At 50.9% G+C, this 108,120-nt stretch overlaps 5 protein-coding genes across 16 annotated transcripts; 3 read left to right on the forward strand and 2 right to left on the reverse strand.

Moving 5' to 3' along the window:
* The first annotated feature begins 7,483 nt into the window (after nucleotides 1-7,483).
* LOC133339632 (cobalamin binding intrinsic factor-like) lies at nucleotides 7,484-18,186 on the forward strand. The gene is given in 11 exon segments (XM_061547780.1): nucleotides 7,484-7,611; nucleotides 8,440-8,541; nucleotides 10,403-10,604; nucleotides 11,146-11,339; nucleotides 11,522-11,674; nucleotides 12,227-12,405; nucleotides 14,505-14,700; nucleotides 15,972-16,170; nucleotides 16,580-16,640; nucleotides 16,642-16,702; nucleotides 17,748-18,186. Coding segments are annotated over 10 exon segments (1,386 nt in total). The 5' UTR covers nucleotides 7,484-7,611; nucleotides 8,440-8,462; the 3' UTR covers nucleotides 17,810-18,186.
* Nucleotides 18,187-20,431: 2,245 nt separating this feature from the next.
* LOC133339628 (uncharacterized) lies at nucleotides 20,432-29,301 on the reverse strand. Of its 4 annotated transcripts, none has more exons than XM_061547774.1 (6): nucleotides 29,197-29,301; nucleotides 23,894-23,948; nucleotides 23,446-23,630; nucleotides 22,714-22,915; nucleotides 22,138-22,330; nucleotides 20,432-21,772 (listed from the first exon to the last, which is right to left on the reverse strand). In XM_061547774.1, the coding sequence occupies exons 2-6, from the start codon at nucleotides 23,931-23,933 to the stop codon at nucleotides 21,670-21,672; spliced, it is 723 nt and encodes a 240-aa protein (XP_061403758.1). In that variant the 5' UTR covers nucleotides 23,934-23,948; nucleotides 29,197-29,301; the 3' UTR covers nucleotides 20,432-21,669. The 4 variants fall into 4 exon arrangements, with proteins under 4 accessions (XP_061403758.1, XP_061403757.1, XP_061403759.1 ...); XM_061547773.1 differs by lacking the exon at nucleotides 29,197-29,301 and adding an exon at nucleotides 27,625-27,719; XM_061547775.1 differs by lacking the exon at nucleotides 29,197-29,301 and adding an exon at nucleotides 24,578-25,612 and having other exon boundaries at nucleotides 23,894-23,945.
* An 11,975-nt stretch (nucleotides 29,302-41,276) lies between these two features.
* Nucleotides 41,277-52,755, reverse strand: LOC133339626 (uncharacterized). Its single transcript, XM_061547764.1, has 6 exons — nucleotides 52,669-52,755; nucleotides 48,504-48,555; nucleotides 44,822-45,006; nucleotides 43,613-43,814; nucleotides 42,679-42,871; nucleotides 41,277-42,295 (listed from the first exon to the last, which is right to left on the reverse strand). The coding sequence occupies exons 2-6, from the start codon at nucleotides 48,541-48,543 to the stop codon at nucleotides 42,181-42,183; spliced, it is 735 nt and encodes a 244-aa protein (XP_061403748.1). The 5' UTR covers nucleotides 48,544-48,555; nucleotides 52,669-52,755; the 3' UTR covers nucleotides 41,277-42,180.
* LOC133339624 (uncharacterized) lies at nucleotides 50,793-70,235 on the forward strand. 9 transcript variants are annotated; one of them, XR_009754757.1, is made up of 7 exons: nucleotides 50,793-50,910; nucleotides 59,368-59,425; nucleotides 61,554-61,738; nucleotides 63,100-63,301; nucleotides 64,194-64,400; nucleotides 65,906-67,985; nucleotides 68,529-70,235. XR_009754757.1 is itself a non-coding variant. In XM_061547759.1 (6 exons), exons 1-6 carry the CDS (start codon nucleotides 50,896-50,898, stop codon nucleotides 65,980-65,982), a joined length of 744 nt encoding a protein of 247 aa, XP_061403743.1. In that variant the 5' UTR covers nucleotides 50,793-50,895; the 3' UTR covers nucleotides 65,983-70,235. The 9 variants fall into 9 exon arrangements, 4 of the variants coding, with proteins under 4 accessions (XP_061403743.1, XP_061403744.1, XP_061403747.1 ...); XR_009754758.1 differs by having other exon boundaries at nucleotides 65,906-66,479; nucleotides 67,310-70,235; XR_009754759.1 differs by having other exon boundaries at nucleotides 65,906-66,479; nucleotides 67,569-70,235.
* A 13,135-nt stretch (nucleotides 70,236-83,370) lies between these two features.
* LOC133339621 (glycine receptor subunit alphaZ1-like) lies at nucleotides 83,371-101,925 on the forward strand. Its single transcript, XM_061547752.1, has 10 exons — nucleotides 83,371-83,396; nucleotides 85,040-85,110; nucleotides 87,516-87,685; nucleotides 90,960-91,027; nucleotides 94,389-94,615; nucleotides 96,114-96,196; nucleotides 97,330-97,464; nucleotides 98,637-98,851; nucleotides 99,783-99,929; nucleotides 101,276-101,925. The coding sequence occupies exons 2-10, from the start codon at nucleotides 85,049-85,051 to the stop codon at nucleotides 101,408-101,410; spliced, it is 1,242 nt and encodes a 413-aa protein (XP_061403736.1). The 5' UTR covers nucleotides 83,371-83,396; nucleotides 85,040-85,048; the 3' UTR covers nucleotides 101,411-101,925.
* The last annotated feature ends 6,195 nt before the right edge of the window (nucleotides 101,926-108,120 follow it).

A 108,120-nucleotide genomic window follows, 5' to 3' on the forward strand; every position in this document is an offset into this window, starting at 1 on the left:
ATTCTGACCACAAGCATTGTGGTTAATGAAGACACAATTCCTTGCAAAAGGTTTCAGTTTGGTGTTCTCACATCTTAACACCTGCTTTGTTGCCAGAAAAAAGTGGAGAACTCTATTCTCATATTTTGGTCTTATCTTTTGAGTTTGAGCCTTCTCATGAAAAATTTAAGTTCTTCTTAACCCCAACCAGAAACTACACCAACCGCATACACTCACAAAAATCCTGAACACGGTCGGCGAGGGGTCGGGTACGGGTCGTGTAGGTGTCGGGTAGGGGTCGTTACGGTCGGGTCAGGGACACGAGTCGTGTAGAGGTGGGGTAGGGGTCGTGTAGGTGTCAGTACGGGTCGGTATGGGTCGGTACAGGTTGGGAAGGGGTCATGTACGGGTCGAGTAGGTGTCTTGTAGGAGTCCGGTAGGGGTCGCATAGGGGTCGGATACAGGTCAACGATTCCACGGCAGCTCGTAGCACGGTTGGGTGCGGACTTCGTTGGTAGTTTGAACCTAAGAAGTCGACTGATGAGCACCGCCTCAATGGAAATCGGTTTGAGCATTTGTTGAAATAAACGAACTAACCCAGTGTGTCCTAACTTTTGCTTTTTAAGTGTTTAGATTATGTTGCAGCCAGTGGCGGCTCCTGCAAAATCTCTCAGGGGGGGCAAATGTCTGGATGATTGATAAGGATAAGGTCCACCCATGCAATGGATAAATTAACAGCTTAAGCATGTAAAGGCAACTTCACTTCTTTAATATTAATGAAAAATAAAGTTACTGTTACAATACATCTTGTTTGTTTCTATACTCACTATTAATACAATCCACTCAAGTTTATTTTATTAAAGATTCCACTAGGTGGCGACAAATTATATTGTTGGATGAAACGTGCTTACGTATGATGACGTAAGCACGTTAGGGCGAGCCCTCCCGGAAGCCATAGAGAATGCATTGGAGCGCCCCCGTTCGAAAAAAAACATCTTTGAATGTAAGTCTATGGGGCCACTCGGGGCGATTCTCAGCCGGAGTGAAATCGCCCAAAAAGAGGCGGTACTCCACAGAACGTGACATGACGCTGATTTGACTATATCCAGAGGCACAGTGACGGCTAGCGTGACTCTGTGGTTGAATGACATTGGTGGTGCGTCGCCCAATCGCCCTAATGAAGAAACCGCCCCTGGTTGCAGCTATGTAAGCTGCTTTGTTGAGCTGCCATTCGTGGCCAGGTAGCTTCTAAAACGCAACTTAATAGCTCAGTGGCCTTCACCTGGTAAGATAGAAATATTTTCTTGGTTCTTTCGGTAAAGTCACGTAGAAGGGAAATAATAAAATAATAAAAATACAACATAATAAAATCATAAAAATAAAACATAATAAAATAATAAAAATAAAACATAATAAAATCATTCTCACGACGTTTCGGCCACAACGCAAGCAGCCGTCCTCAGGTGAAACAGGTCTGTCGGAAAGACAGCGTGTGAATTATGTTTTCTTTTTATTATTTTATTATTTCCCTTCTACGTGACTTTACCGAAAGAACCAAGAAGATGAATCCCTGCAGTCACGAAAGCTTTAAATCGAAATGTAAGATAGAAATAGTTTATTTTTTATTTTGTTTATTGTTAAGTGACTTGATTACAGTTACTACACTTTGCACTGCGATCGTGTTTGTTGTGTGTTTTGTGTTTGTTGCTGTAACGTTGTGACCCGCTGCTACTGGACATCTGTGACACAAAAGTTTCATAGCTCATCGTATTCCTCCTGCAGTCTAAATACTTACTATGATTGATTATTAACCCCGCACGCTTCTCCCTGATGAACACTGCTCCCTGATGAACACTGCTCCCTGATGAACACTGCTCCCTGATGAACACTGCTCCCTGATGAACACTGCTCCCTGATGAACACTGCTCCCTGATGAACACTGCTCCCTGATGAACACTGCTCCCTGATGAACACTGCTCCCTGATGAACACTGCTCCCTGATGAACACTGCTCCCTGATGAACACTGCTCCCTGATGAACACTGCTCCCTGATGAACACTGCCCCTGCACCTTTATATGCAAAACATCACGGCCACATTTCGCAATCCTGCAAGCTCATTGCCAAGCACCGGCGCTGGGGTTTACCCAGCAGCAGCAGCAGGCGGAGTGTTGACTTAGCACTGAGAATGAATGGAATCGCTCATTGGGTGACTCATCCCAGTCGCTGCGTTACTTCAACGGCTGCCAGCGTTCGTCCCGCCCTGGAAAATCCGGTTTTGAAAAGCGACCGAACGTGCCAGCCTCGCCAGGAATGCGACGAGAAACGGGTTTGGGTGCCTCTCACTCAAATCCTCGACACAACAACAACAGCAGCAGCAGCAACACCAAAGACAAAGATCCCCCGTGTAGCCTTGACACGCCGTTGGGGGCAAGTGCTGCGCCGTGGCACACAATGCAGCTTGGGCGGCCAACGCCACTGATTTGAGGCTGGGTCGACCTAGGGGAGGCCCGGGAACCGGTTCAGATAATCGTCACCACTGCTGCTGGTGGTGATGGTGGTGGTCGTGGCCGGGAATCGAACTGGGGTCACCGGGTTCGGAGCGCAGCGCGTGAACCGCGTGCACATTCCGACTCGCCCACTCGCGACATCGCAGACGCTCCAGGCGACGTCTGGCTACTGCTGCTGCTGCTGCCCACAACTCCTCGGCTGCTGGGCAGGCGAGGAGTTGCGCAACAGCGGATGTTGTTATTGCGCAACCACATTTCATCGCGACTCTCTTGACTTGTTCATAATAGAGGTTGTTGGGTCAGATCGCGTCAGTATAAATGTGTCGAAACCCTCCACCGCTCCGACACGGCCAATCAGTTTGGGAGTTGTCACGTAAACAAAACGCAAGCGTAGAGAAGGGAGGGAATGACTGTGGTCGAGAAGACCAGAAGATTCGTGCGGAGTGACAGACCAGGTAGCTACCACACACCGTTACACAGACGATGAAAAGATAATGCCGCTCAACTGATTCGGAGTGAGACCTCTGCTGTTGAACCGGAGCTGGTCATGAGCACACTGCCAAGGTATGGGAAACTCTCCACTCTCTCCAGAACTGCCCCATCACCGATTGAGAGTTGTGTTGGCAGAGTGCCCGATGGTACAAAATACCCAGGCAGGTGCTTCGTTTTGGTGAGGCTGATGGTAAGGCCACACCTCTTCACTCCAGGTTCAGCAGCAGGGCCTCCAACGCCTCCTCTGAGTGAGCCACAATTACCAGGTCGTCGGCATACAAAACGTGGTTGAACAATAGGGAGCCATCCCTTGACCGCACCCGGGCATCGATCAGCCTCCCATTGTATCTATACCAGATGGAAATTCCTCCGGACAGCTACTGAAGGCTTCACGAACTACGTGGTTGATATAGATGTCAAATAATGTTGGAGCCAGAGGACATCCCTGTCGCACTCCAAGGTGAACAGGGAATGGCTCCGACTCCCGGCCACGTAGTTTTACCCGGGCCAGCCCACCATCATGAAGGTCCTTAATGATCGTGAGCAGTGGGTCAGGGACTCCGAAAGCACGAAGAACAACCCAGAGCCCAGACCTACTGATGGTATCATAGGCCTTGACCAGGTCAATAAAGCTGAGATGTAGGTCTTGTTGGAATTCCCTACACCTCTGCTGTAGCAAACAGACAGAAGATATGGCATCTGTGCAGGACCGCCCTTTCCTGAAACCATATTGGGGCTCCACAATCCTCTCCTCAGAATGCCTGGCAAGGCGATGCTGATTAATCCTTGCCAGGACCTTTCCCGGCACACTGAGGAGTGAGATGCTCCTGTAGTTGTTACAGTCTGTGCGGTCTCCCTTCTTAAAGATGACGACCACCAGGGCATCATTCCAGTCCTGCGGAACCCCTCCAGTGGTCCAGACTGTTGTTATGATGTCATATAGGGCAGTCTGTGCACAAACGCCACCCTCCCTCAACATTTCGCTTGGGAGATCATCTCTGCCCGGTGCCTTTCCTGGTCTCAGACTTTGGATCGCCTTCAGTACTTCCTCAACAGATGGCACTTCAGGCAGCCACTCACAGGGGGTGACTTCCTCTTCCAATAGTTGAGGCACCGCAGTCTCAGCAGGGTTATCCCCACTTTGTCCCACGATGTTTTCCATGTGGAGGGATTTCCCCTCCCCCAGGACTTTACAGAAATGCTCAGCAAATCTGCAAACCTGTTCCTGGGGGTCGGAGATTGAATCACCGTTTTTCCCCTAATGATGGTAATAGGTGTGGCGCTGCAGGTTACTTTGGCGGTAAGCCTCCTCATTCTCTGACGTGGGATGCTGTAGCCAATGAGAGTGGGCCTGTCGCTTTTTCTCAGCCAGCTTGAACACCTCCTCTGTCAGCCAGGGTCTCTGGGGAGGTCTGGACCGCGTACCCAAAGCAGCCATTGCAGCTGCCTGAGTCACAGTCCTTAACCTCACCCTTTACCCACGACATCTGGAGGAGTGGGGGACGATGCCAACCCCAGCCGCAAGCGATGATGAAATTCTCGTTTGCAACTTTCATCAGCTAGCTGAGACCAATCCACCGGAGTAGAAGAATGGCAGGCGCATCTTACAGATGACTAATGGATGGTCAGAGGTTAGATCAGCTCCACCGTAGGTCCTGGTGTCAAGGACATGGGCCCGCATCCGCTGTTCCGTCACTACGTAGTCCAGCAGATGTTCTTGCTTGGACCCCCGGCATGCATCCATGATGTTGTATGGATGCGCCGATGCCGGAACAGCGTGTTGGTAATTACAAGCCCATGGGGTGCACAAAAATCTCGCAGCCTCCTACCGTTGTTATTGAGCTTGATCTGGCCCATGCCTTCCAATCACTCCAGACCAGGTGCCAGCATCATGAATAACTCGGGAATTAAAGTCACCCAACAAGATGACTCTATCCCGAGGAGCCACTTTAGCTAGCACCTGTGACAGGAGGTCATAGAAGGCATCTGACTCATCAGCCTTGCCTGCATCCCTCCACGGATGTTCGTCTTCGGTGGGGGCATAAGTAACCACGGCCACCACTCCTCGCCTCCGCTTGATGGGAAGGTGAGCCCAAAGTAGCCTGGGGCTTAAAGTTTCCCACACCTCACCACCACGCTCCCACGCCCCCTTCATTCTTTTGTTCAGAAGAAAAGCCACTCCCTGTTGTTTGGCAGTCTCCTGCCCCGATTATAGGACTGTCCACCCCTCATGGTGGCAGGAGCCAGAACCAGTCCACCGGACCTCCTGAATGCCACAGAGATCCAGGCGGTACCGGTCCAGCTCCCGACAGAGGAGTGGCAGCATCTCCTCCACAGTGAGCGTTCGAACATTCCACGTGGCCATCCGTAGTGGCTTTTTGTTGTTTCTGGAGGAGCCCCGAGGGTAAAGATTAAAACTCCTGGCTCCGCCAAATGGGGTTTGGCCAGGAGACGTCATAGACACCTGTCCTCCCGGGGCCTCCGGCACAAGCTTGTTAATTACAATTTTCGGTCGTAGTTTAGTGGTAATTAATTGACACACACACACAGACATTCACACACACACACAGACATTTACATCAAGCCCGGTCGTCGTCATCATCGTCGTCGTCACACCGGCTAGAAAGGGGCCACACAGATACGTGAGTGCGTGTTCCTGTGTCCGTCATTGAGCTTCATCACAACAGCAACCAATGCCTGACTGACTACTGCTGCTGCTGACAATACAAAGCTGGTGGTGTGGAATCGCCTTGACAATGCGAGGCTCATCACCGGGGCCCCAGGGGCATGAGCACGCGCAGTTCCCAGCCTTCGTCGTTCACTCGCTCTCCCCACTCGCCCTCTGCTCTATCTTCGTGTCATGAAGGAAGATGATGAGGAGGGGTCATCGCCTGAAACGTTGCCTGTTATATACGTGGCCTTTTACGACCAAAGACAAAGATTTTCCCCCATCGTGTAGCCTTGGCAGACTTTTGGAGCAAGTGCTGTTCGCGAGTTGCAGCATCTTTGAAGGTCGTCAAGGATGCACGAGGGGGTGAGTGGCCAGCACCACGCCCTCCTGCCCGCCTCTGTCTCCCCAGTGGCGATGTTTACTGCGCACGGCACAAGCTTACTACTCAATTGAGGCTGAGTCGACCTCGGGTAAGCCGAGGACCCGGTTCAGATAATCGTCACTGGTGTTGGCCGTGAGCGGGACACGTGTACACACACACAGAACACGTGTACATACACAGAGAACACGTGTACACACACACACACAGAACACGTGTACATACACAGAGAACACGTGTACACACACACACAGAACACGTGTACACACACACACACAGAACACATGTACACACACAGAACACGTGTACACACACACACAGAGAACACGTGTACACACACATGGAACACGTGTACACACACACACAGAACACGTGTACACACACACACAGAACACATGTACACACACAGAACACGTGTACACACACACACAGAGAACACGTGTACACACACATGGAACACGTGTACACACACATGGAACACGTGTACACACACATGGAACACGTGTACACACACACACAACACGTGTACACACACACACAACACGTGTACACACACAGAACACGTGTACACACACAACACGTGTACACACACACAGAACACGCCTACAACTGAGGGGAGACTGAGTTGGTTTCAGATCATCGCCATCACTGGGGTGGGTTGGTGGCCGTGAACGGAAATCAAAACTCGGGTTCGTAGCGCAGCGCTAGAATCACTGCCCCCCCACCTCTACCCCCCCCACCTCTACCCCCCCTCTACCCCCCCTCTACCCCCCCTATACCCCCCCTCTACCCCCCACCTCTACCCCCCCACCTCTACCCCCCCTCTATCCCCCCCTCTACCCCCACCTCTACCCCCCCTCTACCCCCCCACCCCTCTACCCCCCCACCTCTACCCCCCCACCTCTACCCCCCCCACCTCTACCCCCCGCCACCTCTACCCCCCTCTACCCCCCCACCCCTCTACCCCCCACCTCTACCCCCCACCTCTACCCCCCCTCTACCCCCCCCTCTACCCCCCCACCTCTACCCCCCCCTCCCCACCCCCCACTCCACACCCTCCCACCCCCCACCCCTCACTCTCCCCCCACCCCCCACTCCACACCCTCCCACCCCTCACTCCCCACCCCCCACCCTCAAACCCCCCCCACTCCCCAATTACCACGCCCCACCCCCCACTCCCCACCCTCCCACCCCCCACTCCCCCAACCCCCACCCACCACTCCCCAATTACCACCCCCCACCCCCCACTCCCCACTCCCCACCCTTCCACTCCCCACCCTCAAACCCCCCACTCCCCAATTACCACCCTCCACCCCCCACTCCCCACCCCCCCCAGTCCCCTCCCCTCACCCCCCACCCCCCGCAGGAGTTGGTGTGCACGCGGCAGCGCTCGTTGTGGGCGTGTAGGAGCCGCACCCCCTGGGAGCTTAAATAGCGGGGAGCGCGGGGCCCGCTGTGCTCACAGCCAGGCTCGCTCCACAGCCAGCCTCGCCACACTGCTGCTGCTCTCTCCACAGTCAGGCTCGCTCCACTGCTGCTGCTGCCTCTGGCTACTTACCGGCGCCGCTGCTGAAGAATTGTGGTGAGTTTAATGACGAGTCTGCGTCAGCGCTGTGATGAGCGCAGCAACAGCGGTAAGGCGAGACTGGGACGGGGGCTGCAGGTTCGAGTTGTTATGTTTCGGAGGTGACCTGCGAACCAAAACGACTCGAACCTGCAGTCTGTGTGGGTCTCGTTACCCACGGTGCGCCTGGGTTTGTCTGCGGGGTTCCTGCTCCCGTTTCTCTCCTGCACATTGATAATCGTGGCATCAGGTTGTTTGCTGCTATCAACAATCTCCAGGTGACTAATAAAGTCGCTCTAGTCGAGTTTGCGATGCAGGCTTCAGGTTGTTGTCTGCCGCTATAAACAATCCCAACCACGCGAATAATAAAATATTCGAGTTGAGTTCAAACGTTTACATTTCGACGTTTCGTTTAAATCGGAGACTGAAATTAGATTGGGAACACGTGGATTGGAGAGCACGCGCAGGCTGGAGACCTCCTCGTCACCACATTGATCTCCATCCAGCAGTGGATGGACCCTGGAGATGGTGATTACCCCGAGAGGGAGAGAGGGGGGGGGGGCACGTGAATTAATAATTTATCGCGGGTGAACGCCTCACGCGTTCGCACTGTGGCGAATATCCGAACAGGTTCTCTCCTAGGTCGAAATCTAAACGCAAACGGCAAGAATACCTCGTGTGGCCGTGTAATGGTCGCGAGTGAATATCTCTCTCTCTTGGTGTCTGTCTGTGCCCATGTCTCTGCGTGGTGTCTGCTCGAGTGTCTCTCGGTGTCTGTCTCTCTCTCGGTGTCTCTGTCTGTGCCCATGTCTCTGTGGTGTCTCTGTCTGTGCCGTGTCTCTGCAGTGAGAGGAGACCGCTCGCTCGTCATGGCTCGCCCTGGCCACGCTGTGGCGCTGCTGCTGCTGCTGCTGGCGGCAGTCGCTGTCCTGCACAGCTCCGTCGCCGGTAACAGAGGGGGGGGGGGGGGATGAACACGGCGTGGTGGTGGTGGAGATGAATACGGCGTGGTGGTGGTGGTGGAGATGAACACGGCGTGGTGGTGGTGGTGGAGATGAACACGGCGTGGTGGTGGTGGTGGAGATGAATACGGCGTGGTGGTGGTGGTGGTGGAGATGAATACGGCGTGGTGGTGGTGGTGGTGGAGATGAACACGACGTGGTGGTGGTGGTGGAGATGAACACGACGTGGTGGTGGTGGTGGAGATGAACACGGCGTGGTGGTGGAGATGAACACGACGTGGTGGTGGTGGTGGAGATGAACACGACGTGGTGGTGGTGGTGGAGATGAACACGGCGTGGTGGTGGTGGTGGTGGAGATGAACACGGCGTGGTGGTGGTGGTGGAGATGAATACGGCGTGGTGGTGGTGGTGGTGGTGGATGATGAACACGACATGGTGGTGGTGGTGGATGATGAACACGACATGGTGGTGGTGGTGGATGATGAACACGACATGGTGGTGGTGGTGGATGATGAACACGGCGTGGTGGTGGTGGTGGATGATGAACACGGCGTGGTGGTGGTGGTGGATGATGAACACGGCGTGGTGGTGGTGGTGGTGGATGATGAACACGGCGTGGTGGTGGTGGTGGATGATGAACACGGCGTGGTGGTGGTAGTGGAGATGAACACGGCGTGGTGGTGGTGGTGGTGGATGATGAACACGGCGTGGTGGTGGTGGTGGAGATGAACACGGCGTGGTGGTGGTGGTGGTGGTGGAGGATGAACACGGCGTGGTGGTGGTGGTGGAGATGAACACGGCGTGGTGGTGGTGGTGGAGGATGAACACGGCGTGGTGGTGGTGGTGGAGGATGAACACGGCGTGGTGGTGGTAGTGGAGATGAACACGGCGTGGTGGTGGTGGTGGTGGAGGATGAACACGGCGTGGTGGTGGATGATGAACACGGCGTGGTGGTGGTGGTGGTGGATGATGAACACGGCGTGGTGGTGGTAGTGGAGATGAACACGGCGTGGTGGTGGTGGTGGATGATGAACACGGCGTGGTGGTGTTCTCACCCAGCCGGTGTCACCGGTTTTCTGTACTTTTCCCGCACCTGGATGAGTTTATTTTACATCTTTGTTCACCCTCGCTCGGCTGCACCGGAAAATCCCCGCGCTCTGTTCCTGCAGGATTGGTGGTGGCCGCTTAACACAGCCCCTTGGCAAGACAAAGATCCCCCATATAGCCTTAACAGACTGGAGGGGCAAGTGCTGTTAGCGAGCACCTATGAAGGCCAGAACGGTACACGAGGGGGTGGGTAGCCAGCACCACGCCCGACCGCCTTTGTCTCCCCAGTGGCGATGTTTACCACACCGCACCAGGTACTCATTTCAGGCTGAGTCGACCTAGGGGAGGCCCAGGACCGGTTCAGATAATCGTCACTGGTGTTGGCCGTGAGCAGGAATCGAACCCGGGACACCAGGTTCATAGCGCAGCGTAGCGCTAACCGCTACACCACAGACACGCACACGGATACAGACACACACCCACACTATGCACGCTACTGTGTGTTCCACTTCTTTCGCACCGTACGTAGCCAACCCTACGGTGCGGGGGTGGGAGGGGGGGTGACCACAACAAACTAAACGCACAAAGCGGCTCTAAAGAAACGAGTTTGTCGACCACGGCGATGATTGGAAAGTGCACGGCTCCCAATGTCTTCCTATTATCAGAAGCAAGAGCGTTCCAGACGGCCACAGAAGCCGTTGCCCACCGCCTTTGTTGTTCGACGGCGAGCCGCTGCAGGTGGTGCTCTGAGACCCCCCCCCACCTCCTCCCCCACCCCTCCCCCACCCCCCTCCCCCTAGCGTCACCGGCGGCCGACTCGGCCGTGGTCCTGGCCGTGGTCAAGGTGCTGCTCAACTCGACGCGACCCTCGGACGAGAGCTTCCTGCTCGACCCCACGGTGCTGTGTGCACTGCGCCTGGCACCGGTGCACAACCTGCGCATGGAGCGATCCTTCCTCAAGCGGCTGCTGGTGCACCTCGCCCACCTGCACCTCGACCGCAGGTTCCAAAGATAAAGATCCCCCGTATAGCCTTAACGCACTGTTGGGGCAGGTGCCGTTGGTGAGTCGGCGCTTAATGAATGCCGGCACTGGTACGTGAGGGGGTGGGTGGCCGGCAATCGCGCCCGGCCGCCTTTGTCTCCCCAGTGGCGATGATTGTATACGCCACTCCACCCAGGTACTCGTTTGAGGCCGAGTCGACCTAGGGGAGGGCCAGGATGGGTTCAGATAATCGTCACCCGGTGTTGGTGGCCGTGAGCGAGAAACGGAACCTCGGGACGTAGCCGGGCTCGCCGGGGCAGCGTAGCGCCGACCGCCACCACTCCCAGGTTCCATTCGGTGTTTGAACTTCTTAACACAACCCCCGTTTGATTGCCAGAATGGGTAAAACCTCCTCTTATTTTTCTCTTGATCGTCTTCTCTTGTTGTGCTTCCCCCCCCCCCCCACACCTCTCAACTAACACGATTAGGCTACGTATGGTGCGAAAGAAGCTGCACATGCAGACGCCGTTCTAACGTGGGGGATGGGATTTTGTCGCACAGCTGCCCGGGGCAGGTGACAGACCCAGACGAGGGTTCCCAACGCGACGTGGCCGTCTCGTCGGGGCAGCTGGCGCTGGCGGTGCTGGCGCTGAGGGCCTCGTGCCTGCCCGTGGAGGCCATGCGCCTGGGCTGGGTCCGCGTCGACCTCCTCGGCATCCTGGACCAGCGGCTCGACGAGGAGCGGCGCAGCGTTGGTGCGACGTGGGGACACGCGGCGGGAGGGGGGGGGGGGTGATGTAGTGGCGACGTAGTTGGGGCGACGTTGTCGGAGGTGACTTCGCCGGGTTGTAGCGGTGGTTCTAGTGGTGGTGGTGGCCGTGGTGTCCGTGGCAGTGGTGGACCCCCCCCCCCCCCCCCCTGCGCTCTCCACCCTTAGCGCTGACGGGGCGGCCGCTCACCACCTACTACCAGTACGCGCTCGCCACGCAGGCGCTGTGCATCCTCAACGCCAGCGTGGACCCCGACGCCGTGGAGAAGCTCGCGAGCTGGGCTCTGCTCCAGGGCTCTGGCGACGGGCCCCACTCCATCGGTGAGCGACTGACTCTGTGAGCGACTCTGAGCGAGTGGCGAGTGACTCGGCGAGTGATTTTGAGCTGGGCCAATGCTGCAGGACCTATAGGAGGGATCTGTGGACGAGCATCGCTCCGAGAGCGAGCGAGCTTAGGCTCTTGAGGAGACACGAGGCTGCCGTGAGCGCGCGGCAAGTAATGTGCCAGGTGAGCGGCAGAGCATCGGTCGGTGTGCACTGCGCTACGAACCCGGCCACACCGAGCTGGATGATCCCCGTTTGCGGAACGACCATCGGTGGCGCATCCGAACTGGTCCTGGGCGTCCCCTAGGTTCGTTTGGTCTTTAAATCCGTCGCCTGCTGTGGTGTCTAATAAACATCACCACTGCGGAGTCGAAGGGAGCATGGTGTTGTGCTGCACTTGATAGGTGCTACTACTTGCTCACGGCACTGGGCCCACGAGCCTCTGTAGGCGGTACGGGGGGTGATCTTTGCCTCTTGTGAGTCGTATGGAGGGGCTGGACAAACGAGGAGTCGGCGGCTGAGAGAGCATCGCCCCCCCCCCCCCCCCAGACGAGGCATCCCAGGCGCTGGTGGCGCTGTCGTGCCTCAAGGGGACTCCGCTCCTGGGGCCCCCCGCGCTCGCCGCTGCCGTGGCCGCGGCCGCCCAGAGCCTCGCCACGCTGCTGCTGGGGCAGCGCTCGGGCAACGGAGCCATCGGCAACATCTACAGCACAGCCCTCGCCGTGCAGGTGGGGGGGGGGGGTGCAGGTGGGGGGGGGGGTGCAGGTGGGGGGGGGGTGCAGGTGGGGGGGGGGTGCAGGTGGGGGGGGGGTGCAGGTGGGGGGGGGGTGCAGGTGGGGGGGGGGTGCAGGTGGGGGGGGGGTGCAGGTGGGGGGGGGGGGTGCAGGTGGGGGGGGGGGGTGCAGGTGGGGGGGGGGGGGTGCAGGTGGGGGGGGGGGGGTGCAGGTGGGGGGGGGGGGTGCAGGTGGGGGGGGGGGGTGCAGGTGGGGGGGGGGGGTGCAGGTGGGGGGGGGGGGGTGCAGGTGGGGGGGGGGGGTGCAGGTGGGGGGGGGGGGTGCAGGTGGGGGGGCTGGCTGGTGGGGGGGGCTGGCTGGTGGGGGGGGGGGGCTGGCTGGTGGGGGGGGGGGGCTGGCTGGTGGGGGGGGGGGCTGGCTGGTGGGGGGGGGGGCTGGCTGGTGGGGGGGGGGGCTGGCTGGTGGGGGGGGGGGCTGGCTGGTGGGGGGGGGGGGCTGGCTGGTGGGGGGCTGTGATCTCAGTGGATTGTCATTTGGGTTCTGAGTCCAGTCACTGAGCGATGGACATTCCTCCGCTGGGGGAAGGAAACGGCGAGGTGGCTCTTGTGAACAATGAAGGGGGTGTGGGAGCATGGTGGTGAGTAGTGGGCTCTACTCCCCATCGATGGGAAGCAAGGAATGGTGGTAGTGGCTTATGCCCCCACCACAGGTGAATATCCGTGGAGGAATGCAGGCAAACCCGATTAGTTGGATGCCTTCTATGCCTCTGCTGTATTGACCTGGCCAAGGCCGATATTAGAACAACCCCGAGCCCTGGCGTATTTATTGCATGTGCTTTATGAGACTCTGACTCTGCTGACAACAATTAAGGACCTTCATGACTGGGGTATAACGATTTGGCCAGAAATCGAAGCCGTTGTTCACCTTGGGTGTGACAGGGATGTGTCCATTCTCCGACATTATTTCACGGTTTTTTTGGAACCACGTAGTTGGAGAAGCGTTCTGTGGCTGTACTGGAGCAATTTCCATTTGGTACAAATACAATAGAAGGCTGATCGATGCCCGAGGTAAGGTCTAGAAAATAGCTCCCTATTAGTTAACCATGTTATGTATACTGATGATCTGGTGATTTGCTGCTCACTCGGAGGAGTTGGAGGCACTCCTACTAAACCTGGAGTGTGCCTCCGCTGCACCAAAGCTCGCACCTCTGATTCGCAAAGTTGGCTACATACGGTGCGAAATAATTTCAACACTCCGCCTGCTCAACTCTCCATTGTTTATGGGGCAATTGTCCAGAGATAGTGGAGTTTTGCCATATTGTGCAGTGTGCTCTTGACCAGTTGAATGGCAATATCTTTTCATCTGCTGCATAACGCTGTGTGGAAACTACCTGGCCTGTAGCTTACAATAAAGTGTTACGACCTCCTCTATGCTTGACAAACGTGGGCCACCCCCCAATGGAAAATCTGCGCTGGTTAGAAACATATCGGCTGGCATGCCTCCGATCCATCCTGGGTTTAACCAGGCTGGGTTGTCTGAACCGCTCGCATATCCTTGAAAGATTTGGACGGTCCCATTGAGCTCCTCCGGCAGGCAAAGCTGCGTTGGCTGGGGCATGTAGCCCGCATGCCCATCCACTGCGTGACCCAAGCAGCTTCTGTTTGCCAGATGGAGGGGGCTAACTGGGCACGGCATAGGCTGACAGAAGAATGTGGAGCTGAGTGGACTTTCTGATAATTATCGATACCATCGGTGTCAGGATCTGCCTCTGGAGGAGGCTCGTGAAGGACGCGACTGGGCAGTTGGAGGCAGTCGCCCTCCAGCAACAACAGAGGGCAGAGGAACGATGCTCACAACAACGAGTGGAGCGCTGGGGTGGCTAAAGCATAGTAGGGGCACAGGTGGTGCATCTGCAAATTGTCTCGGTCAACCCATGGCACATGCAGGGTCTGTCCCGTGACCTCCTCCTGCACCTAACCTGGCACAGAAGTCAACCCATGGCACCTGCAGGGTCTGTCCCCGTGACCACCTCCTCCTGCACCTAACCTGGCACAGCAGCTAAACACCCCCCCCCCCCCCCTTACCCCCACCAGGCTCTGCAGGCTGCCCAAGGGAGCGGGGTGAACGTGAGCGGCTGGGACGGAGGCAACGCCTCCCGCACCTTCCTCTTCGCCGCCGCCGTGGCCGGCGAGTTCAACGCCTCCCCTGGGGCCCTGGCCCAGCTGCTGCCCGCGCTGCTGGGCACCACCTACCTGGCCGTGCCGCGCATCACCTGCGTGGGTGACGACGGTGAGCGGACCTGGGTGGGGCCTCCGTGACACAATGTGGGGGGAGGGCGGGGGTAGGGATGGTGAGGTGCGTGGCTGTGGTCAATGGTAGGCAATGCACAGGGACAATTGCCACTCGGGGTTGTAATTGGTGGTGGTAGTCAACCTGCTGCACCATGTGAATGGTGGTGGTGGTGGTCAACCTGCTGCACCATGTGAATGGTGGTGGTGGTGGTCAACCTGCTGCACCATGTGAATGGTGGTGGTGGTGGTCAACCTGCTGCACCATGTGAATGGTGGTGGTGGTGGTCAACCTGCTGCACCATGTGAATGGTGGTGGTGGTGGTGGTCAACCTGCTGCACCATGTGAATGGTGGTGGTGGTGGTGGTGGTGGTCAACCTGCTGCACCATGTGAATGGTGGTGGTGGTGGTGGTGGTCAACCTGCTGCACCATGTGAATGGTGGTGGTGGTGGTGGTGGTCAACCTGCTGCACCATGTGAATGGTGGTGGTGGTGGTGGTGGTCAACCTGCTGCACCATGTGAATGGTGATGGTGGTGGTGGTCAACCTGCTGCACCATGTGAATGGTGGTGATGGTGGTGGTCAACCTGCTGCACCATGTGAATGGTGGTGATGGTGGTGGTCAACCTGCTGCACCATGTGAATTGTGGTGGTGGTCACCCTGCTGCTCCATGTGAATGGTGGAGGTGGTGGTCACCCTGCTGCACCATGTGAATGGTGGAGGTGGTGGTCAACCTGCCGCACCATGTGAATGGTGGTGGAGGTGGTGGTCAACCTGCCGCACCATGTGAATGGTGGTGGAGGTGGTGGTCACCCTGCCGCACCATGTGAATGGTGGTGGAGGTGGTGGTCACCCTGCCGCACCATGTGAATGGTGGTGGAGGTGGTGGTCACCCTGCCGCACCATGTGAATGGTGGTGGTGGTCACCCTGCCGCACCATGTGAATGGTGGTGGTGGTCACCCTGCCGCACCATGTGAATGGTGGTGGGTGGTGGTCACCCTGCCGCACCATGTGAATGGTCGTGGAGGTGGTGGTCACCCTGCCGCACCATGTGAATGGTCGTGGAGGTGGTGGTCACCCTGCCGCACCATGTGAATGGTGGTGGAGGTGGTGGTCAACCTGCCGCACCATGTGAATGGTGGTCAACCTGCCGCACCATGTGAATGGTGGTGGAGGTGGTGGTCAACCTGCTGCACCATGTGAATGGTGGTGGTGGTCAACCTGCGGTGTCACGAGAGCGATGTAGTTCTCCTGCCGCTTGCTCTGCAGACAGCGTCCACGACCTGCGCAGCGAGCTGACGCTGCGCCCGCCCGCCGGCAACTCGTCGTGGCCCATCGGAGTGACCTACACGGCCACCGACGGCCTGGGCCACACCTTCAACAACAGCGTCCACGTGACCGTGCCCAGCGGCTCCAACCTCCTGCGCGTGCTGGAGGCCGCCCAGGCACAGAACGCCCTCCAATTCAGGTGGGGGGGGGGGGTGAGGGGAGGGAGGGTGGTGAGGGGAGGGAGGGAGGGGGGGGTGGTGAGAGGTGGGAGGGGGGTGAGGGGATGGCGGAGGAGTGGGGATGGAGGTGGTGGGGGGCGGTGGTGAGGTGTGGGGGGGGGGGGGGTGGTGGGGTGGTGGTGGGGGTGGTGGGGTGTGGGGGGGGTGGTGGGGTGTGAGGGGGGAGGGTGAGGTGTGGGGGGGGAGGGTGGTGTGTGTGGGGGGGGGGGGGTGAGGTGGGGGGGGGGTTAGGTGTGGGGGGGAGGTGGTGAGGTGTGGGAGGGGGGGGGGTGAGAGGAGGTGAGTGAGGTAAGGATGGATGTGGTGAAGGGAGTAATGGGGGTGGTGAGGTTGGTGTCTGGTGTGTGGTGTGTGATGTGTGTGGCGCAGCTTCAAGACCAAGCCGTCGAGCTTTGGGCCGTACCTGGTGGAGGTGAACGGACTCGTGGCAGGACTCGGCCCTGCACCAGTACTGGCAGCTGCTGGATGCTCCCAGCACCCCGCTGGACAAAGGTGAGGAGCCGTTGGCCACCTCGGGGCATGGGGGGGAGGGGGGGGTCACCGGTTCGGGGTGGCACCGCGATTGCTGCCGTGAGGCCTGTAGCAGAGGGGGCAGCCACCCCCCAGTGGCAGCTGATTCCAGCCGCGTGCGACTCCAACGGAGTGCCGAGCGGCTTGAGCCGTGATGCCGTGAGATGTCGTCTCCCTCGCCTGGTGTGCAGGAGGTCTCGTGAGTTCCATCTCTGGATTTTGAGATCCTGAGTCTCCCTCCCCGTGGTTCAGACTCGACTTTTATTCGGGTCGTCTGTTTTTCTTTCCCCCAATTTCGAATCGGCGTGCGTTGTTTAGATGATTTGTCTGTTGCTACACTTCCACAAGGATAAGCCACTTGGTTGAGCTACAAGTTTGATAGCCACGTCGCTTCTTAAAAGGAGGCAATATCTCCGTGGGCTCTCTACCAGGTAAAATAAACGCGTTAAATTGTTTAAACTAAGACTCCAGGACTGCCTGCGCTACCAACTGTGTGAACGGGGGAGGCTCTCCCATCCCAAACCACTACCTTCAAATGTGTTGCTGTTGTGTTGATGCTGAACTTTGTTTAGTGTGGGGGGTTGTTGCTGCTTTAGTCGTGTTTTGGTGAGAACCAACCCAGGGTCGATCGGAAAATGAGATTCTTTCTCCTGTCCTGGTGTCTCTCGAGTTGTCACCCGGCCACTGAACACCAATCTCACTCGCGCCCTCATTCACACTCCTACCCACCCAATCACTCGCCCACTCTGCCCTGCACACGCTCGCTCCACCACCCACTCATTCACTCATTCAACCAGTTGCTCGCCATCTCGCTCACCCACACACAACCCAACTCGCTCACTCGCGCGAAATGAGACTGCTCCATCCTGCAAGTCAGGGTCGGGATCGAACTCACGACCTGCTGCCTACCAGGCGAGGTAGTTAACATCTCATAGCCACCGCGGCCCCCCTTCTATTTCTCTTGGCTCGAGCCGGATCATGCAACTAACCCCCCCCCCCCCTGTCTGTGTGGCGGTGCTGTGTGCAGGGCTGAGGGACTACATCGTGTCTGATGGGCAACACGTGATCGCCAATCTCACCACGTGGTAGATGCAGCGTGGGGGGGTGGGGCCACGCCGCCACGTCATCGTCGTCGCCTCTCATCTCGACCATCCCAATGGCCCCCACCTGTGGTCTCTAGCCCGAGGGGGGGGGGGGGACCCCCTCCCCTGGTGGCAGCTGCCCCTGTGCTGCTGCTGCGAGGCGAACGTGGCAGTGGGAGCGTCATAATCGCATTCGTGACGTCATCCTCGCTGTTATTAACAGTGGGCCATGATCGGTCCACTGCTGTATCAATTCCTCCCCTCCCACCAAAGCCAGCCTCACGATCTTGTCGAGATGTGACGACCCCACAGATTCCCATTCACATCCACAGATTATATTCGTACATGACAATGCATGTGATGTAATAAAACATTTAAAAATTTTGTCTACGCTGCAGCGTCATTCATGCGAGTGGCATCTCTGCAAAAATGTTGGGGGTGGGGGCCTGTGTAGAGTGGTGTTGGTGGTGGTGGTGATGGTGGGGGTCTGTGTGGAGTGTTGGGCTGTCTTGAGTCGAGGTGCGGCTCTCCGCCGCGTGCTCCGCGTGGGGTCTCCACCTCGGCACGCGTGGACTCGCACGCGGAGAGGCATGGAACTCTCACACAGACCCATAGTCACACGGCGATCTGTAGAAACCATTGACTCGCGCAGAAATACATAGAATCACGCGGGGGATCCATAGACTCCCACGTAGACCCTCAGAGCCATGAACTCTGAGATCCATAGACTTACGTGGACTCGCACAGAGACCCATAGACCCTCGGAGAGCCACGGACTTGGATAGAGCCACAGATTCACATTGTGAGAGCCAAACTCGCACTAACGACCCGCATAGACCCAGAGCAGAGGTCGCAACCGGGTACCTGATACCCGGCTACCTGTACCTGGCCGGGTACGGGTACCCGTTTGCGACCCTGGTGCGGCCGGGTACGGGTAGACCGTGAGTCACTGGTGAGTAACTGTCACTCATTTCCCAACGTCTTGTCTCTTCTCACAATTCAAGTTCCTAGAATCAACCCACCCGCGCCTGCAACATGGCTTCATCCCATAGGTCGCAATTAGGTACCCGATACCCGTACCCGGCCGGGTACGGGTAGGGTACGGCCGAGTACGGCTACCCGTTTGCGACCCTGGTGCAGCCGGGTACGGGTAAGGAATCAAAACCCGTTCGCGACCTCTGCATCACAGCCGCATAGACCCAGAGTCTCGCACAGAGGCGCGCTGTGCGCGTCTCGCGGCGTGTCTCTGCGGGGCTGTGGCCACGTCTCCCACCACCGGGGGGCGCTGTCGTCTCGCCGTCTCCCACCAGCGGGGGGCGCTGTCGTCTCGCCGTCTCCCACCACCGGGGGGCGCTGTCGTCTCGCCGTCTCCCACCACCGGGGGGCGCTGTCGTCTCGCCGTCTCCCACCACCGGGGGGCGCTGTCGTCTCGCCGTCTCCCACCACCGGGGGGCGCTGTCGTCTCGCCGTCTCCCACCACCGGGGGGCGCTGTCGTCTCGCCGTCTCCCACCACCGGGGGGCGCTGTCGTCTCGCCGGCGACAAAGCGGCGGCCTCACCGGGCACCGTGAACTCTCATCGAGATCCAGAGCTTCGCAGTCCCGTAGCCAGCAGCACGCCCGGCCGCCTTTGTCTCCCCAGTGGCGATGTTTACACATCACACCAGCTACTCGTTTGAGGCTGAGTGGGGGTTGAGGGCGAGTGAGGAGTGGGGAGTGACAGGTGAGGGTAAGTGGTAAGTGGCGATCTAAGCAGGGCGAGTGGGGAGTGACGAGGTGGGATGAGGGCGGCTTGAGCCCTTGGACAGTGAGGCAACAAGATAATTGGTTCTTTACCCTTCTATCTGGCAACAAAACTGACACCTTTTTACAAGGAGTCATGTTTGCATAGACCGCAATACCTGCAGTCATAATACAAACAAAAGAACATAACTCTGATAATGTGCACTGTCCTTGAAGTTGATTGGTCCACACCCGAGACAGCTTTCCTTAGAGCCTAGTCTCATATGGGTTGGACCAGATGACGCCAAAAGGCGCACCTTTTGGCGTCATCTGGTCCAACCCATATGAGACTAGGCTCTAAGGAAAGCTGTCTCGGGTGTGGACCAATCAACTTCAAGGACAGTGCACATTATCAGAGTTATGTTCTTTTGTTTGTATTATGACTGCAGGTATTGCGGTCTATGCAAACATGACTCCTTGTAAAAAGGTGTCAGTTTTGTTGCCAGATAGAAGGGTAAAGAACCAATTATCATATTTTTACTGGCAAATGAGGTTCCCATAGTGAGGCAACAAGTTTTTACGACACGCTTTCTATTAACTCACGTTGTCGTTGTTGTACCCTCAAATCTTGTAACTCAATTTTAACCCACTTCCCAATGTGGTATCGACTGCAAACTTGGTATACTTATGTCATGCTGATGACAATACTATATTCTATCATTAAAATTGAAACCATCTTATTACATGTTATGTTTCGGCGTGGGTCTGATTGTCCACGGTAAACTGACGTTGGCTGTAAATCACCACGCTCACTTACGTTATGGCAAGCTTTGGGGCCACTTCCTGGAGTTGTGGAGTTCTGCCATTACTGATACGGTACATATCATTAAAGCGTGCTTTAAAAAAAAATGTTTTTAAATATTTTTTTTATTTTCAGAATCCTACTCAGGTACAATGCGAGTCTTGCATCACAAAGAACGACTCTAAACAAGTCTTGGCGACCGTCAATGTCACAACCAGAAGACTTCAGACCACAGGAACCCGACGAGCTGCGATCAGCACGATCAGCTGTCAGATGTCCAGTCGGGGGCGCCACATCGACTCAATGAACACGAGGGGTGCCGAATCGATACAAAAAGGCACGACAATCGACATGTAAAACATGGCCCCGAGTTTTGTAAGAACAGTGTATAAAATATTCAACGATATTTCACTCCTGCAAATGCATCGCCAAGCAAAGTACTTCAGGTCAGACGTTCCAGGACGTGTGCGAGGTCCCCCTGAAGGCGCGAGAGAGGCCGCAGCTGAGAGACCCCCCCCCCTTAGTGCAGTCACACGCAGACCCCCCACAGCACTCACTCGCGATGCACCAGCAACGCACCACTCACCGGCCCTCTCGAGCAGGGCCGTGTTATCCCATAGCTCACGGTAGGCACTTTGCATAGGGTCCACTCACCCAGCCACTCACTCAGCCAGTCACTCACTCAGCCAGCCACTCATCCAGCCACTCGCCCACCCATGTTCACCACCACACGTTCACCATCACAAGTCATTTTTGGCGACACTTGGAAAATGACTTCTGACCGGGTTAAAGTGAATACTAAAAATAGAGTAAAAAAGTGACATTTTAACTCCACTAATACAGTACCCACCATAATTGATCACAGGGTTAATACAAGAACGTGGGAAAGGAGACAATGGGAGAGAATTATGCAGATAATGGAGCAATTATCCCATCGGTAGATTATGCAATCGCAACTCCAAATAGACGGGCAGGTGTCAGGGTGGGGATCGAACCTACGACCTCCTGTATAGCAGGCGAGGTAGTTAACATCTCGCCACGGTGGCGCCCACTATCAAGTGCACCCCAGATAGACTCGGGAACCTGGTGAAGCAATTTCAGGATTGGAGTCATGTGGTTTCGTTCACGGACACTCTGAGAAATCCAGGATAGAGAGGTGATGGAGTTGGAGACACACGAGAGATATCCGGTCGAGAGATATGGTTGTCAAGGCAAGAGATGGCAAAGACATGATGGTCTAAGATTTCAAATAAAACGTGGAACACTGAGCACATGGGCAGTTTGTGTGTGCGATCCGCTCCACGTGCCAACCAATCAGATGGGGCATCGAGATGCCTGAACATTATCAAGCGTCCACGATCTCCAATACTTGTTGTGGTCGCTCTTCGTGCCCGTTCATCAGCGGCTGCCCGTTCCCGTCCCCACGCAAGTCTTCATTCCCACCGCCACTGTGGAAATAAAAACAAACAGCAGGTTTACCAACCACGCGGTGCCTGCACACAGCAACGCCTGGACGTATCTCGCCGGGAACGAGCAGAGGGCCTCAATGGCGCTCACTCTTTCATATCGTTCGCGTCGGCAAGACCAAGGGGCTGAACCCAGGAGCTCGGTGCTAGCTCAGTGTCCCCGGCACGGCCGCTATGAACCCCTGAGGAAGGAGACTGAGACCCGTTGGTGCGTGAACGTGAAACCTCGTCAGTGACACCGAGTGGGAGGCCACCGAGAGAGCTCAGCCCATCTGCCCACGTCCACGCTCATTCACCAGGGGCTGGGCTGGGCGGTCCGGGTGCCTGGGCTGGAGGGGGGAGGGCACCTGCGTGAGTGGGGGCAGAGCCCTGAAGACCGACGGTGTTTCATCCAGACGAAGACGGAGACGATGATGATGATGATGACAATGACAGCCAGAGTCCCCAGGACCCAGGCAGCCACCACCGCTCCCTTGTGCGAGGTCTCCTCTAGAAGGGTGAGGGTGGCGTCACTCACGCCCCTATCGTGTGACCGTGGGGCTGCAGAGACACGGAGACAGAGAGAGGGGGGGGGGCTCAGCGTTACCCCCACCTCGCACCCAGCACCACAGCCCCACCCAGCGACTCAATACGGCTTCACGTGCAGCAGGGAGAGACCACTCACTCAACACGGCTTCACTTGTAGCAGGGTTGGTAAATTGGTATAATAAACCGCATATACATGAAACCGGGGTTGGTGAGGGATTCCTGTATAATGAACGTGAACAAGTTAATAACATCCGAGATTGAGATTATTACGTTGTGAAAGTTGATATTTTATCATATTGTGAAGAGTTATATTGCGGCAAGCGAAGCCGTATCAGCTACAGCGCAATTCACGCCGTCATCTCGCGACGTGAGCGCCACGCTCAGCTCTTGTTCACCTGCAGGCATCACGTTCAGCACCATCTCCTCTTGCACCACGGTATTCTCCGCGTTACATCGACGACATTTGATGATGCACAGAGCCACGGGGCCGAGGTTACTGGGGAAGTTGGGGATGCCGATGGAGCAGTTTCCCGTCCGCACGTCTCCCACAGACTTAACGATACTCAAGTCCTCTTTTTCATACCCCGATTGATAGATCTGTAATGACACAAACCACAATATGGAACGTCAACCACAATGGCACACGATGCCCACGGTAAAGTCGTCCTGAATGCCCCTGGGCTCGTTGGATGTCGCTAGCTCAGCAGACTTGAGCTCGGTTACCACCTAGATGGGAGACCTCCTGTGAACACCAAGCGTTGTAGGCTTCGGCTGCAAGGCGACAAGGGAATGGCAAAACATCAATCTTGAGTTTGCGTAGCGTGTTGAGAGTGGGTCTACCTGTGGACTTGAATTTGCGTCGAGGATTGCGTGTAATCCCCCTCGAATTAAACACGAGTTTCATCAGGTACTCTGATTTCTCTCGACATGAAGCCCAACTCTCATTAACGTACCGTCATTGGGCAAATATCTCAGAGCAGTGACTTCTTGAAATGGAGTTGTGAGACTAATTGGGACATTTCTGGGTAATTAAAGGGCGCCATGTAACTTTGTTATTATGTTAGTGTTGACGTAGACATCAAGTACGGATATAATTATTCACGGTTGACATGAAATGCGGCCGTCACCTTCTTCATCTCTCTTCTGGTCATGTTATCTGCGTAGCGTCTGGGCATTGTGAACCACTCGAGGACGATGTGGCTCAGGTCAGGCGACGGTGGGGAGAAGGAGCAGGGAAGAGTCACGTTTTCTCCCTCCCTCACAGACAGATTCTGCGGAAGAGTGATCTGGAGCTTCGTAGCCGATGCGGCATCTACAGGGAGACCGGTCACACTCGTTACAGATACAGTTTATAACACAGGCTGTTTGGGTTAGATCACGTAAATGTATAATTGTGTCGTTAAACCCACCACCACCTGACACAGCCAACTAGTAAGGGTTGTCACATAAACAGAACGTGCCAATTCGTCACTAGTACAGCACACCGGTGTGTTGGAGAGCAAAAGGAACAACATTTTATAATCCGAGTACGATGTTTTGCCAGTAATTACAACCAGCATCATCAGGCGAACTCACCCAGAAGGAAGATGAACACTGAGATGAGGACCAGCTTCATGGTTGGCTCTGTCTGCTAATGATCACAAATGAGAATGAGTCATTATTCATCTGTCAGCCTCACTCTAATGGTTCACGCTACCTCACTTTCACATCACTCGGCTTCAACAACTTTTAATTTGTAATGTCAGTGATGAGATTCATCTTTTGAATTTAGTTATCCCAACTTTAATAACATAAACGTACGCTTCATTTCAACACGCTGCATGGACACTGCCTCGTAAGTGAAAGAAAACGATGTTCTGGGAATGCCAAGGCACAGTGATCCTGTACGGGAATCACACCCCTAGCACTGCTGCTTGTTCAGTCTGAACTGAACAAGAAGTGGAATCTCACAGACGCGGCAACGCATCTGGTTCAGTCGGGGTTGTCGCCGTGTAGGGAGGGGAGCTACGACCCTTGAAGGCGAGGAACTACAAACTCATGGACAAAGTAGCAGACTGTGAAACGGAGAAGTCCGGGGCGATGGAGCAGGCAGTGTTGCCATTATGAGCAGTGGTATATAGCAAGTTTAACACGTTGTAGGCTTTCACGTAAATATATGTCTTTAAATCCGCCATTCACCCGACACAGCCAATTAATAAGGTTTGTCACGTAAACAAAACAAGCCAGTCTCTGTGAGCAGGGCGAGAGAGACAACCTCACCTCCTCCTCTCAGCTGTGATGCTGCTGGTGGTGGTGGAGGAGCAGGAGGAGCAGTAGGGACGTGTGGTCGCCTCCAATACCCAGCGATAGCAGCAGCAGCAGCAACCAAAACGCGTCTTATACCGAAAACTTTAAAGGGGCGTGACGTCACTAGGCTAGCGGGGGCAGGTGGGGCACGGGGGAGGGGAGGGGCGGGGGGTGCCTCCACTCTCCAAGTGTCCAATCAGATTCTAGATTTGAAGCTTTCGGGACTGCAAGGATTCATATTCTTAGGTTTTTTTCGGTAAAGTCACGTAGGTAAAATATTTAAATTAATAAAAGTAAAATAAAAATCACGACGTTTCGGAGGCAACACAAGCTGCCTCCGAAACGTGGTGATTTTTATTTTATTTTTATTTTAGGTTTTTCGGTAAAGTCACGTAGGTAAAAAAATTAAATTAATAAAAGTTAAATAAAAATCACGACGTTTCGGAGGCAACACAAGCTTCCGTCTTCAGGTGGAACAGTCACAGCACGATAGCTGCATCAAGTGTCCAATCAGTCGCCTGCTGCAGCTTTCGCCACGTGACACTCGGGCGCTCGAACACGCTCGGGGGGGTGGGGACATCCTCGTGTGGGCTGCGCTGAACTACACAGCGTCTAGATACAACTTGTGATGGCGTTGGCAGTGGACTTACTCGTGTTTGTGTTGTGAGTGCTGTACCGGTGTGAATACTCTGTAGTGGAGGAGTTGGTACAATCAGGCGAAACGTTTAATCAATAACCCCCCCCCCCCCCCACACACACAGTGAGAATGGACGCGTCCGGCTTCACGGCGCCATCTTGGGGCATTTACCGTGAGTGAGGCAGTCGCGTCTGTGAGCTCCCCTCGGCTTCCTCACCATCCTCACCACCATCACCCTCACCACCACCACCACCACACTCACTCTCATCACCACCACCCTCACCATCCTCACTCTCATCACCACCACCATCCTCACTCTCATCACCACCACCCTCACCACCACCACCCCCACCCTCACCATCCTCACTCTCATCACCACCACCCTCACCACCACCACCCCCACCCTCACCATCCTCACTCTCATCACCACCACCCTCACCACCCTCACTCCCATCACCACCACCCTCTCCATCATCACTACCCTCATCACCACCACCCTCACCACCACCACCCTCTCACCACCCTCACCATCACCATCCTCACCATCACCACCCCCACCCTCATCACCCTCACCATCCTGACCCTCACCACCACCCTCACCACCACCCTCACTCTCACCACCGTCCTCACCACCCTCACTCTCATCACCACCACCCTCAACTACCTTCCAGGAACAGCAGCCGCCATTCGCAAGTGACGGTGACGTCACCAAGGCGCCTGTGCCAGGCTAGGTGCACTTTGAGGCTGCCACGTGAAGTGTCGACAGCGCGCTGCCGACAGGAGGTCACGGGACAGACCCAGCAGGTGCCATGGGTGACGTGGTGGTGTGCGTGTGTGTTGGTGGTGCGTGTGTGTGGTGTGGTGGTGGTGTGTGTGTGGGGTGGTGTGTGTGTGGGGTGTTGTGTGTGTGGGGTGGTGTGTGTGTGGGGTGGTGGTGTGTAGGGTGGTGGTGTGTAGGGTGGTGGTGTGTAGGGTGGTGGTGTGTAGGGTGGTTGTGTGTAGGGTGGTGGTGTGTGTGTGTGGGGTGGTGGGGTGTATGGGGTGGTGGTGTGTGTGCGAGTGGTGTTGGTGTGTGTGGGGTGGTGGTGTGTGTGGGGTGGTGGTGTGTGTGGGGTGGTGGTGTGTGTGGGGTGGTGTGTGTGTGGTAGTGGTGTGTGTGTGAGTGGTGTTGGTGTGTGGTGGTGTGAGTGGTGGTGGGTGTGTGTGGTGTGCTTGCCGTTCACTGCCAAGGCAGTCGACGCCGCCTCTGAACGCGACCACGGCAGTGTGAGCAGCGCCTCAACTCTGTAATCCGATGCCGAATGGGCGGGGGGTGATTTCACCACAATGTGAGCGAGTGAATTCTACAGTGGGAGGGAGGAAGCAGAATGTGGGACCTCGTGACGCCTCGGCTTACTGGTGGCGTTCAGGGGCAAAGGCGCTTACTGCCTTAGCAACCCCGACACCACCATCTCACACCAGCACCAACTGGATTTGAGTGATTTCTCTAGCGCATTGAGAAACCCGCGGAAGTTCCACTCGGACGCAGCCTCCCAGCCCGAAGTGGCACAGATCCCAGTCGTGGCGGATAAACTGCGTAGCACTTTGTTCGAATCGACTGGGGGTGGCCCTACAGAGGAGAGAGTCTGGCCCCCGACAGGGCAATGTGGAATTTCCGCCACGGGCTCAACCACCGCTCCCGAGAGCAGGAGGCGACCCTCCACTTTGCTGTGGCGAGAATCGCGACCTCGCGTCAGGCGGGGCGCTAGAGACCGCGCGCGGACTTCCGCGGATGTTTAATGTCGATATCGCTGTTCACGTCGCCCGCAAGCGGCAGGGTTCTAATAGCAAGTCGCATCCCACTCACAGTCACACATAGACACAGTCACACACAGACACACAGACACACATAGACACAGTCACACATAGATACACAGTGAGACACAGTCACACATAGACACAGTCACACATAGATACACAGCGATAGACACACATAGATACACAGTGATAGACACACAGACAGTCACACAGACACACAGTTATAGACACACAGTCACACATAGACACACAGTGATAGACACACAGTCACACAGACACACAGTGATAGACACACAGACAGTCACACATAGACACAGAGTGTGATAGACACAGTCATACATACACAGAGTGATACACAGAGACACACAGTGATACACACAGAGACACACAGAGAGTGATAGACACACACACACAGAGTGATAGACACAGAGACACGGAGACCACGAGTGTAACAGTCACAGGCAGAGACTCTCACACAGAGAGACGCCTCGACACGAGGAGTCGAGGAACCAAATTGAACCCCGAGAATCGCGGTGGGGACCCAGGGACGCAGTCTCCGTGAGCAGGGCGAGAGAGACAACCTCACCTCCTCCTCTCAGCTGTGATGCTGCTGGTGGTGGTGGAGGAGCAGCAGGAGCAGTAGGGGCGTGTGGTCGCCTCCAATACCCAGCGATAGCAGCAACACAAGACGCGACTGATACCGACAACTTTAAAGGGCGTGACGTCACTGGGCTAGTGGTGGCCGGTTTGGCGCGCGGGAGGGGAGGGGCGGGGGAGGGAAGGGAGGGGCGGGGGGTGCCTCCACTCTCCAAGTATCCAATCAGAGTCGCCTGCTGCTGCTGCTGTCGCCACGTGACACTTGCGCGCTCGAACACGCGGGGGGGGGGACATCCTCGTGTGGGCTGCGCTGAACTACACAGCTTCAAAATACAACTTGTGATGGCGTTGGCAGTGGCCTTACTCGTGTTTGTGTTGTGAGTGCTGTACCGGTGTGAATACTCTGTAGTGTAGGAGTTGGTACAATCCTCACCACTACCCTCACCACCCTCACCACCCTCACTCTCATCTCCACCACACTCACCCTCGTCACCACCACCCTCATCACCACCACCACCCCCACACACACCCACACACCACCACCAACTGGCTGAGTGAATTCTCCAGCGCATTGAGAAACCTGAAGAAGTTCCACTCGGACGCAGCCTCCCGCCTGTGCTCGGACAGATCCCCACAATCAGCCCGAAGTGGCACAGATCCCAGTCGTGGCCGATAAACTTAGTACCACTTTGTTTGAATCGACTGGGGGTGGCCCTACAGAGGAGAGAGTCTGGCCCCCGACAGGGCAATGTGGAATTTCCATCACGGCTCAACCCACTGCTCCCGAGAGTAGGAGGCGACCCTCCACTTTGCCGTGGCGAGAATCGCGACCTCTCGTCCAGCTGGGCGCTAGAGACGCGTGCGGACTTCCGCGGATGTTTAATGTCGTTATCGCTGTTCGCATCGCCAGCAAGCGGCAGGGTTCTTGTGGCAAGACGCATTCCACTCGAACAGTCAAGCCTCGCGCTCTCTTTGCTGTCAATTGCTTTGGCAATGTTTGGTTTAAATTCTAGGAGCGTCATCGCGACACAAAGTGACACAGAGTGATAGCCACACATACACAAGCCCACATAGACACAACGATTGACACAAACACATAGACACACAGAGTGATAGACACACATACACACAGACACAGTGTGATAGACACAGTGTGATAGACACACAGACACACACAGTGATAGACACACAGACACACAGAGTGATAGACACACAGAGTGATAGACACACAGACACACAGAGTGATAGACACACACAGAGTGATAGACACAGAGACACACAGTGATAGACACACAGAGACACAGAGACACACAGAGTGATAGACACACAGACAGATAGACACACAGACACAGTGATAGACACACAGAGTGATAGACACACAGACACACAGAGTGATACGCACACAGGCACGTAGACCACGAGTGTAACCGTCACAGGCAGAGACTCTCACACAGAGAGACGCCTCGACACGAGGAGTCGATGAACCAAATGGAACCCCGAGAATCGCGGTGGGGACCCAGGGACGCAGTCTCCGTGAGCAGGGCGAGAGAGACAACCTCACCTCCTCCTCTCAGCCGTGGTGCTGCTGCTGCTGGGGGGAGCAGGAGGAGCAGGAGACGTGGGGTCGCCTCCAATACCCAGCGATAGCAGCAACAGCAGCGACGACGCCGCCTCTCTTTAATAGCTCCAACATCAAGCACGCCCAGAACCCTACCTCCACAATCACCAACCACAGAACCCCACCTCCACCACGCCCAGAACCTCCACCAATAAACATCGCTGGCAGCGTGACTGCCGTGTGTCCGTGGCTATCTATATCTCACTTCCGAATGTTCTGCCTAGAGGCAGAACTCGTGTTTAAATTAAATAAATACTGCGTTCAAATGTTTTCATACCTGACAGGAAATTAGTTGCCATTTGTGAAAGATCGACTAAGAAAGGACGTATCGTGTACTGAAGTTGTATCGTAAACTAGATAAATTTATACGTGGACTCGCCTTAATTACCAGATAAAAATCAGACTTCCATTCCATCTGAATGGGCGCTTGCATGATACGTCCTTCATACATCCAGCCAGAGGAGTGGTGCGCACATTGAACTGAAAACCAAATACAATCTACAGATGTGCACATCGTTATTTACGTTGTATACAAGTTTACATTGTTAGAGAAGTATGGACATTTTGTATCGACTTTGCAACTCGTTTCTGTGCTTCAGTTACCCTCTGCAAATGTTTTGAATTCAGAGGTTGTATATTTGTTTCATGATAATGAGAAATGTTTAGCTTTGTGTTAATAAACATGACTGCCGTACATGATAATTCGGAGTTCAGTTTTTGATTTTCAACGGTGAGTTGGACATTTTACTTTGGTTCTAAAAACATTCAGACAAGACACCTCTCACAACGCCATGGGAGGAGGCGGCTCTCTTGGTCCCGATGGCAACCGGCGTTGACCGGCCTGGTGAAGTATGGTCAAACACCCCCACCACCTGTATGGTGTGTGTCAGTGCTGTGTGTGCTGTGAGTGAGTAGTGTGTGTACTGTGTGAGTGCTGTGTGTGTGAGTGTTGTGTATGTGAGTGTTGTGTGTGTGAGTGCTGAGTGTGTGCTGTGTGTGAGTGCTGTGTGTGTTGAGTGGTGAGTGCTGTGTGTGTGCTGTGTGTGTGTTGGCTGTGTGTGTGTGTGCTGTGTGTGAGTGTTGTGTGTGCTGTGTGTGTGAGTGCTGTGTGTGCTGTGTGTGAGTGCTGTGTGAGTGTTGTGTGTGACTGTTGTGTGTGAGTGTGTGTCGTGGAACAGCGCTACGAACCACCCGGCGACCCGAGTTCGATTCCCACTCACGGCCAACACCGTCAGTGACAATTATCTGAACCGATCCTGGGCCTCTTCTAGGTCGACTAGGCCTCAAATGAGTACCTGGTGTAGCGGCGTGTAGTGAACATCGCCACTGGGGAGACAAAGGCGGTCGGGCGTGGTGCTGACCTCCCAACCCTCGTGCGCCGTGTCGGCCTTCGTCGGTGTTCGCTAACAGCACTTGCCCCTACAGTCTGTTCAGGCTACACGGGGGAGCTTTGTCTACAAATAGCTCTGTGTGGATGATGTGGTCCTTAACGCCGTTCCCTGCCTGTTTGGGTCGTTCAGCCAAGCAGATTTCCTTTGTCGATAGTGCGACTCGCGACCCGCGCGAATTCTCCAATGAACAGCAACAACACGCCCGCTGGCGGTGAAACCCCGCGGCAGAGGGCGGAGTTGACTGAGCGACCGAGCTGACCCCGCGGTGAGCGTGAGAGTTTGGGCCACGCAGCCCCCAAGGCCCCCACCCGCTGGCAAGGGGCCGCGTGTCATTCTACAACGCGACACCGTCACACCTCTGGTATTATCCACCGCTCTGACGGCGTTGTTGATCACACTACGTAACACAACTTTTTTTCCTGGATAGTAAGTGTTATTTCGTAATGGTTTATGCCTATAAAGTATATAAAATGGCTATTATTCCCCACAAACTTTGCTTTTGTGACCAGCACCGGCACTGTGGCACACGAGGGGCTGGGTGGCCAGAACCACGCCCGACCGCCTTTGTCTCCCCAGTGGCGATGTTTACTACACACCGTTACTCCAGGTACTTATGTGAGGCTGAACAGACCTAGGGGAGGCCCAGGACCTGTTCAGATAATCGTCACCGATATTGGCCGTGAGCGAGAATTGAGCTCGGGTTATAGCCGGGTTCGTAGCGCAGCGTAGCGCTAAACCACTACACCACTGCTCCCCCCCCCCACACACAGGCGCGTACACAACCACCACCACCACCACCACAACTCAGTGGCTCCCCTACACAATTGGTGCATCGTAATCAACACTGCCAGCCCCCTGTGTGTGGTGGAGTGGCGATTGGTGAACTCTGGAGAATGTTGAGCTGCGAGCTGTGGGGGCTGATCTCCCCTCCCCCCCGCGAGCAGGTGGGGTGTGGCGTCCCACTGCCTCCCTATTTAAATCGCTGCTCGCCGCTAAGCTGCCGTGTCAACAAGCCGGCCAGCTGCGCTCGGATTTAATTCACTACTCTCTGCACAATACGCTCGCGGCGCGGGCAAACGTTCATCTATTTATTTATGCGCGCTCCGTACACACACTGATTGGAGTTATCCACACACAGCACGAACCGCTATACAGCACTAACCGCTGTCCCACCGCTCTTGCCACTCTTCACACACGCACCACGCGTCAACCAACAATTTGGCACCGAGGTTTTTTTTGGTGATTTGTTTACCATTCCAACACTTTACACTCCTACCGCGTGTGTGTGTGTGTATTGTGTTTGTTGATGTAACGTTCTGACCTGCCCCTACTGGACATCAGAGGAAAAAAGAGCTTTATAGCTCATCGGATTCCTCCTGCAGTATAAATAAATATTCTGATTAAGTACTGACTACAGGCGCGTCATACCGACGTGCCCAGTAATCGATTACCAATCAACCCAAAGTAATCCATTTACTTGCAGTGTGGGACCCCATTCATTGGGGCCACTACCGCAAGGCCGATTGGGCCGTGGTCAGAACGGCTCTAACAACCTCGCAGAGGCGTGGATGGTGGGGGAGTTCTCGTTCAGACCGCACCAATTATATATACTGATGCAGCTTGAAAACATTACTAGGTAAGAAACGAGTTTTGCAATGCACGCACTTTCATTTGCACTCAAAAAGAAGAACATTGATTGTTTTGACCCCAGAATGAATCAAATTTTATGTGATAATAAAAGTGTTTTTTCCCCCGTATTGAAACAGCTGTATGCCATATGGACCTGAAAACTCAATTTCTCTGTTCAAGAATACGGCGTGAGCCGTGTGTGTTGACAGCAATGGGCTAAGCCGGGGGCGGCACGATCTAGAGAAGAGATGGAATGATGTGGTAGGAGAAGATATCGAGCTGAGTGCTGACAGGCGGCCAGTGACCTCCGTATTGCTCCTCTATTTTGTGACTCCACTACTTGCATCATCGCTGTCAACCCGCACGGTGTTCAGGCTGTATTCGTGAACAGGGAAATTGAGTTTTCAGGTTCATACGGCGTTCAACCAATTCAAGACGGGCAAACAAAAACATGTAAGTCTGTTTGTTTGGGTTTCTCCCTTGTGACGGGACATTAAAGCATGAACGTTGAGATGTATAAGGGTGCACGGGGTGACCACAACAGGTGAGACTTGGTCTGTGTTAAGGTAGGACACTGATAGGGGTTGGCAGGTGAGACTTGGTCTGTGTTAAGGTAGGACACTGAGAGGGGTTGACAGGTGAGACTTGGTCTGTGTTAAGGTAGGACACTGATAGGGGTTGGCAGGTGAGACTTGGCCTGTGTTAAGGTAGGACACTGATAGGGGTTGGCAGATGAGACTTGGTCTGTGTTAAGGTAGGACACGGATAGGGGTTGACAGGTGAGACTTGGCCTGTGTTAAGGTAGGACACTGATAGGGGTTGACAGGTGAGACTTGGCCTGTGTTAAGGTAGGGCACTGATAGGGGATGACAGGTGAGACTTGGTCTGTGTTAAGGTAGGGCAGTGATAGGGGTTGGCAGGTGAGACTTGGCCTGTGTTAAGGTAGGGCACTGATAGGGGATGACAGGTGAGACTTGGCCTGTGTTAAGGTAGGGCACTGATAGGGGTTGACATGTCTGCATAGTTCACCACGCCGGTCAGCACAGGTTGCTGAAGGGAGCAAGAGAACTTCCTCTTATACAGTAGGCGTGGAGGTGACCACGGTCACACGCTGCGGCTGTGGTCATGAGAACTACAACGATGGCGAAACCACCAGACTGTGAGGTTGGTATGGTAACATACTTTCACTTTTAGTTCCGTGCGGGTTGACACACACTAACAATGTAACTTATACCACGACACCACGACTAATATCTCTCTACTCACATTGTTACACTTACACACTAACAATGTCACGTATACCATTACACCACTACTAGTATCTCTCTACACACACTGTTACACACACACACTAACAATGTAACTTACACCACTACACCACTAATATCATCTCTCTACACACACTGTTACACTCACTAACAATGTAACTTATACCACTACACCACTAATATCATCTCTCTACTGGGGGGTGAAGTTTGACCATACTTCACCACGCCGGTCACTGCGGCTTGCTGAATGAGACCCAGAAGACGTCTCCCATCTCCACGGCGTTGTGCGACTTCTCGAGACGCGCCCCAAAACGAGACGCGTAGAAACAGCACGGTGCCAGCTGCAGTGACGATGGTGATGATGATCACCACTCACAACCACGCTGTGAACGACTCAACACCAGGAGGAGTCGCGGTGCAGCGCTGGGGTCGACACGAGGCCGGGCTGAGCCACACACTCACTCACACATCCCGCCTTGAAAGTCTGAAGTCTTAGCGTCAGTCACCCCGCACACACGAACAGCTGACAGCAGAAGAACAAAGAACGACACCAGACTCTTTGGTTCTTTCGGTAAAGTCACGTAGGTATAAAATAACATAAATTAAATCACTTCTATTTTATAGCTACGTGACTTTACCGAAAGAACCAAAGAGTATGGATCCCTGACTTGCATCCCACTGGGATTTTTGCACACAGCGTTGGTGTACGGTGCTTTTTCTGCAATATTTTGCTGTCTTTTCTTGGATTTTCTATTTGCTCATAGTCACTTTAAGATGTTTTCTTGTTCATGTTTTTTTGTTTGTTGCGGTTGCACCCGATTCAAGAGCCGAATGGCTCACAGGGCTCTAACTAATAAATGAAACTTGAAACACCTGAGACTGTGGGGGGCGGGGTTGTGGTTTGCTGGCAGAAATGGGGTGCGGGGGGCGTTGCGGGCGCGGATTGGTCGCGGACGGTGCGGTGGGCGGAGCTTGCCTCGTGCACCGGCCAATGGGGGTGAAGATGCGAACAGTGACGTTGCATCGCCCAACTCGTCACGTGCCTCGCCGGCTGTTGCAGGGCACGTGCTGCTGCCCCGGAACCGTCGTCACTCGTCAGGGCGCACGCGCCGAGGCGGCCGCAGGCTTCGTGGTGCGGGAGGCGGACGGCTTCTGTGGGAAGTGCGAGGCGGCTGCGGCTGCTGCTGCTGAGCGGGCGTGGGAGGGGAACAATTCACTCGAGATTCTAGAGCCAGGGGTGGGGAACGTCCGGCCCGCGGGCCATGTAAGGCCCGCGAAATCATTTCAGAATGCCTCATCACAATTCCAGTAGTACCCTTGAGCGCCGTTGATGTCTTTAATGGATGTTCTTTCATCAAGCAAACACCCTTCCGAAATCAACTTTATACAGTGCTCTTTTTGTTTTGGCGCCATTTCGTATGCCTCAGCTAAACAAAGTGAATAAAGTGCACTTTGTTGGAAATGAGTAAAAATGTAGCAAAGAGGTGATCACAGGGATACTGTATATCCTCTTGGCATTGAGATGATCATCAATTATACTGCACGAGTTATCTATGCTAGGCGCTTATTTTATATAAATACGTGTAAAATGTTAGTTCATGCCCGGAAATACATTTAATCTAGGTTGTATTTCACTTGTCAAAAAATCACGATCACTGAAGTATAAATTCGCCCCATGAGAAATCGTCGCCTATTCCTATATCCCATCCTCACTATGCTTTGCCGTGACAACCACGAATTAAATATGTTGCATTGCACGGTGGGTCGGAACCATTACTCGTTAGGAGTTTTGGTAAACGCAATAATACACTGCGAAAACATACGCACAGGAGAAATGTTTCCATAACGCAACACTTACTGCCAAAACAACTGACGGATTGCCCTGCAAGGTTTTGGCGCCAAATATCTATATATATAAAATCGCAAATCTATCTGTCTGTGTGTCGCCGGACCATACGCAGTTTCATTGGACGGCGGTTGCCCCTGGCAACGGGTAGCGACGCATTCGCTGCGGGGTGGACGCCATTTTTAATTCCCGTTAAAAATATGCGCACGCATTAACACGCGACTCTGAGGTAAATTCATCAAAGTTTCACGTCCTCTTCACTCCCCCCACCCCAATGTGTGCAATTACTATTATAGGGTCGGTAGATAATAAAATTATAGCGATTAGACAGTATTATTGTAGCGCGGGGGGGGGGGGGTTAACGGCCCCAGTACCTAGCCTCAGCCGGGTGGGCAATTTAGGCGAGGCCGGAGGCTCTGCACGGTACTAGGCCTCGACACCCCACCACACTATAGGCCGTACATATTACTGCACAGCGGCCGAGGAGATCCTGGCTGGGGGAGGGGGGGCAGGGGTAGCAGCCCATCTGTGTATATATGTAAGGTTTTTAAGAAATATATTTTTCACCCGGGCAAAGCCGGGTACTTCCGCTAGTTCTATGTAATATCTGAATCGGCTGCAGATGAAATTAATGGACAAACAAGTCCAGGAAATGCTTGCTGGTGAATATGATGTGCCATGAATATTGTTGTTTTTATTCACGTGGGAACAAGTTAAAATACGCTGGATTTTTCCAGCCTGAAGAAGCTTGACTCAATTTATCACTCGGCCTTAAGATTTGCATTGAACTGCCCATACAGGACCCACCACTGCTATCTCTACATTGGGTCAAACTTAACATCTCTTAATGATCGACGGCTTGTGCATCAGATATTATTTATTCACGATATACTTACAAAAAAATCCGCAGAATACCTGCTGGATCTCCTCACTATTTCGAAGAACAAATGTGACCTAAGGTCTTCGCTCATTTACCAGCTTCACATTCCTTATTGATGCCCCCAGGGTCTGGAATGCTATCGCCAATAAACTGCAACTTGGATCACTACCTGTGAGATCTTCACTCAAAACTGCTCTCGAGGAGTTGTACACCCCTAGCTGCCACTGCTATTCAGTGGCCTGAAATCAAATGTATCATTCTGGATGACTGCTGCAAAGTATGATCTTAAGTTTTGATTATAGTGTGCTGATTTTTAAAGATGCATTGAAAATGTTTGATACTCCTTCTGATACTCCTGCTGTTATGTAGTGACTCATGCTGCCAGCTATGGTTGCAAAGTTTGGTAGTACATGTTATGTATATCGTTTATTGTTAAATTAGAATCACAGTTCCTATGATCACTGTTACGTTGTTTTTATAGCTTTATTTTGGTGATTTCGAAAACGTTTTGGTTTAGCCATACTTGTTTGTTGCAGTACAGAGTTAGACTGATAACTTTAATCTAAATTGTCTTATGGTTGTTATTGTTTGACGTGCATCCCACTGGGATTTTTGCACACAGCGTTGATATACGGTGCTTTTTCTGGAAGACTTTGCTGTTTTTCCCTCGATGTTTTTGTTTGCGCGTAGTCACTTTAAGATGTTTCTTGTTCATGTTTTTGTTTGTTGCGGTTGCATCCGATTCAAGAGTCGAATGGCTCACAGGGCAATTACCTAATAAATGAACTGAACTGAAATTAACTGAAGCGATCGAACCCAAACTAATCACGCAACTGCACTGCCCCCTGGCGGTCACATCACGCCACTGTACAAATCCACATCGACCAAAACCCCAGCGGATTCGTCTCTTTCACGTTCATCGGACCCCTCCACATCAAAAATAAAATGCAGTTACAAAAATCTTCCCGTGAGTGCACAATTTCAGCAGCACCATTGGTGCTTCCAAAGCCAGCAAAAACATTCTGGACCGGTTTCGACATTCAGTGTCTCATCAGCAGTCAGGATCGCTGGAGAATGTAAAACACGGCGCTCGATGTGACAAAGATCAACGATGAAGGTGCAGCCCCTGTGCTGAGTAGTTCCGACGGACGTACTCGGAGATGGAGGTAAGTTAAGGGCTTTCGCCAGGGTTTATTAAAGCTGTTACAATATTACACACCAGGGTACACAACTCCCAGGGGCTAGGAGTCCTACTCTTGAGTCCAGGTCCCTGCTAGCTCCGGTTTCTCTCTCGTGTCGGATCGTGGACTCTGCCGACTCCACCGACCGGAAAGAGAAGCACCTCTACGGCTACCACCGGCTTCTCCCCAGACTCCCTATTCGATCCCTCTCTCTACCCCTGGTTCCCTCTTCACCCTGCTTACTCTACCCGTTCCCACAGTCACCCCGCTTACGTCACGGGGTATCCCTTAAGTACCCTAGGAGACGTGACGTCATGTGCACTGTCCAGCGCGCGTGACCCCACGTCCCGTGACGTCATCGCACTGGACAGCGCACACGACGCCACTAATCTCCTCTACTCCTCTACACCTGCAACGGCTCGCTCACGCCACTGCAGGCGGAAGGACCACCAGAGGGCGCTCTGCACAGCTCCTCCCACCACCGGGGGGCGCTGTCGTCTCGCCGTCTCCCACCACCGGGGGGCGCTGTCGCCTCGCCGTCTCCCACCACCGGGGGGCGCAGTCGTCTCGCCGTCTCCCACCACCGGGGGGCGCTGTCGCCTCGCCGTCTCCCACCACCGGGGGGCGCAGTCGTCTCGCCGTCTCCCACCACCGGGGGGCGCTGTCGCCTCGCCGTCTCCCACCACCGGGGGGCGCTGTCGTCTCGCCGTCTCCCACCACCGGGGGGCGGTCGTCTCGCCGTCTCCCACCACGGGGGGCGCTGTCGTCTCGCCGTCTCCCACCACCGGGGGGCGCTGTCGTCTCGCCGTCTCCCACCACGGGGGGCGCTGTCGTCTCGCCGTCTCCCACCACCGGGGGGCGCTGTCGTCTCGCCGTCTCCCACCACCGGGGGGCGCTGTCGTCTCGCCGTCTCCCACCACCGGGGGGCGCTGTCGTCTCGCCGTCTCCCACCACCGGGGGCGCTGTCGTCTCGCCGGCGACAAAGCGGCGGCCTCACCAAGCACCGTGAACTTGCATCGAGATCCAGAGCCTCGCAGTCCCGTAGCCAGCACCACGCCCGGCCACCTTTGTCTCCCCAGTGGCGACGTTTACACATCGCACCAGGTGCTCGTTTGAGGCTGAGTCTACCTAGGGGTCAGGTTCATTGCGCAATGCGCTCACCGGATTACACACACACACAACACCTACCAGCGCATGTAATGATAGAGAATCACTGCACCAGATTCAGTTGAATTAAATGATGACGTCACCCTGATGCTGCTCTATTTAAGACCGGAAGCAACAGGAGAGCTTCACCATTCTTGCCCGATGAAGCTGATTGTAATTATCAGCGAAACGTCGTACTCAAATTTTAAAATGCTGTTGATTCTCTCTTCAGCACACCGGTGGGCTAAAGAAGTGAATTATTTTGTCCTTTGAAAAAGTGACACATTTTTTACTGTTTGGCCGTGTCGGGTGGTGGAGGGTTACGACACATTTATAAATAACGCGATCCGACCCAAAAACCTTGATTATGAATGATAGAGTTCTCAACGGTGTGTGCAGTCGGGAGTTGTCTGTCCTTCAAAGCAGGGGGGTCCCCAACCCCCGGGACGCGGACCGGGACTGGTCCGTGGCCTGTTAGGAACCGGGTCACACAGCAGCAGGAGGTGAGAGCGGTGAGTCCGCGCGTGGAACCTGCCCCCATTGTTTTATTACTCTGGTCAACAACAAAAAAACTTTTTTTTCTGGCCTGGACTTTTGCAGCTGTTCTAGACTAATTTCAGGGTGCTGATTCCAAATCTGATCTCAGATTTGCTCTATCACATCTCATTTTATGCTATCGGCATACCCCATTTTCATTGATTTTACCCGAAATTAACTCTGTCATTTATGATTGCAAGTTGTTGCGAGTCAGTGACTGCTTTAGTGTTAAAATATGGTGCTGTATTTTTTTAGGATAGTGTGTTTATAATATAATTTTATGTAGATATCCACATTTATTTAATATTTTTATTCTTCAGTTTTTTTATTGAAAATGCAATATTTGATATCTCAAAAACCTGATGTGATAGACAAACACTGATGCCAGATTTGGAATCAGCACCCCAAAATTACATGAAAACCGTTGGAATACCTTATGCCAGAAAAAGTGTGTTGACCAGTGTTATTCACCACTTTCATCCGCGCCTCTTTCCCGCACAGCGCGCTTGTCTCAGTCACCGTGTTGGTAAGCCCACAAGCTGCTAACCCCTAGTAGCCAAAATGAGTACAAAACAAACGTCGCTGGAGAGCTTCTTTGAAAAGGGGGAAAACCCCAATTATTAACCCCCCCCCCCCCCAGTCCGTGCAAAAATTGTCTTCCACGGAACCGGTCTCTGTGCCAAAAAGGTTGGGGACCGCTGCTCTCAAGGGGGACATGGAATGTGGAATTTCCACCTCTAGCTGAGGGTGGCTCTGAGGGACGAGTTCCGCCCAGAGACAGAAAGATACAGAAAGAGAGAGACAGAGAGACAGAAAGAGACAGACGGAGAGAGAAAGAGACAGACAGAGAGAGACAGGAGGAGGCGACGACGAGAAGTGGGGGGTTGACGAGGTGAGGGGGGCGAGGAGTGAGTGACGAGATGGGATGAGGGGCGCTTGAGCCCTTGGACAGAGAACATAACAAGTTTCGGTTTTTTATTTACAGAATCCACTCACGGTACAGTACGAGTCTTGGATCACAAAGAACGACTCTAAAGTCTTAACCGCAGTCAATGTCACAACCAGAAGACTAAAACATGGCCCTGAGTTTTGTAAGAACAGTGTATAAAATATTCAACGATATTTCACTCCTGCAAATGTGTAGAGGTGATACGCGCTGGGATTAAGGATCGTGTGCACAGTGTGTGATGATTGGCTGTGTAGGTGGTGACGCGCGCTGACGGTGGAGGATCAGGGGTCAGCGCGGGGTCGTGGGTTACGGGGTACCGATTGGCTGTGGGCGGTGACGCGCTGAGAGGGAGTGATTAGGTGGCAGCGCAGTGTGATTGGTGGGGTAATGTTAACACGCGCTGGGGAGAGCGGATCGTAGAGAGAGTGCGTCGTGATTGGGTCATTAAGGAACGACGCACACGTCGACGCCGCATCAGCTCCGTCCCTCGTGAGCAGGGGCTATAAAAGGGGATGCACACAGGCGTAAGGGCAGTGTGTAACCAGCGAAGAATGAAGACGGGGATGAAGACCTAGAGCCCTGCGGTACCTAGCCCCGCTGTCCTAAGGGGACCGGGACTCTGTGTAACCCAGAGGCGAGTGTAGTGGGTGTAGCCATAGGGCTTACACGAGTCGAGTGTATTGTGTAGCCAGAGGCATAGGGCTTACACGAGTCGAGTGTATTGTGTAGCCAGAGGCATAGGGCTTACACGAGTCGAGTATATGGTGTGTAGCCAGAGGCCTAGAGCTTACACGAGATTAGTGGAGTGTGTCGGAGGAAGAAGGAAGACCACACGTTGTATTGTGATACCTAAAGGATTTAATAAAAGTGTGTTACCCGTCAAGAAGTTCCTGCCGTCAATTCCCATACTTCAAATGCATCACCGAGCAAAGTACTTCATGTCAGACGTTCCAGGACATCTGCGAGGTCCCACTGAAGACGCGAGAGAGGCCGCAGCTGAGAGGGCCACCCGGCACTGCGCGTGGGGGAGCCAACCATGGGGACCCCCCCCCTTAGTGCAGTCACACGCAGACCCCCCCCCCTTTAGTGCAGTCACACGGAGACCCCCCCCCCCCTTAGTGCAGTCACACGCAGACCCCCCACAGCGCTCACTCGCGCTGCACCAGCACCGCACCAGCACCGCACCACTCACTGACCCTGTCGAACAGGGCGTGTTATCACATAGCTCACAGTAGGCACTTTGCATAGGGTGCACCCACCCAGCCACTCACCTAGCCACTCACCCAACCACTCATCCAGCCACTCACCTAGCCACTCATCCAACCACTCACCCAGCCACTCGTCCACCCAGCCACTCGTCCACCCAGCCACTCGCCCACCCACCCAGCCACTCATCCAGCCACTCGCCCACCCAGCCACTCACCCATCCATCCACTCGCCCACCCAGCCACTCATCCAGCCACTCATCCAGCCACTCGCCCACCCACGTTCACCACCACACGTTCACCATCACACGCATTTTTTGGCGACACTTTGAAAATTACTTCTGACCGGGTTAATGTGAATAATGAAAATAGAGTAAAAAAGTGACATTTTACCTCCACCAATACCCACCATAATTGATCACAGGGTTAATACAAGAATTTGGGAAAAGAGACAATGGGAGAGAATTATGCAGATAATGGAGCAATTATCCCATCGGTAGATTATGCAATAGCAACTCCAAATATACGGGCAGGTGTCAGGGTGGGGATTGAACCCACGACCTCCTGTATAGCAGGCGAGGTAGTTAACATCTCGCCATGGTGGCGCCCACTATCAAGTGCACCCCAGATAGACTCGGGAACCTGGTGCAGCAATTTCAGGATTGGAGTCATGTGGTTTTGTTCACGGACACTCTGAGAAATCCAGGATATAGAGTTGGAGACACACGAGAGATATCCAGTCGAGAGTTACGGTTGTCAAGGCAAGAGGTGACAAAGGCATGATGGTCTAAGGTTTCAAATAAAACGTGGAACACGGAGCACACGGGCAGTTTGTGTGTGCGATCCGCTCCACGTGCCAACCAATCAGATGGGGCATCGAGATGCCTGAACATTATCAAACGTCCACGATCTCCAATACTTTTAGTCTTTTCTCTTCGTGTCCGTTCATCAGCAGCTGCCCGTTCACGTCCCCATGCACGTCCCCATGCACGTCTGCATTCCTGCCGCCACTGTGGAAATAAAAACAAACAGCAGGTTTACCAACCACGCGGTGCCTGCACACAGCAACGCGTGGACGTATCTCGCCGGGAACGAGCAGAGGGACTCAATGGCTCTCACTCTTTCATATCGGTTCGCGTCGGCAAGAACAAGGGGCTGAACCCAGGAGCTCGGTGTTGGCTCAGTGTCCCCGGCACGGCCGCTATGAACTGCTTAGGAAGAGACCCAGACCCGGCGGTGCGTGAACGTGAAACCTCGTCAGTGACACCGCGTGGGAGGCCACCGAGAGAGCTCAGCCCGTCTGCCCACGTCCACGCTCATTCACCAGCAGCTGGGCTGGGCTGGGCTGGGCTGGGCGGTCTGAGTGCCTGGGCTGGAGGGGGTGGGGGGGCACCTGCGTGAGTGGAGGCAGAGCCCTGAAGACGGATGGCGTTTCTGCCAGATGAAGACGGAGACAACGATGAAGATGACGCTGGCGGAGATGACGACAGGCAGGATCCAGGCAGCCACCACCCCTCCCTTGTCCGAGGTCTCCTCTAGAGGGGCGAGGGTGGCGTCACTCACGCCCCCACCGTGTGACTGTGGGGCTGCAGAGACACGGAGACAGAGAGGGGGGGGGGGGCTCAGCGTGACCCCCACTCGCACCCAGCACCACAGCCCCACCCAGCGACTCAACACTGCTTCACCTGCAGCAGGGAGAGACCACTCACTCAACACGGCTTCACATGCCACACTCAAGACCTGATTCACGTGCATCACAGATTCCTGGCTGAGAATCACCCTAGTTTTTCCATGACCCTTGACCTCCCGGCTTCAAGGAGTAAAATCTCGTGCACCGCGCAACGCAAGTTCCCCCATAATCGCTTCCTCCGTTTTGAACAACGTCGTGACGAACGGTGCTCATTTTATTTTCTTATATATTTTATTATCTGACAAATTATAAAACAAGAAACTAAATCAAGAAAGTTGTAAAACGAACGTGCATTATCCATTAAATGAGCGCCTTGCCAATTGTTAAGGCGTATAAATTAAACGACACCCTCATATGCCGTGCATTATTCACTGCATAACTGAAATCGCGCATCAGCGTTAGAGGACTCGTGGCAGGCGCGTGATGAGTGGTCGAGAACGCTTGAGTAGTCCTCGTCTTTATGCGTGCGAAAAGTAAAGCAAAGCAAATCACCAACATAATCAATGTGGACAAGATAATACGATGTGAGACTGATATAATCATGTTGCTAAAGTTTAATTGTTATCGAGTGGTGAAGAGTTTTATAGCGACAATGATGGCTGTATCAGCTACAGCACCACGCTCGGCTCTTGTTCACCTGCAGGCATCACGTCCAGCAGCACCTCCCCTTGCACCTCGTTGTTCTCCGCGTTGCATCGGCGACAGTCGATGCGGCACAGAGCCACGGGGCCGAGGCTATTGGGGAAGTTGGGGATGCCGATGGAGCAGTCTCCCATCAGCACGTCTCCCACAGACTTAACGATACTGAAGTCCTCTTTCTCATCCCTCGTTTGATAAATCTGCAATGACACAAACCACAATATGGAAGATCAACCACAATGGCACAAGATGCCCACGGTAAAATCGTCCTGAATGCCCCTGGGCTCGTTGGATGTCGCTAGCTAAGCAGACTTCAGCTCGGTTACCACCTAGATGGGAGACTTCCGGGGAACACCAAGCGTTGTAGGCTTCGGCTGCAACGCGACAAGGGGATGGCAAAATATAAATGTTGAGCTTGCGTAGAGTGTTGAGAGTGGGTCTACCTGTGGACTTGAATCTGTGTAGAGTATTGCGTGTAATCCCCCTCATATTAAACACGAGTTTCATCAGGTACTCTGGTTTCCCTCCACATGAAGCCAGATAAGATGGCCGCTGGCAGGGTCGGTTGCAGTGGGTGAGGCATGAGCTGAGGGAGCCAAGGGAGCCGAGGGAGCGAGACCGTGATGGTGTGGAGGAGGCCATGATGCACTCACTCATCTTGCACTGACTCACTCACACATCGTACGCGTAATGGGTATATCGTTTGTTGTTGAATTTGAATCGCAGTTCCTATGAGTACTATTGTTACATTTGTTTTTATGGCTTTATTTGGGTGATTTCGAGAACGTATGGTTGGTCTAAATTGTCTTGTGGTTGTTGTTGTTTGACTTGCGTCGCACTGGGATTTTTGCACAGAGCGTTGTAGTGTTGTTGGTTTTTTTGAAGATTTGCTGGTTTATCTGTTGCACGTTGTCACCTTGGGATGTTCTCTGTTCATATTTTGTTTGTTGCGGTTGCACCCAACTTAAGAGCCGTATGGCTCACAGGGCTATACCAAAAAAAACTAAATGAAATAAATGAAACTTGAATCCTCATTGGGCAAAGATCTCAGAGCAGTGCCTTCCTGAAATGGAGTTGTGGGACTAATTGGGACATTTTCTGGGTAATTAAAGGGCGCCACGTAACTTTGTTATTATCTGTTACGTGTCGACGTAGACATCAAGTACAGAGACAATTATTCACGGTTGACATGAAATGCGGCCGTCACCTTCTTCATCTCTCTTCTCGTCATGTTCTCTGCGTAGCGTCTGGGCATCGTGAAACACTGGATGATGATGTGGTCTGGGTGGGTTGCCGGTGGGGAGAAGGAGCATGGAATAGTCACGTTCTCTCCCTCCCTCACAGACAGACTCTGCGGAAGAGTGATCTTGAGCATCGCAGCCAATGCCGCATCTACAGGGAGACCGGACACACTCGTTACAGATACAGGAGTATCCCTCAGTATATAAGAGAGGCTTTTTGATTAGAGCACGTAAATACATAAATTTGTCGTTAAACGCGCCACCACCCGGCACAGCCAATTAGTAAGGTTTGACACAGAAACAGAACGTGCCAATTCATCACTAGTACAGCACTAGTGTGTAGTGTATAGTATAGTATACTAGTAGAGCACTAACCGGTGTGTTGGAGAGCAAAGGTACAACATTTACAATCTGAGTACGATGTTCCGCCAGTAATTACAACCGACATCATCAGGCGACAGACAGATTTGTGGAGATATCCTCCTGTTTCGTTCCTTAAATAGAGGGGTAGATGTGATGACAACACTTGTGAGCAACTTCTTGCACGAAGTGTGGGGGGAGGGAATTAATCTATATATATAAAATCGTTCATGTCTGTCTGTCTGTGTGTGTGTGTGTGGACTTTGGCCCATACGCACTTTCATTGGACGGCGGTTGCCCCTGGCAACGGCTAGCCACGCCTTCGCCGCTTTCATTGGACCTGGCAACGGCTAGCCACGCCTTCGCCAAGGGCTGCAGTTTCATTGGACGGCGGTTGCCCCTGCCAACGGCTAGCCACGCCTTCGCCACTTTCATAAGCTCCGTATTTAATTAAATAATAGCCATTACACAGTATTGTTGGAGCGCTAGGGGGGGGGGGGGAAGGAACGCCACCCGTACCCTGCCTTTTCCAAGCCGACAATTTTAGGCGAGGCCGCAGGCTTTGCACGCTACTAGGCCTCGACACCCACCACGCCACTCTGAGGTAAATTCATCAAAGTTTTTCCTACTCTTCACTACACCCCCACCACAATGTGTGCTATTAATATTACTTTTAAACCCAACGCGCCAACAATCGATTACTTTAATGTTCACTGTACAAATACTCATTAAGCTGGGTGAGCGTACTGCCAGTCTATCATGTACACTGTAGCCTGCTTATTAAGCTCGGTGAGCGTACTGCCACTCTATCATGTACACTCTAGCCTGCTTATGAAGCTGAGTGCGTGTACTGGCAGTCTATAATGTGGACTCTTGCCTGGTTATTATAATCGATTCTTTATATGTTCTTTGTACAAACAGTCATTAAGCTGCTTGAGCGACCCCAGTTCGATTCCAACTCACGCCCACCACCGCTGACGATTATTTGAAACGGACCTGGCCCTCCCCTAGGTCCACTCAGCCTCAAAAGCGTAACTGCTGTCGTGTGTGAACATCGTCACTGGGGAGACAAAGGCGGCGGGGCATCGTGGATCCAAGTCCCGGGCGAAGCCGGGTCATACATATGTGTGTATGTGTTTATGTGTATGTCTGTGTGTCTGTATGTATGTGTGTATGTGTTTATGTGTGTGTGCATGTATGTGGGTTTTTTTCTATGTCTTTATGTGTATGTCTGCGTGTCTGTATGTATGTACGTGTGTGCATGTGTTTGTGTGTATGTATGTGTGTGTCTATGTATGTGTGTGTATGTGTTTCTGTGTATGTATGTGTGTTACGTGTCTGTCTGTGTGTCTGCATGTATGTGTGTGTGTATTGTGTATGTGTTTGTATGTGTTTGTGTGTTTACGCTCGCATTACACAAATGTGTTGCAGGTCTAAGGAGTTCCTTGCGCAGCATTGCCGCTTTATTATTTCAGTCGTTTACTGCCGTACGCACCCTGAAAGTCGTGTGTGTCTGCAGCAAGCGCGTGTATGTGTACCTATGGACGCGCGCGCGTGTGTTGTGTAGGGGGAACGGTAGTGTAGTGCTTAGCGTGCTGCCTGTGTCTGTGTGTGTGTGTCTGTGTGTGTGTGTCTGTGTGTGTGTGTCTGTGTGTGTGTCTGTGTGTGTGCGTGTGTGGTGTGTGGGGAGCGGTAGTGTAGTGGTTAGCGTGCTGTCTGTGTGTGTGTGTGTCTGTCTGTGTGTGTCTGCGTGTGTCTGTGTGTGTGTCTGTGTGTGTGTCTGTGCGTGTGTGGTGTGTGAGGAGCGGTGGGTGTAGTGCTTAACGCTACGCTGCTCTACCTACCCGTCGAACCCAGTTCCATTCCCGCTCACGACCACCACCGGTGACGATTATTTGAACCTCCCCTAGGTCGACTCTGCCTCAAACGAGTAACTGCTGTAGCGTATTAACATCGCCACTGGGGAGACAAAGGCGGCCGGCCGTGGTGGATACAAGTCCCGGGCGAAGCCGGGTAGTACAGCTAGTGAATGTATATAAATGACTATGGTCATCTATTGCTGGTTGGGTTATTTGTATGGTTCGGTTTACGAAATTTCTCCTTTAACGAAATTGACAAATTATGGGCTCTTTTCGATTAAGAAAATCTAATTTCCACGTGAACAAAATTTCACTGCGGCATGCACCGTGACGTCATCAAACAAGAAGTGCACGGGAGGCTGCATCACCCATCGGCGACATCGTCACGCTACCTCCACAGCGCACAACAGCAACGTCTACACATCACCTTCACAAAGGGTTGATTATTTATGCTTCAATTATATATTATTCAAACGTGTTTAATATGTATGTTCTTTAGTATTATTTTTGGGATATACGTGATGCATATTTTTTAGGTTAGGAGTAAATTTGGAATGAATGTCCGAAACACATCTATCATTATTGGTATTAAAATGCAGTCAAGGGAAAAGCCATTCCGATTACTCAAATGTCATTTTATTTACAGAGACATCGCTTACACTCGTTACGCCACTCTGCAAAGGTTCGTCCAGTGGTAACAGGGCCACAGAGAGATCTTGAAAACGCCGTTAAACACAGGGGTTCAACACCATCTACATTTGTAATTGTGGAGAATAGATTAATAAAACTACGACCTCAATGGAAGCTACAACACGGTGAGCTCCGCGTAGCATCAGCTGTCAGAGAGGAAGGCCGCTCACCTGGTGAGTGAGCGCAGTGAAACGTCTCCCCCTCGACCAAATCTTAGGGCTACCTCCCCCACCGTCAGTGCCCAGACTCAGAGTGGCCGCTCGTGAGCCGAGTCTCAGCGGAGCGCGCGGCCCGGGAGCCACTGGCAGGGCCAGGGCGGTGTCACAGGGGTCACATGACCGTGACCTCATCCTCACGGTGGTTTATTTAAAAACTAAAAAACTACTCTCATTCGCAGGTAAGGCCCACTTACCTATGTAGCTCTTTTCTTCAAAAGTGACCTGGCCACAAATGATAGCTCAACAAAGTGGCTTGTCGTGCTGAAATTTACAGCAACAAAATAATCGAAATGCGCGTTGACTCTAAATGTGGAGGAAAAAACGAGAGGACCCGGAGACAAATCCACGTGACCACAGTGAGAGAGACACGCAAACTCCAAATATACAGCAGGCGTCAGGGTCGGGATCTCACCCACAACCTCCTGCATTCAGGCGAGGGAGGTAACAGTGAACTCTCACCTGGCTAACTAAAGGGCACCGTCTAATGTGTGCTGGGTGAGTGGCTCTGGGTGTGAACTCACCCAGAAGGAAGATGAACAGTGAGATGAGGACCAGCTTCATGGTCGGCTCTGTCTGCTGATGATCACACAAAGGAGAATGAGTCATTAGTCCATCTCACGGCCTCACTCCAATGGTTCATGCTCCCTCACTTAACATCAGCGATGAGATTTATCTTTTGAATTTGGGTTTCCCATCTGCAATAATATAACTTATTACTGTAATCGTGCTGCATGGGCACTGGTTTACGAGTGAAATAAAACGATGTTCTGCGTATGCCAAGGCACAGTCATCCTGTCCCCGAATCACACCCCGAGCCCTGCTGCCTGAAGTTGACACTGCAGTCGAATCCTGCACACACAGGCGCGACAACGCATCTGGTTCGTGTGGATGTTGAACTTCTTTTGCGCCGTACGGAGCCAACCGTAGCTAAGCGGCGTTCATGTTTTTTTTCTTGACACATCACACACACACAGAGATATTTGTAGACAAAGATCTCCCGTACAGCCTGAGCAGACTGTTGGGGCAAGTGAAGGCCGGAACGGCACACGAGGGGGTGGGTGGCTGGCACCACGCCCGGCCGCCTTTGTCTCCCCAGCGGCAATGTTCACTACACTACACCATAACACCAGGTACTCATTTGAGGCTGAGTCGACCTGGGGGAGGCCCAGGACCGGTTCAGATAATCGTCACTGGTGTTGGCCGTCAGCGGGAATCGAAACCAGATCGCCGGGTTCATAGTGCAGCGTAGCGCTAACCACTCCACCACCGCTCTCCCCTACCCACACACCAGAGGTCGCAAACGGATTTTGATTCCTTACCCGTACCCGGCCGCACCAGGGTCGCAAATGGGTACCCGTACCCGGCCGGGTACGGGTACGCACCAGGGTCGCAAACGGCTACCCGTACCCGTACCCGGCCGGGTATGGGTAGCCGGGTAGGGTACGGGTATCGGGTACCCGGTTGCGACCTCTGCCACACACCTACACACACACCTACACAGCCACACACATCTACACACACAAAGACAAAGATCCCCCATACAGCCTTAACAGACTGTCGGGGCAAGTGCTGTTAGCGAGCACCTATGAAGGCCGGCAATGTGGAGCACGAGTTCGATTCCCGCTCACCGCCAATAACAGTGGCGAATATTTGAACCGGTCCTCGGCATCCCCTAGGTCGACTCAGCCTCAAATCAGTACCGAGTGGCGATGTGTAAAGAACGCCACTGGGGGAGACAAAGGCGGTCGGGCGTGGTGCTGGCCACCCACCCCCTCATATCGAAAGTTTCCACTTCTAAACCATCCGTCGGCCTCTACCAACTCCCGCCTAAGGAAGGGGGTGTTCCCGTTTCGACGGCACCCACAACCCCGACCGGGACTCCGTGGAGTTTGTACCAACTAATTGTAAACAAAAACAACTTGCTATGGTGTTGACAGTGCAGTAACGCGTGTATATTGGCGTGCCACTTCGATATTCGCCGGTGTAAATAGTCGACAGTACACGATAGTATAACGTCTACGTACATCAGTTTAACACCATGCTTTCGCGAGCAATATCCGTATTGTAGGTTTTTTTTGGAGGGTTAGATCGCGTAAATATAAATTTGTCGTCAAACCCGCCACCATTGTTTTGTAAGGTTGTAAATGCCGAGATTGTAAATGTTGTGGATTTGCACCCCAACATGTACTCGTAACTTCATTGGAACGTTCCGCTTACGTGACACAAAGCTTACCAATTGTCTGTGTCGGGTGGCGGCGGGTTTGACGACGCATTTATATTTAAGCGCTCTAAGCCCACACACACAAAACCCAAACCTAGAGTAATACAGATCTACACGGGACGTGTTGACACAGTTCCTATGATCACAGTTACATTGCTTTTATTTTGGTGATTTCGAAACGTTTTTTGGTTTGGCCATGTTTGTTTGTTGTAGTACGGAGTTAGACTGATGGCCTTAATCTAAGTTGTCTTGTGGTTGTTGTTGTTGTTTGACTTGCATCCTATTGGGATTTCTGCACACAGCGTTGGTGTACCTTTTTTTTATTTTTGCTGTTTTTTCCCCTGGATTTTCTGTTTGCACTTAGTCACATATTCACTTTAAGATGTTTTCCTGTTCATGCTTTTGTTTTGTTGTTTGTTACGGTTGCACCCGACCCAAGAGCCGAATGGCTCACAGGGCTACACCGAATAAATGAAACTAAAAATCGCGTGGTCGAACATTACCCTCCCCCCCCGTGCCCTGCGTGAGAATGGTCGCGTCCGGATGCATGAGAGGACGCCATCTTTGCACGCGAGGACGCCATCTTTAAATGGACACGACGGGGTCGTTCCCCGCTGCGCTGGGCGTTGTCGTCTGCGTGAAACCTCCCGCACGGGAGGGGGGGAATTTGTGTAGCCGCGTGCGACTCGGAGATGGTGGGGGAGGAGGTGAGTGAGTGAGTGAGCTCTTCGATCACGACCGCTCTTGCTTCGACCTCTTTACAACGAATCCCGCCTCGCGTTGTCACCATCACCACCATCACGATCGTCAACAACCACCAACATGACCACCACCATCATCACCACCACCATCATCATCATTAACACCATCATCACCATCGTTAACACCATCACCACCACCATCAGTTAACACCATCATCACCACCATCATCATTAACACCATCATCACCACCATCGTTAACACCATCACCACCATCATCATTAACACCATCATCACCACCATAGTTAACACCATCACCACCATCATCACCACCATCGTTAACACCATCACCACACCATCATTAACACCATCACCATCATCATTAACACCATCACCATCATCATTAACACCACCACCATCATCATTAACACCATCACCACCATCATCATTAACACCATCACCACCACCATCATCACCATCATCATTAACACCATCACCACCTTCATCATTAACACCACCACCATCATCACAATAATCATCGTCGCCGCCCGCTGCCCCAACTATCGCCTCTGCAGACTGCCGGGTGTGCAAGCGCTGTTAGCGAGCGCCTATTAAAGGCCGAACAGCACACGAGTGGAGGGCGCCGTCCCAACGTTTTGAGTCACACCCCCCCCCCCCCGTGGCGATGATTTCCGACTCATTTGAGGCCGAGTCGATCTAGGGGACGCCCACACGTTCGCCTCCTCCCCACCACGAGCCCCGGGCTGGGGTTGAGCTCCCACTGGTTGCCGCTAAGGGGCGGTGATGGGGGACAAACGCCGCTCTCGTCGCACTCCCGACCACCATTAACAGCGCCTCGCTCCTCTCAAACCCCCTTCACTCGCCTGACACGACCCCCTCCCCTCACTGCGGCCCCCCCCTCCCCTCACTGCGGCCCCCCTCCACTCACTGCGCCCCCCCTCCACTCACTGCGGCCCCCCACTCACTGCGGCCCCCCTCCCCTCACTGCGACCCCCCTCCACTCACTGCGCCCCCCCCCCCTCAACGCGCCCCCCTCGGTGCCCCCCCTCCCCTCAACACGACCCCCTCGGCGCCCCCCTCCCCTCAACACGACCCCCTCGGCGCCCCCCTCCCCTCAACGCGACCCCCTCGGTGCCCCTCAACGCGACCCCCTCGGCGCCTCCCTCGGCGCCCCCCTCCCCTCAACGCGACCCCCCTTGGCGCCTCCCCCTCAACGCGACCCCCCTCGGCGCCCCCCTCCCCTCAACGCGACCCCCTCGGCGCGACCCCCTCGGCGCCTCCCCCTCAACGCGACCCCCTCGGCGCCCCCTCCCCTCAACGCGACCCCCTCGGCGCCCCCCTCCCCTCAACGCGACCCCCCTCGGCGCCTCCCCCTCAACGCGACCCCCCTCGGCGCCCCCCTCCCCTCAACGCGACCCCCTCGGTGCCCCCCTCCCCCTCAACGCGACCCCCCTCCCCCTCAACGCGACCCCCTCCCCCTCAACGCGACCCCCTCGGCGCCCCCCCCTAACGCGACCCCCTCAACACGACCCCCTCAACGCCCCCCCTCCCCTCAACGCCCCCCCTCCCCTCAACGCCCCCCCTCCCCTCCCCTCAACGCCCCCCCTCCCCTCAACGCCCCCCCTCCCCTCAACGCCCCCCCCCCCCTCAACGCGGTCCACTCGGCAAATCGAGCCTCCTATCTCGCCTGAGCATGTCGCGACGTTCGCGGCCTCTTACTGGGCGCCAAGCAAGGCCCTCCCTACCTGTCCTCGTGTCGGCCTTGTCGTGGGGAGACTCCCGCTCTTCAGCTCTTCCACTGCCAGGCTCGGCTCGGCTTGATCAAAGTTTAAATGGCGCCAATGCCGGCTGTTGTGAAATGTGAAAGTGCACGCCCATCAATGACGTCACGCGCTAGGGGGAGGGGTGAGAAATGTGACGTCACATCAAATGCTCAACTTTACATAAATATAGACAACACGTTCTACTTAGTTAAATAGACTTTTTAATAAATGTTTTTTTCTACAACATCAGAGTGCAGCGCCACATTAAATACGCACTACAATGACAATAGTTTACAGCGATTTGAAGCGTGTTTTATTTGGGGGGGGGGGGCAGAGTTTTGTGACGTCATATTTGAGGGGGGGTCTGATTTTTTTGTACCGCCGTGTGACGAGGGGGGGTCAAAAATCGTCCAAAAACGCGTGACGTCATTTATGGACGGCCCCTTTGTGCTGTTCGCCTTTTGGCGTCCTCGGGTTCAAGTTCAAGTTCATTTATTAGGTGTAGCCCTGTGAGCCATTCGGCTCTTGAATCGGGTGCAACCGCAACAAACATGAACAAGAAAACATCTTATAGTGACTAAGTGCAAACAGAAAATCCAAGAAAAGACAGCAAAATATTGCAGAAAAAACACCATACACCAAAACTGTGTGCAAAAATCCCAGCGGGATGCAAGTCAAACAACAACAACAACCACAAGACAACTTAGATTAAGGCCATCAGTCTAACTCTGTACTACAACAAACAAACATGGCCAAACCAAAACACTTTTAGAAAATCACCAAAATAAAGCCATAAAAGCAATGAAACAGTGGTCTTAGGAACTGTGACCGAATTTTCACAATCTTCCTAGCGTTCCCGCTGTGGCACAGGGTCCGCTTTTCGGCATTGTCTTCTCCATTTGGCTCGGTCCAGGGCATCTTCAGGGGATGCGTTGACCGTCTTCATGTCTTCCTTTATTCGATCCATCCATCGCTGTTTCGGACGTCCGCGTGGACGGCGGCCCTCTGGCTCAATTTTCACAATAAACGACGTAAACAACATGTACTACCAAACTCTGCAGCCATAGCTGGCTGGCTGCATGAGTCACTCCACAACAGTAGGAGCATCAGTCGGAGTATCAACATTTTTCAATGCACCTTTAAGATCAGCGCACTCGGGTGAGACTATGCCCTTAAAGAAGGCTGTCTCTGGCGTAGGCCAATCAGTTGAAAAACAATGCCCGTGCATTAATTATCAGAGCTTGTTTGTTTGCGTGTTCACAAGTACGTGTGGTTAATGAAGACATGATTCCTTGCAAAAGGTTTAATCTATTTGGTGTTTAAACATCTTAACACAACTCCCCGTTTTATTGCCAGAAAGGCTAAATAGCTACTAATCTTAATTTTTTCCGTACTTTTTTCATTTTCACTGTCCACTACTCACGCTCGTGACACCTACGAGCTGTAGGGGCGGACCTCTGTCCACTCGGTGGTGCTGTTGGTATTCACGTTCAGCACCACGAGTTGGGAGTCTCATCCCTGCAGTTCCCTGTTATGGTGCCACATCTTTTACCAGGTTATAGTGATAGGTGTTTACCCTTTCAACTGGTACAAAAACTGACACCTTTATACAAGGCATCATGTTTGCAATAACCACAACACAAGCAGTCAAAATGCAAACAAAAAGAAACAACTCTGATAATGATATGCACTGTCCTTGAAGTTGATTGGTCCACACCCGAGACAGCTTTTCTTAGAGCCTAGTCTCCACTGGTGTTGGACCAGATGACGCCAAAAGGCGTACAACTCAAAAATAGCGCACTATCAGAGTATTGAGAGCTCGGGGTAAGCATTTACACTATGAGACCTCCTTTACCAGTGGCAAAATATAGTAGTAGGTTTTTACCCTTTCAACTGGTACAAAAACTGACACCTTTATACAAGGCATCATGTTTGCAATAACCACAACACAAGCAGTCAATATTGTTTGCATTTTGACTGCTTGTGTTGTGGTTATTGCAAACATGATGCCTTGTATAAAGGCGTCAGTTTTTGTACCAGTTGAAAGGGTAAAAACCTATTACTATATTTTGCCACTGGTAATGGAGGTCTCAGTGTAAATTTTTACCACATTGCCCCTCAATTCCCCTACACACGGGGTACTATCTTCACAAGGATTGTGTTTCACTGCATGAGGACGAAATGAATCTTGTAACAGAATGAATGATAAATTGTGTTGAATTACAATCGATGATCGGCTGGATGAAGGAGGTCGGGGGTTCGATCCCGACGCTGTATATTTGTCGTCTGCGTGCCTCTCTCTCATCGTCATCACGGTGGCTAGGAGATGTTAGCTACCTCGACTGCTATACAAGAGGTAGGTATTTGGAGTTTGCGTGTCTCTCTCATCATCTCTCATCATCAAGACGCGGAAGACTACGAGACACGGCATGGATCGACAGAAACGCGGAGTGGAGCGGCCCCGCACCACGACGCGCTCCGGGATCCGTAAATCCAGTTCCATTGCGCGGGTCCGGCCCTGTGACCCCGCCCCCTCCCCTCGACCCTCTTCTCGACCCCTCCCCTCGACCCCTCGACCCTCCCCTCGACCCCTCCCCTCGACCCCTCCCCTCGACCCCTCCCCTCGACCCTCCCCTCGACCCCTCCCCTCGACCCCTCCCCTCGACCCCTCCCCTCGACCCCTCCCCTCGACCCCTCCCCTCGACCCCTCCCCTCGACCCCTCCCCTCGACCCTCCCCTCGACCCCTTCTCTCGACCCCTCCCCTCGACCCCTCCCCTCGACCCCTCCCCTCGACCCCTCCCCTCGACCCTCCCCTCGACCCCTCCCCTCGACCCTCCCCTCGACCCTTCCCCTCGACCCTTCCCCTCGACCCCTCCCCTCGACCCCTCCCCTCGACCCCTCCCCTTGACCCCTCCCCTCGACCAGCCAATGAGAGCGTCGCCCGAGAGAGCCGTTTAAAATTTGAATTTTTATTTTAATTTTCTGCCGCGCCGCTGCGGCATCTAAGGTGAGTGGCTTCCCCTCGGTCGTGGGGGTCCTCTTTGGATTGTGGGGGTCCCCTCTGGATTGTGGGGGTCTCCTCTGGGTCGTGGGGGGGGGATCCCCCGTGCGTGGCACCCCCTCGCGTGCGATTTGAATGAAAAGTTTTCATCTTGATTTGAAGTTTTCGTGACTGCAGGAAATCATACACTTTGGTTCTTTCGGTAAAGTCACGTAGGGTAGAAATAAAATAAATCACGATGTTTCGATTGCAACACAAGCAATCATCATCATGTGGGAAAACCACAGCAAAAAGTTTTTTTCATTTATAATTCAAATTCTTGGATCTTTCGGTAGAAGCCGAAACGTCGTGAGAATTTTATTGTTTTATTTTATTATTTCCCGTCTACGTGACTTTACCGAAAGATCCAAGAATATGAATCCCTGCAGTCACGAAAGCTTTAAATCGAAATTTATAATTCATGAAGACATCAAACACCAGCTGCCTTCAAAGAGAGAAATAAATAAAGTGAGAAATCCGAAACGTTTCGAGCAATGGGCCTTTCACGAGGAGAGATAAGCGAGTGGTTTGCCTGCCGTGATGAGGATCTAATTCATTTTTCTATGTAAATAGTTCGTGAACATTTAGCCCTAGACAAAGCCTGCAATACCCACTGATAAACGAATTCCCATTATTCATTGTTAGTTTTCATTGTTCAGAGTGTTTGGCTGCTGTACAACTAACTTTCAATCTTGATTTGAAGCTTTCGTGACTACAGGAATCCATCCATACTCTTTGGTTCTTTCGCGACCAATATTATTCATAATAAAGGTTTTTGGCTTAGATCGCGTCAGTATAAATGTGTCAAAAACCTCCAGCATCATTGGGCAAATCACCCGATGGTGCTGGATGTATTAACCAGCGAAACGTCGGACTACTCAGATTTTAAATGTTGTGGATTCACTCTTCAACACATCGGTGGGCTGAAGTAGTCCACTACACTATACACTACACACTATGCTACACACTACGCTACACTACACACTACGCTGCACACAACACTACACACTACACTATACACGACACGACTATACACTACACTACTATACACTACTATACACTACTATACACTACACTACACACTACACTATACACTACACACTATGCTACACACTACGCTACACTACACACTACGCTGCACACTACACTACGCACTACTATACACTACTATACACTGCACTACACACTACGCTACACACTACATTACGCACTACACTATACTAGTTACTATTTGGCGTTTTGTTTATGTAATAAATCTCTTACCGATTGGACGTGTCGGGTGGTGGAGGGTTTCGACACATACCTACGCGATATAACCAAAAACCTTTGTTATGAGTAAATGGAATAGTTAAGTTTTTCAAGGTAGTATTATTCCTCATTAGTATGTAATATTAAAATATAATATTATTAATTACCAGTATACATTATAATTATCAGTATGCTTTGGAATTAATTATCAGTGCTTCATTATAAGTATGAATGGATATTCATGATTATTATGCATTATCAGTATGCATGATTAATTATCAGTATTTTCATTAGTTATACTATGAATTATTATTTAGTATTATTATGCATAATTCATTTTGAGTATGCATAACTTCATAAGATTACAGTATTAATTTCCACTATACATTGTCATTAATGATCGTATTGCTTTATTATCGGCATGCATGATTGTAAGTTTCAATTATTATTCATTATAAGTACTGTATGCAGTATTGTGCATTATTAGTACAGGTAGTCCTCTACTTACGATGGAGATGCGTTACGATGACCCCATCATCGTAAGTCAAAAATATCGTAAGTCGAAGATGTCCCAGCCTACCCAGGAGTCTTAAAGAATGGTGATAATTTAGCAAAACAGAGCAATTTACAGTACCGTACTGTATAAACTATATACTGTATGTATTTATTAATTGCAATACTGTATTGCAAAGTGAAATGTAAAGTAAAAAAAACAAGGTAAATTCTTAGCCTACCTATATGAACTGCAATTTAATAGAAAAAAAATGTCACGAAACAATCCTATCTGCGAAACAACTTTTAACATGCATTGAACGTAGCGTATCGTGGTAACTCAAACATGAAATTGCTAAAGCTACGTATCATATTTCGATTTAAAGCTTTCGTGACTGCAGGGATTCATCTTCTTGGTTCTTTCGGTAAAGTCACGTAGAATGGAAGTAATAAAATAATAAAAATAAAACATAATAAAATAATTCTCACGACGTTTCGGTCACAACGCAAGCAGCCGTCCTCAGGTGGAGAACAGGTCTGTCGAGAAGACAGCGTCTACGTATCACACATGCATTGAACGTATCGTAACGTATCATATTGTACTGTACTCACCAAGATTCTGTCCGTCGTCTGCATACTTGAACGATGTTAGGTTGTTGATGGCTACATTAACTTCGTTGTCAGAAGAGGATGGCGACGATAAATCAGCAGGTTCATCAATATCGCTGCTGCATTTGTAGTACAGAGTTAGACTGATGGCCTTAATCTAAGTTGTCTTGTGGTTGTTGTTGTTGTTTGACTTGCATCCCACTGGGATGTTTACACAGCGTTGGTGTACGGTGATTTTTTCCTGCAATGTTTTGCTGTCTTTTCTTGGATTTCTGTTTGCACTTAGTCACATGTTCACTTTAAGATGTTTTTTGTTCATGTTTTAGTTTTTGTTTGTTGCGGTTGCACCCGATTCAAGAGCCGAATGGCTCACAGGGCTACACCTAATACATGAACTTGAACTTGCCTGCGTGAGATCGAAATAGCCTAAGTCGGACCATCGCAACTCGGGGACTATCTAAACTGTATTTGTAATCATTAGTATGCAGCATTACTCAATATCTGTATGCATTAAAGTGCATTATCACCACGCCCTACGAACCCAGCCACCCGAGTTCGATTCCTGCTCACGGTCACCAGCACCGGTGACGATAATCTGAACCTGTCCTGGGCATCCCCTAGGTAGACTCGGCCTCAAATGAGCACCTCGTGCGGCGTTTGAGGAGTTGGTACGTCCGCTAACGGACGTACCAACTACATCTGTGGCAAGGGGTGTGTGTACGAGGGTGGTTCAAGTTCATTTATTAGGTATAGCCCTGTGAGCCATTCGGCTCTTGAATCGGGTGCAACCGCAACAAACAAAAAACAAAAACATGAACAAAAAACATCTTTAAGTGAATACTTAAGTGCAAACAGAAAATCCAAGAAAAGACAGCAACCACATCTGTGGACACAAGGGGGCGTATTTTTTCGGTAAAGTCACGTAGATAGAAAATAAAAATTTAATAAAAAATAAAAGCAAAAAACCCACGACCTTTCGATCGCAACACAAGCGGTCTTCATCAGGCGGAGAGAAAAGATTGGGCAAGCCTTCAAATGCAACTGCTTATAAGGGCTTCCATAGTTGTGAGTGGGCGGACGATTCAATGCAAATGTGGGAGTAAAGCGTGGTATAGAGGTGGAGCTGAGTGAGAGGGGCACAGTCCAAGTGTGTTAGGCAATGGGCAGAGAGAGGGGGTGGAGATAGGGGTGGCGATAGGGGGAGAGAAGGTGTTGGAATGTGTGGGAGTTTCCCAGCACTTTATTTGGGCTTGTTTACACTTGCAGGCTGTATTGCTTTGGTCTGTTTCAGTGGCGCAGGAAGAAAAAGATGGGATTGGTGTGGACTGCCCGATTCGTGGCTCTACTGCGTGAGTGCTCTTGTCACTGCGTGTTTAGTGTTGCCAGGTCATAATCACCGTCATCATCATCAACAGTGCACCTAGCATGGCACAAGCGGCGTGAGGACGTCACGGCCACTTAGAGACGGCTGTTGTTGCTAGTGGGGTGTTTCATTCGGATAGCTACGACCTCGGTGCTGCGTGGAAGCGAATCGTAAAATAATGCATTGCTTAAATGCATGTCAATAATGGTCACCATATGGTCCTTGGGCCAGACCAGATGTCGATACCACCCAAGGTAGTAACATTTCAATGGTGCCATTTTATTTGTTACACCAACATAAGTAAAATAATACGTGATCAGCTTTCCAGCTGTTTAATTTTTCTCGCAGAAAACCTGTTTTTGTACCTATCGCAACCACGCCTATTTGCCTGGACGTTACAAATAAAAGATTCCAACACCTCTGCTGTTAATTAAGACAATGCCTAATTTACAAAATAGATGTTTGTCCCCAAGACATGTATTTCATACATATTCTTGCGTTTATTCACGCTTGGTCTTCAATTTCAGTGACTTAGTGAAGTCTGGAAGAGATGGGTGCTATCTGTTTGCCTTTTGTTTCTAGCAGCTCGTTTGCTCATGATCTATTTACTGGCACGTGAGGCAAGTACTGGTGCTTCTGTATTTCTGTTCAGTAAAGATATCTAAAGTGCTAACTTTACCCTCAGTGTATTGTTAATGTACCTGTTAAGATTATCAGTTTGTCAATTTTTACATGTTTTTTATATTTTGCTTCTATAAATTGTAAACTTTCATAACATGCACACAATTATTGCCAATAACTTTGTTATTACCAATATTACCAATGACTTTAAAATCATAAAACTAACTATTTATATTTAAAAAATAGTTATTTTTATTTTATAAATAGTTTCTACAATTTTATATAAACTTTACCAAGTAAATAAATCCTTAATTTAGCGTTTTTCTGCATCTTTCATTGCAATTTGTCTCCGCATTTTAAGAAATAACCTAGTTGACTTGCATATCATTGAAAAGCTTATTCTCTGGAGCAGATGTCTAGCTTAGTCATATATGGCTATTTACTTTGCTGCAACACAAGCAATCATCATCAGGTGTGATGATGATTGCTTGTGTTGCAGTCGAAACGTGAAACGAGAATTTTTTATTGTTTTATATTTGTATTTTATTATTTCCCTTCTACGTGGCTTTACCAAAAGAACCAAGAATATGAATCCCTGCAGTCACGAAAGCTTTAAATCACAAATATAACTCTCAAATCTCATTGCTGCTAGCATCACATTATAGTGTGCTGATCTTTAAAGGTGCATTGAAAAAGTTTTGATTCTGCTACTGATACTCCAGCTGTTATGGAGTGACTCATGCAGCCAGCTATGGCTGCAAAGTTTGGTCGTACATGTTATGTATATCGTTTCTTGTTAAATTTGAATCACAGTTCCTATGATCACTGTCGCATTGCTTTTGTAGCTTTATTTTGGTGATTTTGAAAACGTTTTGATCTAGCCATGTTTGTTTGTTCTAGTACAGAGTTAGCCTGATAACTTTTATCTAAATTGTCTTATGGTTGTTATTGTTTGAATTGCATCCCACTGGGATTTTTTGCACACAGCATTGAAATACGGTGTTTTTTCCTGGAAGACTTTGCTGTTTGTTCCAGGATTTTTAAGTTATCAGGCCACTGATAATGTATTTATTGGCCACTTGGGGGAGTGACCACAGAACCACACACACGCGCATCGTCTCGAGCTGTGCATTTATTGTCCCCCCCTCCTCTTCGTACATCCCATGAGCACGGTTGGCTACGTACAGTGCGAAAGAAGTTCAATAAAAAATCATTCAAATGTATAATTGCGCATTCCGTCCGAGGATCCCATTGTGCATTGCATGGACATCAACAAACAAAAACAAAACCCAGGGGGCAACCGACAAAACTAAGGAGGGAAGGTCACTTTCAAGAGATGGGGTTTCAGAGCAGACAATCCCTGATTATGTTGTCCAAGGAGAGGATTAAAATGGAGCGCGCAGCAAAAACAGCGGATAAACGAGTGTGAGCAGCAGCCTCTGTGTGTTAGACATCTGTAGCGGGCGTTAACCGGTCTCTCTCTTCCCGTGCAGATGTGACATTTGCCGCAAAGCTCCAGCTCTCTCTGCCGGAAAAGCTGTACGTGACGGAGGGAGCGAGCTTGACTATGAATTGCTCCTTCTCACCACCACCGACCGACCTGAATTACATCATTGTCAAGTGGTCTATGATGCCCACGTACTACTCGGAGAACATGTCCATGCATGACATCACCAAGGTGACTGAACAGTGACCTCCTCCTCAGGTCTAACTGAACAACTGCCTCTGTGCGCATGTTACTGCTTGCACTGACACTCCGCGGTTTTGTTTAACCAACGGAATGTTATTTGTCTGTGCTTGATTTTGCCCTGGAGGAACAACTGTACCGTTTAATAAGAATCTTGTTTTACGAAGTTTTACGAAGTTTTGGCCGATTTCATAATTGAATGGCTTCCTATTGGGAGGAACTGGCACACCCAAGGGACAAGCCATGTGCACAAGGAGACTGTAAAGTTCCACACAAACACAGTAGACTCAATTATCCGCACTCATAGATCGGGAGGACAGCTACGGATAATTACAAATCGTGGATAATCCAAAAATATTACTATTTTCCATGCATCTCTGCCAAAAAGCACTAGTATAGGCATAAATATTGATCGATGATGCGCATGCTCACCACCACCCGCGTGTTGTTCTCCCGTGGCGGCAGCAGCAGCGTCATCGCGAGCAGTGCGGTGACGACGCTGTGCAGCAGGAATCTCGTGTGCCACAGTTCTGGTAGCTTTCATAGGCGCTGCTGCTACTCGCTACGAACAGCACTTGCCCCAACAGCCTGTTACGGGCTATAGGGGAGGAATCTTTGTCTTTGTGAGGGGGGATGAGTAGAGGGAAGGTTGGGTCGCAGTGTTAGCAGACCCTTGTACTAAACTAAACTATTAAACTTAAATACATATTTATTTTACCAGTTGCGTAAAGCCCCACTTTTTCAGAAGCGACCCCTGGCTATCACAAATGAGAACCCAAACCAAGTGGCTCATCATCATCATGTGGACATTTTAAAGCAGCAGCCAAATGACTCTGAACGCGTGGTGACGATGTTTCTAAATGTGGACGGGAAAACCCGGAGGACCGCTGAGAAAAATCTACGCGACCATGGGGAGAGAGAAAGAGATGCAGACTTCAAATATACAACAGCAGGCGTCTGGATCGGGATCGAACCCACGACCTCCTGTATGCCAGGCGAGGGAGTTGACATCTCCTAGCCACTGTGATGATGAGAGAGAGAGACGCAAACTGAAAATATGCAGCAGGCGTCAGGGTTGGGATCGAACCCACGATATGTACACCAGGCGAAGTAGTTAACATCTCCTAGCCACAGTGGCACCCCATAGCTAAACCCAGCGAGGTTGAAGGGTTTATTGTACTGCTATCTCCTGGTCACCTTGCAGTACCTTGTACCCTAGAGGAAGTCTCCCATCCAAGTACTCAACCCTATTTAGCTTCGTCCTCGTACGGGAGTTTTTGTGTTGCGTTCTGGTAACTTGCATGTGTGTGCGGTGTTGCGAATTGTGGGTTGTTGTTTTTCTCCTGTTGCAGATCTACAACTCAGGAATCGAAATTGCCAGTACCGGAGTGGCCACGTTTGTGGGCAACGTGGAGAAGGGCGACTGCTCCCTGAGGCTCCTGTACGTCTCCTCGAGCCTCCACCCCGTGTTTAGGTGCCAGGTGATCTGCGGACGGTGCAACACGGAGAACAACTTGGTGGAAGGAGAGGTGATGCTGAATGTGACGGCTGCAGGTGAATAAGAGATTGGGCCGTGTGGTCCCAAAGCCCACTTGCAAAAAGGGGGGGGGGATGATTTGTTTATATATCTACGGGAACCTTTTTGCCGGTATCAAGATGATGAAAAAAAGAATAGGCTGATTTGTGCCTTTCCGGCATGTTTTACCACACGCATGATGCGTGGTCAATGCAGATTTGATGATGCCTTACAATAGATGTGTCTATTAGGCGTTTGAACAGCTTTAAATCAGCTGTGTTCTTGCCGGAAGGGGTTAAGCAGCCTCTTCGTTTTTCATCATCTTGATACCGGCAAAAAGGGTCCCATAGATATAACTGGTCGCCCGAGCTATTAATGCTTTGATATTTGCATTGCCTTTGTGCCGTTCGTCTTTTGGCGTTCTCGCATCTAACACGGGTGGTGCAGATACAAGGCTAAATAGAAAGGCTGTAGCCCTGGTGTAGGCCAATCAGCTGGAAGGACAATGCGTACCATTATTATGAAAGCGTCTCTGTTCGCATGTTTTGCCACAAGTGTGATGTGTGGTTACTGTAGATTCGATGATGCCTTGTGATAATAGCTTTTTGTGTTTATTCGGCGTTTGAACATCTTAACACGACTCCTGCGTTATTGGCAGGACTGCACGTGAAGCCATGTTGAGTGAGTGGTCTCTCCCTGCTGCACGTGAAGCCGTGTTGAGTGAGTGGCGTCTCCCTACTCCTGCATATGAAGCCGTGTTGAGTGTGTGGTCTCTCCCTGCTGCATGTAAAGCCGTGTTGAGTGAGTGGTCTCTCCCTGCTGCACGTGAAGCCGTGTTGAGGCCGTGGTGCTGGGTGTGAGTGGGGGTCTCGTTGAGCCCCTTCTCTGCCACCGCGTCGGTTCTTGACACCACCGTCCGTGTCTCTTCAGCCCCACAGCCACGCGGTGGGGACGTGAGTAACGTCACTTTTGAGCTTGAGGCGGTGACCTCGAATGCATCGCTTTTTTCCTCCACGAAGAGGACTGGACTGGTGGCAGCGGTGGTAGCGGTGGCAGCGGTGGCGGTACTGGGCTTGGTAGCTGCGGCTACCGTCAAGTTCCAGCACCGAAGTCAGGGAGCTCTGCGCGTTCACACAGGTGCTCTCCTTTTGATGCAGCCATCTCACGTGAACAGGATCCAGGCGATGGGCGCTCTACTTCGCCGTGTTGGGGCGATCCGAATGCGCAGCAATCGGCCATCGGCCTTGCTCACGTCTCTGGGAGAACGACCGTTCTTCTTGGTTCTTTCGGTAAAGTCACGTAGAAGGGAAATAAAAAAATAATAAAAATAAAACATAAAATAATTCTCACGACGTTTCGGCCAAAACGTAAGCAGCCGTCCTCAGGTGAAGAACAGGTCTGTCGGAAAGACAGCGTCTGCTTGTGTTGTGGCCGAAACGTCTTGAGAATTATTTTATTATGTTTTATTTGTATTATTTTATTATTTCCCTTCTACGTGACTTTACCGAAAGAACCAAGAAGATGAATCCCTGCAGTCACGAAAACTTTAAATCGAAATAGAACGACCGTTGTTAATTACAAAAAACACTAAAAGCTAACCTTTATTTTACCAGGTAAAGGTCCTGCTTAGCTATGTGGTTCTTTTTCAGAAGCGAACTGGGTATCACAAATTGATAAAGTGGCTTATCATCATCATCGTGCAGAAATTTATAGCAGCAGCCAAATAATCTAAACACGTGACGTTGATTCGAGGGAAAAACCGGAGGACCCGGAGAAAAATCCACGCGACCACAGGGAGAGAGAGACACGCAAACTCCAAATATGCAGCAGGCGTGAGGGTCGTGCCCGAAACCATGACCTCCTGCATACCAGGTGAGGTAGTTAACATCTCCTAGCCACCATGATGATGATGAGAGAGAGAGACGCAAACTCCAACTATACAGCAGCAGGTGTCAGGGTCGGGATCAAACCCACGACCTCCTGTATACCAGGCGAGGGAGTTAACGTCTCCTAGCCACCATGATGATGATTAGAGAGACACAAACTCAAACTATACAGCAGCAGGCGTCAGGGTTGGGATCAAACTCACGACCTCCTGTATACCAGGCGAGGGAGTTAACATCTCCTAGCCACCACGGCACCCAATGCCTCGTCAGCAGGCTCTGTACACAGCAGAGATCCAATAATCCGCAATACAATCTGTTGCTGGCTTGCGACTGATGCACACCATGGCAGATTGACGATGCTTTACCGACCACAAGCCACAATCCTGGGCCTCGGACACACTTTTTTTTCTCTGTGATTTCTGCGCATGTGTGCCATACGTATAACGAAATAGTTAATGTTAAATCGCTGACAAACGAACCGTGACATCTTTTGACGAACCACTGCCTCATTGCTGCGACCGTCAAGCTGAAGCTCAAGAGGGCGATCCCACAAGGCGAACACCGTGGTGAGATGTTAACTACCTCGCCTGGGGTACAGGAGGTCTTGGGTTCGTTCCTGACCTTGACGATGTCTGCTGCTGTATATTTGGAGTTTGTGGGTCTCTCTCTTTCCCCATATGAGACATTAACATGTGACACCAAATGTGGAATACGGTGCAGATTGTTAAAATCCCGTTCGTATTTTCTGTTTGTCAGGGTCTGATGATGCTGCTGATGATAGACATCATGAAGATCGGACTGCTGGGCCTGACGTGAACATCAGCTCGGTTTGACACGACACCCCCCCCCAACCCCACTTTTACGCGATCAACTCTGAACATTCTCCAAGCCACGCTTTGGAGGCCAAGAAGAGGGCCAGCAAAGGCCCCCCGGGGGGGTGGGGGGTGGGTCTGACTCCGTGAGTCTCACAGAGGGCGTCGTTGTCCCACGATTGTCGACCCGCTGCCAAACTATCCTCCCGAACGAAAATATGGAATTTTTTTTTTATCTTACCAGGTAAGGCCACACTGAGCTTCAGAAGTCACCTGATCATCACAAATGATAGCTGCTCAACGAAGCGGCTCATCATCATTGCATGATAATTTATTCTGGCAGCTGAATTACTCTTGAAACACGTGGCGACGTCGATTCTAAATGTGGAGGGGGAAAAAACGGAGGACCCTGGAGAAAAATCCACGCGACCACAGGGAGAGAGGGAGAAGACACGGAAACTCCAAATATACAGCAGGCATCGGGGTCCGGATGAAACCCCTGACCTCCTGCATACCAGGTGAGAGAGTTAACATCTCCCCAACTCATTTCCAGCATTGACGATTCAACCCTCTCGGCTTCTGCCGCCCTTGGGCACCGTCCGGCTGTCCATGGCCTGCTTTTGAAGTCGGTCAAACCATCGGCTGACATCAACGCTATGTTAAAACAGTGCGAGTACGTGTATATATACAGTTGTGGAGAGCGGTGGTGTAGCGGTTAGCGTGTTGCGCTACGAACCTAGCGGCCCGAGTTCGATTCCCGCTCACGACCAACACCAGTGACGATTATCTGAACCGGTCCTGGGCCTCCCCTAAGTCGACTCCGTCTCAAATGAGTACTGAGCGCGGTTTGTGTATAACTTCGCCACTGGGGAGACAAAGGCGGCCGGGCGTGGTGCTGGCCACCCACCCCCTCGTGGGCCGTATCGGCCTTCATAGATGCTCGCTAACTTTCCCCTACAGTCTGTTAAGGCTATACAGGGGGGATCTTTCTTTAAGGTACGAACAACTTTGTGAACTCATTCGTTCCTTAGTAGAGCACACCGGTGTGTTGAAGAGTAAATCCACAACATTTGCATTTACTATTTGCAAATGGTAAATGTTGTAGTGGGTTTACTATCCAATACACAACCGGTTAGTGCTGAACTAGTAACTAATAGGCATGTTTTGTTTACGTGACAAACCCTCACTAATGAACTATATCGGGTGGTGGTGGTGGCGGTGTATGACGACACATTCATATTTACGCGATCTAACCAAACAAAAACCTCTTATGGATATAATTTGGTTGTGAAAGCCTACTTACGTGTGCAATTAACTTTGTGAGCTGCCAATTTGTGTCACCTCACAGGTTTTTACGCGCGGATCGCATAGCCGCCCCCCTTTACAGCACAGGGTACTAAACCTCGCAAACATGGTGCTACGAACCGCTGACCTCTCAAGGAATTTCCTCGGCGGCAGAGGAATTGTGCTCCGATCCGTCTCGTCGCCGTCGTCGCTGCCCTCTTCGCTAGATATTGCGCTGCTAGACAGTAGTTGGCTGTCTCAGTCAGCGCCGTCAGTATTAGGCGACTAGTGTTGTGTCCAGGCTAGGCTAAGCGACTGTGGAGAGTGTGCAGGTGTGATGCCGCCGCCACGAAGCCGTTCAACAGGCGCCCTAGCTACGACCTCGCCACCACCAAGCGACGGAGCCAACCCCGCGTCCCCCTCACCTCACCTCACATGAAAAGAGCGCCCTACTAGGACCCTGGAGCGGTTTGTATGCCCGGTTGTGTGTGCAGAACGGAGTGGTACGGGAGTTAACCGAGGCCGGCTAGCCGGGGTGCATCTGTGTCCCTGCCCAGGTACGACTCCAGCTGCTACGGCTGGTGCATGATCACCCGCTCGGGGGCCATGACGGGGAACGACACACTCGAGAGACCCTGCGTCGCCAGTATCTCTGGCCCAAATTGGCACAAGACGTGGCCGCCTGGGTACAGGGCTGCCTCGCCTGTCAGCAGTGCGGGCCGAAGCCGGCACGATATCAGGTACCCCTAAGGCCGTTCCGCGTCAGCCGCACGAACCAGCTGGTCGGGATCGACCTACAGGGGCCATTCCCGCGGTCCCATCGAGGCAACCGGTATATCCTAGTCGCAGTGGAGTATTTCACCCGCTACCCCGTGGCAGTGGCCATCCCTGATAAAACGGCCCTGGTGGTGGCCCGGACATTCATGGAGCATTACGTACTTAAGCACGGGATCCCAGAACGAGTCCTCACCGACCAGGGTAGCGAGTTCAAGGCCGAGCTGTTCCAGGCACTGTGCCGAGAATTCGGAATCCAGAAAGACCGAACCACAGCTTACCACCCCCAAGCGAACGGTATGGTAGAGCGCATGAATCAGACCCTAGCAGGGAAACTCAAACGTATGGCGGCTGCAAATCAACGGGATTGGGACGAACACCTCCCCTACGCCCTTTTCGCCTACGCCACCACCGTACACACGTCAACGGGACAAACCTTGTTTTTAATGATGTTCGGCTGTGAGTCTCGTTTACCCGCAGATCTGCTATTCGGCGTTCCTTTCCCCCAGCCGGAGGAGGGAAGCCGCCCCGTGGAACACCTGATGGAGACCCTGCGAGAAGCCCGAGGCCGAGCATACCCGCAAGGGGAAGCCGCGCATCGGCGGCAGGAACAGGGCGCCCGACCCCGCATGGAAACCCCTCTTATTCCTCACAGGCGCTAAGGTATGGCTACACACACCTCGCGTCGGGGCCGGGCAGGTGGGGAAACTGACGACCTACTGGCGGGGACCCTGGACCGTGGTGCGGCAGATCTCCCCCTGGACGGTACTAATCTATGGCGGGGAGAGGGGTCGAGAGACGGTGGTCAACGTCCGCCGCTTAAAACCATGGAAAGCGGCCCCTGCGAGAGAGAACCCCGTCACCCGAAGGCCCCGAAATCCCGGGGTACCCGCACCCCTCGTGTTGGGGGGCCTCGCACACTACATGGGCCCCGCCGGGCTCCCGAGACGCCCCGATCCAGTCAAGAGACGGCGCGGACGACGGCCCCTAAACCCTTCCGCTTCTGAGTTTGTACCCCAGCCCGCAGGTACCGAGGGACGGAGAGCCGCTGGAGTGGAGGAGGAGGCCGCCGCAGGAGCTGCAGAGGACGGAGCCACCCGCCCCGAAACCAGCCACGAGGTCCGGACGGATCCCCCGGACCCCGCAGCGTTTCCTCGTGGGCGCGGCTCAAGCAAGGTGCTCCAGTCAACCCGGGACAGGGACTGGCACCTCCGGGGGCTATGTGATGCCGCCGCCACGAAGCCGTTCAACAGGCGCCCTAGCTACGACCTCACCACCACCAAGTGACGAAGCCAACCCCGCGTCCCCCTCACCTCACCTCACATGAACACACCCGCATGCATTTCCCCCCCCCCCCCATAGAGCTCCGAGGGGAGGTCACCTGACCGACCGGTTTTTATCCGAGAAGCCCTTATCGGGATTAACTTTCACGGTTTCCGGCGAGCAGGGAATTGGACGACCTCCCCCGACGCTACTTTGCACCGAGGCGCTGCGACCGGCCTTAAGATGGTATGGTCGCGGCGAAGGGCATTCGGCCACCACGGTTGAAACGCATCCCCCCACACACACCCCCACGGGTCGACGAGACAGGCAGAGGAGGGACGGGGCGGCATAGTTTAGCGTGCCAAAGCGGGCTCGAGTGCATAGGTGCCATTGTTAGGGAAGTTAAAGGATAGGGCTGGAATTGCAAATAAGCAGAGAGGCGACTCGGGCGCATAGTGCGCAATTGATGGGGCAGGTGGTGGAGACATGCGGAGGCTCCCGCGCTTAACTTCCACAGCAGGCCGTTGTGATAGACGCCGCTGCATAATGTGCATAACTACGACAATCCTGCATAAGAAAGCGATTGAACGGCACCTGCCCCACACACAGTAGGAGGGGGAGCGGAGAGTACGTGGGAAAAGGGGGGGTGGCCTAAGTCCGGGAATTAGGATAAAAGGGGGCGAAAACGGGAGACCTGTCTCTCTTACTCCAGGATCAGGCCACAAGACGCTCTGCAGCCCAGCGACCCGGACGTCCGTGCGACGCATCGAGGTACGCTGCGAGCACGGGATCAACGGACCGCCGTGGGCACCTAACAGTGTGTAAGAAGGTGAAGTAGGATCATAGCCGATAAATAGGGAATAGGTCCAGGGGTAGTAGAATAGGCCAGCCTCGTCGATTCATACTGATTTAACATCAATTCCCAGGTAGCAGACAATAAATCATTAATAGCTGATCGTGGCCTCGTGTGATCTCATTGAGCAGTGTGAACGCGTGTGGTACTGTGTACACAGTGGTTCGCCACGTGGGAGCGCTGCGCGTGTGGGTGCGCGTGTGTTCACTACGGGTATGATGCAGGTGCGCGATCATAATGTGAGTATTCAGTGTTGAGACGAGTCGCGTGTGGGGCTGGGTGTGGGTGTGGGCGTCGCGTTCGAATGCCGGCGACACCCTAGCGGGTATTAGGGCGGTGTGGCAACGCAACTGGAACAGAGGATGCGTGAGGGAGAGACCCCGGGGGCCAACGGCCCCCACAGGTGAGACCGTGAATGTTCTCATAAAAAGCAGCTGCCTCCTATAAACTGTCTCTGAATTGTTGACACTACACATATGTATGTTGAACTTCTTTTGCACCATACGTAGCCAACCGTGTTAATCAGAGGACGTACTGTTCCACGAAGACTGGACAGTGTTTTTCAGTATTCATGTCAAAGGGTTTACCTCTAAGGGGCTGTGGTCTAAAATTGTGGTCTCAAATTCAGGGACGGATGAAGGTGCTTGTTGTAGGCCCTGGGCACTTCTAGTCCATAGGGCCTGCAGTGATAACTCTCTACAGATGGTACTGATGCCCACATCACTGCCCATGCACTGTTACTCTCCATTTGAGAATGACATTGTGAGAAAAGCACCATTTGAAGATGTTTATTTGCTAATTTTGCAATGTGAAAAAATCTCAAAGCTCATCTCTGGTGTTGCCAGAAAAAAGGGGAAAAACCCTATTATATTTTGGTACTGGCAAAGGAGGTCTAATGATGTAGATGCTCACCCCGAGCCCTCATTACTTTGATAGTGCATTGTCTTTGAGCTGTGTACGCCTTTTGGCGTCCTCTGGTCGAGCACCAATTGGGTCGAGGCTCAAAAGAAAGCCGTCCCTTGGTGTGGACCAATCAGTTTCAAGGACAATGCATATATTATCATAGCGTGTTTTTTGTTTGCATTTGACGGAAAGTATTGTGGTTAATGCCGACGTGAATCCTTGTAAAAAGGTTTCAGTTTTGTTGCCAGAAAAAAGGGGAAAAACCCTATTATTTCATCTCTGGTGGTTTATTTTTCGCTCGCCTTATACAAAAAAACGATTAACATGACTGCCTCTTTGTATCTACACTATGGTCTGTCCTTGTGTGATGATAGTAGAGTCAACCTTCGGTGGGAATGGACTAGTGGCCCCGGGAGGTAATGACAAGGGATTCAGCGTGCAGTGCGAATGGGCTGGGGGCCATGGGAATTACAGGGGCGTGGCCAAGTGACGTAAGAGGACGGGAGGAGAACGGGTGGTCTCGGGCAGAGGTCGCAACCGGGTACCCGATACCCGTATCCTACCCGCTACCCGTACACGGCCGGGTACGGGTAGCCGTTTGCGACCCTGGTGCGGCCGGGTACGGGTAGGCCGTGAGTCACTGGTGAGTAACTGTTTGTCACTCATTTCCCAATGTCTTGTCTCTTCTCACAATTCAAGTTCCTAGAATCAACCCAACCGCGCCTGCAACATGGCTTCATCCCAGAGGTCGCAATCAGGTACCCGATACCCATACCCGGCTGGGTACGGGTAGGGTACGGGTACGGCTGGGTATGGGTACGGGTACCCGTTTGCGACTCTGGTGCGCCCGGGTACGGGTACGGGTAAGGAATCAAAACCCGTTTGTGACCTCTGGCGTGAAGGTTTGAGAATATGGGCGTGGCCATGGGACAGGGGTGTGGCTACACGCTATAAAAGGAGAATTGGCGGGGAGGCTTGGGGCTGCTGTAGTTGGGGTCATTGCCTGTTCAAGTCTACGTGTTCTTGAATAAAGAAACCATCTCAAGACTAGTGCGTCCCAGTCGTCTTTACACTTGCTATATAAATACGAGTGTAATTGTCCGTCACATGATGCACATTTTCCCGTCGTAAATACTGCAGTTTCTTGACTGTCGATTACGCCATCTCTGCTCTCTGTCTCTGTTTAATTCAGTTTCATTTATTTGGTATAGCCCTGTGAGCCATTCGGCTTTTGAATCGGGTGCAACCGCAACGAACAAAAACATGAACAAGAAAACATCTTAAAGTGACTACGCGCAAACAGAAAAATCCCAGAAAAACTGCAAAATCTTCCAGAAAAAACACCGTACACCAACGCTGTGTCATCTTGACGTCTTCTTTCATCTGCACTCTTCTGGATTCATCTGAATGAAATCTAAACTACGGAATGTGATGTATAGAATGTAATTTACTATTCGTGAGTAATTTATTACAAACTGGTAAATAGAGAATTACAATTGTAAAGCACCTTTATCAAAGCGTTTAAAGAGACGTTTGAGTTACCTTTCGATCAGGAAGAAAGTAATCAAATTGTTCAATCAAAGTTGGTTTTCCAAACGTACATTTTTTTCCCACCTGTGAGAGTGAATAAAACAATATGAACACTTGCTTCTCGACCGATGTTTGTTGCACATGTGCAATTGTTGTAGTAATTATTGAATTATAAGTATCGACTTACTAAATTCTGTATTTAAGTGAATGCAAACATTTTTTTTAATAAACAGGAAAGTCAGTCTTGATTTGACGCTTTCGTGACTGCAGGAATCAATACTCTTTGATTCTTTCGGTAAAGTCACGTAGGTATAAAATAGAATAAATCACCTTTTTAAACAGTCTGCCTCAGCAGCAGACCGTGCTTTCCCACTTGATGACGGACGCTTGTGTTGCACCAGAAACGTCGTGATCTATTTAATTTTATACCTACGTGACTTTACCGAAAAAACCAAAGAGTTAGGAAGGTCGGTGTTTACTAATTTTCACAAATGTTCACTAAATGCGAGCAAAAGTCAAAGTGAAACTCCACTGAGCTCAAATGAAAAGCGATTTCGCTTCTTTATTTAAATTTCTATTCGATGTCCAAAAAATAAAACTAAACTATTATCACACAAATTAACCGAATAGATTGATTACACTGGTCAACACACTTTTTCTGGCATAAGGTATTCCAACGGTTTTAAGGTAATTTTGGGGTGCTGATATTGCATTTTCAATCAAAACTGCAGAAGAAAAAGATTAAATAAATGTGGAAATCTACATAAAAAGATATTATAAACACACTATCCTAAAAATACAGCACCATATTTTAACACTAAAGCAGTCACTGACTCGCAACAACTTGCAATAATAAGTGACAGAGTTAATTTAGGGTAAAATCAATGAAAATAGGGTATGCCGATAGCATAAAAATGAGATGTGATAGAGCAAATCTGATATCAGATTTGGAATCGGCACCCTGAAATTAGTCTAAAACAGCTGCAAAAATACAGGCCAGAATTTTTTTTGTTGACCTGTGTTATTATTCTGTAATGGTGCGCAAAACTAAAAGACAAAATATAAAAAATGGGCGCACTTGGATTAATCAAAAGCGGCACTGGTATATTTTTCGAGAATATTGATTATTCTCACAATAAACTAATAATTAGTTACAATTTTAATAACAAGCCTTACAGGAAAAACAAAACATTTAATATTGCATGAAATGTCCATGTAGCCTAACAAGCGTTACACATAGCGTGTCAGGCGTTAGGCACAGATCACCAAAACTACTTTTATTTTTTATTCCAGAAGACATCTTGGTAAATTTTTTTAATCATAAAAACAACATTTTTTTGGTAGGCACCTTTAGTTTTAGTCAGCCCTAGGCACAGTGCCTCCTGTGACCTATTGGATAACACGGCTCTGGTGGGTGAGTGGGTGAGTGAGTGGGTGAGTGGGTGAGTGGGTGGGTGAGTGGGTGGATGGGTGAGTGAGTGGCTGGGTGAGTGGGTGGATGGGTGGGTGAGTAGGTGGGTGAGTGAGTGGCTGGGTGGGTGAGTGAGTAGCTGGGTAATTGAGTGGGTGGGTGAGTGAGTGGGTGCCTGGGTGACTGAGTGGGTGGGTGGCTGGGTGAGTGAGTGAGTGAGTGGGTGGGTGGCTGGGTGACTGAGTGGCTGGGTGAGTGGTTGAGTGAGTGGGTGGGTGGCTGGGTGACTGAGTGGGTGGGTGGCTGGGTGACTGAGTGGGTGGGTGGCTGGGTGACTGAGTGGGTGGGTGACTGAGTAGGCCCGAGGCACAGTGCCTACTGTGCCCTATGGATAATATGGCCCTGCCTACATTTTTTATCCTCAATACCTCTGCCATGGCCATACACAAGGACCATTCTATATACAGGGTGCTTTAAAACATGTGAACACTTCTGAGAATTTGCAACAATCCCACGAGAAATGTGCCGCCTCCGGGCTCTGGAGACCACCTGGAGAAGATTCCAGGCACGTGTCGACAACGATGGCGAACAAGTGGAGATTGACTTTTTTAAACTATTACATTTTCCATTAAAAACGATACTTCCAGGTAAGTGTTAACATCTTTTTGAATCACCCTATATATAAACGTGTCACAAATTATATATGTTGTGTGTGTGTTTACTTTGAAGGCCATACACAGACACAGTGTTTGTGAGTTTGTTGGTAGATAAGGCTGGAAATCAACAACTATTTAACTAACTATTAAACTATTTTTCATTGTATGAGCTTTATAGCTCCCTTAACTATACGACTCTTTTTCGTAAGCGACCTGGACACAACGAAGTGGCTTCCCATCATCATCATCAGCACGTGGGTATTTACAGCAGCAACTAAAACACTCCAAATGCACCGTTATTAAATGCTTCCTTTGAGACCGTCCATAAATGACGTCACGCGATTTGATCCCCCCCCCCTCGTCACACGGCATCACAAAAAGTCAGACCCCCCCCCTCAAATATGACGTCACAAAGCTCTGCCCCCCCCCCCCAAATAACACATGCTTCAAATCGCTTTAAACTATTGTCATTGGAGTGCGCATTTAATGTGGCGCTGCACTCTGATGTTGTAGGAGAAAACATTTATTTAAAAAAGTATTTTTAATTAAGTAGAACGTGTTGTCTATATTTATTTAAAGTTCCGTATTTTGATGTGACGTCACATTTCTCAAACCCCCCCCCCCCCCTCGTCACACATCGTCATAAATGTCTGACCCCCCCCCCCCCTTTGGTGCGTGACGTCATATATAGACGGACCCTTTTGAATGCCCCACACAAAGACAAATATCCCCTGTAAAGCCTGCACAGACTGTTGGGGCAAGTGCTGTTAGTGAGCACCTATGAAGGCCGTAGGTCCATGACTGGGTCAGATAATAATCGTCACTGCTGTGGGTGGCCGTGAGCAGGAATCGAACTCGGGTCGCCTGAGACGCAACAACAACAACCGCCATTCGCCACTAAGTGGCGGTGACATCACCACGACGCTTGTGCCAGGCCATGTGCATCTTGAGACCACGTGAAGTGTCGAAAGCCTGCTGGCAGGAGGTCACGGGGCAGACCCAAGTGCCACGGGTCGACTGACTGAGACGACCACAGCGGCTAAATGGGGGCTCTGGACGGGTGCGAGGGGCTGGTAACCCTTCCACCTTCAATAAATTACCACTAAACCACGACTGAAATATGTAACTAATAAGCTTGTGCCGGAGGCCCCGGGGGGACAGGCGTCTATGACGTCTCCTGGCCAACCCCCATTTGGTGGAGCCAGGAGATTAAATCTTCACCCTCGGGGCTCCTCCAGAAACAATGAAAAGCCACGACGGATGGCCATGTGGAAACAGCCCGGAGGCTGTACCTCCCTAGAGAGCAGGGTAAAGGGGTGCCGTGTTACGTTTTAGAAATAAAAGTGCTGCCTCCAAGTCACCTCGCAAGTCTCCTGGAACCCACTACACATTATTGGAAACCTCATTTGCCAGTAGCAAAATATGATAATTGTTTTTTTACCCTTTTATCTGGCAACAAATCTGACACCTTTTTTTTTACAAGGAGTCATGTTTGCATTGACCACAATACCTGCAGTCGGAATACAAACAAAAAAACATAACTCTGATAATGTATGCACTGTTCTTGAAATTGATTGGTTCACACCCGAGACAGCTTTCTTTGTTTTGATTTAAAGCTTTCGTGACTGCAGGGATTCATCTTCTTGGTTCTTTCGGTAAAGTCACGTAGAAGGGAAGTAATAAACTAATAAAACATAATAAAATAATTCTCACGACGTTTCGGCCACAATGCAAGCAGCCGTCCTCAGGTGAAGAACAGGTCTGTCGAGAAGACAGAGTCTGAATGACAACCTCAGGCTTGGAGCGTCTTTTTAAGCTGAGTTGGAGAGGGGGAACAGCACCTTGACAAAATAATTTGCATATCAAGAGGAATTTAGTATATATATAAGTTGGGTTGGAGGTGGAAGAACAGCGCCTTGACAAAATAATTTGCATATGAAGAGGAATTTAGCATATTTATGGGAAATGTGTAGGAGGTGGGCGGGGGGGTTTCAAAGTCATATTATTCCCATGCATTATGCAGGATTAGCAGCATCAAAGGGAGGGGGTAGGGGGTAGCATTAACAAAGGGAGGGAATGTTAATAGTATGTAGAAGCAGGAGACCCGCAGCGGAGCAAATAATGCATTCCCTGTGGAGAACACAAGATACACAGTCAATGCCAGTGAGTGGACTGCGGTCTGAAAGTCACCGTAAACGTGAACAACAATCAGTTAAGATCCGAAATGGTTTATTACGTCCTTCCAATGATTGCTGAGCCAGAATCCATCTTCTCGGTTGAAATTGTCTCTGTGTTTGTATATGTGGATCGCCTCATAAACGAATCTCTCATGGTAGCCAGATGGCTTGCAGAGAACCTCCGTCTTGGAGAAGTCAATGTCATGTGAGCCCACTGAATTGTAACAGACCTGTTCTTCACCTGAGGACGGCTGCTTGCATTGTGGCCGAAACGTCGTGAGAATTATTTTATTTTTTGATTTAAAGCTTTCGTGACTGCAGGGATTCATCTTCTTGGTTCTTTCGGTAAAGTCACGTAGAAGGGAAGTAATTATGTTATGTTTTATTTTTATTATTTTATTACTTCCCTTCTACGTGACTTTACCGAAAGAACCAAGAAGATGAGCTTTCTTTGTCTCACATGGTGTTGGACCAGAAGACGCCAAAAGGCGCACAACTTAAAGACAATGCACCAGGTATTGTGGTCAATGCAAATATGACTCCTTGTAAAAAAGGTGTCAGTTTTGTTGCTAGATAAAAGGGTAAAAAACCAATTACCACGACACATTGTTACGGATTCAATTTACAGCGCACATCCTTTCGTGACGCGTGTGTCCGGGCCTCGCTGCGGGATTGCTCGAGGGCACAATTTTGCTACACACGCGATAACTAAGCTCCGTTGTGACCGAGGTAGTATAACACCGCTGATTTACAGACGCCTGCGATGGGAATGCTGACAGCACTGGTGATTTGTACCCGAGCACCGTACATTGTTCATGCAGTAAGACCCGACGCGGATGTCGCGTGTAAATAGTCGTCGCTCCATTCTCTTTCGAGGTTGTACATTCACTCTCCGCAGTGGAACTGCCATTGCTGTTGGACGGCCGTGGGTTCGGTGGTTGTCCTCGTCACAGAGTTGCGAAGCTCAATGCAGCCTTGGTCAGCCGGAACAATAGAGCCTGATTCTGGGTGCGTGGAGGGGAGTAGAGGGAGGTGAGAGGTAGGGGAGTGTGTGGAGGGGAGCAGAGTGAGATGAGAGGTAGGGGAGTGTGTGGAGGGGAGTAGAGTGAGATGAGAGGTAGGAGAGTGTGTGGAGGGGAGTAGAGCCAGATGAGAGGTAGGGGAGTGTGTGGAGGGGAGTAGAGTGAGATGAGAGGTAGGGGAGTGTGTGGAGGGGAGTAGAGTGAGGTGATAGGTAGGAGAGTGTGTGGAGGGGAGTAGAATGAGAGGTAGGAGAGTGTGTGGAGGGGAGTAGAGTGAGATGAGAGGCGGGGGAGTGTGTGGAGGGGAATAGAGTGAGATGAGAGGTAGGAGAGTGTGTGGAGGGGAGTAGAGTGAAATGAGAGGTAGGGGAGTGTGTGGAGGGGAGTAGAGTGAGATGAGAGGTAGGGGAGTACGTGGAGGGGAGTAGAGTGAGATGAGAGGTAGGAGAGTGTGTGGAGGGGAGTAGAGTGAAATGAGAGGTAGGGGAGTGTGTGGAGGGGAGTAGAGTGAGATGAGAGGTAGGGGAGTGTGTGGAGGGGAGTAGAGTGAGATGAGAGGTAGGGGAGTGTGTGGAGGGGAGTAGAGTGAGATGAGAGGTGGGGGAGTGTGTGGAGGGGAATAGAGTGAGATGAGAGGTAGGGGAGTGCGTGGAGGGGAGTAGAGTGAGATGAGAGGTAGGAGAGTGTGTGGAGGGGAATAGAGTGAGATGAGAGGTAGGGGAGTGTGTGGAGGGGAGTAGAGTGAGATGAGAGGTAGGGGAGTGCGGCCTACCCGTACCGTTTGTACACGCGGCTCCTGTCCTGGTTTCTTGAGTTCTCAACCCTGGGTGAATAAAGATAAACTTAACTTGACTCACTCTTCACCCACCATCTCACCCACCAACACACTCACTGTCACCCAAACACTCATCCATTTACCCACTCACTCACTGACACTTTAAAATGTCACCCACCGTGGTCTCAGCCTGGTTAAAAAACACTCTCTTACACTGAAATAGAAGGGACTCCATCTCTAATTCACATCGACAAAGGGTCTACGTAATTATGTCGGGGAACTGCTGCTGATAATGATGTTTGCGGTGAGTCTTATTTTTAAAAATATATCATTCCCGATAGTGAGCTCCTGCAAATATTAACAAAGTTGTTGATCTTCAGCAGCTGGGAAACCAAAGAGGGACCCATTGAAAATATGAAACCTGGAGTGCAAATATTCCCTGACAGCACATCACGCCTTCTAACTATAAGGGATGCGGTCACCATTCATTATTGGGCTCTAGGGTGGGATGGGGTCAGCCAAACGTCGTGTGTCGTAAACCCTCCTGCAGCCTACACAGTCAACGAATTAAGTTATTAATAAAGTTATTAGTAAAGTTATTAATCAAGTTATTGATAAATTTCGATTTAAAGCTTTCGTGACTGCAGGGATTCTCTTCTTGGTTCTTTCGGTAAAGTCACGTAGAAGGGAAGTAATAAAATAATAAAAATAAAACATAATAAAATAATTCTCACGACGTTTCGGCCACAACGCAAGCAGCTGTCCTCAGGTGAAGAATGAAACACCACCAAGCTTGGAGCGTATATTTAAGCTGGGTTGGAGGGGGGGAGGTGGGAAGAAGAGCGCCTTGACAAAATAATTTGGAATTGTCCTTCCTCGCACGGCACAAGCATTACCGTCCAGCACCACCGAGCGCTGTTTTGCGTTTGCCGGACACCCACCGACAACATCTCATGGGAACGCCTTTTGTGCCGGTGTCAAAGTATAAAAAAATGAGAATAAGTTTTGACCCCCTGTTGACAATCAAACAGGAGGCGAGAAGATGTCCAAACACCGAGTAGATATACCCCCTTTGCGAAGACTCAAGTTACTGCATTAACCAGGCATGGTACTTATGGTGGACATGCAATCAAACATTGCCCTGATAAACACGTTCCTTCGGAGTGGGCAGGTAGGAACTTGGTTGGACAGCGCATTCGTGCACGACAGACAGACAAATAATCCCTGGTGGGCAGTGTGGAACCTGTTGTTCCTACCTGTATGTATACAAGATAACTTGACTTTAGGTAGCCAGGCAGACAGCCCCCTTAACTATCGCCCCCCTCCCTCCCTTAGGCCCCTCGCCCCTTAGGCCCCTCCCCGGACCCCCTTTCCCTTAGGCCCCTCCCCTAACCCCCCTTTTGTTAGGCCCCTCCCCTGAGCACCCCCCCCCATATCCTTAAGCCCCTCCCCTGACCCCCCCCCCCCTCAGGCCCCTCTCCTGACTCCCCCCTTCCTTAGGCCCCTCCCCTGACCCTCCTCCCTTAGGCACCTCCCCTCTCCGTACCCGGCAGTAGGTCTCCACCAATCAAAGAGCTGTTTGTAAGGTCTCCACCAATCAAAGAGCTGTGTGTATTATATATTATGTACGACAGACAAACAGACAGTCAGACAGACAGACAGCTAAATAATCCCTGGTGGGCAGTGTGGAACATTGTTCCTCCCTGTATAGTATATGGGCATCAGAGGTCGCAAACGGGTTTTGATTCCTTACCCGTACCCGTACCCGGCCGCACCAGGGTCGCAAATGGGTACCCGTACCCGGCCGGGTACAGGTACCCGTTCCCTACCCGTACCCTACCCGAAATGAGTGACAAACGGTGACTCACCAGTGACTCACGACCTACCCATACCCGGCCGCACCAGGCTCGTAAACGGGTACCTGTACCCGTACCTGGCCGGGTACGGGTAGCCGGGTATCGGGTAGGGTACGGGTATCGGGTACCCGGTTGCGACCTCTGATGGGCATTGTCTTTGAAACTTATTGTTCTGTACCAGAGACAGCCTTCTTCATGGCCGAGTGTTCACCAGTGTCAGAGCAGAGAACAACGTCAACAGGTGAACAGGACAAGGACAATGCCACACGTATCAGAGCATTTATAGCTCGGGGTGAGCAGCAGCGATATCATGGGATACCTTGTTGTCAGTATCAAAGTAAGAAAAATAAGAGTACGTTTTACCCTCGTCTGGCAATGAAACAGGTGTTAAGATACTCTTTGGTTCTTTCGATAAAGTCACGTAGGTATAACATGAAATAAATCACGACGTTTCGGGCGCAACACAAGCGTCCGTCATCAAGAGTATGGATATCTGCAGTCATGAAAGCTTCAAATCAAGGTGTTAAGATGTTCAAACACAGAATAGATACCTTTTGAAAGGAATTAAGTCTGAATTAACGAGACTTATTTGTGATGAACATGCAATCAAACATGCACCAACACGGTTAATGCAGACTTGAATCGAATCAAGTCTCCCAGCAAAACCCAATTTAGTGGAAGCAGGAGACTGAACCCAAACACTCGGGGTTCCTCCAGTAACGGCAAGAATCACTGCGAGTGGCCACGTGGAATGTTCGAGCCCTCACTGCAGAGGAGAGGCTGCCACTCCTATCGGGAGCTGGACCGGTACCGTCTGGATCTGAGGCAGTCAAGACTGGTTCTGCTCCAGTCCCCATCACGGGTGGACAGTCCTCTACTCGGAGCTGGAGACTGCCAAGCAAACAGGATGTAATAATAGGGGGTTTCCCCTTTTTTTCTGGCGACAAAACTTAAACCTTTTGCAAGAAATCATGTTTACATTAACCACAATACTTGCAGTCAGAATGAAAACAATAACACACTCTGATAATGTATGCATTGTCCTTGAAACGGATTGGTCCACACCAGAGACAGCTTTCCTTAGAGTCTAGTCTCATACGGTGTTCGACCAGATGATGCCAAAATGAAGGGGGCGTGGGAGCGTGGTGGCGAGGTGTAGGAAGCTGTGAGTCCCTGGCTACTGTGGGGTCGCCTCCCCATCGACGGGAGGTAAAGAATGGCAGTGGTGGTGGCTTACCAACCCACCAAAGATGAACATCAGTGGAGGGATGCAGGCAAGGCCGATGAGTCAGATGCCTTCTATGACCTCCTATCACAGGTGCTTGCTAAAGTGGCCCCTCAGGATAGAGTCATCTTGTTGGGTGACTTTAATGCCCGAGTGGGTTATGACACTGACACCTGGGCTGGAGTGATTAGAAGGCATGGGCCAGATCGGCGACTCCACACATCAGAATTATGCAAACTGGGTCCAAGAACGAACTTTGCTGGGCTATATAGTGACGGAACAGCGGATGGGAGCCCATGTCCTTGACACTAGGACCTACTGTGGAGGTGATCTGGCCACTGACCATCGGCTTATTATTTGTAAGATGCACCTGCCATTTTTCTTTTTCGGTGATGGGCGTCCATCTAGGACCCCATTCACACCCACGGTGGCCTGGTCTCAGCTTGCTAATGAAGGTTGCAAGCGAGAATTTCAACATCGTTTGGAGCTAAGGTTGGCATCGCACCCTCCTCCTGATTTCGAGGGGAAATGGGCGAGGTTTGGAACTGTGGCTCATGCAGCTGCGATGGCTGCTTTGTATAAACGGTAAATACCTCCCCAGAGACCGTGGCTGAAGGAGGTATTCCGGCTGGCTGAGAAGAAGGGACAGGCCCAATCCCACCATTGACAGTAACCCACATCGTTGAATGAGGAGGCTTTCCGCAGCCCTCACTTGTAGGTACGGAAAGCCTTGCGGTGCCTTAAGGATGAGTGATGGTCGCGGGTTCCTGAGAATATAGAATTTGCCTTCGTAGCCCGCGATCACAAATCAGTTTATTTTCATCGAAAAGTAACTTGCAGCACCACACCTATTGCCATGTTTAAGGGAAATAAAGGTGATCCCATGTTCAACCCCCAGGAACTGGTTTGCAGGTTTGCTGAGCATTTAAGACATGGCTTTTCCTCACAGATGCCATATTGTTTGCCCATCTTCTACAACAGATGTGTCGGGAATTTCAACAGGACCTACATCTTTGCTTGATTGACCTGGTCAAGTGAAGAACAGGTCTGTCGGAAAGACAACGTCTGAATGAACAAGTCTGTCGGGAAGACAGCGTCTGAATGACGCTGTCTTCCCGACAGACCAGTTCTTCACCTGAGGACGGCTGCTTGCGTTGTGGCCGAAACGTCGTGAGAATTATTTTATTACGTAAATTTTTTATTATATTATTAATTCCCTTCTACGTGACTTTACCGAAAGAACCAAGAAGATGAATCCGCTGGTTCAGCAGCTCCACTGCTGGATTATTTCTTCCGCCCGAGAACGACCGCTTGTGTTGCGATGGAAACGTCGTGATATATTATATTTTATTTTTCTACCTACGTGACTTTACCGAAATAACCAAAGAGTATGTGTACAAGAAGATGTTTTGACAGCCCATCAGCCGCTGGGTGGGGGGGAGGGCATTGACATTGGGTCCACATCACCTTCGCGTAATTTGATGCTGCGTTGGCTGCTGCCTATGCGCGGGACCAAATGCAATGCCCTCGCCGCGCGTGAGCGATAGGGGTGGTGGGGGCTTTCAGTGTAATTTGCGAATGCAATCGATTGTAAATCCTAGTGCATGTAGGCGACGAGGCGACGTCGTGGTGTCAATAAAAACACGAGGGGTCTCGGTGGGGCGCGCAGAGCCTCGGAGCCATTCAAAGTTCACGGCTGGAGCCAGGTGAGATCCCATTGAGATCGGTTCCGCATTTCGTCTGTCGCTAATCGTCATCATGGTCCATCCATTGCTGGATGGAGATCGATGTGAGCATGGTGGTGTCTTTGCTGTGCGTGTGTTCTCTAAATCCACGTGTTCATCTCTCTATTCTCTAAGTGTAATCGCCATCATGGTCTATTCACTGCTGGGTGGAGATCGATGCGATTTTGATGAAGCTATTGATGATGATTGTTAGTGAGGTCGCAGCTGCTGCTGATAAATAAAAAAAAGTATTAAAATCATTTCACAATCTCAGCTTGTAACACGCCGCACGGCATTCGATTGCTCTCTCAGAGAGAGACAGAGAAAGACAAAGAGACAAAGACACACAAAGAGAGAGAGAGAGAGACAGAGAGAGACACACACAGAGAGAGAGACACAGAGAGAGACACACAGAGAGAGAGACACAGAGAGAGACACACAGAGAGAAACACACAGAGAGAGACACAGAGACAGAGACGAAGCGACTCAGCAGGTACAAGCAGGAACCACAGACAGGCAGTGATCCGGTGCTCCCAACAGATGTCCCAAGCTCTGCGGTCCCCTCTATGTATCACGATGTGCGTGAGGCTATTAAGGCGTCTAACGCGTGGGAGGAAATGGGAGTGCCCGGATAAAAAATTAACCCGTAAAAACAAAGTTTTTCACTATAAATCCTTTATATGCGTGGCATCGGTTTTATTTTTTTATTCATCTGTTTTTCTTGAGTAAGAGTTTCATTTTTATAGTGTGTTGACACACATCCAGAATAATTTTCTGTGTTTAGGAAAAATATATGATTGTGTTAGTGAAATTTTTTTTTTCCTAAAAAGTGTAAAATTTTGGAAAAAAATTTTCACGAAAATTAATTGTCACGCACAACGAGTCTGTGTGGAAAATGTCAGCTCGATTGGATCACGGGAAGTGGGTTAAAAAACGACCTAAAGATTTGCACGGTCGTAAGCAAGCCAGCAAGCACGCAAGCAAGCAAGCGAACTTAATATAAAGGATTAAAAAAAAAAACCCAATCAGCGTGCGAGGGGGCAACACTCGATCCCGTACAGATGGAACAGATTGAGATTCGTCCACAGACTCTGCTGTACCACTTCCCCCTGGTAGAGCCAGGGGGTCACGGCTCATCACCGACACCCACCCACGGATAGAAGGGAGTTTCACAACGTCATCTGTGTGTGATCCACCAACCATCGCGCCATCCACACCGCGAGAATACAACAGGGGTGCCGATGCTGATGCTGCTGCTGATCTTGCTACTGAATATGATGCTGATTTTGGTACTGATTATGATGCTGATTTTGCTGATCTTGCTACTGATTATGATGCTGATCTTGCTACTGATTATGATGCTGATCTTGCTACTGATGATGATGATGATGCCGATTTTGCCGCCGAGATCGCTGCTGAGATTGCTGCTACTTCTGGGATTGCTGATGTTGATGCCGATGATGATGCGGATTTTGCTGCTGGATGCCGATGTTACTGCAGCTGCAGCTGCTGCTGCTACTTCTGAGATTGCCGATGATGTCGACGACGCTGCTGATGTGCCAATCAAACCCCCCCCCCCCCAGCCACATCTCTAAGCGTCGCGTGTTCTTTGCTGCTCCCCGCAGGAGGGCGCCATGAGGGCCGTGCTCACCATGACCGTCACCTTTCTGGCCACGATGAACTCGCTCTTCCAGAGGTACCACTAAGACAGCGGCCGATGACCCCCCCCCCTACCCCCGCGTAGCCTCAACCAGACCGAGCGCTGTGAGCGAGCAGCAGGCAGCAGCAGCAGGCAGCAGCAGCAGCAGGCAGCAGCAGCAGCAGACAGCAGGCAGTAGGCAGCAGCAGCAGGCAGCAGCAGCAGCAGACAGCAGGCAGTAGGCAGCAGCAGGCAGGAGCAGCAGGCAGCAGCAGCAGCAGGCAGCAGCAGCAGGCAGCAGCAGCAGGAGCAGCAGGCAGCAGCAGCAGGCAGCAGCAGGCAGGAGCAGCAGGCAGCAGCAGCAGCAGGCAGTAGCAGCAGCAGCAGCAGGCAGTAGCAGCAGCAGGCAGCAGGAGCAGCAGGCAGCAGCAGCAGGCAGCAGCAGCAGGCAGCAGCAGCAGGCAGTAGCAGCAGCAGGCAGCAGCAGCAGGCAGTAGCAGGCAGCAGGAGCAGCAGGCAGCAGCAGCAGGCAGTAGCAGCAGCAGGCAGCAGCAGCAGGCAGTAGCAGCAGGCAGCAGCAGGCAGCAGGCAGTAGCAGGCAGCAGCAGCAGGCAGTAGCAGGCAGCAGCAGGCAGTAGCAGGCAGCAGCAGCAGGCAGCAGCAGGCAGCAGCAGCAGGCAGCAGCAGCAGGCAGCAGCAGCAGGCAGCACCTGGTGCTGCTGTTGGCACACGAGCAGCAGGCAGCAGCAGGCAGCAGCAGCAGGCAGCAGCAGCAGGCAGCAGCAGCAGGCAGCACCTGGTGCTGCTGTTGGCACACGAGCGGGGGGGTCGGTGATCAGCACCACGTGGGTAAGGGGTGACGAACCCGCCTATGACCCGAGTTCGATTCTCGCTCACGGCCAACACCGGGGACGATTATTTAAACCGCTCGTGGTCGACTCAGGCCTCTAATGAGGACCTGGATGTGTAAACATCGCCACTAGGGGAGACAAAGGCGGTCGGGCGTGGTGCTGGCCACCCACACTCCCTCGTGTGTCGTGACAGTCTTCATTAGGTGCTCGCTAACAGCACTTGCCCCGACAGTCTGTTCAGGCTACAGGGGGATCTTTGTCTTTGCCTTTCTGATTGGATGCGATTGTAGAATGCCTTTTTAAAGGGCTTCTCTCAGCTCTAAGTGGGCAATACACCCCCGATTATGATTATTTACTTTAGTTAAGAGTTCCCTCCCATCTTCTTGCTGTATTTGCCTCTGTTTGCCGTTCTCTGTGTGCTCTGTGTGCGATGTCCCTCTGTGTGTGATGTCTGTGTGTGATGTCTGTGTGTGATGTCTGTGTGCGATGTCCCTCTGTGTGTGATGTCTGTGTGTGATGTCTGTGTATGATGTCCCTCTGTGTGTGATGTCTGTGTGTGATGTCTGTGTATGATGTCCCTCTGTGTGTGATGTCTGTGTGTGATGTCTGTGTATGATGTCCCTCTGTGTGTGATGTCTGTGTGTGATGTCTGTGTGCGATGTCCCTCTTGTGTGTTCCCTCGCTGTGTGGTTTATGCCATTTTCACCTGAGGACGAGCGCTTGTGTTGCATTCGAAACGTCGTGATCTATTTTAATTATATTTTATTTTATTTCTACATACGTGACTTTACTGAAAGAACCAATGAGTATACAGTGAGGGAAAAAAGTATTTGATCCTCTGCTGATTTTGTACGTTTGCCCACTGACAAAGAAATGATCAGTCTATAATTTTAATGGAAGGTTTATTTGAACATTGAGAGACTGAATAACAGCAACAATAATCCAGACAAACGCATGTCAAAAATGTTATAAATTGATTTGCATTTTAATGAGGGAAATAAGTATTTGACCCCCTCTCAATCAGAAAGATTTCTGGCTCCCAGGTGTCTTTTATACAGGTAACGAGCTGAGATTAGGAGCACACTCTTAAAGGGAGTGCTCCTATTCTCAGCTTGTTACCTGTATAAAAGACACCTGTTCACAGAAGCAATCAATCAATAAGATTCCAAACTCTCAACCATGGCCAAGACCAAAGAGCTCTCCAAGGATGTCAGGGACAAGATTGTAGACCTACACAAGGCTGGAATGTGACGTCACATTTCTCAACCCCCAGTTCTACCTGAAGACGGAAGCTTGTGTTGCCTCCGAAACGTCGTGATTTTTATTTTATTTTTATTTTACTTTTATTAATACAATTTTTTTTAACCTACGTGACTTTACCGACAAAACCTAAGAATATGAATCCTTGCAGTCACGAAAGCTTCAAATCTAGAATTTCACTTCGTGTTGATGGAGCGCCTTCGCACCACGCCCACAGATCTCGCTTTGGGCGACATCGGCAGAGAGGAGCTCGCGATGGGGACCGCAGTAGCGAGAGAGGCGGTCCCGTAGGTCGATTCGGGCCGAACGTTGTTGTTGTCTCCCCCCCCATCCATCCCCTCCTGCCCACAGTATGACTCAGGCTCAACCCACGGAGAACGCCACCGGATACGAATACTACGATTATATAGAGGACGGCGACCCCGTCGTCATTGCGACCCTAAATAAGAAAAACTTCCAATTCGTCCAGCAGCTGATTGACCAGAAGGACCACATCAAGGAGACCCGACCGCCCAATAACGGTGAGCTTCGAAAACCCTCCCCCCCCCTCCACCACCACCACTGCGAGACGTCTGGTGGATGTGGAAGAGCGAGTGGGGTGGCGGGGTTGGGTCCCTCCGAGTGTGCTCGGACAAATGGTCTGCACACGTTGACTAAATAAAAATAAAAATTCACGCATCTCTCTTCGTGCAAGGGAGTCAAATTGGAGGATCTAAAAACACAAAACTCGCGTTTGGTTGCGATGTTATTGACGTTCTGAGCAGGGGCGGTTTCTTCATTAGGGCGATTGGGCGACGCACCACCAATGTCATTCAACCACAGTCACGCTAGCCGTCACTGCAGCCTCTGGATATAGTCCAATCAGCGTCATGTCACGTTCTGTGGAGTACCGCCTCTTTTTGGGCGATTTCACTCCGGCTGAGAATCGCCCCAAGTGGCCCCATAGACTTACATTCAAAGATGTTTTTTTTCGAACGGGGGCGCTCCAATGCATTCTCTATGGCTCCGGGAGGGCAAGCCCCAACGTGCTTACGTCATCATACGTGCTTACGTCATCATACGTAAGCACGTTTCATCCAACAATATAATTTATCGCTACCGAGTGGAATCTTTAATAAAATAAACTTGAGTGGTTTGTTTTAATAGTGAGTATAGAAACAAACAAGATGTATTGTAAGAGTCACTTTATTTTTCATTAATATAATATTAAAGAAGTGAAGTTGCCTTTACATGCTTAAGCTGTTAATTTATTCATTGCATGGGTGGACCTTAATCATCCAGACATTTGCCCCCCCTGAGAGATTTTGCAGGAGCCGCCACTGGTTCTGAGTAACGTCCCTTCGTAGTGGCACAAGATATGGGCAAGGAATGTGACCATTCTCAGACTCATACTCTTAGGTTTTTCGGTAAAGTCACGTAGGTAAAAAAGAATAGAAATTAAAATAGAAATAAAATAATAAATCACGACGTTTCGGAGGCAACACAAGTCTCCGTCATCAGGTGGGACCGTCACAGCCAGATTTACTGTCTCAAGTGAGTAAATGTAGCTGTGACGGTCCCACCTGATGACGGAGACTTGTGCTGCCTCCGAAACATCGTGATTTATTATTTAATTTCTATTATTATTTCTATTATTTTTTATTTTTTACCTACGTGACTTTACCGAAAAACCTAAGAGTATGAATCCTTACAGTCACGAAAGCTTCAAATCTAGAATCCATTCTCAGACTCTTCTCTCGCACCTCCACTCCTCCCCGTCCCTTCCCCGATAGCCCTTTCGTGATCCCCAAGTACGCAACTATCGCAGACACTCATTCCCCTATACCCTGTAGCGTGTGTCTATAATGGGGCCTTAAATAAAATAAAAACACAAAATATTAAAACACAATTTCTTTATGATAATTGTTTTTTTACCCTTCTATCTGTTTGCATAGACCGCAATACCAGCAGTCATAATACAATAATGTATGCACTGTCCTTGAAGTTGATTGGTCCACACCCGAGACAGCTTTCCTTAGAGCCTAGTCTCACATGGGTTGGACCAGATGACGCCAAAAGGCGCACAATTTCTTTACTTGCATAGTCAAGTAATTGCATTTTTTCATTTGCCAAACAGCTGGAAAACACGACAAATCGCTCACGTGAAACACCCAGTCGTTAATAAAAAAAATTAAGGCAGTATAGTATTGTAGTAATAGAGCAAGTGCAGAATCACTGAACCGGACGATAGCTTAAAATCTTCTTGGTTCTTTCGGTAAAGTCACGTAGAAGGGAAATAATAAAATAATAAAAATAAAACATTTCTAACAGCCACACATTCACAAATTTCCCTTTTATATATTAGGAATGAACATTGCCCCAAACTTAGCACTATTAAATATATATTTTACCAGGTAAAGCATACCGAGCTATGTAGCTCTTTTTCAGAAACGACCTGCCCACAAATGATAGCCCAACGAATTGGCTCATCACGTGGCCATATTGACAGCCAGACAATCTAAAACGCGTGATGTTGTTTCGTAAATGTGGAGACAAAAAGCGGAAGCCCCGGAGAAAAATCCACGCGACCACAGGGAGAGAGATTACATGGAAGCTCCAAATATACAGCAGCAGCAGGCGTCGGGGTTGCGATCGAACCCACGACCTCCTGTAGACCAGGCGAGGTGGTTAACATCTCGACAGGGTGCTTCAATTGTTTAACACTTCTGAGAATTTGCATCAATACCACGAGAAATGTGCCTCCGGGCTCTGGAGACCAACTGCAGAAGATTCCAGCCACGTGTTGACAATGATGTCGAACAAGTGGAGATTGACTTTTGGAAGCTATTAACAGACATTTGTTATCATGTTACAGTGTATTATCCGTTCTTTCCCATTAACAACGATAGTCCCCTTCGTCCCATATAAGTGTTAACACTTTTTTGAAGTGCTCTGTATTAGCGATGCAATGAGGAGTGGTGGTGCAGTGGTTAGCGCACCGCACTACAAACTTGATGACCCGAGTTCCGTTCCCGCTCACGACCCTAATAGCAGTGGAATTATGAGAACAGCTCCTGGGGCTCCCCTAAGTCGACTCGGCCTCATCCGAGTACCTGGTGCAGTGTGTCACTACAATCATCAGCAGTAGGGGTCTGTGTCAATACAGACGTACCTCCTTCACGCGCTCAGGATGCGTTTATAGTTGTATGTTGAACTTCTTTCGCACCGTAAGTAGCCAACCGTGCTAATAGATTACACTGGTCAACAAAAAAAAACATTTTTTTCTGGCCTGGACTTTTGCAGCTGTTTTAGACTAATTTCAGGGTGCTGATTCCAAATCTGATCTCAGATTTGCTCTATCACATCATTTTTATGCTATCGGCATACCCCATTTTCATTGATTTTACCCGAAATTAACTCTGTCACTTATGATTGCAAGTTGTTGCGAGTCAGTGACTGCTTTAGTGTTAAAATATGGTGCTGTATTTTTAGGATAGTGTGTTTATAATATAATTTTATGTAGATATCCAAATTTATTTAATATTTTTCTTCTGCAGTTTTTATTGAAAATGCAATATTTTAATCTCAAAAACCTGATGTGATAGACAAAAACTGATGCCAGATTTGGAATCAGCACCCCAAAATTACCTTTAAACCGTTGGAATACCTTATTCCAGAAAAAGTCTGTTGACCAGTGTTATGCTCCAGATGATGCTGCTACTGCGGCTGTCTTTGTTGCTACTACTGCTGCTGTGTTTGCTACTGCTGCTGCCCATGGGGATTCTGCTGTTGCTGATGATGATGTTTGTCTTTTAGGCCATGTCGTCAATGTCAATATCAGCATCTTCATCAGCAGCATCGGGCCCATAGACGAGACCAACATGGTGAGTGATGGCCGAGTTCCTAACGGAGGTCCTAACAACGCGCTGAGTGACGCGAGTAGCCGGGCAGCACAACAGTCGACTTGCATCGTCCGGGGCTCGCTCAACACGGCCGTGTCTCACACACAGAGACCCGACACTCCGACTACAAACTAACGTAGAGGCTCAGAGATACATAGACTCGCAGACATACTCATAGGAGGTAGGTATGTATGTAGAACTTATTTCTCACCATACGTAGCCAACCGTGCTAAATGGAAATACAGAGACTCAGCGATTCATAGAGACTGGGTGAAACGTGGAGTAAGCTTTGCCCAAATCCTAGCCTGCCGGCTTAAAAACTTAATGACTAAAGTAACAGAGACTCAGACTCCAAGACACATAAACTTGCAGAAAAGTGGGCTAAGTGTTTCCCGATCCTGGCTAGCTGTCTCAACAAACTTAAGAAACTAACAAGCGGTAGCGTATTTGCTGCTTGTTGCAAGGGCTCACAATTGCAGTCCACAGCCACACTGCTGGTTAATACACAGTGGCTAGGAGATGTCAAATACCTCGCCTGGTATACAGGAGGTCGTGGGTTCGATCCCTTTTTAAATAATAAAGCGTGTTTTCACACACACTCAAGTGAGTTAAAGCAGCCGACACGCCGCGGCTGCGTATATAATTTCTGAAACATTTTAAAAAATACACGGGGGAAAGGTGGTAAGGGCTACAACTCATTGCCAAAAGGGAAGGAGGGGGGGGGTCTAATTGTGCTGCTCTATACAATAAAATACAAACATCGCTCATCTTGGCGGTAAGGGTCGAGATGAAAACAGAATATATGCATACTCTTAGTTTTTTCGGTAAAGTCACGTAGGTTAAAAATGAAATTAAAATGAATACAAATAAAATAATAATAAAATAATCACGACGTTTCGGAGGCAACACAAGTCTCCGTCATCAGGTGGGACCGTCACAGCCAGATTTGCTGTATCAAGTGAGCAAATGTGGCTGTGACGGTCCCACCTGATGACGGAGACTTGTGTTGCCTCCGAAACGTCGTGATTATTTTATTATTTTATTTTTTATTAATTTTAATTTCATTTTTTACCTACGTGACTTTACCGAAAAAACTAAGAGTATGAATCCTTGCAGTCACGAAAGCTTCATATCTAGAAAGAATATATGCAGCATCAGGGCATTCCATGCGCTCGTGATTGCGCATACCTTTCAACCCCTTATCGGTGCCTTACCTTATTACAGACCAATTCAGACCTTACTGGGTCACCCCGTGCCCCTTATAAACCCCAACGTTCATCCTACAAAATCCCATCACAAGGGAGAAACACAATTAGACAACGATTATGTTTTGCCCATATTGAAACGGTTGTACGCCGTATAGACCTGAAAACTCAATTCCCCTGTACAAGAATACGAGGTAAAACCATATGGGTTGACAGCGATGTGTGCCTAAGGCAAAGAACGTACGAGCACACGCCCACAACTATCGAGGCAATGTGGGGGGCCATTGAAAAGTTACCGGTGACAACCACACCCAAATTTTCATCACCGCCTCTCTCGATAAATTGAAGGGGAGATGGATCAGGGGTAGTGGTTGATGCCGCAGCTGCCGTGTCTACCCTTTGGCCTGAAGATCAGTTCTGTGGACTTTTCTTGATTGAGCGTTGGGGTTATTACAAGTGGCCCACTTCTGAATGTGGCCGATTCCTTCGGCAGTTGATGCATAATTAGATTCTGGAACAATTAAATAGGTGTGGATTGCGAATTTAACGAGTATATCTCCAATCTAGATTTGAAGTTTTCGTGACTGCAGGGATCCATACTCTTTGGTTATTTCGGTAAAGTCACGTAGTTATAAAATAAAATCAATGAAATCACGACGTTTCGGGCGCAACACAAGCGTCCGTCATCAGGTGGGACAACCACAGCAGGAAACAATTGCCCACTTCAGCAATTGTTTTTTGTTGTGGTTGTCCCACCTGATGAAACATCGTGATTTAATTTATTTTATTTTATACCTACGTGACTTTACCGAAAGAACCAAAGAGTATGGTACATTTCCAGTGGTAACCAATTTTAGGTCGACGGCAAAGATGATAAAGCTTGCAGGGCCAAGCTAGCAGCACTCCAGCAGCAGATATGCTAAACCCCCAACTGCTACGTGGTGCCATGTGGCTAGGCGATATGTTAACTACCTCGCATGGTGATACAGGTGGTCGTGGGTTAAATCCCGACCCTGACAATGCCTGTGTATTTGGAGTTTGTGGTGTCTCTCTCCCTGTGATCGCATGGATTTTTCTCCAGGTCGTCCGGGTTTTTTTCCCTCTACATTTAGAATCACCATCACGTGCTTAAGAGTATATGGCAGCCGTGTACCAACTTGCACCAGCAGTACACCTGAAGGTCCCCTGCAGCACCCCAGCAGTACACCAGAGATGCACAAAGCAGGGCACCAGCAGTACACAACTTGCACACGTGCAGTGCTCCAGCCAGGTCACCTTAACAGGGCACCACTAGCACAGCAGCAGTCCACGCAGCCGCAGTGCAGCCGGAGCGCTATCAGCGGTGCGCCAGCAGCAATCCAATGGGGCCCAAGCAATACACCGGCAGACAGAGGTCACAACCGGGTACCCGATACCCGTACCCTACCCGATACCCGGCTACCCGTTCCCGGCCGGGTACGGGTACCCGTTTGCGACCCTGGTGCGGCCGGGTACGGGTAGGCCGTGAGTCACTGGAGAGTAACTGTTTGTCACTCATTTCCCAACGTCTTGTCTCTTCTCACAATTCAAGTTCCTAGAATCAACCCACCCGCGCCTGCAACATGGCTTCGTCCCAGAGGTCACAATCGGGTACGGCCGAGTACGGGTACCCGTTTGCGACCCTGGTACGGCCGGGTACGGGGAAGGAATCAAAATCCGTTTGCGACCTCTGCCGGCAGAGCACCGACCGAATGTGTAGTGCAGTGACTTCGGAGACGATAATTATGGAGGCGCCTTCTTTTATGAACACGCACGATCTCGACTACACACACTCGTCACTCGCTAGCCTATGACACAACACGAGCCGTCAGGCATCGACGGCTCTAGCCGAGACAGTGGACAGACTATCCAGCAGCGCAATGTCGAGCGAGACGACACCAACGACGAGACGATCCAATCCCAAATCGGCAGCCTCGACCTCCCGGCCCCTTTAATGCTACCAGCGCGGCCTGGCTCCGCCCTGGCCACGCCTCCCTTCTCGAACCCACCAGCCGCTTCCAGGAGCTTCCAAATGGGCCCCTCCATGACCCTTGTCACAGTTCCTCCATTCTGCTGACACACACACCGTGTATACTGTCAACCCCACCCCACCCCTCCAGGAATTCCGAGTGGATCTCATATTGTGGCAGCATTGGAACGACAATCGACTCGAGTTCAAACCAAAACAAAATTTCACCACCATAGACCTGGACAACAGCATCAGCAAGTTCATCTGGATCCCCGACCTCAACTTTGTCAACGAGAAGAAGGCCCTCGTGCACGACACCGTTTCCCCCAACAGCATGCTGCGCATTTGGGAGAATGGAAATGTACTCTACTCCATGAGGTTGTTCCTCTATCCTACAGCTACAACTCAGAGCTATGAATGGCCTGATAGTGAAGGGTTTGTACCGTTTGCCTTTTGGCGTTCACTGGTCCGTCACTGGTGAGGCTTGGCCACGAAGGATGTCTCGGGTGTAGGCCAATCAGTTTCAAAAGAATATGCCAAATATTATCAGAGCATCTTTGGTTGCATGTTCACCACAATTATGTGTGGTTAATGCGGACTTGATTCCTTACAAATAAAAAAAGGTATCTATTTGGTAGTTTATTGCTAGAAAGGGTGAAACATTCTTTTTCAAGATTTTATTTCAGCATCTTTTTTTCCCCCCGGTCATCTAGAAAAACGAAACTATAATCTTCTATACCACTCACCCAGAACGAGGGCATTCACATACTAACAGCTTTTAACATTTCTAAAAATGTCCTCGCGGCGTTCAGTTCATGGCTCGGGGTACTTTGAATAAAATAATAATGAAACACTGGGCACTGGAACAAGTGTCCCGGACATGGCGATAACTAAACCCGCGAGAGGTAATGGTTTGCTGTAATACAATTGTCGAGGATATTCCATCCATTCTCACACACTCGCGCTGCACAAACAACACGCAAACCTTCCGCACCGACACACACGCACATGGGGAATACACCGAAGAAGAGTCGGAAATCAGGGGTCACCAACGCCACGCACATACGCGGCACGCTTGGGTAAGGAATAGAGATTGTGGGTGCGAATACTGACGTGCACGACACGCAAGCCGATTGGCGAGTGGATGACCGATCAGATTGATGTGGAGAAACGGATCGTAGAAAGAGTGGGAAATTAGAGAAAGGCAATTGGTGGAGAAGGGCAGAGAAGTTTAAGAGAAGGGACTGTGAAAAGGGAACGAGGTTGGTTTGATGACGAGGTGTTGCTGGGGTGTTCGAGCGGTGACAACAAAAGAAAGTTGAAGTACACCAGTCCAAGTCTCCTCTTCACAAATGAAGGTCACTATGAGATCTCTTTTACCAGTGGCAAAATATAGTAGTAGGTTTTTACCCTTTTAAACTGGTACAAAACTGACACCTTTATACAAGGCATCATGTTTGCAATAACCACAACACAAGTAGTCAAAAATGCAAACAAAAAGAAGCAACTCTGATAATGATAATAATATGCACTGTCCTTGAAGTTGATTAGTCCACACCCGAGACGGCTTTCTTTAGAGCCTAGTCCCCATTGGTGTTGGACCAGATGACACCAGAAGGCGTACAACTCAATGGGGACTAGGCTCTAAAGAAAGCCGTCTCGGGTGTGGACCAATCAACTTCAAGGACAGTGCAAATTATTATCATTATCAGAGTTGCTTCTTTTAGTTTGCATTTTTGACTACTTGTGTTGTGGTTATTGCAAACATGATGCCTTGTATAAAGGTGTCAGTTTTGTACCAGTTTAAAAGGGTAAATGAAGGTCAATTACGAAGATCTGAACCCTGAGGAGGATTTGTATCATTCTGTTCATCCAGGATATCACTGACCCTCAGCTGCCCCATGAACCTGCACGATTTCCCGATGGACACGCAGGTGTGCCCTCTCTACATCTCCAGCGGTGAGTTCAATAACGATCATTGGCGCAGCATGCTATCGGGTGAGCTACTTGGTGTGCGATTGGGCGATGTATTTGTAATGCGAGCAAGGATTGAGGGGGGGCGGAGTCTGGGTCACGTGGGGAGTGGGTGGAGTTAGGGTCACGTGGGAGAGAGGATTTAGGGGGAGAACCGGAAGGGGAAAAGGGGGTGGAGACGGAGTGAAACAGGAGGAGGCCACGCTGGGCAGGACGGAGAGAGTGGCGAGGTCGCCACGCGGTGGAAGACGTCGACACCGTCAGCCATCGGTGTCAGACGCAGAGAGCTAGCAGCTGTGGGAGGCTAGTTGTATACGGGGCAGCAGTGAAGCTAGAGAGCGGAGCAGCGTTGTGGCTGCAAGGTGGAGCAGCAGGGAGACTGCATATTGGAGCAGCAGGGAGACTGCATATCGGAGCAGCAGGGAGACTGCCTAACGGAGCAGCAGGGAGACTGCCTAACGGAGCAGCAGGGAGACTGCATATCGGAGCAGTCGAGTGGCTGTGGAGAGATCGTCGGGAGGGACGCGGGCCTGAGTGAGGACGCCGTGGTAACGAGATTCAACGAACCCAATAAAGGACAACGGAGATCGACATCTGAGAGAGAGTCCTTTATTACATATTGGGTGATCTACCTGGTGTGCTATTGGGTGATCTAACGGATAAGCTATCGATGTGCGCTATCATGTGCACTACAAGTGTCGTCTTGACTTGAAGTTTTCGTGACTGCAGGGATCCATACTCTTTGGTTCTTTCGGTAAAGTCACGTAGCTATAAAATAAAATAAATTAAATCACAGTGAATTTATTTTATTTTATAGCGACGTACGTGACTTTACCGAAAGAACCAAAGAGTATGTCGTCTTGACATTCAGAAATTTCCATTTGGAGGATATCACACGTTTATAAAAACTCAATTTGGTCATAACATCTTCACTTACTAGAAGTGGTAGTTACCCACACGTTACCATGCCACACGCAGAGTGCCGTTGGAGAGTGGGGGTTGTGGGGGTAGAGAGTTTGAGCAGCTTGTACTGTTGTGTCAACTGCCGCACTGGGAGACTGAACGGAACCGACGACCCATGCATGTGATCCGTGTCCTCCCTGCGCTCTGTCCTGAAGGTGCATACACACAGAAGGACCTGGTGTTCATGTGGGATGAGGATAGGCCGATGGTGCACGATCCCTCCATCAGCCTGCCCCAGTACAGCTTCACGAACGTCACCTTGTCGCACTCCGAGCGGCATCTCCGGACAGGTCAGCGCCTATCACGTGCAGAGTTAAGCCCTTGGCTCTGGATTGTCTATCACTAATCTCATAGGTTTCTAATGGCCAAGCCAAAGACACTGGGACATCACTGCTGATATTCAGGGGGTCAAGCCCTGGGTTGGTTTAAAAAAGCACCATTTCAACCACACTAGGCCCGCAATGCAGAGATGCTAGGTTCAAGCTCTCGTTCTGTCTCGTTAACCATTGTCATTCTATCAAGGCCCAATGAGCTATATAAGTTTCGATTTAAAGCTTTCGTGACTGCAGGGATTCATCTTCTTGGTTCTTTCGGTAAAGTCACGTAGAAGGGAAATAATAAAATAATAAAATTTAAACATAATAAAATACAATTCTCACGACGTTTCGGCCACAACGCAAGCAGCCGTCCTCAGGTGAAGAACAGGTCTGTCGGAAAGACGCTGTTTTATTTTTATTATTTTATTGTTTCCCTTTTACGTGACTTCACCGAAAGAACCAAGAAGGAGCTATGTAAGCTTTTGTTTTTTCACAAGCGGCCTGGCCACAAATGGTAGCTCAACGAAGTGGCTTATCGCGTGGACATTTATAGCGGCCATATACTCTAAAACGCATGTTGCTTCTAAAATGTGGAGAGAAAAGCCACAGGACCCAGAGAAAACTCCATGCAACCATGGGGAGAGGCATGCAAACTCCAAATATGTAGGCGTCAGGGTCAGGATTGAACCCCTGCCCTCCTGTATACCAAATGAGGTAGTGAACCTCATCTCGCAACTGTGGCGCCCCAGTGGGTTCATCATGGCCATGTCAAAGAGCTTAGGCCAGTACTACCCTGCCCGGGGTCTTCATGTCTCTGGAAGGAGGATCACAATAGCCGTGTCTTAGTCACTAATTATAAGTTGCGAGCGGCAAATAAAATATAATACAAATTACAAGAGCAGTGCAAGGGCCCAAGAGTGAGTGGCTGTAAAAGAGGGCCACATGGGATCACACATTTTCTATAGGGGAGGGACGGGATGGAGTGGAGGGGCGAAGGGAATCGGGAATAAAGAAGAGGCGATAAAGAGGGGGACGTAGGGAGGTTGAGGGGGATTTCTTAAATGTACTGGTGCAGTGTTGAGTCTATGGTGCAATAATTCCAGTGGTCGGGGTGCATCTGCTTCTTTCTGCTGGGGGGACCACAGGAAACTTCTCAATGCTGAAGGCGAACTTCACGCTGCGCCGTCTCATGGGCTTCTACCTCACGCAGACGTACATCCCCAGTACCCTGCTGGTCCTCCTCTCCTGGATCTCCTTCTGGATCAACCCTGACGCGGCGCCGGCCCGTGTCGCCCTGGGCATCACCACCGTCCTCACCCTCACCACCCAGAGCAGCGGGGCACGGTCCTCGCTGCCCAAGGTGAACTGAGGGACGGCGGTAGTGCAGTGGTTGGCACTGGTTAATGCGCCGTGCTACGAACCTGGTGACCCAAGCGGCACACGTAAATGTAATGACAATGTATAAACATGCGCGATGTTGCTCCTCTTTGAGGAGGAGGCCGCAACGTGGACAGAGCTACCACGTCAACAGTACGTCGGAGGCAGCACTGAGGCGCCTGTAGTGGCGGCGATGCAACGGTAGGGGTCGCCACTTGCCCAGCATGGAGGCAGTCGAAATTCCGGATCCACGGACGGTCGGGCCGCACCCGATTTCGCCCAGGGACGTCGACAACACCCCAGGCCAGCGGTGGGTGCTGGCAGTGCACGGGCTGCACGCCGGCAGGCAGTGAGAAGCATCCGGGCAGCCAGAGTGATCTTGACTCAAAGTCCCGGAGGCCGAGGTCAGCCACTCAGTGCGGCCAAGAAGATAATAAAATAAAGTGAATAGAATATGAAAGCGAAGTAGCTAAAGACAGTGGCTAAGGGCATACAGAAGATAAAGAGAATGGACTGAATAACTAAGCTCGATGGGAAGGAGGAGACGTGACGCTGGAGATGTCGTACGGCAGCCAGCTCGCGCGGCGCCATTTTGTTCCTTACTTTACATAATAACTAGAACACGTGGCCGGCGCCAGGAACCCACGAGGTTGGCGCCAGCAAATCCACCACCAGCCAGCCTGGGTTCATTCCATGCCACTGGATTTTGGTGAGCGAGCAGATGAATAAATCCATGCGCATGCATCTACGATGATGATGCTCATGATGATGATGACGATGAAAACGTGCATAAACTACCAGCTTTTCTGATGCCAATTGGCAGGTCGTTATGCCGATGACAACGCAGCAGGGGCACCACCAAATACAATCGGTCGGATCAATTAACCCGACGCCCGCCCACCACTGTCTTGCAGTTGTCGTACGTCAACGCGATGGACATCTGGATGGCTACGTGCCTCATCTTCGTCTTCTCGTCTTTGCTCGAGTTCGCTGCGGTCAACGTGATGTCCAGACAAGCCAGGAGCCTCTCGTCCGCCAATCGGAGCAGTGGCAAGGTTGAGGTATTGAGGAAACATATTACTAATCAATTATATAATTACAATAACTCCCCCGTCCACCGCCGCTGATTTCTGTACCTGATGGGTTCAGTGATGACGTCATCTTGCTCTATTTAAGACCGGAAGCAGGTGAATGGCTTCGTTATTCTGGCAAATCGCCCGATGATGCTGGATGTAATTACCAGCGAAACGGCGTAGTAAAATTGTAAATGTTGTGGATTTACTCTCCCACACACCAGTGGGTTGAAGTAGTAACGAATTGGCGCGTTTTGTTTACGTGACAAATCCCTGATTGCTAATTGGCCGTGTCGGGTGGTGGAGGGTCCAGACACATTTATACTTGCGCGATCTAACCCGGAAACCTTGATTATGGACACCACACGGTGCCCACGTCCACACATCTCCTCTCTCTCGGCCTTCTCCATCTCCCATTCGGGGTGGCGAGACACACGGCTCAGCCGTGGTGCGTTCTCCACTTCAAGACGTTTGTGGTTCCATCTGATGAGCCATGAGGCGCTTTGTCACGAATGTCCAGCAGCGGATGGAGTATGCAGCCTTCTTGTTTGATGATTGCGTGCCGTAGGGAAATTTCGTTCTACGCGGAAATCCGATTTCGTTCATCGAAAAGTGTCCACAATTTGTCAATTGAGTGAACGCGAAATTTCCTCCAGCAAACGTTCGTAAAATCGAGGGATTCTCAACGTGGTATGATACACGTCGCAGTGTTAACCAGGGTGGCTGGCCGGTTTCAAACTGGCCACCATCCCACTGGTGTGACACACTGCCGGCCTTCGTAGGTGCTGCTGCTGCTGCATACTCGCGAACAGAACCTTCCCCGACGGTATGTGGAGGCTACATGGGGGATCTTCTTGGTTCTTTCGGTAAAGTAACGTACAAGGAAATAATAAAATAATACAAATAAAACATAATAAAATATTATTGTTTTATTTTTATTATTTGGTTCACGTAGAAGGGAAATAAGAAGGGAAATAATAAAATAATAAAATAAAACATTTTTTATATTATTAAATATTATTATGTTTTAAATAAGAAGGGAAATAATAAAATAATAAAAGTAAAACATAATAAAATATTATTTAATATTATCATGTTTTATTGTTATTATTTTATTATTTCCCTTCTACGTGAACCAAGAAGATCCCCCATGTAGCCTCCACATACCGTCGGGGAAGGTTCTAATAAAATATTATTATGTTTGATTTTTATTATTTTATTATTTCCCTTCTACGTGACTTTACCGAAAGAACCAAGAAGATGAATCCCTGCAGTCACGAAAGCTTTAAATCGATACATGGGGGATGTTTGCCTTTGTGTGCGTGCGTGCGCAGGCAGCGACGGGGATCCTGTCTGCGATGCACCCGTGGAGTGCGGAGCGAATCGACCGCACTGCTCGGGTGCTCTTCCCCACGCTCTTCCTCCTCTTCAACGTCTTCTACTGGCTCACCTTCTGCGTCTTCAAGTGAAGGCCTCGGCTCTAGAGCCACCCTGGAGCACGGCATCTCTCTTCTTGGCGTCCATCGCTGCTGGGCCGATGCATACCTCATCCGTGCTCTTCGCCACAACACCCTACTCTCTCATCTTCGCTCTCTCTCTCTCGTCTCTCACTACTGGGTGCCGCGGTGGCGAGGAGATGTTCAATACCTGACCAAAAGGCCATAGCCATGGAGTCAACATTGGGGGGGACCAAATCTTCCAGGGGGTGTAGGCCCCCCCCAGAAAAAAATCTCATTTTGAAAACGAATTTTTTGCCATTTCCTGCCTAAAATATAAAAAAATTCACTAACACATAGGATGGATTTTTTTTTTATAATGTCTAATAGTGTATTGTATTACATTGCTCTGTTTTGTTCTTTTTTACCTTTTATTGTGTCATTGTATGTAATGGCAGAGATTAGGGATTAACAAAGCACAACCATAACCGCAATCATATAAACAGAAATCTATTTTATAGCAATATATTGGGGGGGACATTTTGAGCATATTTGAATATTGGGGGGGGGGGGGGATGTGCCCCCCCCCCCATATTTATTATAATTACGTCCTTGCCTGACCTGTGTTGTATATGCTGGGTCTTGAAAAATTAATAAAAAAATTATACAAAATAAATGAAAATGGAAAAATGCTTAAATATCCGCAATTATGCCAATTCATGTAATTATGCACAATTTATGCTAATTAGGGAGGTAATCATATTAAGCTATGCAAATGCATGCGCTTATGCTAATGTGTGCAGTTATGATCATTATGCTTTGCTTCGTTGTCTCGGACTGTCTTATCAATCGGAATGATACAATGAGTTGTATGAAGTTATACAAGTGTGATGTAATTATGCTAAATTAAGCTTGGCTTCGTTGTCTTGGGTTGTATTATAATCAATCGGGATAATCCAATGATTCTTGCTTTAACATTTACTGATTATGTCTTAGTGTGTTTATGTCAGGTCTCCAAATTCACATCTCACCGCAGGATACAGTTCTTATAATTAAGATTATTAAGCATAAACTTAGGAAGGCACCACTCAGACACTTCTGTGTTAAGCAACTTTAATTTCTAAGCAAAAACATAACACTCTAATATGCGAACTCTTATGCTTGGAATTGTCAACACAGTACTCCTGGAGATGTTCTCATTGATCCGTACATTTAACCCTAAATGATTACGTTGTCAAACTGGGTAATCAGAACAATCAATTAATTCCTCGGAGTAACGCGAGCATATACGGCGATAGGAAAACGTCCTTAAACATGCAAGCGACGATATTCATACAAACGGCAATAAAGAAACATATCCCCAAGGCAAAGTATGCGTCAATGAATTCATCGGTAAGATTATGCATTTAACGAATTGTCTTGGAACAATAGTGTGTAAATAATAAATCACGACGTTTCGATCGCAACACAAGCAATCGTCTGTTGCGATCTAAACGTCGTGATTCATTATTTTTCTATCTACGTGACTTTACCGAAAGACGCAAAGAGCATGAATGAATGCGTGAATGAAAATGCAATCAACAAGACCAAACGCGATCGAGCAAATAAAAAACAAATCCACGGACGCAAGTCCCAAGATCTCACAAGTTTTCGTTCGCTGAGCTAAGGACCAGCAGCGTATCCAAAGGGGTTCTCTGTGCGTCTGTTGAGCTCGTTTCGCACCGTACGCACGTGTGAATGAGAACACAGAATGTGTCTCGTAGTCTTTGGGTCTTTCAGTAAAGTCACGTAGATAGAAAAAAGAATAACAATAAAAAAGTAAAAATGAATTTAAAGTGAATAAAAAAAGTAATAAAATTGTCACGACGTTTCGATCGCAACACAAGCAATCATCATCAGGAGACGATTGCTTGTGTTGCGATTGAACCGTCGTGATATTTTTTTCATTCACTTTATTTTAATTTGTATTCTTTTATTGATATTATTTTTTCTGCTATCTACAGTCACTTTACCGAGAGACCCAAAGAATATGAATTCCTGCAGTCACGAAAGCTTTAAGTCAAGACTTCGTTAGTAGTACAGTAGACTCTCGATTTTCTGTGCGAATGATGGGGTGTTGGCTGTGTCGGGTGGTGGCAGGTTTAACGACACATTTATATATTTACGTGCTCTAACCAAAAAAAACCTGCATTGTGGATTATATTTGTCGCAATAGCCTACTACGTGTTAAACTACTTCCTGCCCTCGTTCTTAAAACCGTAACCATCCTCTCCCTTCCCCTTCCTCACCTCGCCCCTCCCTCTGCCTGGCATCACCCTTCCACCCCTCCCCAACACTCAAATCCCCTCCCTATCCCCATCAGCCAATAACTAATGAACCACTTTTAAAGCGCTTTGACAAAAAAGAAAAGCGCCGTATAAAATCCTGGATAAGGTAATTCTCTTTACTCTTGATTAGAAGTCACATAATGTATCATTCACATTGCACGGTCGGGGCTGTGGCACAGTCTGCCTGCGGAATGCACAAGAACGAGGCTCATAGACACGCCATGGTCGAGAAATGAAAAATTAAAGGTGCCGATTAAATTCGTTTCCCTGCCGCCTTGAGTATCGACGCCCCCAGTTGGTGCCGGATTGCTCCGGATCAGACTTGTGGCCCTGCTCGCAATATGCCCGCATGCCCCATCCACACACACAGCACGTGCCTCCATGCGCGTGACGAGGTGTGACAACACAAAGACAAAGGTCCCCCCCGCCCCCGTGTAGCCTCTAACAGGCTGTCGGAGCAAGTGCTGTTAGTGGTGAGTAGCAGCAGCGCCTATGAAAATAGACACAAAGGTCCCCCGTGTAGCCTCTAGCAGGCTGTTGGGGCAAGTGCTGTTAGTGGTGAGTAGCAGCAGCGCCTATGAAAATATACACAAAGGTCCCCCGTGTAGCCTCTAGCAGGCTGTTGGGGCAAGTGCTGTTAGTAGCGAGTAGCAGCAGCAGCAGCGCCTATGAAGGAAGACATAGGCAAAGGTCCCCCGAGTAGCCTCTAACAGGCTGTTGGGGCAAGTGCTGTTAGTGGTGAGTAGCAGCAGCGCCTATGTAAGTAGACACAGACAAAGGTCCCCCGTGTAGCCTCTAGCAGGCTGTTTGGGGCAAGTGCTGTTAGCAGCGAGTAGCAGCAGTGCCTGTTAAGCTAGACACAGGCAAAGGTCCCCCGTATAGCCTCTAACAGGCTGTTGAGGCAAGTGCTGTTAGTAGTGAGTAGCAACAGCGCCTTTGAAGATAGACACAAAGTTCTCCCGTGTAGCCTCTAGCAGGATGTGGAGGCAAGTGCTGTTAGTAGTGAGTAGCAGCAGCGCATTTGAAGGTAGAAACAAAGGTCCCCGGTGTAGCCTCTAGCAGGCTGTAGAGGCAAGTGCTGTTAGCGAGCACCTATGGAGGCTACCGACACTGTGGCACACGATGGGCTGGGTGGCCAGCATCACGCCCGCCCGACCGCCTTTGTCTCCCCCAGTGGCGATGTTCATTATACACCGCTACACCAGGTACTCGTTTTAGGCTGAGTCGATGCAGAGGAGTCCCAGGACCGGTTCAAATAATTGCCACTGATGTTGGCCTTGAGCGGGCATTGAACCCGGATGGCCGGGTTTGGAGCGCGGGCGCTAACCACGACACTGCCGCTCCACACACACGGGGTTTGGTTCGATCCCTGGATCTGGGTGTCTCTCTCAGTCTCAGTCGAGGTGAGGTTCATAATGGCCGTGTCAGACACCCCGAGAAGCCGGGTTCGAGCCCTGGGTCTGGGTGTCTCTCTCAGTCTCAGTCGAGGTGAGGTTCATAATGGCCGTGTCAGACACCCCGAGAAGCCGGGTTCGAGCCCTGGGTCTGGGTGTCTCTCTCAGTATCAGGTGAGGGATGAGGTTCATAATGGCCGTGTCAGACACCCCGAGAAGTCGGGTTTGAGCCCTGGGTCTGGGTGTCTCTCTCAGTATCAGGTGAGGGGTGAGGTTCGTAATGGCCGTGTCAGACACCCCAAGAAGCCGGGTTCGAGCCCTGGGTCCGGGTGTCTCTCTCAGTATCAGGTGAGGGGTGAGGTTCGCAATGGCCGTGTCAGACATCCCGAGAAGCCGGGTTCGAGCCCTGGGTGTGGGTGTCTTTCTCAGTCTCAGGCGAGGTGAGGTTCATAATGGCCGTGTCAGACACCCCGAGAAGTCGGGTTCGAGCCCTGGGTCTGGGTGTCTCTCTCAGTCTCAGGCGAGGGGTGAGGTTCATAATGGCCGTGTCAGACACCCCGAGAAGTCGGGTTCGAGCCCTGGGTCTGGGTGTCTCTCTCAGTCTCAGGCGAGGTGAGGTTCATAATGGCCGTGTCAGACACCCCGAGAAGTCGGGTTCGAGCCCTGGGTCTGGGTGTCTCTCTCAGTCTCAGGCGAGGTGAGGTTCATAATGGCCGTGTCAGACACCCCGAGAAGTCGGGTTCGAGCCCTGGGTCTGGGTGTCTCTCTCAGTCTCAGGCGAGGTGAGGTTCATAATGGCCGTGTCAGACACCCCGAGAAGCCGGGTTCGAGCCCTGGGTCTGGATGCCTCTCTGAGTATCAGGCGAGGTGAGGTTCGTAATGGCCGTGTCAGACACCCCGATAAGCCGGGTTCGAGCCCTGGGTCTGGGTGTCTCTCTCAGTATCAGGTGAGGGGTGAGGTTCGTAATGGCCGTGTCAGACACCCCAAGAAGCCGGGTTCGAGCCCTGGGTCGGGGTGTCTCTCTCAGTCACAGGCGAGGGGTGAGGTTCATAATGGCCGTGTCAGACACCCCGAGAAGCCGGGTTCGAGCCCTGGGTCTGGGTGTCTCTCTCAGTCACAGGCGAGGGGTGAGGTTCATAATGGCAGTGTCAGACACCCCGAGAAGCCGGGTTCGAGCCCTGGGTCTGGGTGTCTCTCTCAGTCTCAGGCGAGGGGTGAGGTTCATAATGGCCGTGTCAGACACCCCGAGAAGCCGGGTTCGAGCCCTGGGTCTGGGTGTCTCTCTCAGTCACAGGCGAGGTGAGGTTCATAATGGCCGTGTCAGACACCCCCAGAAGTCGGGTTCGAGCCCTGGGTCCGGGTGTCTCTCTCAGTCTCAGGTGAGGGGTGAGGTTCGTAATGGCCGTGTCAGACACCCCCAGAAGTCGGGTTCGAGCCCTGGGTCTGGGTGTCTCTCTCAGTCACAGGCGAGGGGTGAGGTTCGTAATGGCCGTGTCAGACACCCCGAGAAGCCGGGTTCGAGCCCTGGGTCTGGGTGTCTCTCTCAGTCTCAGGCGAGGGGTGAGGTTCGTAATGGCCGTGTCAGACACCCCGAGAAGCCAGGTTCGAGCCCTGGGTCTGGGTGTCTCTCTCAGTCTCAGGCGAGGGATGAGGTTCGCAACGGGCGCGTTGAGCTGCGCTGCTGAGTCAGCAACGGTGACAATCCTGGGCTGCAGCCACGCGTCTGGCTGGGTGTCGAGTCCGCTGACTCATCAAGTGTCAGATGTCACGGTACCCCTCTCGCTGGCTCAGGCAGTCGCTGTGGCCTCGTCAGAGCGTCGAGCCGGTGACACCGTGACAGGTGACACGTGACAATGTGACACGTGACAATGTGACACGTGATAGGTGACACGTGACACTGTGACACGTGACACTGTGACACTGTGACAGGTGACACGTGACACTGTGACAATGTGACACTGTGACACTGTGACAGGTGACACGTGACACTGTGACACTGTGACACGTGACAACGTGACACTGTGACGCTGTGTCCCTGTCGCCTGCTGTTGTATATTTGGAGTTTGTGTGTTTCTCTCTCTCCGTGGTTCTGTCGATTTTTCTCCGAGTCCTCCAATTTTTTCCTCCAATTTTGAGGCAACACGTTGGTTTATTGTCTTTACTACAATGTCCCTACCATGAAGGGTATATCGGTCCCTTCAGCCGATACCTAGGGAGCTATGGCCTCCGAACTATACGGGACCTAACACTACTAACCCGTTCCCTATCGTCCTCCGGCTGGGACCTAGGGGAGGCTGACTGACCCAGACCTCCTGGTCCGTGGGTCCTGACCCCTGACCTCACTGAGCTCCGGCCCTTAGAAGGACCGCGGAGCTTGGGGTCCAGGGTCCTTATTCATATTCTTAGGTTTTTTCGGTAAAGTCACGTAGGTAAATTTTTAAAAATTAAAATGAATAAAAGTAAAATAAAAAATAAAATAAAAATCACGACGTTTCGGAGGCAACACAAGCTTCCGTCTTCAGGTGGAACCGTCACAGCACGATAGCTTGTTATTGTGCTGTAACGGTTCCACCTGAAGACGGAAGCTTGTGTTGCCTCCGAAACGTCGTGATTTTAATTTTATTTTTTATTTTACTTTTATAAATTTTAATTTTTTTTTTACCTACGTGACTTTACCGAAAAAACCTAAGAATATGAATCCTTGCAGTCTAAAGCTTCAAATCTATAATTAAGTCCAGGGTCCTATTCTCCAGCCCGGTCTTCAGTCTGCAGATAACTGAGCCAGAGTTCTTAGTGCTCTGGCTTATATACCCGTTCGTGGCTTGCTCCGCCTTAGCCACGCCCTCCTTCTGGAACACTCTGGGTCATCCTGGAAGGTGACATCATTCTTCCAGTTGCCCCCCATCCGGGGGCCCTGGGAATGTGTCCCAGGATCCGTCGACTGGGATCTGCCGTTAGTCCCTTTCTGGCCCATGGACATTTGCCCTGGCGAGATAAGGCCTCTGCCCCCTATTGACAATA

The sequence above is a fragment of the Lethenteron reissneri genome, unplaced genomic scaffold (genome assembly GCF_015708825.2).
Source record: "Lethenteron reissneri isolate LAM-NWPU_2019-01 unplaced genomic scaffold, ASM1570882v1 scaffold_1937, whole genome shotgun sequence".
NCBI lineage: Eukaryota > Metazoa > Chordata > Hyperoartia > Petromyzontiformes > Petromyzontidae > Lethenteron > Lethenteron reissneri.

Excerpts from the sequence above, each read along its gene's own strand:
- LOC133339621 (XM_061547752.1), top strand. The coding sequence starts at position 85,049 with ATGAGGGCCGTGCTCACCATGACCGTCACCTTTCTGGCCACGATGAAC. Across the intron at positions 87,686-90,959 it reads GACCCGACCGCCCAATAACG|GCCATGTCGTCAATGTCAAT; the intron begins GTGAGCTTCGAA and ends TTTGTCTTTTAG. Across the intron at positions 99,930-101,275 it reads GGAGCAGTGGCAAGGTTGAG|GCAGCGACGGGGATCCTGTC; the intron begins GTATTGAGGAAA and ends GTGCGTGCGCAG.
- LOC133339628 (XM_061547774.1), bottom strand. The coding sequence starts at position 23,933 with ATGAAGCTGGTCCTCATCTCAGTGTTCATCTTCCTTCTGG. Across the intron at positions 22,331-22,713 it reads GCTGAACGTGATGCCTGCAG|CCCCACGGTCACACGATAGG; the intron begins GTGAACAAGAGC and ends GTGTCTCTGCAG. Across the intron at positions 21,773-22,137 it reads CTCTGCCCCCACTCACGCAG|TGGCGGTGGGAATGAAGACT; the intron begins GTGCCCTCCCCC and ends TTATTTCCACAG.
- LOC133339624 (XM_061547759.1), top strand. Across the intron at positions 59,426-61,553 it reads CCGATTCGTGGCTCTACTGC|ATGTGACATTTGCCGCAAAG; the intron begins GTGAGTGCTCTT and ends CTTCCCGTGCAG. Across the intron at positions 64,401-65,905 it reads AGCTCTGCGCGTTCACACAG|GGTCTGATGATGCTGCTGAT; the intron begins GTGCTCTCCTTT and ends TCTGTTTGTCAG.
- LOC133339626 (XM_061547764.1), bottom strand. The coding sequence starts at position 48,543 with ATGAAGCTGGTCCTCATCTCACTGTTCATCTTCCTTCTGG. Across the intron at positions 43,815-44,821 it reads CGAGAAGAGAGATGAAGAAG|ATTTATCAAACGAGGGATGA; the intron begins GTGACGGCCGCA and ends GTGTCATTGCAG. Across the intron at positions 42,296-42,678 it reads CTCTGCCTCCACTCACGCAG|TGGCGGCAGGAATGCAGACG; the intron begins GTGCCCCCCCAC and ends TTATTTCCACAG.